General features: G+C 35.7%; 8 protein-coding genes, 3 long non-coding RNA genes and 2 pseudogenes across 14 annotated transcripts; 8 read left to right on the plus strand and 5 right to left on the minus strand.

Moving 5' to 3' along the window:
- The first annotated feature begins 25,674 nt into the window (after positions 1-25,674).
- On the plus strand, positions 25,675-26,894 carry LOC116124237 (receptor-like cytoplasmic kinase 1). 3 transcript variants are annotated; one of them, XR_004127188.1, is made up of 4 exons: positions 25,675-25,732; positions 26,024-26,051; positions 26,165-26,344; positions 26,555-26,894. XR_004127188.1 is itself a non-coding variant. In XM_031409934.1 (2 exons), the coding sequence occupies exons 1-2, from the start codon at positions 26,043-26,045 to the stop codon at positions 26,807-26,809; spliced, it is 264 nt and encodes an 87-aa protein (XP_031265794.1). In that variant the 5' UTR covers positions 26,028-26,042; the 3' UTR covers positions 26,810-26,894. The 3 variants fall into 3 exon arrangements, 1 of the variants encoding a protein (XP_031265794.1); XR_004127187.1 differs by having other exon boundaries at positions 26,165-26,894; XM_031409934.1 differs by lacking the exons at positions 25,675-25,732; positions 26,165-26,344 and having other exon boundaries at positions 26,028-26,051.
- A 1,913-nt stretch (positions 26,895-28,807) lies between these two features.
- On the minus strand, positions 28,808-31,390 carry LOC116124252 (annotated as a pseudogene).
- Positions 31,391-39,260: 7,870 nt separating this feature from the next.
- LOC116124332 (leucine-rich repeat extensin-like protein 5) lies at positions 39,261-40,715 on the minus strand. 2 transcript variants are annotated; one of them, XM_031410054.1, is made up of 2 exons: positions 40,176-40,713; positions 39,261-39,928 (listed from the first exon to the last, which is right to left on the minus strand). In XM_031410054.1, exons 1-2 carry the CDS (start codon positions 40,492-40,494, stop codon positions 39,888-39,890), a joined length of 360 nt encoding a protein of 119 aa, XP_031265914.1. In that variant the 5' UTR covers positions 40,495-40,713; the 3' UTR covers positions 39,261-39,887. The 2 variants fall into 2 exon arrangements, with proteins under 2 accessions (XP_031265914.1, XP_031265913.1); XM_031410053.1 differs by lacking the exon at positions 39,261-39,928 and adding an exon at positions 39,942-40,032 and having other exon boundaries at positions 40,176-40,715.
- Positions 40,716-47,390: 6,675 nt separating this feature from the next.
- LOC116124313 (protein PLANT CADMIUM RESISTANCE 2-like) lies at positions 47,391-49,555 on the plus strand. The gene is made up of 4 exons (XM_031410031.1): positions 47,391-47,645; positions 47,725-47,796; positions 47,900-48,109; positions 49,286-49,555. Exons 1-4 carry the CDS (start codon positions 47,444-47,446, stop codon positions 49,360-49,362), a joined length of 561 nt encoding a protein of 186 aa, XP_031265891.1. The 5' UTR covers positions 47,391-47,443; the 3' UTR covers positions 49,363-49,555.
- A 2,913-nt stretch (positions 49,556-52,468) lies between these two features.
- Positions 52,469-54,848, plus strand: LOC116124312 (pentatricopeptide repeat-containing protein At2g15690, mitochondrial-like). Its single transcript, XM_031410030.1, has one exon. It carries the CDS (start codon positions 52,491-52,493, stop codon positions 54,285-54,287), a length of 1,797 nt encoding a protein of 598 aa, XP_031265890.1. The 5' UTR covers positions 52,469-52,490; the 3' UTR covers positions 54,288-54,848.
- Positions 54,849-55,355: 507 nt separating this feature from the next.
- On the minus strand, positions 55,356-56,141 carry LOC116124339 (calmodulin-like protein 1). The gene has a single exon (XM_031410061.1). The coding sequence runs from the start codon at positions 56,085-56,087 to the stop codon at positions 55,533-55,535; it is 555 nt and encodes a 184-aa protein (XP_031265921.1). The 5' UTR covers positions 56,088-56,141; the 3' UTR covers positions 55,356-55,532.
- A 16,925-nt stretch (positions 56,142-73,066) lies between these two features.
- LOC116124243 lies at positions 73,067-73,532 on the plus strand. The gene is made up of 3 exons (XR_004127191.1): positions 73,067-73,191; positions 73,296-73,343; positions 73,424-73,532. It is a non-coding gene; the product is annotated as an uncharacterized LOC116124243 (long non-coding RNA).
- A 71-nt stretch (positions 73,533-73,603) lies between these two features.
- Positions 73,604-74,780, plus strand: LOC116124241. Its single transcript, XR_004127190.1, has 4 exons — positions 73,604-73,623; positions 73,711-73,788; positions 74,234-74,323; positions 74,741-74,780. It is a non-coding gene; the product is annotated as an uncharacterized LOC116124241 (long non-coding RNA).
- A 14,337-nt stretch (positions 74,781-89,117) lies between these two features.
- LOC116124253 lies at positions 89,118-111,556 on the minus strand (annotated as a pseudogene).
- Positions 111,557-116,346: 4,790 nt separating this feature from the next.
- LOC116124254 (non-functional pseudokinase ZED1-like) lies at positions 116,347-117,363 on the plus strand. Its single transcript, XM_031409950.1, has one exon. It carries the CDS (start codon positions 116,347-116,349, stop codon positions 117,361-117,363), a length of 1,017 nt encoding a protein of 338 aa, XP_031265810.1.
- A 2,563-nt stretch (positions 117,364-119,926) lies between these two features.
- Positions 119,927-122,260, minus strand: LOC116124255 (FT-interacting protein 3-like). The gene has a single exon (XM_031409951.1). It carries the CDS (start codon positions 122,258-122,260, stop codon positions 119,927-119,929), a length of 2,334 nt encoding a protein of 777 aa, XP_031265811.1.
- Positions 122,261-124,136: 1,876 nt separating this feature from the next.
- On the plus strand, positions 124,137-128,631 carry LOC116124256 (replication protein A 32 kDa subunit B). Its single transcript, XM_031409952.1, has 10 exons — positions 124,137-124,233; positions 124,859-124,950; positions 125,039-125,136; positions 125,243-125,284; positions 125,598-125,675; positions 126,808-126,886; positions 127,020-127,106; positions 127,193-127,272; positions 128,061-128,129; positions 128,216-128,631. The coding sequence occupies exons 1-10, from the start codon at positions 124,137-124,139 to the stop codon at positions 128,295-128,297; spliced, it is 804 nt and encodes a 267-aa protein (XP_031265812.1). The 3' UTR covers positions 128,298-128,631.
- A 7,889-nt stretch (positions 128,632-136,520) lies between these two features.
- On the plus strand, positions 136,521-137,054 carry LOC116124338. Its single transcript, XR_004127203.1, has 2 exons — positions 136,521-136,551; positions 136,639-137,054. It is a non-coding gene; the product is annotated as an uncharacterized LOC116124338 (long non-coding RNA).
- The last annotated feature ends 7,125 nt before the right edge of the window (positions 137,055-144,179 follow it).

Consider the following 144,179-nt stretch of genomic DNA (forward strand, 5'->3'; position numbering starts at 1 on the left):
GTCAATAGTTTAGGGATTAATGATAATTATTTGGGTATTTGTTAAATTTTGCGACTAATTTGAAACTTTTTTGGAGAATTTTTACAATATTTAAAATTAGGGATTAATATGTAATTTTTAAAAAATAAATTGTCGTGACGTCATTAATCCAACGGTGACCTGGGCAGTAAAACGGGTTGCTCTCCGATCCAGGTTTTAAAACAATGATTTTTTTTATCAATTTCAGAATTTAGATATGAAATTCGCTGTTTTTTTTTTTTTTTTTGTTGATAAAAACACAATTTTCTTCTAGAGGGACACCCATCCCGATCCGATCCAACTTGAATTGAGCTATTTTCTTTCTTTCTTATTATTTAATAAATATGAAATGATAATCTATGGCTGCTCGACTCTCTCGCCGTTTTGATTTTTTTATCTATATTTTTCATCTCTGTCTTGACGAAGTGTAGCATATAATTGTTCAATACGACCAAAAGCAAGTTCTACCCCGAGACATCTCCGGGAAAGTAAGGTTGAAAATTACTTCTCAAAAGTAAAACATCAATTATTTTCAACCAAATAAATATGAATAATAAAAAAAAAATCAAACAATCCTTAAATTTTAAGCATGTGCTAGTATTTAATTTTTAAATATGGTATTTTATATTCAAAAGTAAAAACAACCTTGTTGTTCATGAATCATGACCACTAAATTTTGTCTAAAAAAAAAAATAACAAAAATAATAATAAAGTTACATTTATTTAATGTTTCCATGTGTTTCACGATAAAAGTTCCACATATTGCAATCAAAATTAATACTGAGTGCCCCATTAAACTCACAGGAAAGTGACATTACCACTAGTTTAATAATAAAGTATCTTTTTGCCTTTTTTTTTTTTTGAAACACCCTCAATAACATGTGCCCATGTTATATCAGTCCTACCTCTACTAGATTGTGAAGAAGACCCAGAGCCAGATGTTGCCATTGTCTATTTTTAATCTTTATCTACCTATCGGCTATCACACAAGAAATAACAACAATTATCACTCAATCAATTGCAAGTTCACCGCTATGTAATCTCAAGATAAATGCAAATAACTAAAGCCACCAAAATATAAATATAAATATATATACATATACATACATACATATATATATATACATACATATACATATATGTATACATACATATATACATATACATATACATGTATATATATATATATATATATAGATATATATATATATGTATGTATACATATATGTATATGTATGTATACATATATGTGTATGTATGTATACATATATATATACATATACATAATCTCACTAATTTTAATTTCCATATGAAATTAAATATAGGCAACAACCTCAGTAAATTTGATTGCACCATGAGATTACGAAAATACACTTTCATCTTAACGACGAAAATACCCCTCTCACATGTTTATCCTTAATTTGTCTTCCATTTGTGTGACCCAAAGGCTCCTCATCATATCAGCAGTGAGTAGTATCGTGATTGACACCCAATCAATCGTCTCACTAAACATAGACCAAGATTGGCCTCTAGCAATGCATCATGGCCACCCAATAGATTTGGATTCAATGAAACAGATTACCTATCAACAATATGGTTACCATGCAATCCAATCCTTTTATCATCCATTATCTCATCAAGGTCGAGGTACAGAAGTAGTGTCAACCTCGGATATCCTTGATATCTCGGTATTTGGTTATTAGACCAAAAATCAAAAATAGATTGGATTGAGCTACAACTTAATGCCACTAAGGCCACAAATTTAGTGTCGTTGCCATTTACCGAATTGCTCAATGAGATAATTTCTCCCGTACCAGGGAGTGATGAATCCTTTGTTAGTCCACCATAGTCTTGGTACATTTCTCGATATAGTTAATCATTAATGTTCTGATAGCTCTAAATAGAACTACGTTGAGCTAGTGTCAAACTACACCAATTGGTGCACAAGGCACTCGGGTGATCTCAAGTCAAAGGATCATATGCACCACCATTCGTTAAAGGATTTATTCCACAGACACTAGGGTTACCATCTATGTGGAATCCTTTGGTTAGCGCCAACACTTGAGGTCAATGGTTGGTGCCATTGAATTATGTAATATGTTTGTTTGCCCAATTTATATTTGAGGATTAATGGTTGGTGCCATTAGCTGGTATAAATTGAGTTTGTCACTGTAACACCCCACTTGAGATACGTAGCCATTGTTTATGGTATGGCCTAAAGGGTTACTGAATTGCTCCTAAATGAGTTTGTATATTGTTCATGTTGTTTGGTTGGCCCTTGGTTGAGTTTATGTTTTGGGTTTGNTGTGAGAAAAACTGAAAGAGAAGAAGGTGAGAAGGGGCTGCGTCGCTGCGACGCTGCGTGACAGAAGAAGAGAAGAAACGGTGCGACGATGCGTGAGTCGTGACAGAGAAGAAGAGACGAATGGGTGGCTGGGTGTGCGAGAGATCAGAGAAGACGATGGATTAGGGATTAAAAGCGTGGGCCGTTTTTTTCGCCGGTCCGGTTGGACCGGCGATTCACTTAAAAGATCCGATTTTCAACCGGTTTAAAGCGGTTTAAACCTTATTAACGGTTTTGAGGGTAACCCGGACCGGACACGTGGCCGGTTCCCGGTCCAACCGGTTGGACCGGCTGGTCCGGTCCGGCTTTTAAAACAGTGGATGACGTCCACGATAATTTTATTTTTGAAAAATTATTATTAGTCCCTTGAATTTTAGTATATTACAAAATATCCCTAAAAGTTTTAATTAGTCCCTAAAATTTTTATTTATTTCAAAAATACCCCAAAAAATTACCAATTAATCCTAAAATTTTGATATATCTCCAAAACATCCCCCCAAAAATTACAAATTAACCCTTATAATTTTGAAATATTACAAAAATCCCCTAGTACCTGAACCAGACCGAAGAAGTTGCTGGGTCCTAGTTCGACCGACCGGTCCGATTCGGGTTTTAAAACAGAGTGCATGCATGAATTAAACAAGGGGTAATATATAATATAATTAACCTTGTTCTTTGTGATTGAATACAATTTCTGTTTAAAAGTGTTTGATAAAATGTTCCTTTAATTTCTTGTAATATCATCAAAGCTACTTCCAAAACTCTCTGGTAAGTCACTCCTAATTTCTTGATATGTCGTATGAAGATCCTCCGCCATCTGAATATCCTCCACCATATGATACAACCATTGTTTTAAAACCCGGACCGGAGGGCAACCCGTTTTGCTGCCCTGGTCATGAGTCAACTAGTCCAACCGGTTGGACCGATGACATCAGCGATAATTTTATTTTTGAAAAATTGCATATTAATCCCTTAAATTTTATTATATTACAAAATACCCCTAAAAAGTTCAAATTAGTCCTTGAAATTTTTATTTATTTAAAAAATGACCCAAAAATTTACCAATTGATCCCTAAAATTTTGACATATCTCCAAAACACCCCCAAAAAATTACAAATTAACCCTTATAATTTTGAAATATTACAAAAACTCCTAAGACCTGAACCGGACCGAAGAAGCTACCAGGTCTCGGTCTGACCAGCCGGTTCGGTCTGGGTTTTAAAACAGAGATACAATGCCAGCTGACGATGTTCCCCCACCACGGTTTTATCGTCCAAAAGTTCCACCACCACAACGTTAATATGAAGAAATTGCTACATCGTACTCGAATGAAGTAACGTTTTAGATCCCATAGGGTAAGGAATATGAGTGGAGAATCCTTGGGTAGAATAATTCTGGGTGGAGTTGCACTGGCTGGTTTGTGAAAAATCTGTAGAGGCGCAGTCTTTATATAATATGTTTGATGATAAAATACAACGAAGAAGATGAGTTATATATAGGTTTACAAGAGAATAATAAAATACCCTACACATTATTATCTAATACAACCCCGCAATTGAAGTAAGAGATCATAAAGTTGCAATTGGAGATAGAGGGACTGAAAATGCTCACTAGAAGATCAGCATGTTGAGAGGCCGTGGAAACATGTTGAAGACGTAGAGCACTACGGGTAACAAACTCACGAATAAAGTGGAGGTTAATGTCAATATGTCGAGTATGAGCATAAAAGACCAAGTTCATGGCCGTTATGACCGTGTTCCTGGCCATGTAGAGAACGGACTGATTGTCACAAAGTAATAATGGAGAAGAAGACAAAGGTAGGCCTAGCTCTCGGAGAAGAAAGTAAAACCACTGCACATCAAAGGGGAGGATCCAGCTAGCTTGAATATCAATAATGAAGGCCAGAAAACATAGTATTTTGAACATCAATAAAATGATTTTACAATTTTAATTAGTCATTTTCTTTCGTGAATTTATCAAACTCTTCTCTTGAGATGGAGTTGTTAAAACTTAGTCTTTAATTTACAAGCTTGTTCAAAAAAATTTAAGACAGGAAAAAGAAATCTAATTCTGCAACAGCCATTGCTCTTCAACTGATTAAAAACATTTTTGCAGATATGGATCAAGTACCCAGAAAATCATTACACATAGGATATTTTTTAATTGAGTAATACTACACCAACAACCCTTTCTCACAACTTTTCTCTCACAACCCTGACGTGACAACTCGTAATCGATCAGTTTACAATTAATTAGTGGGACTTGTGTAGGACCCATGTGAAACCTATTGTGAACTGATCAATTGTGAACTGTCCCCTTGGAGTTGTGAGAGAGGATTGTTGGTGTAGTATTATTTTTTTTAATTCCTACCGTGAAAATGGGAAAACATGAAATCTATTTAAAATACTACCTTTGCCTCAAAGCTATTGTCAACAAGGATATTAGCAGACTTGACATCACGATGAATAATCTTGGGGACACCTGAAGATAAATTTACCACAAAAGGAGTGAATCTTCAAGACCAACACCTTGAATCCCATAATTTGCTTAAAATTGTAGATGAGAAAGTAATATTGAAGAATGCTTAGAGTCTTCATACAGACGGGCCAGCCCTCTAGCCGAGCCTAGAGAAATTTTCATTCTAGTAGGATAGTCCATAGCTGGTCTACCCTCTTCTGCTATGTTATTCTAATATGATAAGACCAGAATATCACAGTTGACAAATTTCATTCTATTTCACTAGTCTGCTTGTTTCTGAAGAACTTAGGGTAACGAAAATTACTAAATAAATGTAATTCAATGCAAAACATAGTTTTATGATATTGCACCAGGTGAATTTTGGAAGGATGACATATTCAGAGATTAAGAAAATTAGGGATTTGTGAGCATCTTTTCAAGTTGTTAGAACTAGTTTTGCATAAAATTTTACAAGTAGACAAGTACAGTTGTTTACAAAAAAATAACTTCACAAGACTAGACCATGGCGATGGCAAAGCAAAATCATTAAAAACTCCTTTTCAAACTTTTTTCCTATTTGATGCTTATCAAAGCAACATAATCTAATCACAAAAGCACTAACCATGTAAATAAAATTCTAAGGTTTTATTTGGAACAAACTCATATACAAGCAATCTCTAGGCCCAGAAATGCGATATCCAACTAGAGATGGACATGACTAATGATCTCAACCTCTGCCTAAATCCATTCTGCCAAATTCTACTCCACCCCTTGGAATGCCGGTGCATGTTCCCACTTATAGTAGAGCCCCTTAAACAAGTAACAGTTTTGGCTCTGATAAACCTTTCCCACTACATTCCCCTAGCAGTAGACGTGGAATGTTGCTGATCAAATTTACTTACGAAGAACTGAAGATGGCAATAGACAAGTTCTCTATATTCTGCAAGTGGAGAAGCATTATGTTGCTCATGCCACAGTGGGCTGTCAAAAAGGTTACCTGGAAAGATTAGAAGACCAAAAACTTAATATCAACAGGCTTGGTCATATTGAATGCCAATGTACAGAAAGAAGAAAACAAGTCAATGATTTGAAGTTAGATGTAATTGAATTAAAATATACAAAATGAAGCCATGATTTAGCACTCAAATGGCATCAATCATCTGACTAAAAGAAAATTTTGAGAGTAGAAAATTAAAACAGATCCTAATCAAATGTTCAGGTTTATTACATATTTACTAGTAGATAAAGATCAAGCTGTCAGAGGAATAAAGATCAAGCTATCAGAGGGCTACAAACTTCTAGACAATATCCCAAGGAAAGTAAAGGAGCAAGCAACCAAGCTAACTAGTAGAAAGACACTTTCGACTGCAACAGAAAGGCTTAAAAGGCTATCTCAAAAGGCTTCTAAAAGACCAATTACAAATAAAAGATCAATGCTCAAAAGGCTTCCCTATTGCCCTTTCAATAAGACTTTTTAACTCCTTTTTCAGTAGCAATTCTCATGCACAAATTGGATGGGAATAACCATATAGTATGATGCCTTTTCAATCTGCATGGGATGCTAGACTTCATTTAAGATTTGCCTAGGTTGAAGGAACATCAAAGCCCTAACCGGATAGAATGTGAGGCCAAGCTTGTAACGCCCACTTTGAGATACATGGCTTATTCATGTTTATTTGCCTTTAAATGTTGTTGTTTAGCCCTTAGTTAATTGGTTTGGTGATGTTATGGACGGGTTGCCCTGAAATTGGTAAAGACTTGGCGAATTGTAGAATTACAGACTTTGCTGGGGCGAAGAATAAGCTTCGTCGTGGCGATGTAAGCTCTATAATTTTTCGCCGAGGTGAAGAAAAAGCTTGGCCTGGGCAAAGAGTCAGCTGAATTTCCTTTGAAGTTTCTAGAAAAAATTTCCATAGGGGTGAAGTGACCATTCTACCCCTAATTAGCAGGAAAAGTGGGGAATGAAATGTAAGAAAATTTTATGGAGAATGTATTGGAGATGGGGGTGTATTTGTAAAGAATTAAAGGGTAAAGATGAAATTTTCAAGGAAGTGTAAGGGCAAAATAGGAAAGAGTGCTTATTTATATGAGCTTATAACGATTTAGCCTTAGAAACCCTCCTATTCTCTACACCCCATACATCACTTCTACTCTTCATTTCTCTCAACTCTTCATCCAATTTGCTAAGGAAAGTGAGGGCTTTTGGTTGGATTTTGATAAGGACTTGATCCTAAGCATCAAGAGGAAAGAATTCTTGCTCTAGTTATGAGATTAATTTGTGTAAGTGTTGAATTCTTGTTAAGTTTATGCTTAGGGTTTAAGAGAAAGACCAAGTTTACCAAAGATCAAGAGCTTTGTGTGAAACAACTCAAGCATAAGGTAGGTAAATCTAACCTAAGCTAAGATTTAAGTTATCAAATGATTTGATATGCATGTTTATGCTTATGAGTTTGAAATTGATTGTTGAGAATGTTGATGTTGATGAGTAGATGGCTTTTGATGAGTAGATTTGAGCCATGAGAAGTGGAGTGATGTTGTGGGTGTAACACCCACATCAAGGTACGTAGCTTTATTTATACCCTAATATCCTTAGTTGAATTTTGTTAAAGTTATCTTGAGCAAGTGTGAAAAAAATTCCCTAAAATTTCATTGGGGGTAAAATGGTATTTTCACTCATAATTAGTTGAAAAAGTGGGGAGTGAAAAGAGATAGGATAACATGGAGAAGTTATTAAAAATAAGGGCATTTTGGTAATTGACCAAGGGATATAGATGGAATTTCATAGAAAGTGCAAGGGTAAAATGGGAATCTAATATATATATTATTTTATGATATTAAGAGTTGAAGAAGAGTAACCCTAGCCACTCTACCCTCTATTCAAGCCATTCTCACCCTAAATTCTCTCAAATTTCTTCGTTAAATTTCCAAGGAAATTCATAGGATTTTGGCTAACTTTTGATAGATTTTCAATTCTAAGCATCCAAAGGTAAGATTCTTGCACAAAGAAGTGAGATTAAATTTTAAAGTTTTGAATTCATATGGTTGTATATGCTTAGGGTTTGAGAAGGAGGGAATTCTACCAAAGAGAGAGTATAGTGTTAGAGTTGCTCAAATTTAAGGTAAGTAAAACTAATTTGAACCTTAATTTGAGCAAGACTTTGTTGAATGAATTTTTTTGCATGTTTGTATGTGATGGTATGAGAGAATTATGGGCTGTTTTTTATGTTTATTGATGTATAAATTCTAGCCATGAGAAGTAGTGTATGGTTATGTGATAATTTGGTGAAGTTGTGGAAGATTTTGTGTTGAGATTTTTGGAGTGTAGAGAAGTGATAAATTCAGCCAGGTTTGATACTCAATTTAGTGAGTTTTTAGCTCACAATTTGGTTGAATTAGAGAGTTGTGGAAGTGTAGCCAACATGGTGATAGCATGTGCATGTGAATTGTTTGATGAAAATCCTAAGAGAAAAGATGTTACCATGGCTGCCCTGTCAAATCTGTGACTTTATGAGTGATTTTTGAGCATCTTAACCATCGAACTGGGTTGAGACGTAAACATAAAATTGTAACCCTTTCTCTAAGCTTTAAAATGAGACCAAGATCATAGCAATCCGATGTGTATAGCTCGAGATATGCCTTCTTGAATATGACCTGTGCAGAATGACTACCTCAAAAGTACCTCCAATTTATTAGTTATTTTTAGTCTAATAATCTATGATTGATCTCAAGTATGAGAATATTGTTGGTAGAGAATACTAGTTCCATAATGATATCTTTATATGCCATAATGCATTCTCACATTCTCACATTAGCATTTAGAAAGAATAGCAAAGAATGAGCATATTTCCCATGCACATACACATATATGAGAACATTAAAGAACAAAGAGAAAGAGAGTTTGGATGAATTGTAGAGAATTTCTTTTATGCATGTATATGCTTATATATGAAGAATTGTTGATGGAATGGATATTGAATGATGGTTAGAATTTATCCATAAGAATTAGTGTTTGTGTACTTGATGTTTGATGAGAGTTTGGATGAATTATGGAAGAATTGGAGTAGAAATTTTGAAGTGTACATTTTGGACAGGTTGGCATTAAATATGGAGGATTTTATACCAAATTTTTGGTGGCTTAGAAAAGAGATAGAAGTGTAGCCAAATTAGAGTTGCTTTGTGCACATAAGTTGTTTGATGAAATGTTAAAGAGAAGTGCATGTATAAGTATGATCATGTGTTATATTAAGATGAGTTTGTAGATGGTAGAGAATGACCTATTTGCATTCCATATTGCATTATTGCATCTAAACATGTGAATTTAGAAAGAATTATAAGCATGAAACCATCTACATGCATACATACTCATAAGAGCATGAAAAAGCACTAAAGAAAGTTAAAGAACAAATAGAAAGAAATGAGAAATATTAAAGAGTTCAAATCTGAAATTTTATCTAAAGAAGTGTAAAAAGATAAAAGAAGAGAAGGTTGTTGCGATGGGGAACCCATGAGTGACATAGCCCCGCATGCACGCTGCCTTTAGTGAGTGGCCTCAGAATTCAGAAAGAAGAATTTTACAGTCTATTAGAAGTGCATGTGGATGAGGACTGTACCCAGAATTTAAGAATACACTCACACGGCCAGGGTTCCAAATCCATGCCTCAACCGAGTCCGATCGGAAAGAAAAAGAATAGAAAGAAAGAAAAGAAAAGAAAGAATAGAAAAGAAAGAAAGAATAGAAAGAAAGAAAAGAAAAGAAAGAATAGAAAGGAAGACTAGAAAAGAAAGAAAGAAAGAAGTACAAAAAATAGAATAAGAAAAATAAAAATGCACATTTTATGCATTTGTGCATTTGCATCATACCTATGCATGATGCCATGCCTATTATAATGAGTAGTGAGAAATTAGAAACAAAGAAAGAATAGAGAAAGAACAGAGAAATTAGAAACAGAGAAAGAATAGAGAAAGAACAGAGAAATTAGAAACAGAGAAAGAATAGAGAAAGAACAGAGAAATTAGAAACAGAGAAAGAACAGAGAAATTAGAAATAGAGAAAGAATAGAGAAAGAACAGAGAAAGAACAGAGAAGTGTGATGTAAGGAAAGAAATTCAGAATTTAAGCAACGGAAAGAGAATAGTAGCATAGCGGGTTTACTTACTGAGCAATTAGCGCTCACCCCGTTGTTTTCAATGTTTTTGTAGGTAATAGGTGAGATGCAGTCGCTTAGAACGTCACGCAGTGGAAGGGTTGGGCAACACTGTCGAGTTGATATTTTGTGACTTTATTATATTTTATAAAGATTTGTATTTAAAGAAAAATTAGTTATGGGCCCATTATTTTATACTCATCTACATGCACTGTCGAGTTGATATTTTGTGACTTTATTATATTTTATAAAGATTTGTATTTAAAGAAAAATTAGTTATGGGCCCATTATTTTATACTCATCTACATGTATATTTTCTTATATATATTTTGTGAGTTTTACTGTTATTTTCCGAGTATACTAGCTAGAGAGTGAGTATTACAGTGGTGGCCAAGTGTAATTTGCAATTAGAAAGAATTTGAGTAGAATATTTGAAGTGTATTTCTTGGCCAGGATTTGTGATGATTCAAGGGAGTTTTACTCCAATTATGGATGCTCTAAGAAAGAAGTAGAATTATAGTTGAAATAGAATTTAAGTATGCATGCTTATTGTTTGATGAAATGTCTAAGAGAAGCATGTGCATGAGTAGAGAAACTTAATTTTGTGCAACATGGCATATTTGCATTGCATAATTGCACTTAAGAAAGAAACATAAGCATGAGCCATCCACACACATATATTTGCATATGCATAAGACTTTAAAAAAAGAATAAAGAATTTTAAGAATAAAGAGAAAGAAAGAAAAGCACTAAAAGAACTAAAGAAAGAGAAGTGCTAAAGAAGAGAAAAGAATAGGTTGTTGCGATGGGGAACCCGTGGGTGATAAGAAGAAGAATTTCTCACATACACGCCGCCTTAAGTAAGTGGCATAAGAAGAAGAAGAATTTGTACAGCGTATAAGAGTATATGTGGATGAGGGCTGTACGAAGAAGAATTTCCTACATGCACGCCACCTTAATTGAGTGGCCTAAGAAGAAGAAAGAATTTGTACAATCCACAAGAGTGCATGTAGATGAGGACTGTACTCACTCACATGGCCAGGGTTCCAAAATCCATGCATCAACCAAGTCCGATCGGCTAAGAATAAGAAAGAATAAGAATAAGAAAGCCTAAAAATAAGAAAGAAAGAAAGAAAGAAAAGAAATAGAATAAGAAATTAGAAAAGAAGAAAAGATAATGTGTTTCTATGCATTATTGCATGTGCATTTCATTCATGCATGTACCATGATTTCCCTCATGGTTAGTGAGAATGAGAACAAAAAGAAAGAATGAGAAAGAAAGAAAGAAAAATAGAGAGAGAAAGAAAGAACAGAGAGAATTAGAAAGAAAGAAAAGAACAATGAGAACTAGAAACGGCGAAAGAAAAGAGAAAGAACAAAGAGAGAATGAAGAAGAGAAAGAATAGAGTAAGGAAAGAACCACAGATTAAGTTGCGGGGTTAAAGGAGTAGAGGATTTACTTATTGAGCATTTTGTGCTCACCCCATTTTTTTCCATGTTTTTTAGGAAATAGGTGAGAAGCGATCGAATGGACATCGAGGAGCAAAGAGTAATGGCACTACTGTCCACCATTGTAAAGCTTTTGTACATGCTATTTTGTATTTGTAAAGAATTATATGTTTAGTAGAAAGAAAAAAATTCTAGGCCCATCTACTTTTCTAATAATAAGCATGTATGTTTTCCTACTATTTTTAAAGTATAGTAGTAGAAAGAAGCTATTACAATTTTTGGTATCAGAGCAAAGATTTTGGGATTTGACAGTGTGCCACTCTCACCGCATTGACGTTTCATTGCCTACCGTAGCAAGTTAATTCTTTCCTTACTTAAAAGTGTTTTATGAATTGATTAAGCTTAATTGCCTTGTAGATGAAGCGTAGAACCCGAGCAAGTAGTACAAAGACAATGGGTGTAGGGGAACCCTCTAACCCGCCAGAACCTGTTAATAAATGACTCGGTTGCGTAGTGGAAAACAAAAATTTATACAACCATAGATCGTTCCTTAAAGCCCAAAATCAAGGCACAAATTTTACAGTTTATGTATTTCATCAAGAATCTGCAGAAAAATAAAATAAATCTAAAGTTTAGATTCATACCCACGTTGGAGGCTCCACCAATATTGTCTCTGAACGTGTTTGCTACCGATCCAAGTGTAGGATCGAACCAAGAAGTCTACACGAAGACAACCACCAAGAACCAAGGAGGGATTTGCTAGATCCTCCTTGGCCTTAAGAAATCAAGAAGAAAAGAAATATTTGATTTTCAATCAAATACTGAAAGTGGCGTGGGAGAGTGTGTATAGGCTGTGTGTTTTCTTCTTTAATTGAAAAATGAACTAATTAAAAACCTTCTTTAATTTCACACACACATTTTCTTTTATAGGCAAACTAAGTTGCCCTATTCCCACATGGAATGGGCTTGAGCTCCAACCCAAACACCCCATGTTGCCAAACACTCCCAATTAGATATTTTAATTTATTTCATCATTATTTCAATTATAATCATTAATATTTAATTAACATTTAACAATAATGATGATTTATTTAAATATGTGCGAACACACATTTAAACGTAATTTCACTTATTTAATTTTTCTACCAAATTAAATAAAGGCTACGACCTCAGCAAATTTAATTGCACTGTGAAATTACCAAAATACCCTTTCGCCTAAAAAGATGAAAACGCCCTTCTTTCTTCTTGGCTCTTAAATTATCTTCTATGTGTGTGACTCATAGGCTCATCATCATACCGGCAGTGTATAGTATCGCGATTAACACCAATTAATCGTCTTACTAATACACAAACCAAGATTGGCCCCTAGCAAGGCATCATGGCCACCCGATAGATTCGGATTCAGCAAAGTACCTACCTGTCAACGATATGGTTACCATACAATTCGATCCTTTCATCATTCATTGTCTCGACGAGACGAAGGTATAGAAATAGTGTCAACCTTCGGTTACTGTCAATATTATGTATTCAGTTTCTGGACCAATGACCTGTATTATAATCCGGATAGAGCAACAACTCAATCCCACTGTGGCCACAGTTTTAGTGTCATTGCCATATACTGAATTGCGCCGTGAGATAACTTCTCCCATACCCGGGAGTGATGAATCCTCTGTCAATCCACCATAGTCTTGATACATTCCTCGATGCAACCAATCACCACCATATTGACAGCTCTGAAAAGAACTACGTTAGGCTAGTGTCAAACTGCACCAATCGGTGCACAAGGCGCTCCGGTGATCTCAAGTCTAAGGACCACATGCACCACCATTCGTTAAAGGATTTGTTCCATAGACACTAGGGTTACCATCCATATGGAATCCTCTGGTGGGTCAGTCTAGTGAACTTGCTACGATATATCCGCCTACAACAAGCACCCATGTGCTACACCAGGTTGTCACCGAACAACCTCGACAAGTGAGATCAGTCACTACCTTTCGACAGGGTCATTCAACACTATGATAGCCTTACCGTGTTATCTGTGCCCTTACTTCAGAATAATACTGGGGCTACGGACGTTTCTAGAATGGCCACCATATGTGCTCATAGGGCTCTCACTATCAAGATTTGAAACACTTGATACCCTCGTCACGGTTCTACCATTCTAAGGACATATATCAATACATATTGCAATAATAATGATTTACGTGATATAGAATAAAATGCCTTTTATTATTGATTAATGAACATTATTACAAAGAGTCAATTCTACAATAATTGATTGGCTCTAGGGCATCTACTTTAATAGAACCTACTCCCCCTACTCTTGATTAAGATAGAATTTGGGGACCGATACAGCAAGCGTTAGTAGAAAGCCAGGGGAGAGTTGAAACCCTGTTCAAGTATCGACCACTAGAGAAGAAAGAGAAAGACTGGTGCCTACGATAGTGCAGATTCAGATTGAGCCGATTTTTAGGCTCCAAAGTCCACATCAGCCATCAAATTTTAAAGGTACAACGGACCCTTTAGTAGCAAAAAAATGGTTTAGGTCTGTGGAGCACACGACGACATTATTTTCCATGATAGACTGAGAGAAGATCCGGTATGCCAGTTTCTTGTTTCGGGGTGATGGCGGAATTTGGTAGGAATTAATGGAAGATACTCATGATGTTTCTGTGATGACCTAGGGAGAATTCAGAAGAGTGTTTGAGGCCGAATATAGAACAGTTGATCAGGTACAAGAGAAGATTCAAGAGTTTATCAATTTGAAGTAGGGGACTAGCACAATAAGGTTCAATTCCCTGGCGCGGTTTGCCCTCAGTATAGTAAGTACCTCGGAGTTGAGAAGAGACAAGTTCGTTCATGGGCTGAAGCCAGAAATAGCCTGGGATGTAATGGCAGGAGCCAAGTCCCCTCGAACATATAGTGAAGCTTTAGAGTGGGCTTTAAGGGCAGAGATTTTTGTGGATAAGCTCACCCTAGCAGGACCAAGCGAACTATCTCCCACTCCACAAAGAGAAAGATTTGAGGTTACCATAAACAGAGAAGTGAAGAATAAGAAAAAGTTTCAACCTAAGAAGAATAGAAGAGATTGGCAGAGTGAACGGCCAAGAACAGTAGAGTTTCCCCCATGTCCTAAGTGTGGGAAGAGTCATCCAGGAGAGTGTCTGAGAAACTTGGGCGATAATGTGTGTTATAGGTGTCGACAGCCAAGGCACCTGATGAAAGATTGTAAAGTTCCCTTTCCACCTGCAGCATAGGCTTCCAGAAGCACTAATGCCAGGGTGTTTACCATGGCGCAAGGTGAAGCAGAGGCCAGTCCATTAGCTGTTACTGGTAAGTTTTTATTTCATGTAGTTCCTGTGTATGTTTTAATTGATTCTAAAGCCACTCACTCCTTTATATCTTATGGGATGATAGAGAAATTAGGTTTGAAACATATTAGAGTGAGTTAACCCATTAAGATAGAATTACCTGATGGGGTTAGCGTGGTGATCCATGAGATGCTTTTAGGAGAATCTGTGATGATCCATGGAAGAGAATTAGCAGTTGACTTAATAGTGTTTAATATGCCTGACTTTGATGTGATTTTGGGCATGGATTTCCTAGGAGGTATGGAGTAGAGATTGACTGTCGGAAGAAGAAAGCGAGATTTAATCTCGATAATAGAGACAAATTTAGTTTTGGAGGGGGCCATCAGTTGATATGTTGATTAGTAGTGTAAAGACTAGGAAGATGTTAAGAAAAGGGGTTTTGGGTATATAGCCCATGTGGTGCAAAATAGTAATGTCCCATCACCAGAGATTAAGAGTGTGCTAGTCGTCCGGGAATTTCTAGATGTATTTTCGAAAATCTACCGGGTTTGCCTCCGAAAAGAGAAGTTGAGTTCAGTATTGAACTGGCACTAGGGACCGCACCGATTTCTAAAACCCCTTACCAAATGGCCCCAATAGAACTTCAAGAATTGAAGAAGCAACTCCAAGAGCTCCTAGATATAGGTTTTATCCAACCAAGTCATTCTCCCTGGGGAGCTCCAATATTGTTTGTAAGAAAGAAGGACGGGTCATTACAGATGTGTATTGATTATAAAGAGTTGAATAAAGTGACAGTGAAGAATAAGTACCCGCTACCTCGTATAGATGACTTGTTTGATCAGTTGAAAAGAGCAGCAGTATTTTCAAAGATTTATTTGAGGTTGGGTTACCATCAAGTAAGAGTGGCAGAACAAGATATAGCTAGGACTGCTTTTCGTACAAGGTGTGGGCATTATAAATTTGTGGTGATGCTATTTGAGTTAACCAATGCCCCAACAATCTTTATGGTTTTAATGAACCGGGTGATTCATGATTATTTGGATCAATTCATAGTGGTATTTATAGACGACATTCTGTTTTATTCTAAGTCAAGAGAAGAGCATGAGGAACACTTAAGATTTGTGCTGCAATGATTGAGAGAAAAAAAGCTATATCCCAAGTTTTCCAAGTGTGAGTTCTGGTTGGATCAAGTGATATTTCTGGGCCATACTGTTTTTAAAGAGGGGATATTAGTGGATCCTAGTAAAGTGAAGGCAATCCTTGAATGGCAAAGGCCAAAGACAGTAAAAGAGGTCAGAAGTTTCTTGGGACTAGCAGGTTACTACCACCGGTTTGTAGCAGGGTTTGCCCAGTTGGCTAAACCATTGACAACTCTTTTATATGGACAGTTGCCTGTGAAGAGAGTTTTCAAGAGTTGAAGAAAAGATTAACAACAGCTCCCGTTTTGGTGTTACCTTAGGAGGGTGTAGATTATGATATTTATACAGATGCCTCACTGTAGGAACTTAGTGTCGTGTTGATGCAGTTAGGTAGGGTGATAGCTTATGCTTCTCGGCAGTTAAAAGAATACGAGACATGATACCCTATGCATGATTTAGAATTGGTAGCTGTGGTCTTTGCATTGAAGATTTGGAGGCATTACCTTTATGGTGCCAAGAGTAATATCTACACCGACCATAAGAGTCTGAAGTATTTCTCTACCAAGAAGGAGCTGAATATGAGACAGAGAAGATGGTTAGAGCTGGTTAAAGATTATGAATATGAGATTAAGTATCAGCCAGGGAAAGCTAACATAGTAGCCGATGCTTTGAGTAGAAAAGCTTATTTTTCTCGACTCACAAAGCAGAAAGAATTAATAAAAGAGTTGTGCAGAGAACATATTGAGATTATCCCAGGAAGGATTGCTAGACTAGAAGTTCAGTCTACCTTATTGGAAGAAATCAAAGAAAACCTAGTAGCCGATGAGTGGTGTTAGAAAATAATTTAGCAAGTGCATGAGGATAAGATGCCAGAGTTTCATCTGTTGGATGGTGTCCTCTGTTTCAAGAATCAGTTATGCATTCCTCAAGATAATGAGTTGAAGAAGAGAATTCTTACAGATGCTGATGACACACCATACACTGCTCATCCTAGAGCAACCAAGATGTATCAAGACTTAAAGAAGGGCTATTGGTGGCCAAGTATAAAGAAAGATATTGCAGAATTTGTAGCTAAATGCTTGGTTTGTCAGCAAGTGAAAGCAGAACACCAAAGGCCGTCAGGGTTGCTTCAGCCACTTAGTATTCCTGAATGGAAGTGGGATAGTATTTCGATGGATTTTATTACAGGTCTCCCTAGAGTTCAAAAAAGGTATAATGCTATATGGGTGATTGTGGACAGATTGACTAAATCAGTCCATTTTCTTCTAGTAAAGGAGAGTACCACTTTGGATCAATTGACCCAGATATACATTAAAGAGATAGTGAGACTACATGGAGTACCCAAGACAATAGTATCAGACAGAGATTCCAGATTTGTCTTAGCTTTCTAGAAGAGTTTATAGAGGAACTTGGGGACCATATTGGCTTTTAGTACCGCCTATCATCCTCAGACAGACGGCCAGACAGAGAGAACAAATCAAGTGCTTGAAGATATGTTGAGGGCTTTTTGCATGGATTACAGAATGTCTTGGTATGAGATGTTACCCTTGGTGGAGTTTGCTTATAATAATAGTTATCAGTCTATAATTAAGATGGCTCCTTACGAGGCTTTTGGGATGAGATAGGTGAGAAAGATGAATTAGATACAGCTCTTGGGCCAGAATTGACTCAGAAAATGACAAAAGATGTAAAGTTTATCAGAAGCAGAATGAAACAAGCCCAAGACAGGTAGAAAAGTTATGCTGACTTGAAGAGAAAAGATGTTGAATTCGAAGTGGGTAACAAAGTGTTTCTAAGAGTTTCCCCCTACACACGGGTGATGCGTTTTGGTAACAGAGGAAAGTTAGCACCAAGATACATTGGTCCATTTGAAGTGTTACAGCGAGTGGGAAAGGTAGCCTCCAGGTTAGCACTACCACTCACCATGGACCGAGTTCACAATGTGTTTCATGTCTTGATGCTTCGAAAGTACGTAAGTGATCCCTCCCATTTACTGAGTGTAGAGGAAGTGAACTAAGAAGATAATCTTGTGTATGAGGAGCGTCCAGTTCATATATTGGATAGAAAGATTAAAGAGCTTTAAAACAAGAGTATTCCTTTAGTGAAAGTCCTCTAGAGAAACCATAAAGTTGAATTTCGGGGACCGTTACTCGGATTTGTTCGTTTGAATTTCGGGGACGAAATTCTTTTAAGGGGAAGAATTGTAACGCCCACTTTGAGGTACATGGCTTATTCATGATTATTTTCCTTTAAATGTTATTGTTTAGCCCTTAGTTAATTAGTTTGGTGATATTGTGGATGGGTTGCCCTGAAATTGGTAAAGACTTGGCGAATTGTAGAATTACAGACTTCGCTGGGGTGAAGAATAAGCTTCGCTAAGGCAACGCACGCTCTGTAATTTTTTACCGAGGTGATGAAAAAGCTTCCCCGGGGCGAAGAGTCGACTGAATTTCCTTTGAAGTTTCTAGAGAAATTTTCCATATGGGTGAAATGACCATTCTACCCCTAATTAGCAGGAAAAGTGGAGAGTGAAATGTAAGAAAATTTTATGGAGAATGTATTGGAGATGGGGGTGTATTTGTAAAGAATTAAAGGGTAAAGATGGAATTTTCAAGCAAGTGTAAGGGCAAAATGGGAAAGAGTGCTTATTTATATGAGCTAATAAGGATCTAGACTTAGAAACCCTCCCATTCTCTGCACCCCATACATCACTTCTACTCTTCATTTCTCTCAACTCTTCATCCAATTTGCTAAGGAAAGTGAAGGCTTTTGGTTGGATTTTGATAGGGACTCTATCCTAAGCATCAAGAAGTAAGAATTCTTGCTCTAGTTATGAGATTAATTTGTGTAAGTGTTGAATGCTTATTAAGTTTATGCTTAGGGTTTAAGAGAAAGAACAAGTTTACCAAAGATCAAGAGCTTTGTGTGAAACAACTCAAACATAAGGTAACTAAATCCAACCTCAGCTAAGATTTAAGTTATAAAATGATTTGATATGCATGTTTATGCTTATGAGTTTGAAATTGCTTGTTGAGAATGTTGATGTTGATGAGTAGATGGCTTTTGATAAGTAGATTTGAGCCATGAGAAGTGGAGTGATGTTGTGGTGACCAAGTATAGTTTGGTTGTAATTAGAAAGAATTTGAGTAGAATATTTGAAGTGTATTTCCTGGCTAGGATTTGTGATGATTCAAGGGAGTTTTACTCCAATTATGGATGGTCTAAGAAAGAAGTAGAATTATAGTTGAAATAGAACTTAAGTATGCATGCTTATTATTTGATGAAATGTTTAAGCGAAGCATGTGCATGAGTAGAGAAACTTAATTTTGTGCAACATGGCATATTTGCATTGCATAATTGCACTTAAGAAAGAAACATAAGCATGAGCCATCCATATGCATAAGACTTTAAAAAAAGAATAAAGAATTTTAAGAATAAAGAAAAAGAAAGAAAAGCACTAAAGGAACTAAAGAAAGAGAATTGCTAAAGAAGAGAAAAGGGAACCCATGGGTGATAAGAAGAAGAATTTCCCACATACACGCCGCCTTAAGTGAGCGGCATAAGAAGAAGAAGAATTTGTACGGCCCGTAAGAGTGGATGAGGGCTGTACCAAGAAGAATTTTCTACATGCACGCCACCTTACATGAGTGGCCTAAGAAGAAGAAAGAATTTGTACAGTCCGCAAGAGTGCATGTAGATGAGGACTGTACTCACTCACGTGGCCAGGGTTCCGAATCCATACATCAACCGAGTCCGATCAGCTAAGAATAAGAAAGCCTAAGAATAAGAAAGAATAGAAAAAGGAATGAGAATAAGCAAGAATGAGAAAAGAAAAGAAAAGCCTGAGCAAGCAAGAAAGAAAGAAAGAAAAGAAATGAAAGAATAGAAAGAAAAGAAATATAATAAAGATTAAAAAAGAAGAAAAGAAAATGCGTTTCTATGTATTACTGCATGTGCATTTCATTCATGCATGTACGATGATTTCCCTCATGATTAGTGAGAATAAGAACAGAAGGAAAGAATGAGAAAGAAAGAAAGAAAGAATAGAGAGAGAAAGAAAGAACAGAGAGAATTAGAAATAAAGAAAAGAACAGTGAGAACTAGAAACAGCGAAAGAAAAGAGAAAGAACAAAAAGAGAATGAAGAAGAGAAAGAATAGAGCAAGGAAAGAACCACAGATTAAGTTGCAGGGTTAAAGGAGTAGATGATTTACTTACTGAACGTTTTGTGCTCACCCTGTTGTTTTTTTCCATGTTTTGCAGGAAATAGGTGAGAAGCGGTCGAATGGACGTCGAGGAGCAGAGAGTAATGGCACTACTGTCCACTGTTGTAAAGCTTTTGTACATGCTATTTTGTATTCATAAAGAATTATATGTTTAGTAAAAAGAAAAAAATTATGGGCCCATCTACTTTTCTAATAATAAGCATGTATGTTTTCCTATTATTTTTAAAGTATAGTAGTAGAAAGAAGCTATTACAAAGCTAATATATGTACAAATATTTTTAATACATATACTTTTTAAAGATGAGGTTGGCTAATACGACCCGTCCCGACCCTCCTTATCCCATGGAATCTGGGCACTCCAATGAGATTCAAGTGGCCGAGATGTGTCATGTGAAAATCTATAAAACCTATTTCCTGAATACACTTTCCATAAAATCATTCTCTTATTTTCATCATGAAAACATGTACACATACGTTTTGCAAAATCTGAAACATTTGGTATCAGGCCTCATATGACACAACATAGGACATGAGGCATACTCATAATGTAAAAATATGAGTTGTAATAAAGAAAATATACACTACATCAATAATACACTTCCAAATCCATGTTAGCAACTCTCCTACACGTCTACATTTGCCAACCATTACAAAGAAATGCATTCCTCACAAGTCAACATCCATATTATACTCAAGCAAAGCACAACCAATTTACATAACACACCCAAGATCCTTTCAATGATATAAAGCTACTCAAAACATAGAAATTATGCATTCACTTTTCAAGGTTTCCTTTCCCACAACAAGCATGTAAGTAAACAATCGCATTACGGGGGTTACAATTCTCCCCTCCTTAAATAAAATTTCGTCCTCGAAATTTACTCTCATGAGGAATACACGAATATGAGTTCTCTTATATGTCTCACAATACATTCTCTAGTGCACACTCTTCATAAATAATAAATTCCCTATAAGAGTGGCTACCATCAATCTACACTCCAAAGGATTCTAACTCCCTATTAGCATGTTTTGTAATTGTATGGAAAACAAAAGAATGTGTAAAACCAGGATCAATCAAGTTATGAGCCTCACGCTCAAAGTTAAACAACATACCCTTGACCACATCTGGAGTGGTTCGCGTATCTTGTTGTGTCAGAGCAAACACACGAGCCTAAGCTTAAGGTCGTCCTAGTCCCCTCCGTCGGCCATTATTACTACTCACAACATTGGCTTGCTCTCTAGCACAAGCTGTAATACCTATCTAAGTCTAGGGCCTCTACTACACTTGATACTGACCACTACTCCCTTGGAAGTTCCGTTGAATCGATCTCTATGTGATATTCCCAACTTGAGCTAGAATAGGGCAATCCCTTTTTAGGTGGTCCATATGTCCACAATGATAACAATCGGGCACTCCTTTCTAGCACTACCCTGCATGGTATCTTCCACAATTATTGCACTGTATCCACTGACCCCCACTTGTACCGATACTTTGTTGCCTATTGTCATGGGATCCTCTATTCCAAATGCTACTAGTCATTAATCGCTGTCATTGATTTTGTCTCTGGTTTTGACTTGAACCACTTGTTGTTCCAGAAAAACTACCCTCACTATTCTGTGTTTTATTACTAGGGCCACCAACTGACCAATCCTGATCATTACGTTTATGCCTCTGTGGCTCTCTCCTATCAAACTTTCCCGGACTATTCTCAACTCTCATAGCCACCTCAGTCAACTTCCCAAACTCCGTGTAGGACTTTACGATCACCATTGTTCTAATTCTTCCTCGGAGGCCCTCTTCAAATTTCTTACACTTTTCCCTTTCATCTCCGACAATCAATGGGGCAAGTTGGAAGAGCTCAAAAAACCTTTTCATGTATTCTTCCACCGACATGTTTCCTTGAGTTAACCTAATGAACTTGCTCTTCTTAGCATCTTGGTAAAATCAGGAGTTATAATGGTCGAAGAATTCTTGGTGAAAGTTCACCTAAGTGATTGTCGTAGAAGCCCCATACTTATGTCGTTCCGACCTCTACCAATGGTGGTATGCTCTACCCTCTAGTAGGAACGTAGCAAATCGATGAGCCTCAATGCACTCCATTACATCAAACACCTATTCAATCCTATCCATCCAAAACTTCGCAACCATGGGATCTCTAGTCCTATCAAATTTGGTGGCCCCCAACTTCATTGCTCTCTGTATGGTGTTTTCACCTCCTTGACGCCCAATCCTGAACCACTCTTGTAACCAACTGAGCTAACCTATCAATTGTATGCTCCTCATTAATCTTCTCACTTTGGGGCTCTACATTAGGTTCAAAGACTGGTTCTACCCCTACATTAGGATCATGGGTATCTGGCTCTACATATGGTCCCTGAGGTTTTGGCATGTGGGTAATTGACTCTTCTACTACTTCCTTTCTAGGCTCACTCACCCTCCTGTGTACTTGAGGAACTAACAATTCCCTCACATATCTCGTGCAAGGTTGGCCACGTCAACTCATTCCGATATCTACAAAATGTAAACAAATTTTTCTTTCTTAAAAACAACATTTCATGCATGCAATTAATTTTCTTTCTTTACGCAAAAACTGCATGCATTATGAAAATGCCCTTTAAAATTAGAAACCTAGCTCTATTACCAAGTTGACACGACCCATCTAGACCCTCCCTATCCGACAGAATCCACGCGCTCCCATGAGACTCGAGTGACTTAGATGTGCCGTGTGAAAATCTGTAAAACCTGGAAAACCTATTTTCTAAATACACTTTCATAAAACCATTCTCTTATTTTCATCATATATATATACTTTTTGCAAAATCTGAGACATTCGGTATCAGGCCTCATATGACACAACACAAAACATGAGGCATACGCATAATGTGAATACATGAGTTGTTAAAGAAAATATACAATGCATCAATAATACACTTCCAAATTCATGTCTGCAACTCTCCTACACTTCCACATTTGCTAAGCATTACATATATGCATTCCCCACAAGTCAACATCCATATTATACTCATGCAAAGCACAACCAATTAACATAACACAATCAAGATCCCTTACACAATATAAGCAACTCAAAACATAGAAATTATGCATTCCCTTTTCAAGGTTTCCTTTCCCACAACAAGCATCTAAGTAAACAATCACATTATGGCCTTTACATTGGCTGTCCGCTAGTATATCATAACTAAATGCATAAACCATATTTGATCAAAGCAAAATTAAAGCAACTAAAAATACAAAACCAGATATAAATCAAGGTCAAGCAACTCTGGCTTTCCCATTAAAGTAGGAGATACTTCTATTGCACCACTCATGTGGTTCTCAAGTACTTCTGATTTTAACGAAAATAAATTAATAAATTGTTGCAGCAACGCTTTAATTTCACAATCTACACTAAAATAATAATAATAATAATAATAATAAACAGCAAAAACAAAGAATCTGAAAAAACCCAATAATTGAAGAAATAAATAATCCATTAATACAAACCCGCCAACTGTAATTGTTTGAATATATAGACCGAACTTGAAAATGACAATCCAACTCATAACGTAGACTCAATATATATTAAAACCGTAAAATAGAATAAATGAAATATTTCAAAATTCACCAGCTTCTAAACCATACCCTAAAAATGAACTCAACAAACCAAAACGATATTTAGTATATTATATAGAAATTTAAAAGTCTTCAATGACCATTAAATAATCTCCATCCATTTATACACCGGTTCTTATATGAACAACCATAATTTGTGTAATTAGTGAAGGTAAAAATACTTTTCGGCCCCTGTGGAGGAAGATTTGGAGCTGAAAACTTCTTCGTTCTCCTTCTGTTGAAAAAAGTGAAAAATGTCCACAGCAACTAACTCAATTCCGGCGCCTACCACCAGCAGCACCCTCGGCGGCAGACAACTAGCCCAAGGTACTGGAGCAGACCCGCCTGAGTCGATCCGTGCTTTGGAGTTCCTGCCGGCCGCAATGTAGAGTTAATAGCGGAGGCGCCATAACAGCAAAGTTGATGGGAGGAGATGGCCGGTGGCAGAGAGGAAGCTGTGCCGGTGGTGGAGCTGGCGGAGATGGCCGAAAGAAATCACGCGTAAATTCTTTTAATTTATGAACACGAGGTTAGTAATCGACTGTTTCAGTGCTCATGTTGAATTCATTAGAATGAAGAAGAAGCTTGTAGACCCCGGTTTTGAAGTAAAACAGAGGGTTTCCTTGAGGAATATTCAAGTTCAATGAGACAATACGTTGTCGTTTATTATGGGAGAAAAAGATAATAATAAAATTTGGTTGGGCTATCTGTCTGCCGTAGTGGCAACTGGGTTACTGTCCACCTGATTTCTCAAAACTTCAAATAATGAGTCTGAGTTGAACTGAATACGGGTTAAATATTTCACATCTTAAACCAATTCAATTAATCAAGAGAATAAATATATAGAGCAGCAGGGTCATTTCAAGAATATTTGTGATCCTAGGACAGAGTTACTTTAGAGGTCTTCTACTGATATAAGCATATATTAAAAAAATTATTTCAATTTTTTTTTTTTTTTTTTTTACACCTTTTGATACGCAAAATCATTAAGAGGTGGACGACGATCGAAGGGCTAATGTGGTCAGGTTGCTGGGGGGTTTTGGAGAGCAAATGTTGGAGAAGGGATGGGTAGTGAAATGGGTGATTTTCAATGCCACGATTGACTGAAAAAGGCTTGAGAAGTTATAGCCCAAAAGGTATCTGTGGTCGGCAATTGACGGAGTAAACAGATGAGGTACAATAGGGGTTTTGATGAGAGGGTTGAGGGGAGGAAGATGGTGGTGTCGGGGAAGGCCAACAACGTCAAGTATATGCCAAAAATGGCTGTCGCACCTTGTGGAGTAGGGTTGCAAGATTCGTAAAAAAATCAGTCAGATCGAGGGCTATCAAGGTTAGGAAAACACCTGAGAAATGATAAAGTGATGATTCCAATCGATTTTGGTGAGAAAATCGATCGAAATCAGCTCCAAATGTTTGATGATGGAAGAAGGGTGCTAATGATTTATGTGAATGTCTAATTTTGGGATGGAATTGGGGGTGAGTAATTTGAGATATGTAAATGACTATTTTAGTCTTTCATTGTTAAAAGAAATTCAATATGTTAATTTAGGGGTGTAAATTAGAATATATAAAGCTAAAGATACAAACTTGCTATTTCGTCAAACTTTGGGTGGGAATATATGTAAAAAGTTTATAATAAATTTGGGTCTTTTGACTTTTTATTTTTTAGGGCCCTTAGCCTAGATGAGAATTTATACACTATTTTCATTTTTATAATAGGGAGAATGATATTTTCCCATCCAAGGTTTGGCGAAATGACACTTTCCCACCTATTAAGTTTCAAAATGATACTTTCCCACCCATTGTTATGTTCCGTTAGGAAAATCCATTCTGAAGAAGGGTAGGATAGTCAATTTATGCGAGTCTTGCATCAGACTTTGTTGCACTCTCTCTTCATCTTAGTAAATTCTCTAACCCTCCCTGTTTATTAGAAAAAAAAGTCGTAAAAAAAAAAAAAAAAAAAAAAAAAAAAAAGAACTGAAACGATTCGATCTCAGCAATGGCTAACATTAATCTCCCCCGACGAATCATCAAGGTTACGCTCTCTTTCTCCCTATTTTGACTGGTTTCTCTATTTCTCATATCTCTTTCGTTTAAAAAACCGATTCAATTTCGTCAATTGAAGTCTGTATAGGAAGGATTACTTGTTCTTTCAGTTTGATGCTCTAATTTCCTTCGATTCTCTCTCTTATTGATTGCATTGATTGTGTAATATAGGAACTTTAATTGATTGAGATCTTTGTTGTCGATTGGACGCTGAAATTAGGATTGTGTTGTTGATGATTTTGTGTTGTGTTTTGAACTTGTTTTTTGTTGATCCAAACAGGAAACTCAACTTCTTCTTAATGAACCAGGTGAATACTTGATTACTTCTCTGATTATTTTGTTTATTTATTTTTGAGTTCTGTGCGTTTAGGTTTGTTTGGTTGGGTTTCGGTGGAGTTGATTTTGTGGTTTTTGGATACAGCTACCGGGATAAGTGCTTCACCGTCGGAGGTTAATATGCGGTACTTCAATGTGATGATTTTTGGCCCAACACAATTGCCATAAGAAGTAAATTGCTGAGTGATATATTGCTTTTAATGTCACAGAATTCTTATGGTTGCTTTGGTTATGTAAAGTTGGAATCCCCATTTGGGTTCTAGAGGTTTGTTCACGAAGACTGTCTATCATAGACTTTGAACATATCTTTCATGTCGTTCTCTATTAGATTTTACCTACTCCGTATAGTGCTTTTTGGCTGAAGTTGTGTGATGAAAGTGGGTGGTGAATTTCGCTTATTGCTTCTAGTCATTTATCTGGCGTGTGATGAAAGCCTCAATCAAGCTGTTTCTTATGCAATTCTGGATTGTTTCAGGCAACTCCAAAACTCAGTGAAGACAAGGTGAAGCAATGCGTTGACGCTAAATTAAATGGAGATTACCCTCTTGAGGCAGTTGCAGAGGTATTGGAGATGGTAACTTTGGCTGAAAATAATACATCAAATTCGAGGTTTCTTGGTGTAAGAGCAAAAGATTGTGAAGAAGGTTTTGAAGATCCAAAAAGCAAAGGAAAAACAAATTTCAAGGAGCTAAAAAGTGGGAGGGTGGAAGCAAAACTTTTTGGATTTTAAGAAATGAATGAGAAACTGGAAAAGTTGCTTTCTTTGTATTGAATTCTCTGTTTTTAGTAGGTTTGAATTAACAAAATTTCTTATATATATGCATTGTAAATTTACAATTTGGATTCTTATTTAAGCAAATTAGTAATGCTAAGTTGCTACTGCCGTGTGGTTGTTATTTTCTTGCTGCCATGTGGGTGGTTGTGGTGGGGTGTGGGGTTTTTTTTAGCCTTTTAATGCTGCTGCTGTGAGTTCTCCAGGTGCTAAGTTGTTGCTGGTGCGTGATTGCACTTGTCTTTGCTGGCATTTTGTGCTTGAGTTTGTGGTCCTGCTCAAAGACTTTGTCTTTTCTGTCAGTTGTGGGATTTTTTTTTTTTCTTTTTTTTTTTTTTTTTTTTTTTTTTTTTTTTTTTTTTTCTCTTGTTTTGTTTTGCTGCGTTGGCGGCCTTGTGCCTTTGTAAAGGTTTTCTCCTTCTTGTTAGGGTTTCCTTTTCGTTTGGGACGCGTTGATGAGGGGTTATCCCCGGATGGCTGATTCTTTATCCTTACAATATTACCAATTATCTAAAAAAATTAGTAATGCTATTACTTAATTTTATTTGCGTTTAAATTGACAAAATTTAAATATAAATGTCAGTTTAATTGTAACAAAGGTTTCAAATTTTAAAAATCTAAAGTAATTTCATTGATTTAAAACATTATTTTTAATAAAAATTTAGAGGGAAAAATTTGATATATAGTTGAGGGCATAACAGAAATAATTGACTTTATTAATATGACATAAAATAATAAAAAAATTATTAAGTCAAATAATAAAGAATGTTTTTGTCTTTACAGTTAAATAATAACAGATTTTTTTAACAAAAAACATAACAATGGGTAGGAAAGTGTCGGAAAAAGTGTCATTTCATCAAACCTTGGGTGGGATCATGTCGTTCTCCCTTTATAATATATTCAAAAAATTCTAAAAAACTCGGGCCCCTATTTTGGGGGGTCTCACCTACTTACCCCTTGAGCCGGCCTAGTACAGTAGAGGAGAAATTACTCAATCAAAGTTAAGTATGATATTTAGATATTAATTGGAGAAAGAGAAGAAAAATAAAAAAATGATGGAGAAGCGAAGCATGGAAGTAGCTTCTGGCGGCGGTGGTGCATCGTCTTCTGGTGTTGTATCATCTGGCCATGGAGAAACATCGTTGGCTGGCATTGTGTCATCTCGTGGAGATATTCAGATGGCGGAAGATCTTCATACGACATGTCGAGAAATTAAGGGTGACTTACCAGAGAGTTTTGGAAGTTGCTTTGTGATATTACAAGAAATTAAAGGAACATTTTACCAAACACTTTGAAACAGAAATTGTATTCAATCACAAAGAACAGAGGTTATATATATATTGCCCCTTGTTTAATTCATGCATGCAGTAGATGGATCACAAGTTTGTAGGGTTTTTTCCCAGCTGGGTGAGAGTGATATTTGGTAGCTGAATATTTAAAATTCTCTATAAGCTACTGTTTTCAGAAATGGAGGACGTAACAATGTCTCATTGAATGATGAGAGAGGACGACTAGAGGCAGGCAGCTAGGCAATTAATAGAGACACCAAGCCAATTTGTCTAAAGTCTATTCATGCCATGCAACCAAACAAAATAAAATTTCTGTACTGTATCTTGATCAGATGTCACTCAACTTAATTGATTACTTTTAACTATAAGAAATTAGAGGTTGGTAATTAAAAAGAATCCAAATGAAATAATAATATCATTTAATTTTGTTAGACTTAGTTAAATAAAATAGAAGATTCCTCAGTTTTCTTTTTTAATTAAACAAATTCAAATCCAAAATTTACGAAGAAATGAAGACATAAAAATATTTGTGGTTGAAGCTTTGTTTTTGTCACAAGTCTTTGAACAACTTTATCTCAAGAGAAGAGTCTGATAAATTCGCGAAAGAAATGATTAATTAAAGTGTAAAATCATTAGATTGATGTTCAAAACACTATTCTGGCCTTCATTAACCGATCGAGCTAGCTGGATCCTCCTCTGTGATTGTTTTTAACATCTCCAAGAGTTTATTCTTGTCCCATGAGATACGTTCTGCAGTGAACGTTGTTTTTATTCTTTCTGTCAAAACCTTCACATCCAGTTTTCCTTCCAGAGCTTCTAGTATCTGCTTGGAATATAATGCAATCAAAAGAGTTATAAGCCAGTTTTCAATTCATAAAACTTAATTGAGAGCTAAAAGTAATTATTTAGCACTTAGTTTAAGTACCCGGCTCATCTGCGTCCGATCCCTTGCTGGATAACAAACACAGGCAGCAGCACAATTAAGCATCCGAAATTTCCCTAACTTTGGATCGGTATAAACAGCGTTTATGTTGTTGTCTTTCACAGATTTCTGAGCATCGGTTTTGCCTGAAAGTTCATAAAAGTCCGTGTTATATTTACTCTGCAAACAATGCAAACTGACTCCATTCTTGCCCCCTTAATTACCAATGCAGAAACTAAATAAATATCTATCAAATTATTTACACACAAAACTGCAAGTTGGGTAACTTCTATCACACGATTCCTAAAAGACCGGAGCTGATGAGACAGAATATGCACCTTGACAGCCAAGTTTTCATAATCAGGATCAGAAGGCTTAATTTTATTCAGAGGTAGGCATCCAGTAATCAACTCCAGAAGCAGCATTCCAAAGGAGTAGACATCTGACTTCTCATTTAACTTAATCCCGGAGGTGAAAAAATCTGGATCTATGTAACTGCATTCAGAGAAAATGCATCATGAGAAGTTACACAGGATTGTTCAAGACAATATAATATATATACAAGTTATGAACAACAGAAAACAGTTTTACAACAATGACATATAAAGCAGTGTATTTTACCCAATAGTGCCAGTAGGTTTAGTGCTGATATGAGTTTTATCAGCTAAAATGGACCTAGCAAGTCCAAAATCTGCCACCTGAGGAAAAACATGCAAGTCGATTCATTCATCATACGTAGAAGCCAACATAAAAAGCACACAGATGTTGAGCACTGAAGTGAAAATAAATTCAATCTTTATCTGCAGTCTGAAATAACCATTACTTTATAAAAAGGCAGTGCAAACATATTCAAGCATTAGGCAGTACAAATCATACCTTGGCTTCCCATTTTTCATCCAAAAGAATGTTAGCTGACTTGATATCACGATGCACGATCCTGGTCCAGCTGCTGAGGATATATACATTTACATCATATTTGAAATTTCAAAACAGTATCTTACATCTTAAAATTTTCTTAAATTCAAGAAAACAGTACTATCAAAATAATACTCACAGCCATCATGCAGATGAACCAATCCTTTTGCTGTGCCTACCGCAATATTGAATCTTTTTTTCCAGTGCAAAATTTCCTTATCGTTCTCTGAAATGTTATCATAATCTAATTAGACAACTTCCTTATCGTTCTCTGAAATGTTATCATAATCTAATTAGACAACAGTACCACAGTTTAAAAAGCACAAAATGCAGTGACACTTTCTAAATTCACATTGATAAATCTTGTAATTCCCATAAAATATATACGATTGTTATTCAGACGTGAATGAATTCAGAAATATTAATCACCAATTTCTATAATTTCAATTTTTTAACCATAGTAATATCTAATAACAGAAAGGACAAACCATGTAAAATAAAGTATAGGCTTTTGTTCGAAACGAACTCTAATACAAGCAGTCTCTGAGTCTCCGAAATGCAGTATCCAACTAGATGTACAAGATGTTTGTGGTGGATACCGCTAATGATTTCTATCTCTTTAAGAAATTCTCTCCCCCAGTTGCCGTTCGGCTATTTGCTGTTTTATAGAAACGATTCCCCCATCTCGAAGGACTCCTTTATGGACAATGCCAAAACCACCTCTACCAAGTAATTTGTCTTTGGAGAAATTATTTGCAGCCTCCTTTAGTTCTTCATAAGTAAATTTTTTCGGCATTGCAAGGTTAGTGGGTGTTGGATGCTGTGCAATTCCAGCAGAAGATCCATCTGGGGAGACTACCAAAAAAAAAAAAAAAAAACCAATAATCAGGAGATGCCCGTTAATATATATATGGAATCCAAATATGAACACTTACCTGCTGCAGGAATCCGTTCTCGTTGCTGATGCTGCTGAAGTTCAATAGAAGTGTCACCTAGAGAGATTAAAAAAGAGTACTTAAATTGAGTTCATAAGTGAAGTTTCTCATAAGTTCACAAGTTCGTGTCTGGGACTTAAAACTTTCAAATGTTTTTATGTAAAATTGTTATAATTGATTCACCTACGCTTGCTTTAATTATATAATGATATGAAACTCAAAAGTTAATTCTGGTAGGGAAGGAGTTTCGCGCTGTGTTTTCGAATCTTTGTTTTCTACCAAAAATGAACCAAACAATTACAAGAAGAACAATAACCAAAACTATTAAACCACCCATAATTATTCCAAACAGTGCACCGCCTGAGGAGGAACTCGAGCCCTCAGATTGATCTTCAGCTGCAGGTTGCCACCCATCAACTACTTCCGGCTGTGGCGGCGTATATGATGCCGTCAGTGCACGACCACGAGAAGGACGCATTGGAGAACACATGATATTCTTAAAAGATAAGAAAACTGAAAGAGAAAATGGTAATCTGATTGTGGTCAATCACTAAAAGCAACAAGAGAGGTTAGCTAGCCTGTCGCTTGATTCAAGCGCTGCGTAAAATATATACATGGAGACCTTTACTTTTTTAGGGTTTTTGAAGTTGAATACAGAACGTGAAGTAGTTGAAGCTTGAAACTTTCAGAGAAGGAATGTTTGGAAAAAATATTTTTCCAAAAAGAGCTTTCTGTGTGCAATATTTTTCTAACACAAAAATATAAATTATTATAGACTTTGTGCTTGCTAGCTAGCTGATTGACTACCTTTTTCTTCTGTGTTTTATGTCGTTTAATTATTTCAATTAACTGACTCTTGTCGGTTTAACTTCCCACGAATTCATATTACGACTTTTACCGACCCAATGTTTGCCTTAAATGACACTTTCTCACTCAAAATTTATATTTTATTAATATCCAAAATGTAATTCATTTTTTCAGTTGACATTCAATGAGTTACCAGAAGTTAGGATAAGAGAAGTTTTGTAGAGAAGAGGCTAGTGGATCGAATAGTGATGATCGATTGAATATTTATGATCGAAATCAGTTAAAAATCAATTAAGAATAGAAAACCCTAATTTTATGATGGCCAACCATCGGCTAGAAATTAAGTGTTTAAATAATTGTGATGAAGAGAATTTTTATCGTCCGAATCGGTTTTGTGTATCAATGGAGTATAAGCTTTGGCTGGGAAAGCGGTACTTTGAAATTTTTTTGAGTGGGAAAGCTTCATTAATGCAAACATTAGGTGGGAAAAAGTAATATACTCTTACATGATGACTTCTTTGAGTTGACTGTTGAAAATAATGGATTAAGTTAAGTAGAAGACTTCAGTGACTCAGTCAATGACACAGTAATTTCTTTAATCTCTAACTTTGAAGAATTTTCTTCCTTTTTCTCGAAGTTTTTTTTACCTAAAAATTAAAACACGTTATTTTAATCTGTGTTGCTTTTGCTTTTTGATGATAAATTTTGTGTTGAGATAATGGGACTAAATAAAAGACTTCAAGTTCAGTCAATGACACCTTTTTTTTACTATTAAGATTATTGTAATTATTAGGTGGGAGAAACATAAAATATTGTGATTTTTTATAAAGGGATAAATTGTTCATTTAACATTTATTACTTATTTATTTATTTCATCATTTCAAGTATTTTATCAATTAACATAAAAGTCAAATGTAATTTTCCAATCTTAATTAATAAAAAATAACACAGAAGATAAAAAAGAAAAAAAAAGAAAAAAAAAAGGAAAATAGCAAATTGAAATTTAATGATTTAATGAAATTGTTTGATTAAAAAAAGGTATATTATTCCACAATATCTATTTTTATATTTTTTTTTATTGATTTATATTAAAAATAAGTAATTAATAATAAATGTGGGATAGTTTTACCATGATAAAAATATATTTTATAATAAAAAAGTTTTAGAAATGTTTTGAAACAATGTTTTTAAAACCAACCCGCTAACCTAGGTTTTGACCTGGTTAAGGGGCCGATTTGACCCATGACGTTAGCACGAAACTCTAGTTTGAAACTTAACAGGCATTCCCCTGAGAAATTAGCATTACTCCTTGCAGGTTTGAAATTGAACAAACATATCCAATAATCTAACCAAGAAACCCTAGACGTTGCAACTCTAATCTACCCCACATCAGCCCAACGTCAAACAAACCAACACTAGGCCACCACGAAAACCCTAATCAACTGCAAAACACCACCATCCGCCACAACAAAACCCACCACAAACCAAGGGCGTCACGAAGTGGAGATGAAGGTTGAACGGGTGAACAGGGACTACATGACTGGCGACACGGAGGCGGAGTGCACTACAATCCAGATCGAAGATTAAAAGATTCAAAGGAGTGAAGATGAAGAATTGAAGATTGAAGTGCAGTCGGTAGCTAGGGATTGGAATAGGGTTTAATTTTAGGGATTTTAGTAACCCGGTTTAGACACTGGTCTGGGTGAACCGTACTATTCTGTCGGTTCAAACCCAAGTCAATGGTTGAAACCGAATTTAGGGTCAGAGAAGGGGCCGGTTCCTGATCAAACTAGTCGGTCTGGTCCAGTCCGAGTTTTAAAAGTTTGGTTTGAAATGCCAAGGATAGCCCCATCAAAAATATATTTTATAATCAAAAAGTTTTAGAAATGGTTTGAAAAGCTAAGGATCGCCCACTTAAGATTGAATCATGTATCCGCCATTGGATAGAAAGCTTCCGAATCCGTAGATTCTAGGGGAAGTTGGTTCACCAGATCCGTGAAATTTCCGCCTTAAAAGAAATTCAACATTCTTTCTTTAGTTGGCACTTCATAAAATCTTTAAATAACAAATTCGTCCTTGGTCATAAAGAAGACGCGGTACAGGGAAGGTTATGGACAAATTTCATAAGCCAAAAAAAAAAAAAAAAAAAACTAAACCTCAAAGTCCCCATTCTGATAATATTACAAAGATTTAGCTAACCTATATTTTAATGTATATATTTACGTGTGCTTAAACTCTTTTTGAAAGTGGCAAAGTTGCAAGAGGAATTACCCAGAAAGAGAAGAGGAAGATGATGGATGTCTTCACCCTCTTGTTTGGATGCGTCCATTCACTATTTGTTTCAATTAAATTCGGACTGACGAACATCCAAATTTCTTCGAAGCTGCTTTTCATCGTCTTCCACAAGAGATATAAAATAAGGTTCGCCATAGTAAACTCCCTGCATACTGCTGTTAGGTAGCTTATTAGGTTTGCGGAGAACACACTATTATCTTTCTGTTTCCAATTGTTCGATGGCCACACCATTCGCCCAAACTCCGCCACCACCAGAAGAATTTTACGGATGGCAACCAGCTGAAGATCAGCAATCTCAAGCCTCTGGAGTAAGAGTGTACTTAATAGTTGCGGCTGCTATACTAAGTGTTGTTTTGTTTGTTGTTCTTGGCTGGGCCGTTTCTTATAAACGGGGAAGGTCGAAAGAAGAAAGGTTGGAGAGACAACATGGAGCATCTCCAACAAATCAAAGAGGTAAGAATAAACGTGAGTTTTGCATAATTAATACAATGTTTCTTCTTCTTGGGGAACTATTCAAGGATCTGAATTCATATAATTAATTTGGTTTGATAGCTAGCTGCTACTGCTAGCTGTACAAGTAACTTGACAAACTTATTTCATGTGTATGTATGATACTAGTACCTATTATAGACTCTTTGATTTTGAGTCTTATGGAGTCTTTCTGTCCAATCTTGCATTGCGTTCACCTGCGCCAGGAAATTATAAACATAAATCGACTTAGCCGAGAAAGGAGATGTCGAAGTTTTAGTGGTTTGTGGTACCAGCTTACCACCACTGTATTCTTAGCTTTTTCTCCCAGTAGCCTAAACAAGTTGTTCAAATAAGAACATCCACGTCCAGACTGACAGACTATTTATACAAATAAGAAGATTCATTAAACTATGAATTTGATGTGTCATCCCCCCATGCCCATGTTGTAAAGTTACTCGTAGGGAGAATAAATCATGTTGCAAAATGATCATCTCTTAACCACCCCTGGATGGCTAAAAGAGTAAAAAAGAATGTAAGTTGATCTCTCAAATTAGAGTTTCCTTCATAGTAAAAGAGCAAAAAAAAAAAGATTTAATATGGTCATCCAAGTTTGAATCTCTACGTTTGATAGTGGTTACTAGAACTTTTATCTGGTAGATAATTCCAATAGTTCTAAGGTCCCTGTTACTTTGTCGATAGTTTTAGGGTCTTAGGAATTAGTTTTACATTCTTTTGAAAGGGAATGGGGTGAAGGATAGGGAGCAAAGGGGAGAAAAAGGAAAGAAATTTTCTTTTTTATGTTTATAACGTGAATGGGGCGAGAACTGAAATCCTTTAAAATTCTGTATGTGAGGGTTGTTTGTTGAACTTAACCAACAATAATAAAATTTGGTTTGGTAACTACACAAATACTTATAACATGCCTGAGTCTGTCTATCAATCAATCTTGATGCATACTATTTATTAATATGTAGTCTCTATAATCTCTTCATGTGACCATGCTGATTCTCAGTAATATCTGAATTTTGCAGGATGCATATCGCTATTGTTATTGCTATTATTCTCTGACAAAAGGAAAAATAAATAACAATGCCCAAAATTTGGTTCTGCAGGCGACAGCGGAGAGGATAGTACTTCAGGGTCCGAAATATTTCAGGAATTTAATCAGTGATTATATACGCCGATAGCAGTTACAACCAACATGTCGTGCCTGATTAAGTCTGGAACGGGAAACCAGCTTCATCGGAAAATTAAATTATAGTATTTATTAATCCAATTATATTTAACTAGTTGGTTTTTTTAAGTATTGGGTTTATATAAGTTTTATTTTATGTGATTTTGAATTTTAAACAGAATAAGGTGAGGTTTGTTAATTTGTATGACATCTAAATATATATGATGACTGAATAATATAGACTGAATAAGGTTTCTAATGTTTTCAATAAACCTTGGAGATTAGTTAAAGTGCATGCAAACTAGTTCGAATACTCTAGTTATCAAAAAACAAAAAAAAAAAAAAAATAAATATTGAGTGAATAGATTATATGTTGGTTTGTAATTTTTAAATATGTAAAATATTAAGTGAGTGTTAAGTGACATATATATATATATATATATATAAAGCTGATAAAATATAAGAAAAATATTTTTATTTTGTAAAAAAAAGTTAGCTTTTTGAGGTTAAGAAATTATTTTCAAATAAATAAATAAAAAATTCTGAAACTTTAATCATATGTGGTTGCTATGACGAAAGTGAATATTTAAGAGAACATTGACATTCATCCATTGTTTTAAAACCGGACTGGAGGACAACCCGTTCTGCTACCCAAGTCACGGGTCGATCGGTCCAACCGATTGGACTGATGATATCATCATGATGATGTCGGTACTTCCAAAAAAATCCAAAATTTTCATTTTAGAACAAGTTTCAAATTTTCAATAACAACTTAATTATAGCACCAACATAATTCAAATTTAATAACAATCCAAACATGATTTAACAAAAATCCCAACATACAATATAATATGTTATAGCTTTACAAAAAATTTATAATTGACAAAAACTTTTGTAAATTACAACATGCTTGAAATACGGAAACAGAATGCTATTCCAAAATGCACCTTAACTTTTAATTTAAGCATTATATCTCTTTATTCTCAAGTTTGGGCAAATCTGGGTTATTCAACCAGAGGGAGAAAACATAAAAAATCTGACTACCTTCAAATTGTCTTCCAAATTCGAGTAAAATAATTCTGTAACTTCCAATCAAATAATCAAAGCAAAACTTTCAAATCTAGAGGATTCTGCCAAAAAAATGAAAAAATCAACTTCCAATCTAATAAACCAAGCATTATAGTCAAAACAAAAATTCCAATCAAATAATCAAAACAATATTTCCGAATCCAAAAAAAGAGAATCAAATAAACCATATGTACCTTCAATTGTCATCGTCGTTGATTTCCAGCGGGGGAGAGAGGTGTCGTCGTCATCAAGGAGCAAGGAGGGAGGCATCGTCATCGTCATCGTCATCGAGCAACGAGGGAGGCATCATAGTCGTTATCGAGCAAGGAGAGAGGCGTTGTCATCGTCGTCGTCGAGCAAGGAGTGAGGCGTTGTCATCAATTTCCAACGAGTGAGGGAGGTGTCATCGATTTTAGAGTGTGGAGTTGCGATTGAGACAATGGTTGCGAGTTCAGAGAGTAGAGTTGATTGAGATTGAGGGGTGATTTCAAAGAGTGGCTGCATAGAGAAACTGAAAAATGAATAGATTTAGGGCTTTTTTTACTTGTGAAATAGTGAACCGGTTTATCAGGCCGACTGATTGGACCGGCGTTTTAAACTGTTCATCCGGTCTAATGGCGAGTTAAAGTGGTTTTTTAAATATAAACAGGTTTTACATTAACTCGGACCGGACACACAACCGAGTCCCGGTCAAACCGATTGGACTGGTCGGTCCGGTCCGGGTTTTAAAACAGAGCATTCATCATAGGATAAAGTAAGAAAAAAAAAATTAATAAGAACTTATTAAAACTATATAACCTACAATATTTCCATAGAGTAATATTATACTTACAAGCTCTTCTCACAAATTTTCTCTCACAATCCCAACGTGACAACTCGTCATTAGTTAACCCACAAATGGGTCCTACTTGCCCATTTGCAAGCTAACCAATGACTAGATGCCAAGTTGAGATTATGAGAGAAAGTTTATGAAAAACTGCTGTGGGCATAACATTTTCCTATTTCCATAACACTTTCCAGGAATAGAGTGAGTGGTGAGGTTGTTGAAACTGGAACCAATCAAGGAAAGTATTTGAACCCACTCCACTGTATTCACTACTGTCCACTTCATAACTTTCTTGCACCACCTCCCTAAATTTCATGTCTTGCACTGAGCCTTCGTATTCTGCAACTTTTTCTGAAGATAATCATCTCTATTAAATTTATACATAGCTACTCAATGGAACTAATCCAGTTTTAAACATTCTGTTCATATACTACCCTCATATTAAACATATACAAATAAATACTGCATTCGACAACTTTCAACAATCAAAATAATACTAGTAATCATCTACTTAAAAAATGCCTTTTGCCCATTCTCCAACTATTCATTTCAGAGCGCAAAATGCCGCAGCTGCCTGCATCAATTGGGTTTTGCGGATCAAGAAACAACGAATTTTCCCTATAAAATCGTGTTCAATTTCAGCTGAGTTGTTCTGAGTATAAAAACTTTGATATCTGTAAACAAAATGTGTTCATCTTGTCCAAACTGATATTTTCTTCCTTTTCCAGAATTTTTTAGGCACTACACCATTCAATGGAAGACTTGTCTCAATTTTGTTATTGGGTCAGACTTTCTCATATGTGGGATGTAAATGTCGCAAAAATGCAAAATGGAAGGAGGGGAACCAGTAAAAATGAGATTTACCAAGATAATGATAATCGACGTCAAGAGCTTTGACTAGCAAATTTGGTGTCTTTCTCGGCTTCCTGTGGTTCCGTCTCTTGGGTAGTTTGCTGGCCATCAGTACTTGAACTAGATTGGTTCAGACTGTCATTGCTCGTCTGCCCACTGAATTCACTACTGCCCAGGTCTAATATTTCTAGTGCCGCCTTCCTGAATTTCTTCATGTCTTCCCTGTATTTAATTGAGTTATATTCTGAGCTTCCATATGAACCATATACAGAGCTGTGTCCTGGTGTGGTTCTGTCATTCAGATCTTCCAAATGCATATTTCCTCCCAATGCTCGAACTATCTGCTCATATGGGAATCGCAAATGGGTCACAGGACAGCATAGGGTTCAATCTTCCGATTCAATTCCAAAATCAGTTTTGGTTTTAATGAAAGTCAATTTGTCAAACTACTGGTGATTGGAATTGTGATGTTTTGAGTAAAGTTGAACAAAAGACCTAAAACAGAGAAGAAAACGAGAGAAAAAGGAAATGGAGCTGAATATACTTCTTTTACTGATACTGTTTCAGTTAATACAAAATAGCTACTGTACACTTTTTATAGTGCAACGATGCTCTAACTAATACTGTTACATTTTAACTGAAAGTGAAACAGAATAGTAACAAACATTATTTAACAACTAACAGTATTCCAAATGACATTTTTACCCTTTTACTAACATCTTCCCTCAAACTAAACTTGGGAAGATCAATGTTGCTTCTTTACTAACATCTTCCCTTAAACTGAGCCTGAGAATCTTGAATCAGTTCTGCCCAAAAGTTCAGCTTAAGTAGTCAATTTTATGCAGGCANATGTGGGACTGAGAAATGCTCGGCGTCTATGTACTTGACAGCTTTCAAGGATTCAACCATCCAGCCTGGTAATGGAGAGTGGTCGTCTTCAATGTTGGGTGGGATTAGGACACCCCAAGATGTGTTGGGAAACACATATGGACCTTCTTCAAAACTTGGATTTTTCACCAAGTTTTCTGCACAAATAAAATGGTAAAAATTAATTTCACCATAATTCTTCACTGAATCCACATGCAAAGTTTTTAATGGGTCTCCAGTACTATGTCATTTGAGGAACATACTGACAAACAATCTGATCTTGGTCGCTATCATTTATAGCTGTTTAGCCCCACACCAAATAATATTACGACCAATTACCGACTCTTTCCCAGAAAAAAATTGCTACAGGTAATCAATACAAAAGTTGCGAGCCAAAAAAATTGCAGTTTTAATTGTAAAAATCATCATGGCACATAACATGAATGCGACCTTACTACCTAACTCCTCAGAAGTAATTGATCAAGCAAACAAAAAACAAAAAAACAAAAAAAAAAAAAAAAAAAAAAATCAAATACAAATCAAGGTCAAGCAACTCAGCTCTTCCCATTAAGCAGGAGATAGTAGCAATGCTTCCATAGCACCACTCTATTATTCTCAAGTACTTCTAATTTTAGCCGAAGTAAACAAACAAATTGCTGAAACAAACCAAATAAACACCAAAAGCAAAAACGAATTAAATATTTCAAACCTCAGCAGCTTCTAAACCAGCACCTAAAATTGAACTCAACAAACCAGAAACCTATAATTAAAACAGCATTTAGTAAATAATAAAATCATAAAGTTATTAATGAGCATTAAATGATCCTTCGTTCAATTATACAACAACAGTCAGCATTATAAGTTCTTACATAAACAACTAGAATTTGTATAAGGTAAAATTACTTTTGGGCCCCTGTTGAGGAAGATTTTGAGCTGCAAGCTTCCGCTTTCTCCTTCTGTAGAAAAGGACGAAAATGCCCACAGCAGCTAAAACAATTGCACCGCCTATCACCACCCCTACCACAAGCCCCGCGATCGCCCCCGGAGGCAGGCCATTAGGAGCCGGCAGCGGGACGGGAATCGCCGGATTCGATCCATTAGTTGGAGTACTCGCCGCCGGAGTCGTAGAGTTGGTCGGCGGAGACGCTGAACCGGTACTGTTAGTGGGAGGTGGCGGAGGTGGTGACGCGGCAGGCGAAGGGGACGGCGGCGACGAAGACATCGCCGGACAAAATCACCTGTAAATTCTTTTTGTTGATAAACACGAGGTTTTTGTCCTATTGTCTAATGATTGAGTGTTTTAGACTTTAGTGTCCATGTTGAAACGAGGAAGAAGCTGGTGGGACCCCAGTTTGCCCGTAAAGCGGGGCGTTTTGTTGAATATTCTAGCTCAACGAGAGAATACGCTGTCGTTTTAATTGATTCTTCTGTCTTTGTCCAGAAAGGATTTGGAAAATTATTTTTTTTATATTTAATTATATCGAGGTGAGGCAGTATGCAGTTCATAAAATACAATAATTCTACGTATATTCTGTATATATACACTGGATACGATGAATATATAATTATCATGTATATATATCTTTTCCATAATAAATATATTTTATAATATCTACTACTATAATTATTGATATAATAGAGAGAATATAAACACAATGTTATTGGATCAACTAGGAAGGATCATCACCGAATAAGATTATGTTAATTACTGGTTTTTATAATTTTTCTTTCTAAGCTTAATTAATATTTAAAAATACATTGTTAAAAAAATTAATTAAACATTGATATAAATAATTAAATTGAGACGCTTACCGTTTGGTCCTTGTAGAGGAGCTTCAGTTCCATAATCCGTACTCGAGCTCTTTGTCTTGGAAGCTTCTTCTTCTTGTTGTTAGTGTTCTTCTTCTTCTTCTAAGGAGAATGCTTAAAGCAACAATCAAACCAAGTGCTGCAACGGCAACCACGATTATTCCAACCAACATTGTTGCAGGCATGGTACCTGGAGTATGGTATTTTGATGATATTTCTCCCGGCAGAGGAGTAATTTCTATCAGAGGTGATTCTGACGGTGGAGCATATGGCGATGGTGGTGTATCATCGGATGGCAGTGGAGATCATGGAGATCGAGATGCCGAAGGATAATATGACATTGAGATAAAGAGTGATATTCAATATAATTTTTGGGCTACCCGGTGAGTTTTGAAAGTATTTTTGATATGATATTACAAGAAAAGGAGCAGAAAATAAGAATAAATAAATAAATGATGAAAGCTAGCTGAACAGAATACTCCAGGGTCAGTTTGTTTAAGTCAAGTCTATGCATTCAATAACTCAGCAAAACTAATTAATTTTCTGTACTGGTTTTCTCTTGATAGAGAAAGTAACAAGTACTGAAAAGAATAGGACTGGTTCAAAAGGTTGGAGCGTTGAGGAAGATGAAAGCCAGCTAAAATTATTCAAGACGAGACTCCCAAGTCAATACAAATTTGCAATATTCACATCAACCCAGACTTAAAGCCAATTTAATTACTTTAATTATAAGAAATAATTGAAAGAAATTTAAGCTAGATTGATGGAATTCAGAGATCAAAGAATTCAGAAGCCTGCAAGTTTTCAGTCAAACGTACGCAAACATATATTCATCTAAACTTGCGTTATTTAGTTAATTGTTATTTAAAATATTCTTAAATAATAATTAAGTTAATTACTTCTGATGATGAAGTAGTTCGATAAAAAATTTTGAGTGTATTACTTAAGAGGTCTAAAGTTCAACTTCCTTTTCGATTGCTAATAGGAATAGTCATTGAAATTTTTATCTGGTTGATAATTTCAGTCCTAAGAGATTAGTTGAAGTGTATATAATCTTTACACAGTTTTTAGTCCTAAAATTTGGAAAATGACTTAGGGCTTTTCTCCAACAATTGGTCATTCATCAACTCCCAGTTGCCACCTCAACTATGGCAACCACCATTCTTACGAGCAACCCCGAAGAGAATGTTTGTTGCTTTGCTTTGTCCAAGAATGATTCTTAAGGGTAATTCAGGAACCTGAGGTTGATGTTTATTGATATTCATTTGACCATTCTCAACTTTTATGGGCAAATACAGACAACTGGCAACTTTCATGCCAGCACCACCTGCAGCAATATTTCTTGCCTTTCATCCTCAAGATAACAATATTATTGCTATTGGCATGGATGATTCATCAATTCAGATACATAATGTCCGCAGATGAGGTACATATGATGCGGATATGCTATTTGTTGGACATTATCTGTGTTCACTTGGAAAGCAGTAGGTGTGATTCATCAATTCAGCTATTTGTTGGATACGCGGATACCCCTATTCCTCAAACCTCCCACATCCTAATCACCAATTACTTGTCTATCATCATCATGGATGTTATGCTTGAAAAAATAGGGTTGACACGGAGTTTTATCAGTATGGGATGGTTAGAACTTGGGAAAGTTCTGCGACCGTTCACGCGCACCCACGTCGCATGATGACGTAAGTGGCATGCTCCTGTCAGTGCAGTGGGTGAGCGTCAAGCTAGCGTATTGTTGGATATTGTACGCATGTCTAATCCCTGCATAAATTGAGGAAATCACTCGGACAGGTGAACAATTGGACGCAGAGAAGGATTTGCACGGTATCCACCCACTTGCAGAATTAGTAATAATGACATTGGTTTATCCCACTATAAATAGTGGACTTCTCTTTCATTTACGGGATTAACTAATTTCACTCTAGAATAACTTACTTTCTCTCTCTCTCTCTTTGTCTTGTATTCTCTAAGATATAACTCAGCTCACTTTACACGACCTGACCTTACTCATTAATACAATATCAGTGGACGTAAGATTCACTTTTGAGCATCCGAACCACTTTAAACTTTGACTCACCCTTTACTAAATTCAATACCCTCATATCACGTGTGACTTCTAATTTTTTTTAGTATTTCTCAAGTGCGAATAGTTGGTGTTAAAGTCAAGCATCAACAATTCAAAATTGATAATCCAGCTTGGCGAGGACCTCGAGTCCCAGTTCAACCAATCAGGCCGAACCGGGTTTTAAAACCTTTGTCCTGAAACTGGAAGATTTTCCAAGTGTTTTGAAAAAGGCCTGTGTAGAAAGCTATGATGATTTTTAGTCTGTACACCGCTAACTCCAAATGAATGTTATAGCCACACTTCACAGCCAGAACCCCGATTTGCAATTTGCAGCAAAATTCAGAAGAAATGAATTATAATATTGAACTATTACTAACCGTGCAAAAATTCTAAACTAAATTAACTATTGCTTAGCCCTGGAAAAAGGCACAGACAATGGCCTTATTATTTGTTGTTGACCAAACATGAGATGAAAACCCTCTATATCTACAGCTTGTTATAATACTGTTTATCTATGTTTTAAACTATTTTTTAAGATGGCTTGTATGGGAGTTGCGTGTCAGGTGTTACACCTGGAGAATACTCCTTTTTTTCCACCCAAAACAAACATTTGATGTCCATGTCAACTACCGTGACGGGGTAGTTTATATTTTATTTATAAATTCATTATTTCTTGGGGGGATTTTTGTTATTTGATTAAACCTCAGGGGTGAACTTAGATTAAATTTTCTAAAGATCCCACCAACTGTCTGTCCAACTAAGATGGAGTTGGTGACACTAAAACTAATTATTGTGCCATTTTTCTATTGGCATATGCTGAGTTGGAAAGACACCAAATCAGATTTTCTATATCATTAAGCCAGAATTGAAGAACATAAGTAAAAAATCAATAACAGGAAGATTTGGAGAAACACTAGATCACTGCCGTCTTATTAAAATATTAAGAAGAAATATAACTACAGAGTACAGAACAGGCAAACCAATTGGCCGCATAATATAAGTTCATTAATAAAATTGTAAAATGTAAGACAACATAGATGAGTTGTTTGGTTGGTTCCACTTTGGACCATTTTAAATTGAGTGGAATCTTTATACTTCAAGTAGTCATTTAATACGTACCTCCCAAGGGTCAGGAATTACCATTCTAAACCTTTGCAAGGGATTCTACCTATAAACGCAAAATATTGTTCAACATGGATATCGGGCACAATATAAATTTTTTCTCTAGGAGTACAATTGAGACAAGGGGCAAAATGGTCTTTATAACAATCAATAATTCGCTTCATTTCTAATTAAGCCTTGCTCTAGCTATACCATCAAACTGTGAAAATAAATTTTAGCTTAATCGTTATAGTAAAGATCTTCATCCATGCTTTCCGTAATGCCAAATTACTCATTTTACCCACATATTAATAAAACAATACTATCTTTGTGTAACCAGAGCGAGTATTTTTTAAAAAGAATCAAATCGTTGTGCAAGAGTTTACGATAAGCTCGAAGTTAGTGACAGCTCGGAGAAAGTGAAGCTTAAAGCAATAAGCAAAGCTCAGTAGAGGAAGTTGACCGATAATTGTTTTAGAGGAAGTTGACCGATAATTGTTTCACAGATTATCGATAAACCTTATCTCTTAATATTAAGGACATGATTTCAAAACCTTATAGTTCAATCCTAGATTTAGCACAATCATGGGATTAACTTCCCATGATTAAATGTGATCCCTAAAAGAACTCACTTACCATTATCAAATTCTTTTATAAATAACTCAATTTATAATCTTCGTCATCACCATCAACAGTGAATTCATCGCTTGAATCGTTTGTATCGGAAGCTGAGAGAATTTCTTCTTCTTCGTGTTCCATGAATAATGAATTGTTAATTGATTACTGGAGAAGGAGCTCGTCCGCTCTTTAAAATCGCCAATTTGGCGGTAAAATGAAGGAAACCAAAAAAAAAAAAAAAAAAAAAAAGTGACGTTGTGATGATTTGGGGGGTGTTTGGTAGCGAGAGGGTAGTGTTCTGTAGCTGGATTAGGATATTCATGGACTTATTAGTTGTTCAAGGAATTTGTACTTAAGATATTTTTTTTTTCCTTTTCCTTGGTTATTTTATTATAAGAGAATGAAATATAGTCGTGGATTATCAAAACATCGTTACAACACTATTTTTTTTTATTGGTAGTCGGGCGTTCAGGCCGACTAATTATTGAGATCTATTAAAACACTTTATAAACTCAATTAAAATGTTCGGACCAATTAATTATTGGGATCCATTAAACATCCTACAAGTTCAATGAGTCAGGTAAGTTACAGATATAATATGTGATCATTTTATGTGACTCGAACACAAAACATCTGGATAACCTAGAGTCTTGCCATCCGACCACAAGCCAAGTGGTTTACACTTTACACCACCATTATTAAGACAATACAATTGGAATTTCATACTAAAGAGGGTAACACCCACCCTCGGGTAGCTCCGGTGGTAAGACAAGCGTTATAATGTCTTATTAAGGCGTACAGTCTTAGGTCTGAATCCCTGACTCTCAAGATTTTAGTCGAGGTACGCACAAACCAGTCTGGACTCCTATTTCAAAAAAAATAAAAAATAAAAAAGTAGGTTCACCATTGCATTGTGTGTACATTTTCAAAGCATTTGCAGATTGTATGGAGGATAGGGTAGGAAGAAGGTGGAGGAAGAAGACTAGAAGATGGGTTAGTCAATGAATAATTAACAATGACTATTGACCTTGGTTGGGACAACAAACCACTAACTAATTTATTCATATTTCAACTTAATTAACAATGACTATTGACCTTGGTTGGGACAACAAACCAACTTATTATGCCTGAAAAGTTAGGGCTGACGTGAACTCTCATCAGCAAAAGCCAATCAGAGTTCATAAATATTTTGTATCGTCCAGACGCTGTCATGTCGCACAGTGACGCAAGAGGTATGGTTCCTGTCAGTGCAGTAGGTGAGTGTCGGGCTTGCGAGCGGTTGAGGATTATCCACCTGTCTAAACCCTATGCAATTTGAGGATATTTCTTGTGCAGATAACCAATGGGATGCAAAGAAGGATTTGCACTACACCTACCCACTTGCAGACTTATAATAATTACCTTGAAATCTCCCACTATAAATAAAGGACATCCCTTTTATCTATAAGATTGACTAATCTTAGTCTAAAATAGCTTACACATTCTCTCTCTCTTTGTATTATCTTTATATTATAACTCAACTCGCTGCACACGACCTGATTTTACTCATCTATTAATACAATAGTAATGGACGTAAGATTCACTTTTAAGCATCCGAACTACTTTAAATATCGTTTCTCATGCATTATTTCATTTCATGTTTTCTTATCATATGTGATTTTTAAGTCTGCTTAACACTTTACACGTGCAAGTCGTTGATGTTAAAATCAAGTATCAACACAACTAATGAAGTTGCATATGCAGAATTATAATCTAATAATGGCATGATGCTAACCATCGATGTCACCAAGACAGTATTAATCTAGAAAGCTGTTATTACAAGTTAAGAGTTTTATAATAAAGAATTATGACCAGTCTTCTTCTAGTGGCATCATTAATAATAAGATGGGATGCTTCTAGCCAGCCTTCCCAGAAAGCCACTTACCAACCGGTTTCTTGTTTTCAAGTTACCATATTTTGAATTCATATCAGATATCAGTAAGGTATTCTGATATGAACTAGGGGGAGTCAGGTTCAGTACAGTAACTATTCAAAGCCATTAATCACTCGCAGTTTATAAGTTGCTTCAATACTTCTGTGACAGTGGACAACTTACAATATTTACCGTTTTCGTTTTCCATACTGCATCATGGTGTAATAATTTATACAAACTTCATCTTCAGATTCTTTTTGCTTGACATCATCGGTCATTAAATTAACAATTCTACGTTGGAAAATTGAATAATTCCTATTTTTAATATCCACTTGTATCTCCCCAGAGATGCTCCAGGAAATTGCACTGCTGACAAATACAGCGCTTAATGACTCATCACCAAAAAGATATTGAAAAAAACTTTCCTAGAATTTGATTATGCCTTCCATCTTTCAGTAATGGAGATAGATAATTGGCCAACAGGTGATAATTAATATAATATCAGCTTCTGAGTTGACCACGCAAGAGTGACAACTTTTCCACAGAATAAACAAAGACTTCCCCCATATATTTATTAGCCAGGAATCGTTCTGATCCTGCCGGACAAGAAAACTACCGCAAGTTCTTCATCACAATCCTTGTATTTCCAGTATGTATCCTTCTCAAAATGATGCTCACACATACACAACTGACGGGCATCCAGGGCCAGTCCCAGTTTCAGGAATTCCAAACCCCAGTCCAACACAACCCTATCCTCATCCTCAAGCTCCATATATCTCCTCCGGCGTGCGGGTTCGTGTACCGGGGAAATGGTCTACTGGTCTTTGCCATTGTTGCGATGATGTAGCCAATTGTAAGCTCATCAAAACTCAGTTCGATCAATAATAATTACTGGCTTTAATTAACCCCATTTTTTTTTTTTTTTGGTTCAGGTTTTGTCACTTGCTTTTGTCCTTGTATAACGTTTGGACAGATTGCCGAGATAGTGAGTAAAGGGTCATCCCGTAAGCGATCTGCAAACCAATTCCATTCTAATTACTTTCCTTTTAGACGATTTAAATGATTTTTATGGTGAATATATATATGCTGTCATCAATGGTGTTACAGCTTGTGCTGCGAGTGGTGCACTTTATGGACTATTGGCTATGACTGGATTTGCCTGCTTGTATTCATGCTCCTTTCGCTCAACTATGAGGGCTCAATACGACTTGGCAGAGTCACCCTGTGTGGATTGTTTAGTGCACTTCTTCTGTGAAGCTTGTGCACTGTGCCAAGAATACAGAGAACTCCAAGAACGCGGCTTTGACATGGGAATAGGTAAAAATACTCTTCATCTAATCACTCATAGCTCGTAATTTCATATTCCACTGGTTCTTGAACATATATATACAATATTAACCTCTCTCTATATTTATGGTTTTTGCTGCGAGTTACAACTTCATAAATACCTGACGCCTAGGATTCTTTTTAGTCCTGAGATATGTTCTTATAGTAGTTTTTGGCTGTACTTTGATAATCCTGAAGACCTCATGAACTGGTAGATCTTTTATTTGTACCATTTACAATCTGATGAACTTCAAAAGAAGTGACTAGCCTGCAGATTACTTTATAAACTTAGAACAATATTTGTCGTTAAGCAGTAAATTTTTCAACAGAAGAAATACTTTTCACTCTCATAGGTAGAAGACTCGTAAAAATTCCAAATATATATAAGACAAGGAAGTTATCGATCATATGGTTTTGCATTACAAAACAAAATCCATCTTTATATAATAACGTAGATTTGGTTTGGAAAAAATCTTAAAAATGGATCAGTACTTGACTACAATTGAAAGTCGTTGGGTTAGGTAGAGGACATGGTTTATAAACTTTATATAAGACCATGTTGAACTATTTTAAACTGGAGTAAACGACTTTTTCGCACCCAAGCTAGGTTTGCCTTAATGACACTTACTCACCACAAAAGTTTCAAAATATACTTTCTCACTCAAAATTAATTTTTCATTACTATCTAAAGTCGATTTCGGTGGCAAAAATTCACTCTGTCATCACTCATCACTATTTGAACTTCCGGTCTCTTCTCTAAAAAACTCTTTTCATTCTAATACTTGATTTCTCGCCGATTGCCAACCACAGCAAAGCTAAGGTTTTTTTCTTGTTCTTAGCTAATTTCTGGCTTATTTCGACGACGAGTATTCATTTAGTCACCACTATTCGATCCATCGACCTCCACTCAACAAAACTCCTCTTATCCTGACTCCTGATAACTTGTAAAACACCAGTTGAGAAAGTAAAGTGTATTTTGGGTATCAACATAATATCAACTTCAGGTGGGAAAGTGGTATTTTGAAACTTTTTGGGTGGAAAAGTGTCATTAAGGCAAACCTTGGGTGGGAAAAAATTCGTTTACTCTTTAAACTATTACGTTAATGTACAAGCATGCATGGACTGATTGATTGGCTCTTTTCTTCTTTGGGATGTTGGGAAATGAAGGATGGGAGTCCAACATGGACAGACAGAAACGAGGAATTACAGTTGCTCCAATGGTGGCATCAGCCATGAGAAGATGAAATCAATTCTCATGCATGCATGTGGAATTTTGGCTACTGCTGCTTCTGCTTCTGCTTGATCGATCGTGTGCTACTGCTAGTGTGATATTACTCGTGTAATCTCTTGTGTATGTTGTTGTATTGCTTCTTGTAGTTGTGGCTTTTGGAATATTATTGTTTGCTTGTTATATTTGCACAGAAGAACAAAAAAAAAGGTGGAAATCAAGGACTTTAGTTTAGTTTAATTCCCATCAAGATATAATTTGTATAGATCTGCGAGCTGATTTGAGAATAAATTTTGAAGAGAAGTTGAAGGTCAGTTTGATTCTTCTGCTACAACTGTGGACTTGCTCCTATATATAATAAACTACTAAATTTGCAATTAAATATATTTCATTAATCTTTCTTAATTAATATAGAGTAAACGACATATTCCCACCCAAGCTTTAGCCAAATCTCAAGTTGATATTTTTGTTTGTATCTATTCTAGATTCTCACCTTTAAACAAACACCATTAGTAACTATTGGAAGTGATTGGAAATGGTAAGTGGGGTTGGCAAGTAAAGGTATGGGTTTTGTAGATGAGGTTGTGGAGAGTCTAACGGTGGTCTTGGAAGTAATTTTGGACTTCGGAATCAAATAAAAAGGCCGAAAACCGTTGGCTTAAACGTTGCTAACGTTAGCCACTTTTTGCTAGCATGAACCCATTTTATGCCAAAGAAAGCTTTGGTGTACTTTAGTGTGCTAACATGCACCGTGCTATAGTGAAAATTTGAGAATTTGTTAAAATAAAGGAAACTGCGTTAACCCCAAGGGATTCACCTGATGGTCGAAGAGGCGTGTTCTTTTTTTTGACTTCCTAAGTTCAAACTTTAGGGTCACCTATCCAATGCATAATTATGCCTTACATGGTTCATTGGGTTTGTAGAATATTCAATGGATCTTGAAGATTAGTTAAAGTGCCCGTAAGCTGGCCCGAACACCTCGGTTACCAAAAAAAAAAAAAAAAAACTGCTTTACTTTAAGGGTAGGAATCTAGAATAAAAACAATCAGGGTGGGAATATGTCGTTTTCTCATTGACTATATTTTATATCATGGAAATAAAAGAAGTTAGGAGATACACTGTGCCTTAGTTAATATAAGTCCACTCATAAATCAAATACATTAAAAGATTAGGTAAAGCTATATTGAATTAATATATATTAAACCACCTTTGGGTGATCGGGTAGGATAATAAAGACTGTTGGGTGTATTACTCAAGAGGTCTTGAGTTTGATTCTCTTCGGTTAGGGATTAGTCACCTCCGACCACAAAAAAAAAAAAAAAAAAAGAATAATATATATTGACAATTATATATATACAGTAGAACTTCTCTATAGTGATACTCTATATAGGAATAATCTCCATATAGTTATTAAAAATTTTAGTCCCTACTTGAGCCAGTTATAAATAAGAATAAAATTCATATTGTAATAAGTTATAGTTTGTCTAGGTCCCGTCTTAAGAAACTTGCCTCTACATAGTAATAATTATATGTATATTATAAAAAAAAAAATATGTTATGTTAGATTAAATGTTTAAGATGAAATAAATTTTTTATCAAAAGTTGTTTGAAACAATGATTTATGCTTTAAAGTTGCTACCGTATCTTTTATCTTGTGGGTACGTAATAAGTTGACAACATGGACACCTTCTTGTTAAAACCAAAATATTTTTAACTACATGTTTATAGCTTTTTGGCACGAAACTTTTGATATTTCTTTACTATATTCATCTTCAAGATTATCTCTTTTCTCTTCTTGTCTAAGGGGGTGTTTGTCTGAGCTTATGAAAATTAACTTATAAACAATAAGTGCTTATAAGCTAAAATTAGCTTATAAGCATTTGAAATTTTAAGCAATTACGTGTTTGGTTAAAATACTTATAAGTGACTGATAAGTAGTTGACGTGTTTGGTAAAATGTGGCTTATAAGTACATTTTATTATAAAATGACTAAAAAAGATACTACATTACATAAGGGTATACTATGGAATTTTAAAATTAAACAAGGATAATGTGGTAATATACTTGATCAAACTAACTTATAAGCAGAGTGTTTATAAGCAAAAAAAAAAAAAAAAGTACCTCCCCCCTTAACTTATTTTTTTTTTTTTTTGCTTATAAGCTCAACTTGTAAGCTCAAAAAAAGTTATAAACAAACATGTCTGCTTAATTTTAGAGCTTATAAGCTAGTTTGACCAACTTATAAGTTTAGACAAACACCCTCTAAATCTAGTAATGATTTCTTCTTCAGTTAAAGTATACACGACTTGTTGCTCATTTGGATGATTAAGAAAAATATTAATATCTATTTTATTAGTGTAGTAAAGTTATCGAATCTGATCACTCAATTTTGTAATAACTCTTTGATATTCATTTCTATACTATCCTAATGCTATTAAAACAATAAATCAAAATCTTAATACCACTAAAACATGAATTAATAATTTTTTAATCAAAACAATAATTTTTTAATCAAAACAATAATTTTTGTAATTACACCTCTATTAAGTTATAACATTCTCATAATAATAAATTTAGTTGATCCAATATTATGACTATAAAGAGGTTTTACTGTATTAATCAATATTTGACATTCAAATATTATATTAAAAAAAATTACCACCTAATAATTATTCTTGAAATGTTACAAAATCCAAAATCTGATCCCTATACATCATTATTTGTTTGTTTTTTTCTAATTTTATATTTTTATCAAAGAGTAATGTAACAGTCACCGAAGTAGTGCACTGAATTCATGCATCGAATGACGTGACAAAATTCTGACTGTTGATTAATTTTAACTTAATATTAATCGACGGTCAGGATTTTACCATATTATTCGGTGTATAACCTTCGGTGGCTGTATCATTTCTGTTTATAAAAAAAAAAAATTCTCTTTTTTGTAAATATACGGCCAACCAAACAGAGCCTTATTGTGACTATTCGATCTGAACCCGGTCTGGTCCACTACAAGCGGCCCAATACGCTGTGAAAAGCCCAAAAACATAAGCGAAACCCATCCTCGTAAGTCTTATGGCCATTTTAGGGTTTTTTAAGGGTTTTTGGTTCGTTACTTAAAATTTTCACTGAAAACTCAGCGAGCAAATGGCGTCTCTCATGGCGATACGGAGCGCACGAAGCCAGAGGCTTTCTTCTATGTTGAAGGTACGCTATCAGTCTTTTAACTCGTCTTATCTAAACAATCTTCAGATCAACTTCGACAAAACCCTAACTCTGAAAATAGCAAAACCCTTAAGTACGTATGCTGCCCCAAATGAGTACCCACCACCACATTCACAGTCACCATTGCCTGATTCTAGGGTTTTTCAAAACCAGAGGAGTGGTGATAATAGTCAGTGGGCTACTACACAGGGCCAAAACCAGGGGAATTTTAGTAATAATCAGTTCAACCATCCCAACAGGGGATACCCTAATCAGGGACAGAGATATCCTAATCAAGGACAGGGATATCCTCAACAACAGCAGCAATATAATGCTAATCAGTATCCGTATCAAAACCCTAATAATCAGAACCATCAGCCACCCAAAAACCCAAATCAGTGGAACAGTCAAAGCTCTAGTCAGGTTAATATTTCGAGCCAGAATTATCAGCAACCCAGAAGCCCTAATCAGTGGAACAATCAACAAAATCAGGGTTACCAACAGACAAGAAACCCTAACCAGTGGGTCCCTCAGGGTCAACAGATTAACTCGAATCAGGCTCATGTTAGTAGTCAGGCGCCGGCTCCGGTTCCAGGTCCAGGTCCGGCTCCTTCAATTGCTGATTTGGCACGGTTATGTCGGGAAGGGAAGGTTAAAGACGCCATTGAGTTGATGGATAAAGGTGTTAAAGCTGATGCTGATTGTTTTTATGCTTTGTTTGAGTTGTGTGGAAATGCAAAGTCGTTTGAGAATGCGAAAAAGGTTCATGATTACTTCTTACAATCGACCTGTAGGGGGGATTTGGCCTTCAATAATAGGGTGATTGAAATGTATGGAAAGTGCGGGAGTATGACCGATGCCCGGAGGGTGTTTGATTACATGCCAGATATTAATATGGATTCGTGGAATTTGATGATAAATGGGTATGCGGATAATGGTTTAGGAGATGAGGGTTTGCAGTTGTTTGAGCAGATGAGGGAGTTGGGGTTGAAACCAAATGAGCAGACTTTTCTTGCTGTTTTCTCAGCTTGTGGTAGTGCAGATGCTATTGAAGAGGGTTTTATACATTTTGAGTCTATGAAGAATGAGTTTGGGATCAATCCAGGGATTGAACATTACATAGGGCTGATTGGTGTTTTTGGAAAATCTGGGCATCTGTATGAGGCTCAACAGTTCATCGAGGAGAAACTGCCTTTTGAACCCACGGCAGAGATTTGGGATGCTTTGAGAAATTATGCTCGAATGCATGGAGATATTGATTTAGAAGATCGAGCTGAGGAGTTAATGGTTTATCTTAATCCATCCAAGGCGATTACTAATAAGATCCCTACCCCACCACCTAAGAAGCGTACTGCGATTAGCATGCTTGATGGGAAGAATAGAATTTTGGAGTTCCGGAACCCAACTCTTTACAAGGATGATGAAAAATTAAAGGCATTGAGTCAAATGAAGGAAGCGGGTTATGTACCTGATACAAGATATGTACTTCATGACATTGATCAGGAGGCTAAAGAACAGGCTTTGCTCTACCACAGTGAACGATTGGCAATAGCATATGGTCTTATCAGTACTCCAGCTAGGACACCTCTTAGGATCATTAAGAATCTTCGTGTTTGCGGGGACTGTCATAATGCCATCAAGATCATGTCCAAGATTGTTGGGAGGGAATTGATTGTTAGGGACAATAAACGTTTCCATCATTTCAAAGATGGCAAGTGCTCTTGCGGAGATTATTGGTGAAGGTTGCTACTTCTACAATACATATCCACTCTGTTTACTGATTATCAAAGTTTAATATGTAAAGTGCTTAATTTGCCAAGCTATATGGCTTGCTGAGGAAAGAAGGTTGCTAGTTACTGGAAATGAACTATTCACTACTTTATAATATATGCTGTGCTTGCAAATGCTGAATTGATTAGGTTTTATGAAAATTCCAGTGTCGATTCACATGTCCTTCTTTGACTACCATCTATGCTGTATATGTTTTCCATTTGTTTTGTAGGATTGGAAGTCATGAATGGAACTTTTAGGACTCATAGTTTGTTTCCTTTTCATGGACTCCTGTTTGCATAGTGATGATAGCATTTTGTTGTGGCTCTAGGTGGAAGCTTTTTAAGAATTAATTGTAACCTGGAGTATTTAAATGCTAATATGCCACTAGTATAATTACATTGCTATAGCTACTGATTCTATGTTAGATGCTTAGCACAGGATCAACTTGTGTGTTTCCTGTAATTGTATTTCTGTCATCTGTGTTCAAATTTTCATATCATAGATCTATGTATCAGGTTGAATGGGTTTAACTGCCTTCAATTGTGAAAGTGAATTGCCGTCAACGAATATTGTTCATTTAAATTATGTATTGTCTATTTTCATAAACCATAGTTTAAATGAAGGTTAAGTTTTCACCTTGTAGACCCAATTGTCGTCAGTTAGACACTGGCTTGGTGAAACAGACACAGGTCTTGTGTTGCTTATTGTCTCACGGGTAACTGAGAGAAAATTATGCAAGTTTAAGCAGACTTATGTGAGTATTGCGCTATATGTTGCTTAGTTAAATTACTATAAAATCCCACCTTTTATTTTTTTTTTGTGTTTGCGGGTGTCTTATACACTCAAGAGTCCCAAGCAAATCGTCAAACTATCTAGAGGTAGTTAATCACCATTTTTAGGTCAATATACTTCGCGTGTATTTGATTCCCATTATGTTGTGCCCAAGTTCTCAGCAACAAATGGGAAAATGAGAAAGTGCGTCTTCAAGTGAAAAGAGGTTAAATTTAAATAACTTTATTATTTATTACAGCCACAGGACAGGAAGTTGAAGATTTGAGTGCCAAAAGAATATGCATCAGTTTACAGAATGCCCATCATTTATTGCTATTGCTTTACAATATTTTTTTGTAGCGGGGAATATATAACAGAAGTATTCTTAATCATGGCAGCAATTTCTTTTCTGGTAAAGAATCACAAACTAGAAAAGCTTGTCTAGCCATCGTTCGTGGTGCGAGTCATCATGGTCATGAACTCATCCATATTAACCATACCATCGCCATCAGTGTCTACTGCTCTCACCATTTTCCTGCAATCCTCCAGGCTGCAACTCTCTCCAAGTCTCCTTAAAATTTCCATGATTTCTTCTGCACTTATCTTCCCATCGTTGTTCATATCAAATGCCCGAAATGCACTCTGTATGTCCATTGTTCTAACCCCTCCTCCCTTGTGTATTTCCGTTAACTCTTTAAAGTCAATATAACCATCTTTATCCTGATCAACCGCCCGGAAGATTTTTGTAACTTCTGCAATCATGTTTTCCTGTCCTAGAGCTGTAAGAATCACCTCGTACTCCGACTGGGATATTTTCCCATCTTTGTTGGAATCAAATTTATCAAACACTTTCTTCATCTCATTTATGTTTGGCATGAATGTGGGTAACAAGCCAGAGTTTTTCCTGTCTCGAGAAGAAAATAGCCGAGATGGCTTCCGCAGAAACTTGTTCTTCGAAATCTTGAACCGGAACTCGAGTAAGCTCACGTTTGCCATGTTTTCTTGTGTTTTCGCAACGAGGGAAAAATTTGTGTCAAGAATGCGATAAGATGTAACACCTCTTTTGGATCGTAGAACGACAGAGATGGCAAGCATGCATTTATATGCTTTATAGCGTTAGGATAAAACGAATTGGAGGTTATCTTTTATTCCTCAGATAACAAGTTGAAAAGCAACCATTCTGGAAGGATTCTGAAGTAACAAATAGAATACATAATAAAGAACAAAGATGGTTGCAGAAAAGAACTTTTAAGTAAAGAATACATTCCTTGCTGAGGTTACAACCTATCGTAGATGTAAAAAATCTACGATTACGGAAATAGGGTCTGATCTTCTGAGATTGAGGCCACTGACAATCCGCTGGACTTGTACACTCGAAGAGATGAGCGTGAAGCTTATGAGAAACACTAGGGTGGTGTTTGCCGTAGACACTCTGACGCTAAAGTCAGTAAGTCTGAAAGAGACGATTTAATAAGAATTAAGGGAAAGAAGGATTACCGGGAGTTTTGTCAGAGACTAAGACTACAACGAAGGCGTCAGGTTCTCGAGAGCAAGAACTTAGGAGCAAATTGGTGGTTTTGAGTATTGAATATTGGATATTGAATGAATTATGAGAGGGCAGACCTCTGTTTATATAGTGAACCAAAGGGGTTGGAATCCTAGTAGGACACTAAGTTCTACTTTGGGAGATAATCCCTATCAGGAAAGAAATATATTTTTTGTCCTTATCAGATTGGGTTTACTAGTTTCAGTAAGATTCAAGATCTTAGCAGAAAAGAAAATAGAATGGGAATCTGATTTCCTATTGATGGACCGCTGTAGGCTAATGGGCCGAAACCCAGTTTTAGCTTGACTTGTAGGATAGCCCAACTTATAGAGTGGGCAGTTCACAAGGTGACTTTAAGCATAGACTTAACCGGGATTGGGCTAAGGCTTTGAGCCGTGACATGTTTATTTCATTATTGGGCCTTGTCAGGCCCAAGATGATTTTTTACTCATACAGTTAACCCTTCACTCTCTAAGTTAAATGGTATTTAGCTTAGAAAGTAGATTTAATCGAATGAGTGTAGACTGAGCAGATTAGTGCCAGTAGCTCGCCAGGTCGAATGGATCGTTATTTGGAATATGAAAGTTCGTTCGACCAACTTGAGTTGGGAGGAGTTTGCTCAAAACCTGAGTCGAGATGAGTGAATGCTCGACCAACCGAAGTTGGGAGAAATATTGATGTTCGCTTGACCAACCTAAGTTGGGAAGTGAATGTGAAGACTCTCTCGACCAACCTGGGTTGGGAGGAGATACTGCCTTATAATAGAAAACCTAGGCGTTAGGTCATATGGTCAAGTCGGCATGACCGACCTATAGTTGAACTCTCAAGACATTGGGCCTTGTGACCGAGTCAACGTGACCGACTTGTAGTTGGAACTCAAGGAATCAAGCCTTATGGCTGAGTCAGCGTGATCGACTTGTAGTTGAAATTTTCAAGACTTTAGTCCTTATGTGTTGAGTTGATGTAAATTGATTGAAGGTGAACATAGTAGATGACTTAAAACAACTCTATATGGTAATACCATGGTGTGTAGTTATCAATAATAAATTGAATAAGAGAAGTAATGGTGTGTATATGTAATAGTAGACCAAATCAAGAGTATGCTAAGTGGAGAAGTAATAAGTCAAATGGAGTAATATGGATGTGGTGCAGGTGTCAAGCAATAAACCGAATGGAGAGAGAATAAACAAAGGGAGAAATAATAAGCCAAACAAACTCATGGCTGAATGGAGAAGTGATTCATGGCGTGCATATATAATAAACCAAATAAATAATAAGTCAAGTATAGAAAGAAATACTATGTCTGGGATGCATGTGTTGAGCAATAAGCTGAATGGAGAAACAAAGAGCTAAATAGAGAGTAAAATGCATGGGACAATATTGAGTCGGCTCTGTTCTTTGGTTTGAGTGTGGATGTTGTATGGTCCACACCAGTTGGCTCGGCTCACGCTGTTGAGTGAGGTATATACCAAGTGGGAATGTTTCCCAAGGTTGGACTCGACTGGTTTGTAAAAACTAAGTCTTTGCAAATCGGTTGAGGGCGGCTTGCTCAGCTCTGCCCATGTTGCCGAGTGGGAGATGCACCTGCGACTGGAGCCATCCTCTTGGGGCTCAATTGAGCTAATCAGGTTTAATGGTTTTCTTTAAAAGATAGCAGCATGGGTGACACTTGTCTTCATTCATTTATTGGGGCAATCACTTTTTATAACTCTCATTTTTCAAGTTTGCTTTCTTTTTTCATTCTTCACTTTAGAGAGTTAAAAATTGGGCATCCCTTCTGGAGCAGTTTATTGGGGTAGAGCCGAGTGGAGGATGGTTAGCGATTAGCTTGTTTCAGAAGAGGGTGTTTTGATGGTTGAGTAGGTTTTTCTCGTTTCTAAAAGGGTTAAGAGTAATCTAGGACTTTCAAACCGCATAGGAAGTATCAGTCCTTGATTTTTCAACGGAGAAGGACACAACACAATCGGGCTCTTCACTCATCCTCACTCAACTCGGTTGGTTGACCCGAATGACTAGTGTCGTCTGAAGTAGGTGATACTTTGTTGAGAAATCTGTGGTTGAGCCAGATGGAACTTTATAAGGGTGACTTCTGAGTGGAGTCAAGTGGTGGAACACTGATTTGTGCAGATTGGTGTGAGATTGGTCAAGGCCAAGTGCTTTTCTCTTGGTGCTCTTGATCTGAGTCGAGAGAGGTTTCGCAGAGCTGTGTCGAGTAAGATTGTTAGCAAATCACCGAATGGCTTATGTATCAGCTTTGTGGCATCGAGATTGACTAATCCGAGCAGCGCGAGGTGAGTTTTTTGATTCAACAATTAGATGGAGATCATCGAGCTGTGCCGTATGACTCTTTGTGTGAATCCAAGGTGCATGGCATGATTGGATTTAAGATTTAATTACTGACGCCAAGCCATGTGTGGGATTCTTGCGCTAAACAAGCCCCAACCTTGGACTTGGCTGGGATAAGCAAGGCAATTGGTCCCCGTATAAGCCTTTGGAGATGACTGTCGGGCCGTGCCGACTGGAGTCATAGTTATCTGACTACTTTATTGGTTGAATCGCTTTTGGGTTGGCCGATTTGAGTGGGTAGTTGAAGAAGAGACTCGTTTATGGGGCCACTAAGGATGAATGGAAGAGACTGAACTCTTGAGGTGTTTGGAGAGATTGCAACTCACGTTTCAGAGGGTGGATTTCTATCCTTATTCCACCAGACTCCACTCGAACTCGTTGGCAGAGCTGAGTCAGTGGTTGGAGTCGAATTTGAAGATGAACAAGAACTCGCTCTGCACTAACTTAGAGCTGCAGAAACCGGTGGTGGTGCAATTGCAATGTTATCTAAGTCAGTAGTTAATGGAGGTACCAAAGGTAAGCTATTACTTGGAGCTGCAGTAGGAAGAGTCTGAGCAGAGGCCCTTATCAGGAATCAGATTTCACCAATGAGTAGAAACTATAACAAAAGATTGTGCAGGAAGCAGGAGAGAGCAAATTCAAGGTGCCGGTGCTAAAAGGTGGCAGCCACGAAGGGCGTTGTTCTGACAACTGAAGCTGATAAAGTTGGGAGCTCCTGTAGGGTGTGATGCAGACGACGATTGGTGAGACAGTGACGGCAAGGAGAGTTTACGGCAGGGAGATTGATTAGCCAACATCGGGATAGGAAGTGGTTGCCCTCGATTATGGACTTGGCTTTGCATGCTAGTTCTTTTGGTCCCGACTGTTTATTGCTATTAGCAGTGGTATTGGGTGGCTAAGAATTAGTAATAGGATTTTGAGTTTTTGACTCCATTGAAGGCATATTCAGAGATATTTTCTGCTAATAATCTGACTGGACTTGTCATAGCAGAACGTATCTTCTCCTTGAACTTTCCGGCAATTTTCTTGATTTCATTAAATCCCTCTTGACCGGAAAAGGAAGGTGCCTCTTTAGTGTATCCACAATCTTGTTTACAGGTCTTTGTTGTAAATCAGGTTGCAAGTAGTTTTCCCAATCACCAATGTTCAGCTCAACCGAGTGGCTTTTCTTTGTATTCAAAGTTTGATTGTAAAGTGACTCAACCTTGTGAGACTTCAACAAGCCGAGTGATAGCAAAGGCTTGCTTCAACTCTGTTTGGCCGACTACACCAGGTGGTCCTCTTGCTAAGAGACAGAGCTGAATGGATTAAGATTTAAGTGGGCAATCACTAACTTGGCCGAGTGAAGGTGAAATAAGACAACACCGATTGGGCCGAATTGAGTGGACTCTCTGACCTTTTGTGGATCGAGTGAGCTCTCCTTTCTACTGTGGATTCACCCTGGGACTTCCTTATTAGACTACGTTTGAGCTGACACTTTCACAACTGTTAGCGCTATGCAGAGCCGAGTGGAGTGGAGCTTAAATTAGGACTTTCAGTACCTTGACCGAGTCGTGTTGGATTGAACTTTTGTAGGCGTCAGTCCGAACCGAGTAAAGATCCACGTACAGGGGTCAGTTTGACCGAGTGAGAGTAGATGTCTGGTTTGTTAGTGGGGTTTTGAAGCTGCAAGTTTGAACCAAGTCCAAAGTCTCTTAAGGCCATGCGATAGTTGGTGATTGGTGTTTGAAATTGTATTGAGCCAAACGAAGATGTCGGGAGCCAATGAATATGAGGATGCTCCGACTTATGTAGTGAATCCATGAGGGAGCCGACTATAGACTATAGTGGAGAGTCGAGCGATGTACCTTCCAAGGATGAGTTGAGTGGAGAGTCTGGTGCGAGGAATCATAATGCAGGGGCCACTCTACCCATGTGGATGAGTGGGACTGAATGGTGCTCGATGTATGAAGGGGAGTCCACTCGACCCTTGAGGATGAACTGAGCCGAGTGGAGCTTGATGGTAGGATGTCTCATTCATACTCGGATGGATGGAAAGGCTGAGGGTGGTGGATGTTTATGGTTTCATGGGCCCCACGGTGGGTGTCAAACTGTAGATGTACAGTTACAAAAATAGAGTCTGATCCTATGAGGTTGAGACCACTAAATTTTGACAGATATGGCTCGACAAAAGAACTTAACTTAAGTCATAACATAAAAATGAATTGTGCAAAAATCGATAGTTTCATCTTTTGAGTCTTGGTTGAATATAATAAGAGGAACACGCATTTCTTTTTTTGGTTTTCAAATCAAATCCAAATAAATCATTTTATCTAGGATTCGGTGTGGTATGCTTCATTTAAACAAAACAAAAAGGGAGGCCCGGCTCGGTACTGCCAGGCCAGGCCATGGAAATCAAAACGGCCCTTGGAAACAAAATTCAAAATTAAAGAGATATTTTTTATTTTTTTTTTTTTTTTATTCAAGATATCTTTTTCCAGTCGTTTATTTGAATTTTATAAAAAGGCCTGGACCTGCACACATGAAGAGAGGAACATAAAGCTTACGAGAAACACCAGGGTGGTGTTTGCTATAAGCACTTCGTCGCTTAATTCAGCAAGGCTGAAAAAGGAAATTTAATAAGAATTAAGGGAAAGAAATATTACCAGGAGTTTTGTCGGAGATCGGGACTATAGCGAAGGCGTCAAATTCTCGAGAGCATGTAGGTGGTTTTGAGTATTGAATATTAGATATTGAATGAATTATGAGAGGCCAGACCTCTGCTTATATAGTGAACCAAAGGGGTTGAAATCCTAGTAGGACACTGAGTCCTACTTTGGGAGATAATCCCTATCAGAAAAGAAAGATATTTCTTGTCCTTATCAGATTGAGTTTACTAGTTTCAATAAAATTCAGGATCTTAGCAGAAGAGGAAATAGAATGAGATTCTGATTTCCTATTTATGGACTGTTTTAGGCTAATAGGCTGAAACCTAGTTTTAGCTGGACTTGTAGGATAGCCCAACTCATAGAGTGAACAGTTCACAAGGTGACTTTAAGCGTAAGGCCAACCGGGATTAGGCTAAAGCCTTAGGTCGTAACATGTTTATTTCGTTATTGGACCTCGTCAGACCCAAAACGATTTTTTGCCCATACACCTATTACTTGTGTGTGTTATCATTTTCTCCAATTAAGTAGTTTGCCTTTAAAATAAAAGTTTCAGGTCAAGGCGGCTTTCCATTATCTAAATCCTCCATTACTTCAATGTCCTTCCGAGCTGTTATCTTCTGCACATAATCTGCGATGATGATGACAACATTGAGTATAAAATTCAAGGTAATTTGAACCATAAAAAAGCAACAGGAAGAAAGTAGAGATTTTCATATTCTAGAATTTACAGATTTGCTTGCATAGAATCTGATATGTTATCAGTAAAAACGAAGCATCGATCCTTTAACAAGTGTATGGAGTCCGCATGCATATTCAAAGGAATTTACGCATTGCTATAACTACTGATTCTATGCTAGATACTTAGTACAGGATCAACTTTGTGTGTTTCCTGTAATTGTATTTCTGTCATTCTGTGTTCAAATTTTCAGAATCATAGATCTATGTATCAGGTTGAACGTATTTAAACTGCCTTCAATTGTAAAAGTGAATTGCCGTTGACGAATATTCTTCATTTAAATTATGTATTGTCTATTTTCATAAACCATAGTAGTGTAAATGAAGGTTATGTTTTCACATCGTAGACCCAACCGTGGTCAGTTAGACACTGGCTTGGTGAAACAGGCACAGATCTCGTATTGCTTATTTTCTCATGGGTAACTCAAAGAAAATTACCTTAGAGCCCTGAAGTTAACCGTCAGGTAAGTCTCCAATGACTATTTTTTATTAGTAATCGTAGAGATTTAAACTCACGACCTCTTGAATAATACATCCCAGAGTCCCAACCAAACCGTCAAACTACTTAGAGATAGTTAATCCCACCTTTTTTTTATCCGTACATTTTATTCCCATTATGTTGTGCCCAAGTTCTCAGCAACAAATGGGAAAATGAGAAAGTGCGTCTTCAAGTGAAAAGAGGTCAAAATTTAAATAACTTTATTATTTATTACAGCCACAGGACAGGAAGTTGAAGATTGAGTGCCAAACGAATATGCATCAGTGTACAGAATGCCCATCATTTTTTTTGCTATTGCTTTACAATATTTTTTGTAATGGGGAATATATAACGAAAGTATGCTTAATCATGGCAGCCATTTCTTTTCTGGTAAAGAATCAGAAACAAGAAAAGCCTGTCTAGCCATCGTTCGTGGTGCGAGTCATCATGGTCATGAACTCGTCCATATTAACCATACCATCGCCATCAGTGTCTACTGCTCTNAGTTGCACTTTCATCAACTGAGGCAGAGTACATAGCCATTGCTGATGTGATTAAGGAGGCTGTGTGGTTACAGGGGTTACTGACAGAAGCAAATCTTACTGAAGGGAAGGTCACAATTTACTCAGATAGCCAGAGTGCTATACATCTGAGTAAGAACCCAGTTTATCACGAGAGGACCAAACATGTTGACGTAAGATTTCACTTTGTAAGAGATGTGATAGCCCAAGGATTAATTGAGCTGAAGAAAGTCCCCACTGAAGAAAATCCAGCCGATATGGGGACCAAGATCATCACACCAGTAAAATTCAAGCACTGCTTGAAGTTGTTGTCTATGGAGTAATTCAATACCAACTAGAGCTATGAGGGATATGGTTAGAGCCTATTGTACTACTGATTAGTTTTCAAGTCTTCAAGGTGGAGATTGTTGGAGTGAAGACTGAAAACACTACAGCTTTACAGTTAAATGAAACGCAGAGTTTTGGCCTGAGTTATGTGTGCATCCTATCCATCCAATCTGCAGAAATCCAACGGCTGAGGCATTTCATAGAGTTAACAGTATAAAAGAGGGAATTGCTCACTGTACATGAGATCGGAATTTTTTTGCGTTTTTCTGCAGTTTGCGTTATCAGTTCTTCTTGGTTTTTTCTGCATTTTTAGAATCATTGTAACTAGGTAGATTGATTAGTGAATGATAGTTAATCTGAGGGTAGTTTTACTCTTGTGGCTTGAGGATTCCAGGTGAGAGTTCTTGGGTGAGTTACGGGTTGATTCTTGGGTAGAAATTGAGAGGATTTGGTCTGGTTGTGTTGGATCTTGTACTGTATTGATATTATTCAGATTAGTAGTGTTGTGAGCTCTCCATTTTCGGAGCTCAACGTGGACGTAGATTATCTAAATAGGATAATCGAACCACGGTAAAAATCTTGCGTTTCTTGTGTGGATGTTTTGTGTAATCTGTGTGGAGTTGAAATCTGGTTTATATTTGTGTTTGTTGGCTCAGTATAACAAATATTATAGATTGAGATAATGTTAACCCAAAAATATAACATATTCATAAAACAATATACATTGATCAAAATGGTATAACTTAATTGAGATCTAGAAAGGACTTGAGAGTTGATCATATAAATGCTTTAAAATTGTCATATATATAGCTTCCTATTCTTTTTTCGTTAATTTATCTTTTCACATACACCTCTTTTTGATCCATTTGTATATGTAGTGCACGTCCATGCAAGTCCTTTTGCTTTTAGATTTATTTCAAGTATATCTAAATTCTTTCTATTTGTCTATTCAATTTTATATAGTTATATTTAATATATTTCATTTCATTTTTATTTGGATTCTCAATATTTGGATTTTCATTAAATTAATAAATTAACTCTTTTTGTTTTCACCATTGCTATTGTAATTTTTATTTTATTTTCTCACAATTTATCTTTTAACATTCATAGTAATATTGGCAATGTCGAACAAATATAATTTAGTCATAGATAAATGGGTTTGTTTATCTCCACACACACACACACACATGTGTGTGTGTGTGTGTGTGTGTTTTTACATATATATTAAGAAATCATATAATTATATTCATAATTAGAATAAATACCTCTCCCCTTGTGGCCGGATGACAAGTCCTTTAATCGGGTCTTGTGTTTGAGTCTACATGAAAGACAATTACCCGGTTTATCCAAAAAAAAAAAAAATAGAATAGACGAACAAAACCTAATGAAAGTAGAAGCGCTGTCTTCTAAAAATCCTTTTTACTTAGGGAAAAAGTTACTTATATAAATACCTCTTAATTTATTTCGTATGTAATATTACTCATACTTTTAATTCTCTAATAAAGCAACCAAAAGAACACACAAGAAACAGTGATCACCAGCCAAGGAAAAAAATACTGATACATTTTGGTTTCCTCTTCTTTATTTTTTTTAAAATTATTATATCAAGTTATTCAACTGGCCAAAAAAAAAAAGGAATTATTGGCTGCCATGAAGATAATTGTTAGAAGTTAATGATCTACTTAAATATAAAAAAATTTGGGGGAAAAATAAAATTTCTAGGCCCATAAGACTGGTTCGAGCCCTGAAATTTCTCGTGGGTCTAGGACGAGTCCTAGGCCCATGAGTGACTGGTCCCAATTAGACTCAAACCTAGACCCGGTTGGGACCGGTCCCAATTGGGCCCAGACCTTGACCCGGTTGGAATCAGTCTCTGCCCAAGTCTAATCTTAGGTTCGATTCACCGTTTGAGTATCCCCAATTGAAGAGGGGGTTGTGGCAATGAGTTGCTGCATTAGTTTTCTCTGAAGATTAGGCGAGGTGCACGTAAGTTTGTTGGGACACCTTAGTTTGAGTTTCTAGTAATATGAGTTGGTTCGGTTGATTTTTTTTTTTTTTTTTTTCTAGTAATATGAGTTGGTTCGGTTGATTTTTTTTTTTTTTTTTGGTGGCTCGAAAATATTATAGATTGGGATGATGTTAACAAAAAAATATAACATATTCATAAAACAATATAAATTGATCAGAATGGTATAACTTAATTGAGATACTATAAAAGACTTTAGAGTTTATATAAAAGCTTTAAAATTGTCACAACAACATATATATATGTCCTTTTGCTTTAGGCTTCCTATTTTTTTCTTCGTAAATTTATTTTTTCACCCACGCCTCTTTTTGATCCATTTGTATATGTAGTGCACATCCAGTACAAGTCCTTATGCTTTTAGATTTATTTCAAGTATATCTAAATTCTTTCTATTTATCTAATTATTTATCTATTCAATTTTATATAGTTATATTTAATGTATTTAATTTCATTTTAATTTGGATTCTCATTATATATATATATATGCGCCCTATTGCTTTAGGCTCCTATTTTTTTCTTCGTTAATTTATTTTTTCACCCACACCTCTTTTTGATCCATTTGTACATTTAGTGCACATCCAGTACAAGTGCTTATGCTTTTAGATTTATTTCAAGTATATCTAAATTCTTTCTATTTATCTAATTATTTATCTATTGAATTTTATATAGTTATATTTAATATATTTAATTTAATTTTAATTTGGATTCTCATTATATGGATTTTCATTAAATTAATAAATTAATTCTTTTTGTTTTCGCCATTGCCATTGTATTTTTGATATTCTTTTCTCACGATTCATCTTCAACATTCATAGTGATACTGACAACAATGTGTCAAACAAATATAATTTGATCATAGATAAATGGGTTTGTTTATCTTCACATACATATATATGTTTTTACATATATATTGAGAAATCATATAATTATATTCATAATTAGAATAAATACCTCTTCCCTTGTGACTGGATGACAAGTCTTTTAATCAAGTCTTGTGTTTAAGTCTACAGCAGAGGCAATTAATAGGTTTATCCCAAAAAAAAAAAAAAAAAAAAATTGAATAGACAAAGGAAACCTAATGAAAGGAGAAGAGTTGTCTTCTTAAAATCCTTGCGGAAAAAGTTACTTATATAAATACCTCTTAATTTATTTGTATGTAAGATTACTCATCCTTTTAATTCTTTAATAAAGCAACCAGAACCAGTGAAGAACACACAAGAAACAGTCATCACTAGCCAAGGAAAAAAATACTGGTACGTTTTTATTGGCTGCCATGAAGATAATTGTTAGAAGTTAATGATCTACTTAACTGTATATGTTTGAATAAACAAGCAGATTATGAATTCTTTCCCGCCAGTGGATGAGGTTTTCAAGGTTCTTGAAGACATGGCTGCCAAGGTGAAGATGATGCAAGATCATGATCATCATCAGAAATCATGGACGGCTGAAGATTTGATGAGGGGCTATACGTATCCTGAATTTTTTTTTATTTTTTTTAAACAAAAATTATATAAATTCATGCATGAGTTAACTTTCGTTAACGAAAATTTGGAATCCTTTAACTCCTGTTGAAGATTTGTGTACAACCACCACCAGGTACTGATATATCAACATGAGAGAGAGCAAGTTTATGATAAATACAAGAGCATTTTAATGGAGAGGATAAACGAAAAGGTAATAAGATTTGATTCCCAGGTATATATAGTTGTTGAAGTACTTTCTCTCTGGTTTAATTTATTTTGTTTTCCAAGTTCTGCCATCATTGTTGAACAGAAATGGTGGTGAAATGGTGAAAGAACTCACTCGATTATGGTCAGAATATAAATACTTTGCAAAGACAATGGCGGTATTGCTTTCTGGGTTAAACAACTACAAGAGTATGGATCGAAGATTTCCATCACATCCTGAATTCTCCAACCAATTGTTTCGCGATTTGGTAAAAACTCTAATTCAATTATATTCAATGTTAGTAGGAATCAATGTTTTTATACCGGATCAGGTCTTCCTCAAGTCCTACAATCCAATAGGCGATGACGCCAGTATAGTGACATAATGCTGACATCAGCATGATGGAATAAAATTTTAAAACTCTAATAATTAATAGGAAGGGGGCGTTCTTTATCTGTCTTGACGGTTGAACCACGGTTTGACACTGTTCCGCCAGTTCAATCCCGGTTGGTCAATTCGGTCTAATAACTAAAATAGGCTTTAGCCATTCAATGGACCTTGGATTAGAGACCAGTTCCTGGTCGAACCTTTCAGAAAGGTCTGGGTTTTAAAACCATGGAAGGAATATGGAAAAAAGAAAGTTGTATTAGGATAAATGGAAACACCATGGGTTGAATATAGAAACTTGAGTTGTTTTTGCTCTACTAATCGAGTATTCAGTGGATTGATGTAAAAACTGAGATTGTTTCCACCCTATTAATTAGATACTATATTTAGAGTATTAGGTTAGGCATTATTGTCCACATTATTATAATCAATCTCTATTTTATTCGTGTTCGTGTCTCTTTCGTGTTTTGTGTTTTGTGATTTACATTCATACATTATTCATCTTGATGTTTTCCGTTGCAAGAACTCCTTACATATTATATGTTCAAACCTGATTGATTACATTTATTTTCAAGTAAATTTCGATCATCTTTATTTGTTGAGTTTCCTTTATGAAACTTGATTGATCAGAGACTTGATATCTTACTTGAACGTTCTTATTCTAGGTCATCGTCAAGGACCATTCAAGTCTGCAGAAATCATTACATGATTTGGTAAGTGACATATGTATGCATTAATATAGCTAGGGTTAGCTGATATTTGATATTATCTAACGTCAATAATAAGTATTTGCGGATTTGAGCTTACAGATTGATGAAGAACGAGAAAGGAAGGAGATTGATCACGACTTGAACAAAAAATTCCTGGAATTCCTAGCAGAAATGAGGTTGGATAAATGTTCAGTCAACTACTATTCAAAATTTGAGCAGATGATGCTTGAAGAAACCGGCAAGTGTTACCATCAACTGTCTTTGGAGTATCGCTCTCAACCGGATTTGTTTATCGATTACATTCAAAAGGTACGATCTTCTTTAATTTCTTAACTCCCTATACATTCTCGAAGAAACTGTTATTATAGTACTCGTTCAATAATATATCACGAGCTTTAGATCAATTCAAACCCTAGCAATAAGATCGAGAGTTCTAATATTTCATTCACAAACGCTTGTTCATTTAATGTATTTATAATGTTAGGCTGATCTTTGTTTTAAACAGGAGGAAGAAAAAGTAAAAGCTCTTTACTCAGAAGAAGATAATCCTACGGGAAGAAAATTACTCAAGGTATATATATATATCGGTATCCAAGGGTCAGACCGACCATGGAATCCTGCTCAATAAGTGGATTGCATTAACTGTCCATTCTCAGGATGGGTAGTTAAGAGTCGGAGAAGGGCAATTACCCATTCTTAAAAGCGGCAGCATATATATACTTTCTCTGTTGTGGTTTTTTTTTTTTTTTTTTTTAATTATTCAAAACTGGTTTCATCATTTTTCTTTTTGCTTCTGTCTCTACTTTTTGCAGATACAAGCTATGGTTTCATCTGATTTTATTTGAAAAATCATGTACATATATATGCGTGTACATATATATGTAATTCAGATTTGTATTTGAAAAATCATGTACATATATATGCGTGTATGTGTCTGCGTGAGAGAGAGAGAGAGAGAGAGAGAGAGCACATTTTTATGAAAACTAGACCAAGTTTTTCTGCTAGAGAATATTACAAGAAAATAAATTCAGTCAAAATTTTGTGATTGTTTTTGCATGCAGAAAATGTTCCCCGCAATTGACCAATTGAGCCTTGAAGAATGAAGATCATATATAGTTCGATTCAAGAGGAAGAAGTCTGAATTTATGGAGAGATTTTTTTCCATTTGTTGTGGAAACATCACATTTCTTCCTTTCTTCTCAAAGAATCCATCTTTTTCTTCTCTATCTTTTGTTGAATTTATGTCTTTGATATATAATTCCATAGTTAATTTGATAAACTAATACTATTTTGGTGTTAATGGGATCTTTGGGATTTTGAATTTATGGAAATTTGGGTTTATTTTTTCAATTTCATTAGCCCTTTATAATATTCAATACCAGAAATATGAGATTTGGGATTGGAGGAGATCCAACAGAAAGTGTATGAGCTTTGGCATTGGAGTAGATCCGGATTCGTTTGTTCTTATGTTGTCATAATCAACAAACAACAGGAAGCATCCGAGAAAGTTCTCAACACTTTTTCATTGTTGATTGGACTCCATTTTCTTATCTCAAATTACTAGGAGCTAAATGATATTTACCTCATTTTACACTGGAAACTTACCATTTCATCCTTGAGATTTAGGGTTTGTTACACTTTTACCTCGCTTCTAGTGGATACAAATACTTTATGCTTATCACATGACTGATGTTAGTTTTCTTAACATTATAAGGGGCTTCTAAAGTGTACATCCTATCTATATGTCAAATTTACCCTTACAATGTTAAGAAAACGAGCCAACAATTCTTTTTAACCTCAAAATATTGGTTTAACAGTTAAGAAGGTTTGCTCCTTTCATTTACTTTCTGGGTTCGAACCACCTTGGGGTCACTTATTATATTTGTGGCTTATCCTTGAACATTGGGTTTATAGCATATTCAATGGATTTCAGATATTAGTTGAGGTGCATGCAAATTGGATCGAACACCCCGATTATTAAAAAAAAAAAAAAAAAAAAAACACCAAGCCAACAACACTAATATCAATCATCTAATAGGACTAAAGTGTTTATATACCATAATATTGTTAGGGTTAAAAATCGTTTTGGGCTTGACGAGGCCCAATAACAAAATAAACATGTCACGGCCCAAGGTCTCAACCCAATCCCGATTGAGCCTATACTTAAAATCAACTTATGAACTACTCACTCTACGAGTTGGGCTATCTTATAAGTTAAGTTAAACTGGGTTTCAGCCCATGAGCCTACAACAATCCATAAATAGGAAATCAGAATCTCATTCTATTTCCTCTTCTACTAAGATTTCAAATCTTACTTAAATTATTAAACTTAATCTGATAAAGTCAAAAAATTATATCTCTTTCATGATAGGGATTATCTCCCAAAATAGGACTTACTGTCCTACTAAGATTCCAAATTTTACTTAAACTATTAAACTTAATCTGATAAGGTCAAGAAATCATATTTGAATTATCTCCTAAAAAAGAGGACTCAATGTCCTACTAGGATTCCAATCCCTTGGGTTCACTATAAAAATAGAGACTTGCTCTCTCATTATGCATGCAATCTCTCATAGTCAATATATACTACTGAAAACCATTTATTTGCTCCTAAAGTTCTTGCTCTCAAGAACCCGACACCTCCGCCAAAGTCCTAGCTTCCGACAAGATTCCTGGTAATTCTTCATCTCCTTAATTCTTATCAAATAATCTCTTTCAGTCTTGCTGATTTGAGTGTCGGAGTGTCTATGGCAAATACCATACTAGTGTTTTCCAGAAGCTTCACGCTTGTCCTTTCATGTGTGTAGGTCTAGCGGATTGTCATATCCTATTTTCATGACGATAAATTTTTTGCATCTTTTATATACCATAATATTGGGACAAAGTATTTCAAACCTTAAAGAAAGAAAGGAAATATCTCTACTTGACACTACCAAAACCCATTATCATTATTTGGCCTCATGAATTCATCTGTCTTTGTATCGTCATAAGCAACAAGAAGCAGCATCCAAGAAAGTTATGAAAAATTTCAGGATTCCATTGATTTTAAGTTAAAAAAAACAGGGAGCAGAACGATAATTACTTCACTTTATGCTGCCGAACTTAAATGCGAATTTATTACAATTACTTTTTACCCCAAAGATTCTTCAAGATCGAAAGTGACTCTAGACAGAGTCAGACACAGTTTGCAAAAATCTAAATAGAATCTCCTAAAATAGCTTGCTGTCCAAAAAAAATCAACTAAAGTGAAACTGGAAAGGCCCCACACTAGGCCACAATTAGTAAGAGTAGGTCCCGCCCCTCTGACTCATTCAAGACTTCCCATTTGGGGGTCCACACCTGTAACCTTACACTGAATTGAAACTATTGTTTAGTATGGTCCCACAGTTTTGTTCATTGGACAACCAACAAAACTATCTTTCCTGTTCACTTTAAACTTGTGTCCTCTCGCAGCCATCATACTTATCAGCATCTCTCAAGAACCTAAGCACCAACAAATTCTCAGGTAATTTTCTGGATTCTTTTTTTTTTTTTTTTTTTTCCGAATTTCTTTGTTTCATGAATTGTGTGAGTCTCCATTGATGCAATAACTTTGTGTTTTTTTTGTCATTAGCAGTTTTAGTGTGGTTCTGTTGCCATAATTGTATGAAAGTTTGAATCTTTTGATCAGAACATTTTTTTCTTTGTCGGTTTGGTGTTTTTTCTGAGTAGAATTGTTGTAGATTTGTAGTTGTTCTTCAAACAATTTGAAAAGTATCTTCCTTTTGGTTAATACTGGTGTTATTAGGGGCCATTTTGAGGGAATTTCAAGTTTTAAAGTGTGATTATGAGTTTTTGTTTAAATGCCTAGTTGCAATGTGTGTTGACTATGATTGACACTAATTGCTCTTGATAGATACTTGTGGGAAGTTGTGTTGAGGAAGGGAGACTCTGATGTTGAAGTTTATATCACTGGAGGATGGAATGATGTGGTGGAGAGGCCATTGTGAAGGCCCAGAAGATAATGGAAGGGTACGAATGAAGTTCACCGGAGAAGAATACCAGAGATTCTATGAGTATCTTTTGTGATAGTCGAAAGGGTCGTATTGCATTAAGACTTTGAGGATTTTTATGCTTTTGAGTAGTGTTGCATCTTACATTTGGCTTGTTTCATAAATTGAACGCATAATATGTTGTCCTTTACAACTTGTTAGATGTTGTGTATTTCATGTGTACTTCCCGTGGTTCTGATGAAAAGACAGTGCGGATTTATGAGCGATATAAGATCTGCCTGGAAGAGAGCATCAATATGGTGAGCCCCAGTGCATTACTATATGTTGTATTTCTTCTTTTTTGTATGGTATGGTAAATTTATTGTGTTATTAAAAAGATCAAGGTATATAATTGACTCTTTCTCTGGTGCTAATTCATAGATTGTTATGTCATTTGTTTTGATGGTGGATTATACATTCTTTTTGAAACGTTTTCACAGATTTAGCAGACAGGGTGACACCGATGTGTCTTTTCCTCTTTTGCTCTCAGGTGTTGCCATCGCTAATAGCAAAACTGATGTAAATTTGTTGAGGGAACTTGTGCCAATTTGGTCAAATTACAAGGCGATGGCAAGGTGCTATGCCGATTTTTTGAATACCTTGACCGCTACTTTATCCCTCAAAAGAAAGAACTTCCAAACCTTGATAAACTCTCTGTTAAAGTCTTTCACGAATTGGTAAGTTGTATACATGTGTGATTCTAATTCTTTTATTATTATTAATTATATTATTTTAATATTTGAAAGTTCGGGAAGAATTAACATTCTATACTACATTACAGGTTTTCAAAAATTTCTATTGTGAACTCCGGGCTGCTGCATTATCATTGGTTAGTTGATATGCTCTATTTATTCTGTATATTTGTGTTTCCTTCTCGATGGGGTGAGTTTACTTCAAATTGGCATGCAGATCAAGCAGGAACGCGAAGGATTGCAGATTGATCAGGACCTGCTGAAGAATGTCATCTTTATCTTTTCAGAAATTGATAATTGTGGAGAAATAAAATATTATGCAATTTCGAGCATGTCATGCTTTATGAAAGCTCTTCATACTACCTCAATTAATTCAGAGTGGCTTTTGTCTGATTCAATGCTGACTATATGCAAAAGGTATTTCATACTTTTTACATACTTGACTGATTTCTATTTGAAATGTCATACACGATAGATCACCTATCTGTTCTTTTGTTTTCCTAGGCCTTATGGTGCTTGAATCAGGAAGAAAAAAGAGCTAGTCAGTACCTGTATCCTGACACTGGAGTTACGTTGCTACAGGTATAGTTCTTCTTCAGAGACCTTATAACCTTATAAACAAACATTTTCATTGGCTGTTTCAGATATGCATATTGTGATCCATGAAGTAAAGTAGTTGGTGTAGAGCTTCAGTATAAAAATATGTGAGCCCACTTCCTGATTACCACGCGAAGATCTGGTGTGGAAAAAAATATGGCGAATGGTCAAGCTTCACCAAACTGCAATTCTGAGCTTGCTGTTTTGAGCTCATTCTTTTTCATTTTGAAAAGTTATTGGTAGTAGTCCATCGTTATAGTTTCATACACGCTCTCCAAGAATCCATTAAAAAGTTATTTATGTGATTTAGTCATGTTTGCATTAGATAATAACTCTTTGAAGCAGGAAGCATAAAATGGAAAGTTATCATCTCTGAAGTTATGAGTTATTATGGAAGATGCAGCTCCTTTATCCTGATTCTTTTGTGTAGGTTGTCAAATACAGATTGCTGACAGAACCTGGTCTCAAATTGGCTGAAAAGAAGCAAGCTGAAAAAAGTGGCTTTGCGACTGAGTTTCAGGTTTTAATAGTTTATCCCAAAGAGTTACTTTATCACTGCAACTTTTCAATGGAATAATGTCTGTCTAATGGTAATGTATTGTTATCAACCAAAATCCAAGGAACAATCCGGTGAAAATTAAACCATAATAATTGGATCCTGTTACCTTGTTTGAGCAATGCAATAAATTGAGTTCCTGGATCCTTTTTTTTGTGTTCTAAATGATAAAGATATAGCCTTTTGTTTTGTGACGACTGGTTGCATGACCTGCCAATTAAAGCCCTCCGAATGGATGCTTTGGCATCGATTGATAACGAACCAACTTGGACTTAAGAGCTGCTTCAATTTCGCACATTCTTGTCCTGTTAGCCTGTTTCTGCTTGAGTTTTCTGCACTGGTTTTGTATTGCTGAACTGGTTTTTTGTGGATCATTTGCAGGACGTTCTGTCGAAATGTGCCGACTTGAATCTGGAAGGGAAAGTTCAGCATCGACACCTGAAGAATGGATGTCTGTTGTTATGACAAAGGCAACGAATCACAGTCCAAGTTTAATTAAGGGTCTCTTACTTGGGTGTTCGTATAAACCATTTAATGTCTTACACTTAGAGAAAACAAGATCATGTACGTAGTTTACTCATTGACTAAGTTGGATGTCAACTTTATGATTGTTTAAACATCCGACTAAAAGATTATTTACTAATTTTGTGCATCAATTATATTAGTGTGGTTCTCTATGGAGCGTTTTAATTTGAACTTAATAATTTTGGTCTACTTTATGGTTTTTTTTTTTTTAATTTGTTGACCTTGAAAGGGATAACGACCATGTCCCACCCAGGTTTTTGGCGTTTGCCCATTTTTGCACCCACTAAGTTTAAGAAAAACAATTATCCACCCACACAGTTAAGGTCTGTCTATCAACTTTTTAATGGTAGAAGGACAAAATGATATAGTTAATTATTATTATTATTATTATTTTATTAAAAGTCATATTATTAACATATCGCGCCCCATGTCCTACGCCCCCCACCCCACCCCTTTCCATCGCCAAAACCACCCCAATGTCCAGCCCCCCAAAGCACTACCACCCACACTACCGCCCACATCTCCTTCAGCCCAAGCCCTCTATCGTGGCCAAAACCACCACCAACTCCACCTCCTCCTCCTACTCCACCACCACCACCACCACCCACCACCACCATCCACCTCCAACCCTGCCACCAACACCGCCCCCACTCCAAAGTCTTCACGTTTACCCTGAACCACCTTCAACGCGGCTAAGTCGCAAAACAACCCCGCCAGCTCATTGTACCAGCCTAACTTGCACTAGACCACAACACTGCCAGCTCCTCTCCACCGCGAGCAGGGATGTTAAAGATCGGAAGAAATGCAGCTCAAATAATAAAGGTTTTTTGTCTTTACAGTAACTATATCATGTCAGTTACCTGACCTCACCCGGATCTTAACGATGGTGGGAAATTTTTTTCTCAAACTTGGTGGGAAAATGAATATCGCCAAACCTCTGGTGGGAAATTGTCGTCATCCCACCTTGAAAAGTCAACTTTATCGCCTGATATTGAGAATTTTCCATCTTTCCAATGTTTCCCCACCACTTCCCCCTTGAGCCATCATTTGTTTTGGTTGAATTCATTGCAGCAATTGTTGAACAGAAAAAAGAAAGAAACTTCCTTGTCCTAGTGATAAGAATTTCTAGTGTATGACAATTTTTGAGAGAAGACTTCCATAGGAGAAGAGGCAGCGCTCTCAAGGTCCAATTTGTAGATGATCTGTCTCTCAAAGGTTCTGATCTAGCTTCAAGGTATTATAATTAATTTTTTATTGGTATGAATCATGATGGTCAATTCTTCCTTAATATGCGTCATGTTTTATAGTTAACAAGGTAAAATTATTGCATGGATTCTTCAGGAATATCCAAGCATCAGGTACAGATACCTAACACATCACCTATGATGGTGAATAGCAATACTTACTAAAAAGCTGTTGCATGTGTAATGGTAATATAATCCGATTCGTAGCTTCTCTCTGAGGAAGAGCTCAAGACGGCAACAGATAACTTTGATGCAAGGAAAAGTTTAACAAAGCTGCATCATATGAGCTGTACAAGGGTATTCTCGAGACTATTCAGTTTCTGTCATGAGTTTAGCGACTGTCCTAGTAGGTTAGATGCATACGAGTATTGCTTTAACAACATGTATTGGCATCACAAATGAAGCACAAGATCTTTTTAAGTTGATCGGTTGCTGCTTAGAAACTGAATTCCCCTCCTAGTTTTTGATCTGTTGATTGGAAACTCTTCTGATCATATATATGGTCCTCGACAACCCCATTTTGTGCCTTTGCTATTGACACACAGGTTAAAGATTGCTATGGGATGGCTAATGCACTTGCATCTCCATATTGGTTTCTCTAGGCCGATTGTTTTTAGAAGTATCAATCCTACAACATCTTATTCCAGGAACAAACCATAGTGAAACTATCTGATTTTTCACTATCCGAGTATATTCCAGAAGGCGAAACTTACATAAAGATACAGGGTAGTTTGGTACAATGGGATTTTTTGCACCTTAGTACGTAAGTGTTGGTTTTGCAATAGAAGTGCGATGTTTTCACTTTTGGTGATTTGCTACTTGTTCTGTTGACTGACAAAACATTCGATTCTTCTCGTTGTGAAAATGTGGGCTGATTCTGGTTATTGCAGCATGTGAAGAATTGTATTGGTCAAAATGATCGGTTTTATTGAGATAATAGATCCTGTAATTTTGGAGATGGATTTTAAATCCTGAAAAGAGGATTTGTTGCGAGCTTTCACAGAACTGTGCCCTTAAATGTCCCTCTACATTACCAAGAAGACCAACTTGGTTGAAGCAGCAAAAAACTCAGCAAATGTATAGAAATGGCTAATATTTTCTTTATACTCTCGTTTTCATTGTAATTTCTCCGGTTGTTTTTCATTGTTTAATGAATCTTCCTCTATTTCTTTTTCAGTACTTCATGTTTTCATATAATTTTCCTGATACATTGAAGGATTCCATTGGCATTGAAAGTGTCTCATTGCCGACTAACTTATTAATAAACTATGGTTGACTTTGAAGAAGTAAGTTTCCTGGTTATATATGGATTTCTTCACTTGTGCTTGATCATTTTTCATCATGCTTGAGTAAAATTCCTGACGTCTCTCAAACTCAGGCTTTGCTTTTTTCTGAACAATTAGCTTGAAATGACACCTATTGGCCATCCATACAGTTACAACATCTTCCTTGTAACCCCTTTGTTTTATTTTGTTAATTGATTATGCATGTATATTTACTTTTCATTGCAACTCTGTTTCCACCTTTTTTAACACTTATTTTTTTCACATTGACATTATCTCGTTAAAAATATTCCTTTTCAGATAAAACATATAGAACATTCATTTCAATATCTTTTTCATATGGTTTTTGTGTGGATCAGTTAGATGAGTTCATATTTTCCCGGAAAGAGATAAAGAGTTTGGAGAATGGTGCAATCTTACTTAAAGAGTTATTGCCTATGGTAATGGCAAATTTTATCTTATTCGTAGTTCTCCATAGAAGAGCTCAAGGTAGCCACACAATATTATGGACGAAGACTAATTATAGATCAAAAAATATAAAAATTGTACAATGGTTTTCTACAAGACCGTTGTTTCTATTTTGAAGTTTGAAGTCCATTATACTATCAACATAGAATACACACCAACAAGGCATCGATACGATTGTATTCATTTCCACAAATGAAACATAGAATTTCTGAAGTTGATCGGATGCGTTTAGAACTTGAATACCCATTCTAGTTTTTGATTCTATAGGACGTGGGACACTTGTTGATTGTGTATTCAGGGCAACTCTCAACCCCTTCTTGACCTTTACTGATGAAACATCAGATTGAAGATGCAATGGATGTAGCTAATGTACTTTCTTCTTCACTTTGGATTCTCGGAGTTGTCCCGGATCAGTTTTATAATCTGCTAATTATATATCCCACTTGCATAAAAATAAAAATCACAAAAAATACGTATATATATATTAGGATTAAAATGGGGTTTCACAAAAACAAAATCCAAACTTACCGTAGAGACTGTTTTGTTCCAAAAATTCTAAGGTTTATGAGAACAAAATTTAAATGAATATAATCTTAATTTTTTAAAATTGAGTGGGACCCCGTGGTCTCCACTCATCTTCATTGGAACCGCCACTGCTCTTAAGCCACACGTTCCCACCAAAGATAAGGGATTTTCCAGTGAAGAGCATATAAGTCTTCTTTAGGGCCAGCTGACATTCAAGGATAAGAGTCCTGGTTGTGTACATAAAAGTTCATTAATTGTGCTTCGTCAGATTTTTATTTCTACTTTAACTGAAAAATTGCCTTGGCTCTCTCAAACTCAGCCTTTCTCTTTTCTTCACAATTTCGATTATTAGCACCGGTCGAATTGGCCATCCTCACCATATGGTACGGCCTTCTTAAATCCCTCTGGTTCACCTACTTTTAACTCTTGATTTTCTTTAGGTTGACAATGATCTAAGTCGAAAACATTCTTTTCTGAATAAAAGATATAGATTATAGAGCATTCTTTGTATAACTTATATTATAGTTAGCTTCATATACATACATGTCAATTTTTTTTTTTCCTTTTTCATGTTTTTCTAACTTGTACATTGATGTTCCAAATTATTGGTTAAATAAATGAACGCATTTCATGGGTTTGTTTTGTAGATCAAGTAAGATGATTCATGTTTTCCCTCGCCGAAAGGACGATAATAATTTGAAGAATGATGCAATGTTACTGAACAAGTTGATTGCCACTTTTAATGGCAAATGTAATCTTATTCATAGTTTTTCCGAGAAGAGCTCGAAAGCAACAATTATATGACAATCAAAGATTATATATAACAAATAAAATTTTCTATAGGTTGTACATGGCTTTCTACAAGACCGTCAGATTTTTGTTATGAAGTTTGAATCCATTTCTCTTCCAGAAGAGGAAGAAATAACCAAAGGGCATCAATAACATTGTATTTTGCAGCACAAATGAAGCATAATGAATTTCTGAGTTATCGGATGTTGTTTAGAAACTCAATTTCCCATTCTAGTTTTTTGATTTCGTTGGATGTACGACACTTGCTAATCGTATTTTGAGTCATTCTCAACCCCATCTTGGCCTTTATTTTGAACTCATGTTAAAGATTGCAATGGAGATAACTCATGCAGTTGCATATCTTCACCTTGGATTCCCTAGACCTATTGTTTTTTGGAAGTCTCGCACCATGGAACATCTTTCTTCTTGATGCAAGTATGTTTAAAACTATTTTGATTTTTCAGTATCTGGTTTATTCCAGAGGGTAAAACTCACTTGAAGTTCTTAATTAAAAAACGAAAAAAGTAGGTATAATAGGTTCCACCCACACCTTTACTTGCAAATCTCCCAATAGGAGTTTATTGCAATGAGAAGGTTGATGCTATTGCTTTGGCGAATTGTTGTTTATGCTTTTGAGTGGATTGAGCTTAAAAACTTTCTCAAGAATAAAGGCTTTCAAATGGAGATATATTAACCGATAATCTAAATGAGATAATAGATCCGGTGATTGTTGGAGAGGGAATATGTTCGGTAAAAGAACAACAATTGCTAGCTCTTGCAAGGCTTGTGTCGGAATGTCTCTGTCCTGACCCGAAGATACCAAATATGATAGATGTGGCAAAGCAACTCAGAAAAATGTACAAGTCTAGTTGCGTCATTAGTTTCTGTATTAAGGATTCTGCTTTCCTTGTTTTGGATGTGTCAATAATTCATGCCTTCATTGCCATGGCAGTAGTTGAAACATTCAAATAAACTATTCTTAAGTTTTCAAGTGGAAGTACATTTTGTCTATTTTTGTAGTTTTAGAAACAATTACTTATTATGGATATGGACCCAAAGAAAAGTTGATCCAATAATGGCTATATTTGTGAGTTATTATATAGCAAACGAAGATTAGAATTGAGTTAAATAGGAGACTGGCTACTACCCATTTGCCCCACAATGCATTATCAAAATCTCATCCTCCGGGCTTAAACAAAAATGAAGGGTGATAAGCAATCATTGTTTCTACACATACATTGTAGAATAAAGTTCCAACCTGAATTTTGGCATAAACCATTAGAAAAATAGTGTCCAAACATCTATCTAGTAAAATAAGATAGGCTAACAAATACTTTTCACAACTTTTTACTATAAACACTAACGTACAACTAGTATTGGTCAGTTGCATTTAATATGGCAAAACCCATTGTTGGGCAAGTAGACCCTTGCGAGATGACCAATTACGAGCTGACACATCGCGTTTATCAAGAAAATTAGTGAGAAGGATTTATGAGTGTAGTGTTACTGATCTAGGTATTAAACTTGGCCCATAACAATAACTTCCAAAGATGAGATTATGCATGGATTCACATGTAAACAGAAAGATAAAGCCGCAAGGTACGGGAAGAGAAGCTACAACACTTACACTATAAGTAGCAATAACCTGCATCAAAATATTTTCTTCCTCTTTCAAATTCTGCATTCCAGGAGGCCCATTAACACACATCACACCTGTATACAAATGCTTCAACTATTATTACCTTTTTCAAAATAAAACTCACTTTTATTTATTCATGAATTATGATTCACCTCAAATGTGATACGATATAATAGCATAATTACAAGAACTAGACATATATTTATCCAAAATATTAAAAAGAGAATAACAATATAGAAGACTATAAAACCCACTTCTTAAATATTTCAAAAACAGTTTGATTTGGTTAATCCAATACAGAAGTGGATTTCACTTTGATATTAAAAGAAATATTACATACATTAGACATTTGTCATGACCAAAGTCCTCCCCAAAATACTCCACAAGTATTTTAGCTCGACAACATGAAGTATTCATTCCATATCTGCAAGTCAACATGAATTCCATATCTGCAAGTCAACATGAAGTATTTCTTCAGGTTGCATTAAAGAAATGTATTTAATGCAAACCTGAAGAAATCAGATAGCATCTTATACGCTTGTTTGGTTTGATCTTCACTTCTTCGACTCGGCAAAAGTCTCGGTGCTCTCAACAAATTTGCATTCAGAACTGCTTGACAGAGAATATTAACTTTAATCCACTTAGAAAAAAGAAATTGTAATCTAGATTTTAGAGCACAAGTCATTCTCTAAGCAATTGCTGAATTTTATGAAAAAAGGAGATGAATGTCAAGCAGAATTCTGCTTAATTGTTACTGTAACATGTTTTCTCGAGAAAAAAATTAAATAATTCTTGTTAATAATTCTTGTTTGGGTTTTGTTAATTTATACCCAAAGCCCATTTATCAAAGGGCTCCTTGTTTGGGGGTTTGTTAATTTATACCCAAAGCCCATTTATCAGAGGGCTCCTTGTTTGGGGTTTGTTAATTTAATATGCTGTGGACGGCTCAGGTAGACGTATATCTTAGTCTATACGGCACATGAATTCGCCATCAACAGCTACGTGTTCTCTCTTAAGCCACATGCGAATTATTCCGTGAAGAACGTGTAAGTCTTCTTTAGGACTCAAGGGCAGCTGACTTCCAAGGAATAAGATTTCTCGTTATGTACATAAAAGTTTATTAATTGTGCTTCATCACATTTTATGGTCTCCTTCAACTGAAAAAGTTCCTTAGCTCTGTCAAACTCAGGCCTTTCTTTTTTCTTTACAATTTCGATTAACTAGCACAGGGCAACGAATTGGCCATCCTCCTATCACAGGTACATCGTCTTTGTAAATCCCTTTCTTTCACTTATTTTTACTCTTGATTAATTTTCTTTACGGTAGATAATCATCTTAGTTCAAAACATTCTTTTTCTGAATAAAATACATAGAACATTCATTTGTGTAAAGTTATACTGTAGTTAGCTAATGTATTTATATATATACAGGATCAATTTTTTTTTCTTTTTTCATGTTTTCTAATACTTGTATACTTGATGTTTCAAATTATAGGTTAAATAAATGAAAGTATTTCATGAGTTTTTTTGTAGATCAAGTAAGATGAGTTCATGTTTTCCTCGAAAGGACGATAATAATTTGAAGAATGGTGCAATGTTACTGCAACAGTTGATTGCCACTTGTAATGGCAAATGTAATCCTATTCGTAGTTTCTCCGAGAAAGAGCTCAGGAAAGCAACTATTAATTATGACAATCAAAGGTTAATTACAACAAATAAAATGTTTTATAGGTTGTACAATGGCTTTCTACAAGACCGTCAGATTTGTATTATGAAGTTTGAACCCATTTGCTTCCCACACGAAGAAGAAGTAATCCAACTGGGCATCAATAACATTGTATTTACAGCACAAATGAAGCACAAGAATTTTCTGAAGTTGATCGGATGTTGTTTAGAAACTCGAGTTCCCATTCTAGTTTTTGATTCCGTTGGATGTATTACACTTGCTGATCGTATTTTGGGTCATTCTCAACCCCGTCTTGGACCTTTATTGTTGAAACTTATGTTAAAGATTGCAATGGAGATAGCTCATGCAGTTGCATATCTTCACCTTGGATTCCATAGACCTATTGTTTTTGGAAGTCTTGCACCACATAACATTTTACTTGATGAGCAGTACATTGTAAGACTATTTGATTTTTCAATATCTGAGTTTATTCCAAAGGGTAAAACTCACTTGGAAGTCCCTTTTCCGAAAAAAGTATGGTATGAATATGTTCCACCCGAACTTTCACTTGAAATAGCTTCCAAAAGGAAGTTTACTACCAATGACAATGAGAAGGGTGATGTTTATGCCTTTGGTGCATTGCTATTTATGCTTATGAGTGGACAGGGCTTATTAAACTTTCTCAAGAATAAAGGTTTGCAGATAGAGGATATTGGACCTACTAATCTAAATGAGATAATAGATCTGACAATTGTTGGAGAGGGAATATGTTCGGTAAAAGAACAACAATTGCTAGCTCTTGCAAGGCTGGTGTCCGAATGTCTCTGTTTTGATCCAGAAGATCTGCCAAATATGATAGATGTGGCAAAGCAACTCAGAAAAAATGTACAAGTCTAGTTAGCATGTCATCAGTTTATGTATTAAGGATTCTGCTTTCCTTGTTTAATGGATGTGTCAGTAATTCATGCCTTCATTGCCATGGTAGTAGTTGAAAACATTCAAATAAACTATTTCTTAAGTTTTCAAGTAGAAGTAGATTTTGTCTATTCTCTGCAGTTTTAGAAACAATTACTTATTATCGATAAGTAGAAGCCAAAGAAAAGTTGATCCAATAATGGCTATATTTGATGAGTGATTGGTAGGTTTAGTTAGGTAAGTTTGCAACGTCGCTTCCATGATCCACATAAATAAACAAGTGGGTGTTGTGCCTTGCTTTCCTCTTAAAACTGATTTTTTTTTTATTATATTATCGGGATGTTTGGATCAATTTATACGTGTTATCACTAATATAAAAGGAAAAATATCACTTTCATTATCAACTTAGAATTTATAAATTGGTTAGTTTAGAAAATCAACTTCATTTGTTATTAGTATGGTAGTATGGTGGAAGTCAAATAGCTGCGGTAATTCATAAATCCTTTTTAATTAAGTCTATGCTATCACATTAATAATCAACAAATAATGGAAATAGTACAAGTGAGGACGATTTTGGTGTAAGAAAATATGAAACGGCATTATTATTAATTTGGTAAAAGATATGGTTGGCATGTTGAGTTTAAAGGATTGAGTCAAATGCCAATTTCATTGAGAGTTGCATATTAAAAAGTTGAATATTTATTAAAATTTGAGGTTTATTATGTTGTATACCAAGATATGAATTCCTCAATAAAATTGACAAGTCAGTAGGTAGTTTTTTTTTTTTTTTTTTTTCAAAAATATTTCCAAGTGGGTGACTTATTTTTAATTGGGCCAAATTTGTTTGGTAAATATAATTAAATTATATGTTTAATCGAAACTCTTTCACACTTGAAACTGCCAATGACAGAGCTAGGCCTTTAATTAAATTATATACTTATTATATCTGACATTAACTTTAATTAGGAGTGAGTAGTTCTGGGTACCCTACATTTTCCAGAAAAACCAGAACCGGAACCGCATAGTACAGGTTCTTCAATTCAAGGAATCGGAACCTAAAATGCAGGTTCCGGTTCCTTTCTCGGACACCCTATAAAAAATCAATCACCCGCTTATTGTTAGAGTCATGAAAGTGACTCTATTTTGGTGATAAAAATACCCCATTTGTGATTAAATTGAAGTATATTGAGACAATTAAAGAATTTATGAATTTATTCACGAAAATCGCTTCCTAATATTTTTCTTATGAATTTAACGTGTTTGGAATGATTTTGGAAAATATATGAGTTGATATTAGGTTGTGGTTTATGGATTAAGGGTGATTTTGTCTCATTTATGCTGTTTAGGGGGTAAAATGTCATGTTTTAAGGGGCTGATTTTGTCACTTTTTAATTATGCAGGGACTGAACTGAAATTTTACACATTGTTCTATAAAACAAAATTTCAGATCGCGTGAACAGGAGGCCGCCATCCATTACGTTTTCCGGCAACCCTTCATCTTCCACCACCGCGACCCTTCGTCTTCCATTTCCGGTGACTCTTCGGCTTCTTCGACCACAGATCACCATCATCCCTTCATCACCACCGTGAGCCAACCACCACGCCGCGACGCTTCGTCTTCCACCGCGTCGTTTCGTCTTCCTGGCCAGTTTTGGTCGTTTTCCGGTGACTTTCCAGCTCCCCAAGGGTAGATCTTCATTCCCCATAGCCGGATCTACACTTCCCTTGCTTCAGCCGCTGCGAAAACCGCCGGAATCCGTGATTTAGCCGCTGCGACTCTTCATCTTCCAGGCCAGATCCTACTCATTTCCGGCGACTTCTCACCTCCCCAGGACCTGATCTGAACTCCCCATCACCAGAGCTTTCCATCGGTACCTTCGGATCCCATTTCCGCCACCGTTTTCCGGAGACCCGCCGAAAAATTAACGTTTTCCGGCGAACCGCGGTTGTTCGTATTCCGAGCTGTCTGTNAGTCCCTAAACCTTTCTCCATTATCATTTCTACCCCATGTGATTTTGCTAAAAGCCATTTTTCAACAGATGATTCATGGTTATTGCAACATGTGAAGGATTGTATTGGTCAAAATAATCGGTTTATTGAGATAATAGATCCTGTAACTGTTAGAGATGGATTAAATCCTGGAAAAGAGGATTTATTACGAGCTTTAACAGAACTTGCCCTTAAATGTGCCTCTACATTACCAGAAGAAAGACCAACTATGGTTGAAGCAGCAAAACAGCTCAGGCAAATGTATAGAAATGGCTAATATTTTAATTTATACTCGTTTCATTGTAACTTTGAATAATTCTTGGTTAATAGGGAAGACTTTGCTCTATATTTTTATTTGCAAAAAATCGTTTTCTGGTTTATAGACTAAAGAGTCTCTGTCAAGGTTTCTGAATTATATTCGTCATCAATAGCTACCTGCCCTCTCTTAATTATTCAGTAGAGAATAAATAATTGTCTTGATACATTGAAGGATTCCATGGCAGTTGAAAGTGTCTCATTGCTTTTAAATTACCGACTAAACTTAATTAATAAACTATGGTTGACTTTGAAGAAGTAAGTTTCCTGGTTATATATAGATGTTCATCAATTGTGCTTGATCAGATTTTCATCATGCTTAAGTGACAATTCCTGAGCTCTCTCAAACTCAGGCTTTGCTTTTTTCTGAAGAATTAGCTGAATCAACACCTAAATTGGCCATCCATACGGGTACAACATCTTCCTTGTAAACCCCTTCGTTTTATTTTGTTGATTGATTCTGCATGTATATTTACTTTCATTGCAACTCTGTTTCACCTTTTTCAACACCTATTTTTCACACTGTGTTTATATGCATACAGGATCGATTTTTTTTTTTTTTTTTTAAAAAAAATCTCTTGGATACTTCTTCATATTCCAAAACTATTAGTTAAATAAAGTGAAATTATTTCTTGAGTTTTGTGTAGATCAAGTAAGATGAGTTCATGTTTTCCCCGAAAAAACGATAATAATTTGGAGAATGGTGTTATGTTATTGAATGGTGCAATGTTACTGAAACAATTGATTGCCACTTTTAATGGCAAATGTAATCCTATTCGTAGTTTCTCTGAGAAAGAGCTCAGGGAAGCAACAATTAATTATGACAATCAGAGATCAATTCTAACAAGAACAACTTTTTATAAATTGTACAATGGCTTTTTACAAGACCGTCAGATTTTAGTTATGAAGTTTGAATCCATTATCTTCCTAGAAGAAGAAGAAGCAATTCGACAAGGCATCAACAACATTGTATTTGCAACACAAATGAAACATAAGAATTTTCTGAAGTTGATCGGATGTTGTTTGGAAACTCGAATTCCCATTCTAGTTTTTGATTCCGTTGGATGTACGACACTTGCTAAACATATTTTGTGTCATTCTCAACCCCATCTTGGACCTTTATTGTTGAAACTCAGGTTAAAGATTGCAATGGAGATCGCTTATGCACTTGCATATCTTCACATTGGATTCCCCAGACCTATTGTTTTTCGAAGTCTCTCACCATGCAACATTTTACTAGATGAGCAATATGTTGTAAAACTATTTGATTTTTCAGTATCTGAGTTTATTCCGGAGGGTGAAATTCACTTGGAAACCCCTGCACCAAAAAGCACAGGGCTTGGATTTGTTCCACCTGAGTATTCACTTGCAAGGGTGGCCCGCAATAAGAAGATTACTTGCAATGAGAAGATTGATGTCTATTGCTTGGGCACATCGTTGTTTATGCTTTTGAGTGGACAAAGCTATTGTCCCTTTCTCCATAATAAAGGTTTTCAGAAGACGGATATTGGACCTGATGATATAATTGAGGTAATAGATCCAGTAATTGTTGGAGAGGGAATATGTTCGGTAAAAGAACAACAATTGCTAGCTCTTGCAAGGCTAGTGTTCAAATGTTGCTCTCCTGAACCAGAAGATAGGCCAAATATGATAGATGTGGCAAAGCAACTTAGACAAATGTACAAGTCTAGTTAGCATGTCATCAGTTAATGTATTAAGGATTCTGCTTTCCTTGTTTTACAGATGTATCAATAACTCATGCCTTCATTTCCATGGCAGTAGTTGAAAACCTTCAATTGAAATAAACTATTTGATAAATTTTCAAGTGCAAGTAGATTTTGTCCGTGCGTTTGTACAGGCATAATATCTTTTTGACCTTGTAAGATCAAAATCTATCAACTAATGGTTCCTTTGGAAAGTCATGTCAAGTAACCTCAATCGATTTGTACTTGAACTGCAACATAGCACAAACTTTCCATCTGATTTTCTAAATCAGCATTCGGATATTATATATATATATATATATATAGGTTTGCCACACCTGAAGAATGGATGTCTGCTGCTATGACAAAGGCAAATACACTCAGGGGTCTCTTACTTGGATTTTCGTATAAACCATACAAATGTCTTACACTTAGTGAAAACAAGATCAGTGTGTATGGTTTACTCATTGACTAAGTTGGATGTCGGCACTTGTGACTGTTTAACCATCCGACTAAAAAAATATGTACTAATTTACGTCTATGGAAGCTTTTAATGTGAACATATGTCAATTTGTATCTACTTTATGGTTTTAAAAAATTTGTTGACCTTGAAAAGTCCACTTTATCGACTAGTATTGAGAATTTTCTTTCCAATGTTTTGTTGAATTCATTGCAACAGAAGAAAGAAATGAACTTCCTTGTCCTAGTGGTAGAAATTTCTAGTGGATGACAATTTTTGAGAGAAGACTTCCATAGGAGAAGAGGCAGCAGTCTCTCAAGGTGCCAATTTGCAGATCTGTCTCTCAAGGTTCTGATCTAGCTTCAAGGTATTATTATTATTTTTTTTATTGGTATGAATCATGATGGCCAATTCTTCCTTAAACATGCTTGTTTTATAGTCAAATAAGGTAAAATTAATAAATTATTGCATGGATTCCTGATCTCTCTCAAACTCAGGCTTTTCTCTTTCTTAGCAATTAGCGCCGGCTGAATTGGCCATTCATATAGGTACATCTTCTTTGTAAACCCCACCCCTTTCCCTCTCTTTTTAATCTAATTAATTCTGCCTGTATGTTTACTTTCGTTGCAGCTCTGTTTCAGCTATTTCTATACTTAATTTTCTTTACATCAGACAATGATCTTAGCAGAAAAATATTCTTTTTCTGCATAAAACATACAGAACATTCAACAATTGCTGAATTTTGGGAATTCTAGTACTCCCTCCGACAAGCACAATCTCGTTAACATCAGTCTTCGTCAAGCCTGCATCTTCCAGAGCTTTCTTCACTTGTGCCATAGTCTTCTTAAACAGATCCATATTCAACTCTTCAAATCTTGCACTTGTAAATGGCTCAGAGATATCAACACCATCAAGAAGCGATTCAATCTCAACTCTTATCTTTGTGCTGGCCACTCAATGCTCTCTTAGCTCTCTCACATTCACTTCTGAGCTTCCCATGAGCCTTGTTGTCCTTACTAATATCTTTGTTATACTTCTTCCTTATCAATTTGATGAAATAGTCCATCACCCTGTGATCAAAATCCTGACCTCCAAAATGGGTATCTCCACTGGTACCACAAACCTCAAATACACCATTATCAATAGTCCAAACACTAACATCAAAGGTTTTGCCACCAAGATCATAAACCAAAATGTTCTCCTCTTCCCTTGTGTTGTGTAGATCGTAGGCGGTGGCCGCGGCTGTAGGCTCATTGATTATCCTAACCACATTGAGTCCGGCGATGGTGCTTGTAAAAAGTTAGCTCGTTGTCTGATTGCAGAAACTCCAGTCCAAGTTCTGTTGGCTCTGGGAATTTAATCTGAACGTGGATCTGCAAATAACAGTGTGGTTGAGTAGATTGGCTAAAAACATAAGCATTCATATGCACGCACTAAAGGATAAGAAAGCATACAAACTGCACAAGTGATACATGCCAAGACAAATGCTCTTGAACCATAAAAATTCTCATCTAGTTCGCAGTTATGTACTAGCTACTGCCAGGAAACTATGCTTAACAAACTCTAGTAGTGAATGAATGGACCAGAAATGAGTCTAGGAGAAGAGAAAAGTTAATTTGAGAGCATACCTTCTCATCTCCTTCTCTGATGTATCCTTTATTTTCCAAGATTCGAGCAAGACCTCGCCACCATAGCAAATCAGTTGCCAAAATTTTTTAGGACTGTCATCACACAAAAACTTGTCAAAATTCATCTTTTCATGTCTTAAAAAACAATACACGTGAGAATGAGATGAAATAGATCATGTAACACCTGCTCCCTTATTTTACTGACAAACATCCTGAGGTTCGGCTTCTCCATGAATTTTTGTCGTCCAATGTTACTACACATAACATCATCATATGAGCCATCCACAGAATTTTTCCAAACCTGAATTTTGACGTAAACCTTTTAAGTTTTATAAAAAAAATTGGAAAATCATTAGCAAAATAATGTCCAAGCATCTATATAAGTATTAAACTTGGCCCATGACAACAACTTCTAAAGATGAGATTATGCTGTTATGCATGGATTCACACGTAAACAGAAAGATGAAGCCGCAAGGTATAGGAAGACAAGCCACAACACTTACACTATAAGAAGTAATTACCTGCATCAAAATATTTGCTTCCTCTTTCAAATTCTGCATTACAGGAGGTCCATTAACACACACATCACACCTGCATACAAAGGCTTCAACTATTATTACCTTTTTCAAAATAAAACCCATTTTTATTTATTCATGATTCACCTCAGATGTGATACGGTATGATAGCATAATTACAAGAACGAGACATATATTTATCCAAAGTATTAGAAAGAGAATAACAATATAGAAGACTATAAATCTCACTTCTTAATATTTCAATATTCAAACTAAAGGAGAGAAGTCTTGGTTAACTCAATACAGAAGTGGATTTCACTATGATATTAAAAGAAAGAACTAAAAATCAATATTACATACATTAGACATTAGTCATGATCAAAGTCCTCCTCAAAGTACTCAAGTATTTTAGCTCGACAACGTGAAGTATTCATTCCATATCTGCAAGTCAACATGAATTCTGATATAAAGTTTCAAAACAAAATGGACACGCAAAAAAAGAATGTAAAGAAATGTATTTAAGGCAAACCTGAAGAAATCAGATAGCATCTTGTACGCTTGTTTGGTTTGATCTTCACTTCTTCGACTCGGCAAAAGTGTTGGTGATCTCAACAAATTTGCATATAGAGCTGCTTGACAGAGAATATTAACTTTAATCCACTTAGAAAAAAGAAATTATAATCTAGATTTTAGAGCACAAGTCATTCTCTAAGCAATTACAGATATCTTTCACAAACGTGGAGTGATAAAAGGAGATATAAAGTTACAAGAATTTTATGCAAAAAGGTTAAGTTATTTGTTCTAACCAATTAGGATGAATGTCAAGCAGAATTCTGCTTAATTCTTGAGAAAAAAAAATTAAATAAGGGGCTTACCGCATTCTACTAATTTCTCATCCCTTTCAGCTGCTACAGCTTCTTGTTAGTAATTCTTGTTTGGGGTTTGTTAATTTATACCCAAAGCCCATTTATCAAAGGGCTCCTTGTTTGGGGTTTGTTAATTTAGTGGGCTGTGGACGGCTCAGGTAGACGTATTCATATATTTCAAAATAAAATTCGCCAAGCCGCATGTAAGTCTTCTTTAGGACTCAAGAGTCAAGAGCCGCTGACTTGTCATGTACATAAAAGTCCATTAATTGTGCTTCATCAGATTTTAATTGGCCTTTCTTTTTTCTTAGCAATTTCGATTAATTAGCGCAGGGCGAATTGGCCATCCTCACAGGTACATCGTCTTTGTAAATTCCTTTGTTTTTGGTTAATTAATTCTGCATGTATGATTACTTTCATTGCTACTCTGTTTCACCTATTTTTACACTTAATTTTCTTTACATTAGACAATGATCTTAGTTCAAAACATTCTTTTTCTGAATAAAATGCATAGAACATTCATTTGTGTACAATTATACTATAGTTTGCTAATATATTTATATACATACATGATCAATTTTTTTCTTTTTCATGTTTTCTAATACTTGTATACTTGATGTTCCGAAGTAATGGTTAAATAAATGAAAGCATTTCATGGGGTTTTTTTTTTTTTTTTGTAGATCAAGTAAGATGAGTTCATGTTTTTCCCGAAAGAATGATTATAATTTGAAGAATGGTGCAATGTTACTAAAACAGTTGATTGCCACTTGTAATGGCAAATGTAATCCTATTCGTAGTTTCTCCAAGAAAGAGCTTAGGGAAGCAACAATTAATTATGATGATGACGGATTAATTCTAACAAATATGACTTTTCATAAGTTGTACAATGGCTTTCTTCAAGACCATCAGATTTCTGTTATGAAGTTTGAACCCATTATCTTCTTAGAAAAAGAAGAAGAAGCAATCCAACAAGGCATCAATAACATTGTATTTGCAGCACAAATGAAACATAAGAATTTTCTTAAGTTGATTGGATGTTGTTTAGAAACTCAATTTCCCATTCTAGTTTTTGATTCCGTTGGATGTACGACCCTTGCTGATCGTATTTTGGGTCATTCTCAACCCCATATTGGACCTTTATTGTTGAAACTCAGGTTAAAGATTGCAATGGAGATGGCTAATGCACTTGCATATCTTCACTTTGGATTCCCTAGACCTATTGTTCTTTTAAGTCTCTCACCATGGAGCATTTTACTAGATGAGCAATATTTTGTAAAACTATTTGATTTTTCAGTATCTGAGTTTATTCCAGAGGGTAAAACTCACTTGGAAAGCCCTTGGCTGACAAGAATAAGGCGTGAATATGATCCACCTGAGTTTTTACTTGGAAAGGATCAGAATAAGAAGACTACTTGCAATGAGAAGGTTGATGTCTATGACTTTGGTGCATGCCTGTTTACGCTTTTGAGTGGACAAAAATTTTATCACTTTCTCCAGAATAAAGTTTTTCAGATGAAAGATATTGGACCTGATAATCTAAATGACATAATAGATCCAGTAATTATTGGGGAGGGAATATGTTCGATAAAAGAACAACAATTGCTAGCTCTTGCAAGGCTAGTGTCGGAATGTCTCTCTCCTGAACCAGAAGATAGGCCAAATATGATAGATGTGGCAAAGCAACTCAAACAAATGTACAAGTCTAGTAGCATGTCATCAGTTTAGTATTAAGGATTCTACTTTCCTTGTTTATGGATGAATCAGTAATTCATGTCTTCATTTCATCATTCAGGCAGTAGTGAAAACCTTCGAATAAACTAATTGATAAAATTTCAAGTGCAAGTAGATTTTGGTATTCTCTGCAGTTTTAGAAACATTACTTATTACCGAAAGTAGAATCCAAAGAAAAGTTGATCCACCAATGGATATTGATGAGTTATTATATATGCAAATGAAGAATTAGAATTGAGTTAAATAGGACAATGGCTACGGTACACCCATTTGCCCCAACAATGCATCATCAAAATCTGATCTTCAGAGCTTAACAAAAAAGAAGGGTTAAAGCTAATCATGTTTTTCTAACATACATTGTACAGAAAAAACTAAAACTCTGATGACTTTGATTCACTTCTTTTTTGAGAGTTTTGCAGCTAATCTATTTCTAACAGTGCCCGGTTCCGGGTTAGATTTTCTAGACTTTTGTCTTCTTGACTTCTGACTTTCGTGGTTTTTTGTGTGATTGCCTACTCTCTAAGCGCTGCGGGACGAATCTCAGGATCAGCCAACCTTTTCCCCACTCTGAGAAGCTGGAATAAGATTTGCATTCGCTTGCAGAGAGCAGCCTGTCGGATTCAGGTAAACGTAAAAAAGTTTGCTCATGTTCTGATTGCAGAAACTCCAGTCCAAGTTCTGTTGGCTTGGAATTTAATCTGAACGTGGATTGCAAATAACAGTGTAATTGAGTAGAGATGGCTAAAAACGTAAGCATTCATATGCACGCACTAAAGGATAGAAAGCATACAAACTGCTAAGTGATACATGCCAAGAAAAATCGCAATTATGTACCAGCTACTGCCAGGAAACTATGCTTAACAACTCAGTAGAGAATGAATGGACCCGAAATTAGTCTAGGAGAAGAGAAAAGTTAATTTGAGAGCATACTTCTCATTCCTTCTCTGATGTATCCTTTATTTTCCAAGATTCGAGCAAGACCTCGCCACCATAGCAAACGGTTGCCAAAAATTTTTGGGACTGCATCACATAAAACTTGTCAAAATTCATCTTTCATGTCTTAAAAAACCTACAGTGAAGAATGAGATGAAATAGATCATGTAACACCTGCTCCCTTATTTTACTGACAAAAATCCTGAGGTTGGCTTCTCCATGAATTTTTGTCGTCTAAGTCACACACATAACATCATCATTGAGCCATCCAGAATTTTTCAAACCTGAATTTTGACATAAAAAATTGGAAAATCATTAGCAAAATAATGTCCAAGCATCTATGTAAGTATGAACTTGGCCCATGACAACAACTTCCAAAGATGAGATTATGCTGTTATGCATGGATTCACATGTAAACAGAAAGATAAAGCGCAAGGTATAGGAAGACAAGCCACAACACTTACACTAAAAGAAGCAATAACCGCATCAAATATTGCTTCTTTTCAAATTCTGCATTCAGGAGGTCCATTAACACACACATCACACTGCATACAAAGGCTTCAACTATTTAACTTTCAAAAATAAAACTCCCTTTTATTTATTCATATCACCTCAGAGGATTGATGATATGATAGCATAATTACAAGATCTAGACATAATCTATCCAAAGTATTAGAAGAGAATAACAATATAGAAGACTATAAATCTCACTTCTTAATATTTCAAGATTCAACTAAAGGAGGAAGCCTTGGTTAACCCAATACAAGAGTGATTTCACCGTGATATTAAAGAAAGAACTAAAAAAAAAAAAATAAATACAACATAGACATTTGTCATGACCAAAGTACTCCACAAGATTTAGCTCGACAACATGAAGTATCATTCCATATCTGCAGTCAACATGAATTCAATATAAAGCTTCAAAACAAAATGGACACGCATAAAGTAAAGAAATGTATTTAATGCAAACCTGAAGCAATCAGATAGCATTTATATGCCTGTTTGGTTTGATCTTCACTTCTTCGATTCGCAAAAGTGTTGGTTCTCAACAAATTTGCTATAGGCTGCTTGACAGAAATATAACTTTAATCCACTTAGAAAAAAGAAATTGTAATCTAGATTTTAGAGCACAAGTCATTTCTAAGCAATTACAAATAACTTTCACAAACATCAATGGAAAAAGGAGATATAAAGTTACAAGAATTTATGCAAAAAAATAAAGTATTTGTTCTAACCAATTAGAAGACTGGTCAAGCAGAATTCTGCTTAATTGTTACTGTAACGTTTTCTTGAGAAAAAAATAAAATAAAGGGTTACTGCATTCTGCTAATTTCCCATCCCTTCCAGCTCGGCCAGCTTCTTGATAATAGCTTAACACTCTGCAAATAGATTAAAGAAAAGCTCACAGACTGAACAACTATAATAGCAAGATATAATTTGGGGAAGCAATTGTCATGCAAGTTCCCAAACGGGAATGTAAACTATGATTGCCTTAGAGAACCAACAATGCAAGAATTTATTCGCAGCATAATCATAAGAGCACTAAAAATGAATAACAGCTTCCAATAACATTTTGCAGCAACACTTAATCCTAAATATAAACTGTGGCCAACCAGTGGATGATTCTTCGAACATTTAACTTGTCATCCCCATTCCAAAAGCAATCGTTGCAACAACAACCTGGTAGAATTGGCAAAATTGCAGTGTCATAAATTTATTTTCCTATTTCTACCTACATAATAAAAACATATCATAGAAGGATGAAGAGTATAGGTTTTAATCAGTAAATAAAAAGAAAAAAATTAACCTGAAAAAGTACGAGCCTTTAGAATCAGAACAGCCAACATCATACACAAAATGGTTAGTTTTCAAAAGTGATAACAATTGAAACATAAGACTACATGGAATTATCAATTTCCCGTATCAGATCCAAACCTGAAAGTCCATACCTCAAGCTTGTTTTCATGAAATTCATTGTGAACCCGCCTTAATGTGATTTTGGCAACTGAGGAACAAGAAGTCAAATTTTGATACATTGCGTAACCACAATGGAATGAGACAGACCTAAGTATCTTAATCATCTAAATGGACTAGAAGTAATAAGTTTGTGTATACATACAGCTGCATTGTAAGCAGCAGCCTTCACACCAAATCCACAAAGATATTTTGCAATCCTCAAAGTTTCCTTTCTGTAGGAACGTAAATGATGGTTGGCCCTGTTCTAAAGGCCTTTCATGATTCTCCTCTTTCTTCCAGCTAACAGGTGGATCAGTTATCCTAGATGACCCACATATATCCACATCTTCAGGAGGGAGAATGCCCAAAAATTCACCACAGGCGACTGTAAAAAATAGAAGTGACGAAAACAGAATAAGAGCATTGAGTTGAGTTATACAAAGTTTCACTATTCATCCATACTTGCTTTGATTACATGTCACAACTAAAGCCAATGAATACAGTTTAACCATAGAAAAAAAAAAAAAAAACTCAAGACAAGGGAGAAAATGGTACCATCAATCATCCACACTCTGAAAGATGTCAACATCATTTTCCAGATATTCTACTGACATTTCTTTTTCCCTGTAGAAGTTATTTCATCATTATCTGCATCAATATCTCCATCCTCAAGGTTGCAGATTGGAGAAATTCTATCTGCCCCAGATGTGTCACAGTGGCGACCTATCAGATTGATCATCTAACTCTGGTAAGATAATAGTTTTTTTCATCTCACCGGTCTTTCCCTTTCTGACATATGTGTCTATCAGCTGGCAGAAATCCTTGATAAGAGCTGGTGAAGATGTTCTACTATGCTTTACCTGCAAATAGCAGCGAGTTTAATGGTTCGGGCTTCCACCCAAAAAGCAAGTACACTTGGAGAAAACATGGAACATGGAACATAGAATATAGAATTCCGTAAAACAAGATTTATTGATACCCCTGAATCCACGGAAAAAACAAAAAACTCACTGAGAACCTTAAATTTGGACGAAATAAGGAAGTGACTACCATTGGATGTGGTACCGCCCATCTAACCAATCTCTGTCTCTTTCCTCTGTCTTGTGTCTTCCCCATTTTCCTTAATATTTTATCAGTTAGTCAATTACTAACGCATTCAATTGTGGTGTTTACTTTTTTCCTACTCATTGTATATTTCGGAATCTTGGAGAGGGCAGATATGGTAGGGTCGTGTATCAGTGGCCTGTATATGCTCGATGATGTCTCCACTCCTGTCTCTAGCCTATTGCGTGTACCAGTGATTCATCTCTATCCGTACTGCATGGTCGCCTTGGTCATCCTCCCCTTCCCATTTTGAAAAGGCTGTATCCTAATGTCGGGTCAGTGTCACACCTTGAGTGTGAGGTGTGTCAGTTTGGAAAACACCATAGAGTGTCCTATAGCCCTAGGATAAACAAAAGAGCACAGCCCCTTTTGATGTTATACACTCGATGTTTGAGGTCCTTGCCCTGTGTTGTCAAAGTCTGGATATCGACATTTTGTTATTTTTGTGGACGATTTTTACGTGTAACTTGGTTGTATTTTATGAAAAATCGTTCTGAAATATCTCCCATTTTTTGTACCTTTTATGCAGAAATACAAAATCAATTTACTTCATCTATTAAAATTCTCCGAAGTGATAATGCCAAAGAATACTTTTGCCTTTCTCTTCCTTTTGTCTGCTAGAGGTATTATTCATCAGTCATCATGTGTTTACACCTCAGCAAAATGGGTTGCTGAACGCAAAAATCGTCATTATTAGAAGTTGCTCGTACTCTCCTTTTTCACATGAAAGTCTCTACGTATTTTGGGCAGATGTATCCTCACAGCATGTCACTTGATCAATCGCATGCCTCTTTCTGTTTTGGACGGTCAAATCGTTCTCCATCTTTTTTATCACAGCCTTTATTCTCTCTTCTCCTAAAGTGTTTTGGTGCAGTGCTTTGTTCAGGATGTTAGACCTCATGCATCCAAATTTGAACCTAGGTCCCTCAATGCATATTGTGGGTTATTCCCGATATCAGAAGGGTTATCGTTGTTTTTTTCTGTCCTAGGTAAGTATCTCATCTCAGCTGATGTTTCCTTTTTGAAACCACTCCATATGTTGAGTCTCACTTCATCTACTTCTCTTGAAGCACCCCCTGATGTCTCTTGTTTACACATTACCCATCATAGTCCTCTACCATCTCGTCCTCCTATCACCAGGTATACTCTCGCAGAGTTCACCAGCATCATGAGACTCCTGCAGCAACACTGATCCACTGCCCTATCGACTGCCTCGTCCTCTGATCGGTTCCGCCATCCTGACCATGATCCTGATCTTCCCATTGCTCTTCGTAAGGTAGCGTTCTTGTACCTATCCTATCTCCTCATTTGTTTCCTATCACTCTTGTCTTCATCTTCAAGTCTTTATGCCTTTTAGACTTGTGTCTGTTCCCAACTCTGTGTCTGAAGCAATGTGCTCATGATGGGTGGCGACGGGCTATGGAAGAAGAGATGTTGGCTCTAGAACATAATGTACATGGGTTCTAATGGGGTTGCCTGAAAATAAAAAAGCTATGGGTGCAAATGGGTTTTTCACAGTGAAGGCTAATCCCGATGGGACTGTAGCTCGTTGAAAGCTCGTTTGGTTGCTAAAGGTTATGCCCAGAAGTATGGTATTGATTATTCGAGACATTCTCCCTAGTGGCTAAAATAACCTCTGTCCGACTATTCATTTCTCTTGCAGCTTCAAATCGTTGGCCTCTTCACCAACTTGATGTAAAAAATGCCTTTCTACATAGTGATCTTATTGAGAGGTTTACATGGAGCAACCTCCGGGGTTTGTGCTCAGGGGGAGTCAGGAAAGGTATGCAAACTGAGGAAATCTTTATGGCTTAAAGCAATCTCCACGGGCGTGGTTTGGGAGGTAGCGAAGTGGTGACTCAGTCTGGTTTACATAGGAGTGCTTATGATCACTCTGTCTTTTATAAGCAATCGAGTTCTGGATCATTCTTTTGGTTGTTTATGTTGATGACATTGTATCACTGGCCAGTGATGATGTTGGCATTCAGAGTTTGAAAAATGTTTGGCTTCCAAATTTCACACAAAAGACTGGGTACTTTAAGGTATTTTCTCGGAGTTGAGGTTTCTGGAGTAAGAAAGGGATTTTTCTCTCTCAACGCAAGTAGTGTTATATGTGTTGACTGAAATGGGTCTAAGTGAGGCTAAGCCTTATGACACCCTATGGTTCCTAATGTGAGATTGAATGCCGAGGATAGAGAGATGTTTGGTGATCAGAGAGGTACAACGCGGATGTTGGAAAGTAAACTACCTTACAGTAACCCGTCCAGATATTGCGTTTTCAGTGAGTGTGGTTAGTCAGTTATGTCTTCTCCTAGGACACACATTGGGATGCGGTCCTCCATACTTGAAATATCTAAAAGGAGCTCCTGGACGTGGGATCTTTACAGTGACCATGGTCATAATAGGTAGAAGGGTTTTCAGATGCTGATTGGGCAGGATCCTCTGTGGATAGACGGTCTGTGACTGGGTTTTGTGTTTTTGTTGGAGGAAATCTTTTTTCTGGAAAAGTAAGAAGCAACCAGTTGTAGCTAGGTCAAGCGCAGATAGAGTATCGGGCTATGGCACAAGTTACGTGTGAGCTCATATGGACAAGACATCTGCTTAGAGAAATTGGGTTTGGTGACCAGGACTATGGACTGTGGTGTGAAACCAAGCAGCGATACATATAGCAAACAATCCAGTCTTTCAGAGAGGACTAAGCATATAGAAGTGGATTGTCACTTTGTACGAGAGAAACTTGAACAAAAGTTAATTGCTACTAATCATGTTAGAAAGGGGAACAACTAGCTGACATCTTCACGAAGTCTCTAGTTAGTAAAAGGGTAACCTATATTTGTAACAAAGGGGCATGATAGATATATATGCTCCAGCTTGAGGGGGAGTGTTAGAAACCATGTTATATATCAGTGTAAAGGGTAAAGGGTATACTTGTAATTATATTAGTGTTGTATATATTTGAGTTAGGGTGTACTGTTGAGATTTAGAAGAAATAGAGAAAGTAACATAAATAAAAAGAAAAAAATTAACTTGAAAAAGTACGAGCCTTTAGAATCAGACAGCCAAACATCATACACAAAATGGTAGTTTTCAAAAGGATACCAATTGAAACATAAGACTACACGGAATTATCAATTCCCGTATCAGATCAAACCTGAAAGTCCATACCTCAAGCTTGTTTTCATGAAATTCATTGTGAACCCGCCTTAAATGTGATTTTGGCAACTGAGGAACAAGAAGTCAAATTTTAGATACACTGCGTAACCACAATTGGAATAGAGACAGACCTAAGTATATTATCATCTAAATGGACTAGAAGTAATAAGTTTGTGTACACATACAGCTGCATTGTAAGCAGCAGCCTTCACACCAAATCCACAAAGATATTTCGCATCCTCAAAGTTTCTTTTCTAGTAGGAACGTAAATGATGGTTGGCCCTTGTTCTAAGGCTCTTTCATGATTCGTCCTCTTTCTTCCAGCTAATCAGGTGGATCAGTTATCCTAGATGACCCACATATATACCATTCTTCAGGAGGAGAATGCCCATAAACACACCAGGCAACTGTAAAAATAGAAGTGACTAGAAAACGAATCAAGAGCATTGAAGTTGAGTTAATACAAAGTTTCCACTATTCATCCTACATTGCTTTTGATTACAGTCACAACTAAAGCCAATGAATACAGTTAACCATAGAAAAAAAAAAAAAAAAAAACCTCAAGACAAGGGAGAAAATGGTACATCCCAATCATCCACACTCTGAAAGATGTCAACATTTTCCAGATATCTACTGACATTTCTTTTCCCTTGTGAGTTATTTCATCATTATCTGCATCAATATCTCCATCCTCAGGTTGCAGATTGGAGAAATTCTATCTGCCCCAGATGTGTCACAGCTGGACGAGCTTCAGATTGATCATCTAACTCTGTGAAGATAATAGTTTTTTTCATCTCACCGGTCTTTCCCTTTCTGACAAATGTGTCTTCAGCTGGCAGAGAAGCTGGTGAAGATGTTTACTAGCTTTACCTGCAAATAGCAGTTAATGGTTCGGGCTTCCACCCCAAAAAAGCAAGCTACACTCGGAGAAAACATGGAACATGGAACATAGAGTATAGAATTCCGTAAAACAAGATTTATTGATACCCCTGAATCGAAACGGGAATACAAAAAACTCACTGAGAACCTTAAATTTGGACGAAATAAGGAAGTGACTACAATCTTTGTGTCCTTGACAGCATAGTGACTTAAGAATGTCTTTTTGAACTTGAATTGTGGCAGTAGCAGTCAATGCCATCAGTGGAATATCAGATTTCAAAAATTTTAAACAGTTAGCACTGAAGTGCTCTCGCAACACAGACAATCGCCTGAAACAGTAGAATATATCTTTAAAAAAATTGAGATAACACTAACCATCTAATACAAGAATTAGGTAGTTGAATGAAAAGAGTAGATATAACAGTGAAGGAGCCAACCAAGACAGTGCAGGGATAATCAACCACAAAGCAGAAACAATATAAAGAATAACAGAGCAAAATCAATACTAGGGTATGACACTTCAAATTTTTTATCCGGTTACAACATGTGGAGTACATATATCCAGGGAGAAATAACATATGTTTGGCCTCATATGTCCGTTTTGTAAACATTTGATCAATTGATAGTCATTTAGAGCTGTTCATAAATTCATTCAAAATAATTGTGCAACTATAGACAAATCTTGCAAAAATCCGACCACTGAAGTAAATGTAAAGTAGATTGTAGCAAAGACTGTAGAAATAGCCATGTGGTTGAAATGTAGAATACAACCTGTAGTCAGGGCACTCAATCTCAACTCTAATTTGGTGCTGGCTACTCAATGCTCTCTTAGCTTTCTCACATTCCCTTCTAAGCTTCCCAAGAGCCTTGTTATCTTTGCTAATATCTTTGTTATACTTCTTCTTAATCAATTTGATGAAATAGTCCATCAATCTATGATCAAAGTCCTCTCCTCCCAGGTGGGTGTCTCCACTTGTAGCAAGAACCTCAAAAACACCGTTATCAATAGTTAAAACACTAACATCGAATGTAACACCACCAAGATCATAAACCAGAATGCTCGTCTCATCCCCTTTTTTGTCTAGACCATAAGCTATAGCCGCGGCCGTCAGTTCATTGATAATCCTAGCCACATTGAGCCCAGCTACGGTGCCGGCATCCTTAGTCGCCTGCTTTTGCACATCATTGAAATAAGCTACAAGAAAAACGACAAAATAAAACAACCCCATCGGTCTTCCATCAAAACACTTCAACATATCAACATATAATCAATCAATCATAAATAAGATAAACTATAAAACTTTACCTGGAGCAGTAACAACCGCATCTGTAATTTTCTTCCCCAAGAAAGCCTCAGCCGTTTCTTCCATCTTCGGTAATGTCATGGCACTGATCTCCTCAGGACTAAATACCTTAGTCTCACCTTCAACCTTAACTTTGAATATAAGGTTTACCGTTCTTGTTCACAACCTTATAAGGGAAGAACTTTATATCTCTTTTCACCTCAAGATCATCAAACCTTCTTCCAATAAGGCGCTTAACATCGAACACAGTGCGTTCCGCGTTAAAAGCCGCTTGATTTTTGGCTGATTCTCTAATCAAACGCTCACTATCAGTGAACGTAACCCTTGACGGTGTGATTCTGTTCCCCTGATCGTTCACTATAATATCCACATGTCCATGTCTGTGCACACCGACACAAGAGTATGTCGTCCCCAAGTCAATACCAATAACCTTATAATAACGCTTGTTTGGTTTGATCTTCACTTCTTCAACTTGGCAAAAGTGTTGGTGCTCTCAACAAATTTGCATATAGAGCTGCTTGACAGAGAATATTAACTTTAATCCACTTAGAAAAAGGAAATTGTAATCTAGATTTTAGAGCACAAGTCATTCTCTAAGCAATTACAGATATCTTTCACAAACATGGAGTGAAAAAAGGAGATATAAAGTTACAAGAATTTTTTGCAAAAAGGTAAAGTTATTTGTTCTAACCAATTAGGATGAATGTCAAGCAGAATTCTGCTTAATTGTTACTGTAACATGTTTTCTTGAGAAAAAAATTAAATAAAGGGCTTACTGCATTCTCCTAATTTCCCATACCGTTCAGCTGCTACAGCTTCTTGTTAATAATTCTTGTTAATTTATACCCAAAGCCCATTAATCAAAGGGCTAATTTATAAGTTTTAAAGGGATAACTGACAACAACAGTTACAAGAAGTTAAAAAGTAATAAAACTGAAAATAACTTCCATTTGAGTTTATCTCAAATTGAAATTCTTGGGTCATGCCACGGCACTAATTTTTCTGTAACCGCGTTCATTCCCTATCGCCATCTTTTCGTATCCTCTATCAAAAGATTCATACTTCAACAGATACGAAAGCATACAAACTGAATAAGTAATACATGCCAAGACAAATGCTCTTGAACTATAAAAATTCTCATCTAGTTCGCAATTACGTACAAGCTACTGCCAGGAAACTATGCTTAACAACTCTAGTAGTGAATGAATTAATGGACCAGAAATTAGTCTAGGAGAAGAGAAAAGTTAATTTGACAGCATACCAAATCATCTCCTTCCCTGATATATCCTTTACTTTCCAAGATTCGAGCAAGACCTCGCCACCATAGCAATTAGCAAATCGGTTGCCAAAAATTTTTGGGACTGTCATCATATAAAAACTGGTCAAAATTCATCTTTCATGTCTTAAAAAAAAATACATGTGAAGAATGAGATGAAATAGATCATGTAACGCATGCTCCCTTATTATACTGACAAACATCCTGAGGTTTGGCTTCTCCACGAATTTTTGTCGTTTAGTGTCACTACACATAGCATCATCATATGAGATTTTGATGATGCATTGTTGGGGCAAATGGGTAGTAGCCAGTCTCCTACTTAACTCTTTCTTCATTTGCATATATATGGCAGGTTATTAAAAGGACATCTGAAGTTTGAGTTTATTTAAAAGGCTATCAAATTTTAAAGTTTTAACTAAATAGTCATATTATTATTGATTAAGGGTAATTAAACTTGATTAGTATTTAATTAGGATTAAAGAAGTATTATGTAATCTTTTAAAAATTATACTATATTCCCAAAAACCTGAAATTCTTGCAAACAAACCCAAACACCTTCTTCTTCCTCCTGCCATTAACGCATCTCCACCTTGGTTGTCGTTTCTTCTTAGCTTCGTCTACATCTTCTTCTTCATCTGCATCTTCTTCTTCCTCCTTCCTCTACATCTTCTTCTTCCTCCTTCCTCTACATCTTCTTCTTCCTCCGCCATTAACACTTTCTTCTTCCTCCACCATTAACATCTTCTCCGCCAAAGATCCCCCTCCTCCTCCTCCTGACATTTCGTGTAAGTATGTGTATCTCCTCTTTATATTTTATATTTAGATTTATAAAGATTTAATAATGGATAGCATTTGGGTTATGATTTTGATTTAGTTGTTTAGGTTGTTGGGTTGTGTTTGACGTAATGCAAGTCGAAAAGAGTGAAATTTGTAAAAAATTTGTTCTGGGTATGACGGATTGATTGTAGGTAGAGATGACCGAAAATGTGTTCTGGGTACGATGGATCGCTTAAGCGATTAAGTATATGGCATAAGATCGCTTAAGCGATCTGGTAAAAGTCTGGTGTATAAAAGCAGATCGCTTAAGCGATCAGTAAATGGCATAAGATCGCTTAAACGATCATGGTTATTTATACTCGATCGCTTAAGCGATCAAGTTATCGTTTAAGCGATCCAATATAAATAACCATGATCGCTTAAGCGATACAACAGACCATATAAGCGACTATGCAGATTCTTTTTAAAATATTTGAACCCTTAGTACAGCATTTAAGAATATTTTTTTTCTTGCATTACAGGTAGTTGGCTATTATCACACATGGGACAAGTTGTTTTGGGTGTTGAATATTTTGGTGAGTGGGTGGAGGAAGAAAGTAGGTAGAAGTGGATTGGGAAGAGCAAAGAAGTTATACCAATTGCTGTGAGCACAGAGGTTAGTTTTGATGAGTTAATTGATGAAATAATTAGAAGAGGTAATTGAGGTTCTCGCGTATGTGATATAGTGTGAAGTATGTTTAAGCAGAGTCCCTGAACAATTATAAGGGTACTTCTGGGCTTCATTTTTTCTCTTAGTTTTTTTCTTTTTTATATTTTTTTTTTGTTTTTAAGATTCTATTTTTTATTCTGTTTATAAAGTCGGACGAAAGGGTGAAGTTATATATGATTGATGTAGCCGATAATGGTTCGAGGCTGATTTTAAGGGTTTCTTTTGTAGAAAAATCGTTGGAAGTTGGTTCAAAGGAAGGGGATAACGAGGAAGTAGGCGGGATTTGCCTGGTTTTAATCTGAACTACGAGGCCATTGATTGTTAATTAAAAAAATAAGAGTAGACGGGAATGGGTGGTAAGGAGGACATTGTAGAAGAGGTGGTGTGGGAGGCAGAATGAAAATGTTGAAGGGAGGACCCCGTACATGTTCCCACAAATGTAGAGATTCCTTAAATACAGATTATGCAGAAGGGTAGATTGTGAGGAGAGAACACTAGGTCGTTTATGCAGGTTAGAGTGGGCAATTGGAGGTAGTAGTGAATCAGTTCATGTTTTTACGGATGGATCAGAGCTGTGCATAGGGTATTTATTTGACAACAAGAGGAAGTGGTGAGGAAGCTAAAACTTGTGCCGTGAGAGGTAATTTTGAGGTCATCACCAAAAAGTCAAATTCTTGGCTGTGACGGTTGCATGTCATGACCGAAAGTGCAAGTGGCGGGTTTTGTAGAAGGTTGGCGGAGTCGGAAAAATTTATTCTTAGCACATATACTGTGAGCACACAAGTGGTTTGGGACACATTTCAGGTGAGCATCGACAAGCGTTCGCTGATGTTATTGGACATTTGTCAAAAGTCGGTTCGTTGAAGGGAAAGGTCCATCTCCTAAAGACATTCAAGACTTGTGCGCACAGAGGGGATGAAATGTGGAAAAGGAGACAACATACACAATATTTGTGAGGGGCACGCCCGAGCACGGGTAGCAGTAGATTAGAAGCGTATCGTTATATGCTTGAGTTGACAAACCAAGGTAGCAAGACTGCTTTGAAGTGGGACGGAATATGATGTTTAAATATTTTTTGTTGCTACGGTTCTGCTATAAGGGGTTTTGTAAACATGAGAAGGTGTTGGCTGTTGATGGTTGCTTTCTGATGGGAAAGTATAGAGGTATATGTTGGTGACCACTGCACAGGACAGCGAGAATCACATATCTCTGTTGCATGGTGTGGGGTTGACTCTGAGAGTGATGAGTCGTGGACTTGGTTTTTTCAGCAGTTAGTACGATAGTGCCTGACATTGACGAGTTGTGCATAATATGATAGTCACAACTCTATAAAGAAGGGATTGCCACTATTTATCGTCAAGCACATCACGATTCTTTATGAGCACCTTGGTGAGAACATAAAACAAAAGTTAAGTGTGCTGGCCTCCTTCAGACAATACATGGCAGCAAAAGCTTATCAGGTTGATGAGTTCAAGGAGCACTTCCAGCAAATCCGAATCAAGGATGATAGAGTTGCTAAGTATTTGAGCATGATGTTGTTTTCGAGGATAGAGTAGAGCTTACTTTCTTGGAAGAAGGTTTGATGTCATGACCACGAACATAGGCGAGTCCATAAATTCGAAGTTGTTATAGAAAGAGAGTTCCAATAGTTGCACTTTTTAATGCAATCCAAAGGACATTGTGGCAGTGGTTCCAGAGCGTCGTTCGAAGTCAGATAATTTTACTAACACCCTTGTTCCGTCAGCTGAAAAATTATTGCGAGAATGTATGGAACTGTCAAATGCACTGTTGCCTATCTCTTAATGCTCAAGAGTTCACTATGCGCGGCTATGGTCCGGATGCTCTAGTTAACCTTGTTAGAAAAACTTGCAGCTGTAAAGTGTTTGAAATTCAACGTTTACCTTGTCCTCATGCACTAGCAGTATTGAGACACCAACGGAAGCCGGATTAGTTCAAGAATTTACATGGAACTTTGCTCCCCTCTCTATATGACAGATCACTACATGCTAGCTTATTCAAAACGATATATCCAGGCCTCCAGAAGAGTAGTGGGTAGTGTTGCCAGAGATGGCTGACATTATCATCCACCCGCATTCAAGAAGACAGCAAAGGGGAGAAAAGAGGTTAACGTATTCCATCAGCCTTTGAGGTTCCCCGGAAGATGAATAAGTGTTCAATTTGCAAGCAACCTGGCCATAAAAGAGCAGTTGCCAAAAGCAATCACATGCAGATCCAGAAAATTAGGTTCGAAGAAGATGAATTCAGGGGTTGCGAAGGCCAACCGTTGATGTTTTAAATTATTTTAAATTATTGATGTTTATATTTAATATTCTTGTTACATGGCCTAATAAATTTGATGTTTCATTTAATAAACCATTCTTTATATTTAGTATTCTTGTTACATGGCCTAAATATTTGTTGGTGATTCCAGTTTGGTATTAGGTTGTCAAATTGAGGAGAATTATGGAATAATACGTGTTGGTAATTTGAGTTTGTCAAAATTCAGGAGAAAGATGGAAAAGTATATATTACCTATGATCGCTTAAGTGACTAAGTGTATCGCTTAAGTGACAAAGGGTTATTCTTAGGATCGCTAAGCAATATTAGGATCGCTTAAGCGATCATGCACCTGGGCAGATTTGATTATGCCATTCAGATATCGCTTAAGCGATACCAACGATTGCTTAATCGACAATGTGAAAAAGCCCAGAATCACTTAAGCGATATCGCAGATCGCTTAAGCGATCATGCACCTAGGACGATTTGGATCTGCTTCACAGATAACTTAAGCGATATCAACGATCGCTTAATCGACCATGTGAAAAAGCCAAGAATCGCTTAAGCGATATCGCGGATCGCTTAAGCGATCATGCACTTGGGCAGATTTGGATCTGCATTCACAGATATCGCTTAAGCGATATCAACGATCGCTTAATCGACCATGTGAAAAAGCCAAGAATCGCTTAAGCGATATCGCGGATCGCTTAAACGATCATGCACTTGGGCAGATTTGGATCTGCATTCACAGATATCGCTTAAGCGATATCTACGATCGCTTAATCGACCATGTGAAAAAGACAAGAATCGCTTAAGCAATCTCAAAGATTGCTTAAGCGATTCTTGTCTTTTTCACATTTGATTCTGCCATTCACAGATATCGCTTAAGCGATATCGACGATCGCTTAATCGACTATGTGAAAAAGGCAAGAATCGTTTAAGCGATATCACTGATTGCTTATGCGATCATGCATTCGATTCTGCCAATAACATGATCGCTTAATCGACCAGGTTAAAAAGAAAAGCATCGCTTAAGCGATATCTACGATCGCTTAAGCGACGCTGTGTAAACAAAGTTCCTTTGACTATTAAACTGAATTTTATTGCTCGAAATCTTAAACATATAGTTCTTTGACGTCAGTATGAAACATATAAGGTGTAGTAACCATTATGTCAATGCTAAACATATAGTCGTTCAGTGGACCGTGATCGTGATTATATTAATATTAAACATATAGTTCTTTGACGTCAGTATGAAACATATAAGGTGTAGTAACCATTACATCAATACTAAACATATTGGGTTTACGATTCGTTCAGTGGACTGTGATCGTCATTATATTAATATTAAACATATAATTCTTTGACGTCAATATGCAACATATCAGGTGTAGTAACCATTACGTCAATGCTAAACATATAGGGTTTACGATTCGTTCAGTGGACCGTGATCGTCATTATATTAATATTAAACATATAGTTCTTTGACATCAGTATGAAACATATAAGGTGTAGTAACCATTACGTCAATGCTAAACATATAGGGTTTACGATTCGTTCAGTGGACCATGATCGTCATTATATTAATATTAAACATATAGTTCTTTGATGTCAGTATGAAACATATAAGGTGTAGTAACCATTATGTCAATGCTAAACATATAAGGTTTACGATTCGTTCAGTGGACCGTGATCGTTATTATATTAATATTAAACATATATCTCTTAAACCCCAAACACTTTTCCAGAAATGATTGCTTAAGCGATCCCAAATCGCTTACCAAAATCGCTTAAGCGATACATAGAATCGCTTAAGCGATACATAGGATTGCTTAAGCGATCATAGATCTGGGCAAATATACATACTACCTCGGACAAGATCGCTTAAGCGATCTCAAATATGATCGCCAAATCTATTCATTGCGAGTAGAGTTCGTTGCGACCAGGTAAAAGCGATCTCAAATCTCAGTATCTGGCCCGGTTGATTATGGCCAGATCTGTTCGTTGCGACCATATATAGTCAGACAGCGACTAGATATGTTCGTTGCTAGCAGATCTATTCGTTGCAAGCAGAGTTCGTTGCGACCAGGTAAAAGCGGTCATTTGTAGCTGTCGGTGGTAGCCGGAATCTGGGAAGTTGGGTGGTGGGGGTGTTTTTGTTAATTTTTAAACTTTTTCAGGGGGTATTAATGAAATTAATTCACTTAATGGGTCTAAAATTAATTAAAAAATACTAAAATTTCCTAAATAATTAAACAAAGAAAAATTTTGGGAATAGGATTTGTAATATTTATAAAAATGTTCAACCAAACGCACCCTTTATGTTATAAACAAAGAAGAACAACATATGTTTAGCATTGACGTAATGGTTACTACACCTTATATGTTTCATACTGACGTCAAAGAACTAATGTTAATATTATAAATCACGGTCATGGTCCACTGAACGACTATATGTTTAGCATTGACGTATGGTTACTACACCTTATATGTTTCATACTGAGTCAAAGAACTATATGTTTAAGAGTTCGAGCAATAAAATTCAGTTTAATAGTCAAAGGAACTTTGTTTACACAGCGTCGCTAAGCGAGTAGATATCGCTTAAGCGATGCTTTCTTTTTAACCTGGTCGATTAAGCGATCGTAGATATCGCTTAAGCAATCATGTTATTGGTGGAATTGAATGCATGATCGCTTAAGCGATTAGTGATATTGCTTAAGCGATTCTTGCCTTTTTCACATGGTCGATTAAGCGATCATTGATATCGCTTAAGCGATATCAGTGAATGGCAGAATCAAATGTGAAAAAGACAAGAATCGCTTAAGCGATCCTTGATATCGCTTAAGCGATTCTTGTCTTTTTCACATGGTCGATTAAGCGATTATTGATATCGCTTAAGCGATATCTGTGAATGCAGATCCAAATCTGCCCAGGTGCATGATCGCTTAAGCGATCCACGATATCGCTTAAGCGATTCTTGGCTTTTTCATATGGTCGATTAAACAATCGTTGATATCACTTAAGCGATATCTGTGAATGCAGATCCAAATCTGCCCAGGTGCATCATTGCTTAAGCGATCCGCGATATCACTTAAGCGATTCTAGGCTTTTTCACATTGTCAATTAAGTGATCGTTGGTATCGCTTAAGCAATATCTGTGAATGGCAGAATCAAATTTGCCCAGGTGCATAATCGCTTAAGCGATCCTAATATCGCTTAAGCGATCTTATATGAATAACCCTTTGTCGCTTAAGCGATCATGGGCAATATATACTTTTCCATCTTTTCTCTTGAATTTTGACAAACTCAAATTACCAACACGTATTAATTCCATACTTTCTCCTCAATTTGACAACCTAATATCAAACTAGAATCACCAACAAATATTTAGGTCATGTAATAATCTGTCTTTATAGAGCTAATTTCGAAATAACTGTGATTGTGATACATTTCGACCTCACTCATTTTCCTCCCAAATCCGAAAAGAATAAGCAGCAAAGTAAAGCCATTTATATCAATCGAATCCATCACAGATCAAAATATAAGAAACATCAATGTAATTGAAAGTTTAAACTTAAAATCATTTATAATAGTGCCAAAACAGAATAAATCCTAAGTCACTTTGACAAGTTTTGGAATTCGGTATAATCACTGTCTGAGATCATTCTTTGGTACCATGCCTTGCCAGCAGCCTTGATTGCAGATGCCTCCTCCTGGCCACCAGCCTTGATTGTAGATGCCTTCCTGTTAGCCTACTCTGACAGCCCAAGCCAGTTTGAGAAGTTCCCTCTCATTGTTTGCCAACAACCTGCAAAATTATCCGGCACACCTGCAGCCACATCAGCTTTTCTAAATAAAACACAAAAAAACAAAAAGTTTTTCAGGGCCAATTTGTTAAATGGAAAGTTGGGATGTTCGGGGAGAAAAATTTTCTCTCTTCACGAACCCAAATTATGGAGTGCAAGATTGAAAAGTTCACTGAGTCCGTCTATTTCGGTAAAGCTCTATATAAGCATGACACCTGCAGCATTAGCACCACAACCCAAGTATCAACATCAACATCAACATCACATAAACTACAAAATTCAAAGTACAAGTTCCAAACCTTTTGATTGGGTTGTGGTCACTCAAAACGGATCTATTTCCCTATGAAAGCACTCAACAGCCCAGTGCTCCCAAAAGATGATCATTGTTTCGTCATTCAATCCGTCCATCGGGCTGTTGGTCATGTCGAACTAAATAAATTTCAGGGCATATGCCCCACAATCAGTACTGCAATAGGAAGATGACATTAGCATTAGAATCAGCTTATAGAACAATTGTATTATGTAAGTTAGTTTTATACAAAATTTACCTTGACTCATTTGTTGGGACGGGAACGCGCTTGAATGGCCACTTTTCCGTCAATGCTTCATCACCGAGGTGCTCAAACATCCCGCTGTCACGTAACAGCTGTGGGAACAACACAGACAGTGGCTCCAACTGCCTGTCTCGACAAATTGTTGGGTTGCAGTCAAGGATCTTCAGCAACCTCTCCTTTAAGAGCGCGACGACTGCTATCCAGTGCATTTCCTTGACCAGGATGATGCAGTAAACACTTTTAACCTTTGCCCAACTGTGGCCATATTTGGCCTTGTCCCCCATTACATACTGCATCATCCTGTCATCAAACTTAAAATCATTAGGGATGCAGTCCAAGTCTTCTATGCCCGATCGTTTTCGCTTGCCTCCTTTTGCTACAGATGTACCAATGGCCTTTTTCAATAAATTGCGATATGTCGATACCAACGTTTGGCCAAAGGCCACATCAGTGATGGCACAATCGAGATACAGTAGATCACCATTGCTGGTTTGTCGTAGCCTCATCAGTGCCAATACCTCATCGATGTGCTGCATCAAATAAAAACAACATGATAAGTATACAATACCTCATGAAAAACATAAGCAAAAATAAGAAAAATTAAGCGAAAATAACTCACTGAGTCGTGAAGCCAGCTGCCCATCGTCAAAATCTTTTCAAACCAATCCCGAGAATAATCCTCGGTCTTACACTTTACAAGGACATCACTTCTGGATTCATTGTAATAGGCATAGAAGGGTTTTTTCTTTTCCTCCTCTATTAGCCTATACAAATCGACAGTGGACTCCATTTTTGTTTGCCCGCTTCCTCCCCCTCCCTCCATTTGTACGTCCCCGCTTCCTTCGCCTCCCACCTCAACCTCCTCCATTATAACTGCCCCAATTCCTCTAGCAAACTCTTTCACCCCCTCAATTTTGGCTTCTTCCTCAATTTGTTTCTTTGTTTTCCTTTTAATTCCACATGTTAGTACGGTGTAAAGTGATTTCACAAACCTGCTCTTTCGGCTCTCTCTTTTCAGCCTAGGTTGTACTTCAACCGCCTTCAATACTCCACCAACTTCCTCCTGCACCTTACCAACTTCCTCCTCCACCCTAACAACTTTCTCTGCCACCTTATCCACTTTCTCCTCCACCCTTTTCAACTGCTCTTCCATCTTATCAAACCTGCCATAAATAGCTGTTGTAAAACTATCAAACAAACTGTTTATGAGGTCAACCACCTGACTCTCCCAACCTCGACACCTCAGCAAAGCGGTACTTGTTGTACTGGTTTGCTGACAAGTACTGGTTTGCTGAGGCATACGAACCTCTCCCTCCCTCCCCTCCTCCTCCCTCCTCCTCCCTCCCACCGATTGCGGCTTCATCCTCCTTGGCATCAACCACATTCTCAAGCAGTGGCCCTGCAACTGCCCTCACATGTGTGACCTCTTGTAGCTCCCACGTCAGGCGGTCTATCCCTTCATCCCTTTGATCCTTCAGTGCTCGGAAAGATGTGACATAGTGCTATTGCGCTTCACCCCCAGTAGCGGTGAGGAAGGGACGGACAACCCCTTGCAATAAGAAACAAAATCAATCAGATTTAAGCGACATTTTAAAGCAAGTGCATATTCAAAAGCTTAATCCTTAAATCTTACCCGAACTGATTGAATTTCAATCTCTATTTTCTCATAATCCCAATGGGTACACTTCTGGTCGTGCCACCGCAACATCCTAGGAAATGTCTATTGCACAACCGAAGCTATAATCCTCCCCCTACCTTAGCCAGGACAGGGATGGCCTCATACATTCAAGCCTACATTGTAAAAAAACAGTCCATATCATAATTCAAACACATATATTAAAAAAAATATAACAAAAACCTATTAATATTTACCTGCATTGCCCATGGGAAGCCAAACAAATTGTACGTTGCCTTTCTTTTCTTCTTTTTCCATTGGGAGTGCTTTTATGTTAGGTCTTTTGCTTGCAGGGACTCCATGGTTCGCTTAAATGATACCCGTCCCCATGGATAAGCATTAAAGAAGTTCAAGTTGCTTACAAACTTCACCCAATCAATATCAACGGCTTTTGTTGAGGCACCAGCCATTAGGATTGAATGTAAGAACAATACCAAGCATAGTTTGAACGTCTCTGAATCGTTAAACTCACCATCTTTTAACCTGTCCTCTAATTCATGTGCCTTAATAGACGTGTTCCCTGCTAAAACCTTGTTAGACAACCTTTTGGCTCCCGTACTATCCTTTATTCTTTTTTCCTCAACCTCACCTGGCAATTCTCCACATCTTAAGCCAGTCACCAACGCATATTCCATCATCCCGAAACGTAGTGGCTTTCCATCCACTACGAACCACATTTCGTGCTTTTTGTTGCTTTTTATTGAGTGCTGCAACATATAATGCACTCCCAATCCCCAGAATGTCTTTTTCTATTTTGTGTACATATCCCAAAAATGACTGAAACAAGTCTCTTTGAATCTCCTTTCACCATTCCTCACTGTCCCTAAAATCCCCGTTATTCTCATTAAAACATCCCAACTTGACCTCACTGTCACCCTCACATGGAAGTATGGTACCGTATCGCTTACATACTCCAATCCGTACTCTCTATAGTTTACGCTCCAGAAAATCTGCACAATCGATATAAACAAAATATCAGCAAAAAAAATTCAACCAAATCAAATATAAACAAAATACGCTCCGGAAGAATCGCTTAAGCGATGGGCAGATGATTCTGCCTCATACAAGATCTCTTAAGCGATCTGAAATCGCTTAAGAGACGAATCGCTTAAGCGATATAGAAGATCGCTTAAGCGATTCGTTGATTTTACTCTTAGTCGCTTAAGCGATCTCTTCCGAGGCAGAATCAACATCTGCCCAGATCTAAGATCGCTTAAGCGATCTTTTATATCGCTTAAGCGATTCGACGCTTTTACTCTTAAGCGATACAAAGGATCGCTTAAGCAACCAAGAGTAAAAGAGATTCATCACTTTTACTCTTGGTGGCTTAAGCGATTACATATTACTTAAGAGATCTTGTACGAGGCAGAATCAACATCTGCCAGATCTAAGATCGCTTAAGCGATCATTTATATCGTTTAAGCGATTCATCGCTTTTACTCTTAAGCAATCCTAAATAGCTTAAGCGACCAAGAGTAAAAGCCATCAATCGCTTAAGCGATACAAAGGATCGCTTAAGCGATCTTAGGTCTCTGCAAGTACAAATACCTTTTCTTCGGCGGCCTCCTCCTCCGCTGCCTCCTCCTCTTCCTCACCTGAACTCTCGTCGGACTCCTCTTCCTGGCCTGAATTCTGCCCAACCTCCTCTTCCTCTTCAGAACTGTTTTGCTCCTGTTCTCTCTCTTGTTGTGCCGCCGTCGTCTCCGCTGCTGGAACACCTTCACTGATCGGAGGATCCACCGGAGCAGCCATTGAACTGCTTGCGCCGCCGGACTCTACGATTCGAAGAGGCGTTGGGTTTTCCTCCTCATTGTGAAAGTCAGCCATGGTTTTCGTTGGGTTTTCCTCCTCATTGTGAATGTCAGCCATGGTTTTAAGAAAGGAAGAAGCTTTAGGATTGAATTTGGGTGTGAAAATTTGTAGGAATGTGGACTGTTATTGCCGGAAATTGCACAGAATGCATTTAGGTATTGAAGATATCGATTTTTGCCTTAATTGGTTTCGATTAAGCGATTTGAATGGGTGGGGCTCTTTTTCAAATTTCAAATTTTAAAAACTATCATTAATTATAATTTTGTCCTTATATGTTTTAATCTTTTCATTTTAACCCATTTTACATGTTTAATGGATCCTAATTATGCCACGTCAGCTTCTCTAAATCCATTTTCTTAAATCGAAACTTGGGATGGCCGGTCAGCTAAATTTTCTCCACCAAATATAGCCATTATTGGATCAACTTTTCTTTGGATTCTACTTATCGATAATAATTAGTTGTTTCTAAAACTGCAGAGAAATAAAGGGCTCCTTGTTTTGGGTTTGTTAATTTAGTGGGCTGAGGACGGCTCAGGTAGACGTGTCCATATATTTCTAAAGCTAAATTTTCTCCATCAAATATAGCCATTATTGGATCAACTTTTCTTTGGATTCTACTTATCGATAATAAGTAGTTGTTTCTAAAACTGCAGAGAAATAAAGGGATCCTTGTTTTGGGTTTGTTAATTTAGTGGGCTGTGGACGGCTCAGGTAGATGTGTCCATATATTTCTAATCAATGTATATTTTAGTACATGAATTTGCCATCAACAGCCACGTGTTCTCTCTTAAGCCACATGTGAATTATTCCGTGAAGAAACTGAAAAGTTCAAGGCATACACATGTGAATTATTCCGTGAAGAAACTGAAAAGTTCAAGGCATAAGATTTCTGGTTATGTACATAAAAGTTCATTAATTGTGCTTCATCACATTTTATGGTCTCCTTTAACTGAAAAATTTTCTTAGCTCTCTCAAACTCAGGCCTTCCTTTTTTCTTAACAATTTCAATTAATTAGCACAGGGCGACGAATTGGCCTTCCTCACATCATAGGTACATCATCTTTGTAAATCTATTCTTTCACCTATTTTTACTCTTGATTAATTTTCTTTACATTAGATAATGATCTTAGTTCAAAACATTCTTTTTCTGAATAAAATGCATAAAACATTTATTTGTGTAAAGTTATACTTTAGTTAGCTAATATACTTATATATATATACAGGATCAATCTTTTTTTTTTTTTTCATGTTTTCTAATACTTGTATACTTGATGTTCCAAATTATTGGTTAAATAAATGAAAGCATTTCATGGTTTTTTTTTTTTTTTTTTTTTTTTTTTGGTGGGATAAAAAATGTTTTTTTTTTTTTTTNTATAGTTAGCTTCATATACATACATGATCAATTTTTTTTTTTTCCTTTTTCATGTTTTCTAATACTTGTACACTTGATGTTCCAAATTATTGGTTAAATAAATGAAAGCATTTCATGGGTTTTTTTGTAGATCAAATAAGATGAGTTCATGTTTTCCTCGGAAGGATGATAATAATTCGAAGAATGGGGCAATGTTACTGAAACAGTTGATTGCCACTTGTAATGGCAAATGTAATCCTATTCGTAGTTTCTCCGAGAAAGAGCTCAGGAAAGCAACTATTAATTATGACAATCAAAGATTAATTACAACAAATAAAACATTTTATAGGTTGTACAATGGCTTTCTACAAGACCGTCAGATTTGTGTTATGAAGTTTGAACCCATTTGCTTCCCACACGAAGAAGAAGTAATCCAACGGGGCATCAATAACATTGTATTTGCAGCACAAATGAAGCATAAGAATTTTCTGAAGTTGATCGGATGTTGTTTAGAAACTCGAGTTCCCATTCTAGCTTTTGATTCCGTTGGATGTATTACACTTGCTGATCATATTTTGGGTCATTCTCAACCCCGTCTTGGACCTTTATTGTTGAAACTTAGGTTAAAGATTGCAATGGAGATAGCTCATGCACTTGCATATCTTCACCTTGGATTCCCTAGACCTATTGTTTTTGGAAGTCTCGGACCATGGAACATTTTACTTGATGAGCAATATGTTGTAAAACTATTTGATTTTTCAGTATCTGAGTTTATTGCAGAGGGTAAAACTCAGTTGGAAGTCCCTTTGGTGAAAAAAGTATGGTATGAATATGTTCCACCCGAGTTTTTACCTACAGTAAATCCCAATAGGAAGTTTATTTGCAATGAGAAGGTTGGTGTCTGTATGTTTGGCGAATTGCTATTTATGCTTTTGAGTGGACTAAGCTTAAAAAACTTTCTCAAGAATAAAGGTTTTCAGATGGAGGATATTGGACCTGATAATCTAAATGAGATAATAGATCCGGTAATTGTTGGAGAGGGAATATGTTCAGTAAAAGAACAACAATTGCTAGCTCTTGCAAGGCTTGTGTCGGAATGTCTCTCTCCTGAACCAGAAGATAGGTCAAATATGATAGATGTGGCAAAGCAACTCAGAAAAATGTACAAGTCTAGCTAGCATGTCATCAGTTTATGTATTAAGGATTCTGCTTTCCTTGTTTATGGATGTGTCAGTAATTCATGCCTTCATTTCCATGGCAGTAGTTGAAAACATTCAAATAAACTATTTCTTAAGTTTTCAAGTGCAAGTAGATTTTGAGTCAAATGCCAATTTTATTGAGAGTTGCATATTAAAAATTTGAATATTTATTAAAATTTGAGGTTTATTATGTTGTATACCAAGATATGAATTCGTCAATGAAATTGACGAGTCAGTAGGTAGGGGTTTTTTTTTTTTTTTTTTTTTTTTTTTTAAATATTTCCAAATGGGTGACTTACTTTTAATTGGGCCAAATTTGTTTGGTAAATATAATTAAATTATGGGCCCGTTTGGATCGGTTTGAAATTTATTAACAAGGGTAATATTTGTTTAATTGAGCAGATTATCGTGTTTGGCATTTTTGTACAAAAACATTACCGGAAAATAAGATGACAAATAGTGTCAAAAAGGGGGTAAATCACCGGGAATAATATTACTTGGGGGCAGGGTGGCATTAAAATATTACTTCGGTAATCCAAATTTATGTCCAATTTTGCCCCAAAACAGTGGACAATGTGAACGAAAATATCCTTAGCTTTGTTAATAATTACAAAACACCCAATTTATAAAATGATAAAAACACCCCCATCACCACAATGCCAGATTCCGGCCACCACCGCCGGAATCTGGTTGGAATCTGCCTTTACGACTCAGACTGGTCGAATCTGGCAGTGGTGTGTCGATATAACCTTTTCTGACCATATCCATGAAAAGGTTAGATCTACGGCCTATGGCTAGATCTGGCCGTTGACGGCCGCAAAAGATCAGATCTGGCCGTCGTTGATCGTCAACAAAGACCATTTCTTTGCGACGGCCAGATCAGTGAATAAACAACCATTTTCAGTCATTTTTAGGCCGTTGTGATAGATTCCAGCCACCACTAACAGTGGTTGCCGGAATCTGGCAACTATGGGTGGGTGGTGTTATTTTTGTTAATTTTTAAACTTTTTTCTGGGGGTGTTTAATTAAGTTAATAAACTTAAGGGGACTAAAAGTAATTACAAAAATAGAATAGTATTTCCCAAATAATTAAACAAACAAGTATTTTGGAAATAGGATAGAGAATAGGGTTTGAAATAATAAAAAAAACAAGCCCTTAATTATTTATATCTAGTAATCATCTAAAGGGCATTCTAGTAAAAGAGTATTTTAGGACATCGGTTATTACTATCAACCAAACACATTAATTATTAATACATCCCAATAAAACCAAATACAATAATCATTTAAGCTCGGTAATCTACAATGTAATCTTTCTTTTCGGTAATCTTATTACTAAGATAAAAAAACATTATATGATCCAAACACCCCCTATATGTTTAATCAAAACTCTTTCACACTTGAAACTTTCAATGACTAAGCTAGGCCTTCAATTAAATTATATACTTAGGGGGTGTTTGGTTAGAGGCAATGAAAAATTTTCTTAGCTCTCTCAAACTCAGGCCTTTCTTTTTTCTTAACAATTTCGATTAATTAGCACAGGACGACGAATTGGTCTTCCTCACAAGTACATCGTCTTTGTAAATCTCTTTCTTTCACCTATTTTTACTCTTGATTAATTTTCTTTACGTTAGATAATGATCTTAGTTCAAAACATTCTTTTTCTGAATAAAATACATAGAACATTTATTTGTGTAAAGTTATACTATAGTTAGCTAATATACTTATATATATATATACACGATCAATTTTTTTTTTTTTTTTNAAAAAAAAAAAACTGAAAGACAATTTTTTTCTTTTTAACTTTTTTTGAATGCAAGAAATTTCACTTGAAAGTTTGCCTATTAATCACGTCAAAATTACTGATCCAAATAAAAAAAAATAAAAAGTAAAAACTTATTAATGTTCATCTTCCTAAACTAACAAGATAAATCATATCAATGGACACATTTCTGCATTTATAATAAGTTGGAACAGTGCACATAAATTCTCAACTGCCCACAACACAATTTTATTTCCATATTTTGGCTTCGGAAAGCTGTGCTTCATTCACAGCTTGGCAGCCATTTTTGGCTAACTAACAATATGATTTTTTTTCATATATTTATCCTAAACAAGGCCATGCCTAGCTAGCAAGCTTCAGATCATGGACTCACAAAAGAAGAGAGCAGCTTCAATAGTACTAACTTGAAGATTTGTCCACAGAAAAAGAGAGGAAGACCAAAGAAAAAGATAAAAAAAAATGAAATGGAAGAATTTAACTCTGGTGAAAGAGTAGCTGGGGTTGATGAGGTAGTTAGTGAAGTGGTCAGTCCGGTGACACAAAACCGGCGACGAAAGGGCACGCCATGACGAGCTTCAGTTTAATCTTTTTCGTAACTAATTGAAAATTCTTCAGTAAAATAGGTATATGTATATCTCTCCAATTGAGAAACTTACACAGTTTGTGACATTCTGTGTCTTGTTTAATGATGTATTCTTGTGATAAACTGATAATAGAATGATAGATTAATAAAAAAGAGTTTAATAAAATCACATATTCTCAGAACATCAAATCTTCTTTTGTAGGCAATCTGTTGAAAAAATTTTGAGGTAAAGCAGGAATATTAATCCTAAATGTTGGAGGCCTCATCACAAAACCTCCTGCAAGAATGAGCATAATCCTAAGAGGAATAAAATAAATCACGATGGCAGCTATTAAACAAAATAATGTGAACATTGCAGTGGCTCTTGGATCCCTCCAGCTCAGAAGAGACCACAATCTCTCCAATTGAGTTGCCAAGTCTCCAAGCAGCATCACCATTCTTGTTCCGATGATTCTCAATCGATCGTATCGCGCCGTTAAGATCTGGCCTTGTTTGGAAGATGGGAATGTGTCAAACTCTTCATCTAGTTCATCAGGATGTGCCTTGTGAGCATATGATAGTTTAATGTCCATGTGGGGAGGGAGCCTAGGCCTCCTTTTGTACTTGAAAATGCCAGTGCCAAATAGGAATAATAACAATGTGGGCAGTATCATTTCAGGGAAATAAATCAGAATTGCATAGATTAAAAATACTACAATTGTTGTTGTGGGACTCTTCCATTGGCGAATTCCATTAAACCATCTCCAAGCTGCAAGAAATCCAGTTAAAACTCCTGTGATTCTTGCAAAATTTGCTTTGCCTCTTCTCAGGCTCCACGTTTGTGAGCCTAAATCAAGAACATACTCCACAACTTCCTTTCTTAATGGTGGCTCAGCCCTGCTCAGCTGCAAGGATAGCGATTGTGCCGCCTGGTGCCTTAAACGCTCGAGCTGATTAACTGAAAACGGATGAATGTAATGCATTTTTGGCAGGAGAGGTTGAGTGTAAGTTTGAAGGAGATTGAATAAAGAAGAGCAAGTGAATCTCACAGCCAGTTGAATTTCTCCCATTTTTTTCACCCCATTGGGATATAAGGCTACCATAGGATAAGAATGTGTGTAAATTCGATCAGTTTTGAGTGTCGATAACCGGATTCTCACTTTCCCAATTCTTGAATCCTTTGCTTCTCCAGGTTGTAAATGACAATTATCAAAAACTACAAGTGTTAAAACTGTGTAAGGATCATAAACTTCCCAGTTGTATTGCTCATTCCAATTCGGATCAAAACTGTCCACAACAGTCCTTGTTCTCACCCATTTGTTGCCGTATTTTGCCACACAATATGCATCAGTAGTTCCATTTCCGAATTTCGATTTCATTGGCAACAACCCTTTAGCATTCAAAATTCCCAGTTCTATAACCCCAATTGCAGGAGTCCATAATTCCTTCATTGTGGCTCTAAAATCACTTGTTTGTGAAATTGCTTCATCAAACACATGATAGCCGCCGTCCAATGAAACTCTCAAACAAATCCTGCTGGCGAATTTCACATCTTTGAGATCTTCAGAATTAGTTGTATCAACTCTCTCAAGATTATGCCATTCAGCCGCCACCGTTGTGGGCAAGAAACTCTTCTCCGCCTTCGCTAAAGGCATCACTAACCTCCCCAAACAGTGTCCTGTTAGATCATCTACCTTATCCTCCACCGTCAGGACTAAAGGATCACCAAACGGCTCTGCGGCTACAAAAATCAAGTCCTCATTCCAGGACGGATTCACACTCTTATTCGGCGAAACTCTACTCCTCAAGACATTTGTCCCGAAAACTGCCCTGACATAAACTTCAGGGTCAGTCCTATTCATTTCTATAGGCACCAAATCCTGAGCTTCAATCACATTAACTCTCAGATACCAAAGTTTAGGTGAAACATATACTTTTGATCTGCAATTCATCAGACTTTCACCACTCACAGCTGCTGCATCCGAATGCCAGGCATCCGAAAACTCCTCATCTGCCTGAGTCCCCCACCAAATAGCAAACATCAACTCCCCTCTAGCCATCAAACCATTCTCACCGTCCAATTTATACCACTGTGGAGCCAATGGACTGTCTGGATGAACATGTTTAGGAATATCAGACATGTCCATCGAAATCTTCCCCAAAAACCGATCACTCGACGCCATTTTATCCTTCACCAGAATCTCCACAGAGAGAGCCTGGAGATGATTTTTGGCAAAAGCAAAGACTTGGTGCCATTCAGGATTTGGTTTTCTGTCAAAGTGACGAGTTGTGCCTTTGTAGTTCCCAATTTGGACTTCAACAAAAGGGTCAGATGTTGAATATGGAGGTCCATTTTGATTGATTGTTTCCTGCAAATCTCTGCCTTTTACTAATCTGATATACAAGAACTCCATTTCTTCAACAAGATCAAATGAAGATGTGAGCCTTTCCCTCCCGGAAACTCTCCCTTTTCCGATATTCGGCGAGGTCTCCTTCAATGAAAAGTCCTCTTCTTTCTTTTCTGGTGCCATTGTTGGATTCCCTGGAAGAATTGGAACACAATCAATTTAGAAAAAAAGAAGAAAAAAATCAAGAGTTTCTCCATAACTCTGGTGATGTTATAGACTTTCTCTGTAACTAAATACCGAAAAGCATCACATTATTTGAAATTTTATCCCAAGTTATTAATTAGAGTGGAATTTATACCATTTTGTTAGTTTTCGCCGAATTTTCTCGGAGAACAATTTCATCATATCATAGACTTTCTCTAAAATTAATTACTGAAAACCATTACATTATTCAAAATTTCATCTTAAATTCTTAATTAGAGTGAAACTTATATCAAATTTGTTAGTTTTCTTTTGGAAAATTTTCTCGGAAACCAAACAGAAAAACAGAACATAATTTAGAGGATCAAAGAATGAGTAACTATATACTCTACATAATTTCCATAGTCTTATAAATTTGATCACCATAACAGTTCAAATAAACTATACATACTTGTTTGCAATATAATATTAACATTACTTACTGAATTCATAAACGAATTGAAAATATTAAAAGCAAAAGCAAAAAAAAAAAAAAAAAAAAAAATGTTTGTACCTCAAATAAGGAGACTTTGAAGGAGAGTGGTAAGCGAAATCAAACCTAATATATTTATATATATTTTCTAATTTCTGTAGCTTGTTTGTTTGTTTATTTATTTATATATACAAGTTCGAATATAATTAAGCAAGAATCAAAAGAAAGCAATTATGGGAAATAATATATACACATGTAATTACTGAAGAAGAAGAACTAAAAAAAGGAATGTCTTGAAGAGGAAACAGAATAGAGAGGGAAATCAAGAGAGATTTTTTCTTTTCTTTATTTAATTTAATTCAATTATAAATATTATTGTATTTGATAACATGAAGATTTAGGAATGTTGCCTAATTAAGAGTTAATAAAACTTTCAAGTTAATATAGTAAAAGATATAGAAATAAATTATACTTAATCAAATAGATTTTATTCTTAAATAAAAAATAAAAAAACTTGATTTGTTTTTTTTTTTTTTTTATTTACAACTTAATCAAATAGGATTATTGTATTACGATCATCTCTTTTTTTTTTTAATTATTTTTACAATAAAAATTGAAAATAGAAATAATTTGGCGGGAATCCGCTCAGTTTGGGTTTATTTCCCTCTCTTAAAATATTTCTATTTTTCAATCTCTTTTAAACCCCTCAAGTTTGTTAATTAACTAAACCTAAAAAAATTTAGAAATTAACAAAAACACCCACCAACCCACTTTTGTCAAATTTCACCACCACCTCGAAGGTGGCCAAATAGGTATAATGGTGCACTACCAGCTAGATCTGCCGTAGTACATCGATTTCGCCTTTTTTGATCAATTCATCGTGGATCTAACGAAAATATTCAGATCTATACCTATCTTTGGTCGTAGCCAGTCTTGATGACCAAACGTGGTTAGATTGTCGTCAATGGCCGGTCTAGTCGTAGATCTGGTCTTCTGGTCAGATCCTGGTAGATCTGGTCGAAAAATGTCATATGGTGCATGACCGATCAGATTCAATCGGTCATACTCGTACACAACTTGGTCACCCTCCAATAGTGGTGGTCGAATCGATATTTAATGATGGTAAGTATTTTTATTAATTTTTAATATTTTATTATAAGAGTGTTTATAAATTAATAAACTTTAAGAATAATTTTTTGTTAATTTCTAAAACTTACGTGTGTATAACCTTATTTACTTTTGTCAAAATATTATCTGAACGTATCATAATAATGACAAAGCGCACCCAACTCCTGTAAATAAAAATATTAAAATATTAAGCAATAATTATCCACATAAATCAACACTCACAAGAAGCCCAAAAAGCAAAAATCGAAAATTAAATAAATGTATTCAGGCCAATTCGACGGAGCCGCCACCTTCTCCGGCGGGATTCTGCCCTCTCAGGCCACTGCTGCCCCGATCACTCCTTCTCCTTTCCAAAGTAACTCTCTTTCCGCCTTCCTCCTTTTTTTTTTTTTTATATTTTGTTTTTAGTCTGTTTAATTTCATAGAAAGTTGTTAGTTTTATGATTAATGCTGTATTAGTATTAATAGCGTAATTGTGCAAAGGCTTCAAAGAATTTGACAAGCTTTAATTTTTACAGTAGATTTTGTTTTTTATTGTGCTAAGATGAACTAACCGAGTTTTTTTTTTTTTTTTTTTTTCTCTACTTTGGGATTATTGAACTATTAATTGTATGAATACAATATGAGCACTATATATGTGTTTAAAGTTGATATTTTCTTGGTACCAAAATGATGGAGGAGTACTCTGTTTGGCTGCCAAGAAAATGGAGGAAAATGACTCAATACTTTTTATTTTACGGTGAGTTTAAAACATAAATACTAATGTTGCGATTGCTGAATGGTGAAAACAGAGAGAATTTTTAGATTAGACTGAGATTTAATGTAATTTCTTTTTTTCTTTAGACTATTTTTCAATGGCTACAAGGTTTCCTTAATTTTTTTTTTTTTTTTTTTTTTTTTTTTTTTTTTTTTTTTTGGTGATGTGGCAATTTTTTCTAATACATTCATATTTTGCAGAATCAAAAAAAATCGAATTTCCTGAACGTTGCTTCCTTTGACTGTGAAGCAGCTAAATGAAATATCAAGTAATGATGAATCGACTACTACAATTGATGGGGTTGACGTCAGCACTGTAAGTTTCACGGAAACTTGATTTTGCAGTAATTTTTTTTTTTTTCCTATTTTTCTTTGGTTGGTTTTTTGAGTTTGAATTTGGTTAGGTTACAATTGTTGGGAAGGTATGTGATATACAAGATAAGGAACCCCAGTTTACCTTCCTTATTGACGATGGCACAGGGCAGATTGAATGCAGTAGATGGTCAGTTTTGGCATATTATTTTTTTTCGTATTGAAGTTTAATTGGCCAGCCTTTTTCATTTAAAATCTTGATTCTGTGCCACTATTGTATTTTTGTGTTTCTGTAGGGCTCATGAACGCTTGGAGTTCAACGAAGTAAACCAAATCTCGTATGTGTCTATGTTTTTGTAGTTGCAATATCCCTTCTCCTTTATTAAAAGTTAACAATGTTGTTAGTTTTCTTATTGGGACTATGAGATGTTTTCTTTTATGTTCTTTGATCTTGTTCTGTATTTATTTATTTATTTTGGTGGGGGTTGGAGTTGAAAACAGAAATGGCTGCTGTAAGAATCTTTGCTTTCTCCAATCAATTGGATTTGGGGCTTTGAACTGTTATAGGAATTTGTATAATTACTATGTGTGCCTCGATAAGCAACGAAGGTGCTTTAGTTTTAATTTTATGTGTTTGTAATATTTTGTTAGGCAAGGAATGTATGTCCGTGTTTATGGACACTTGAGATCCTTTCAGAATAAGAGGACCTTAAATGCCTATTCCATGAGGTAATGATTCAACTTTTACCTTTGTTACATTTGTGCTGTGATATTTAATTAACCATTTTCTGATCGATTCTTTCTCCGTCCTTATCATCACTGTAACTATTACTGCTACTATTATTATTATCATTATTTTGATGGGAGGAGAGGATTGACAATACTCGGATGGCTTACCCCTCTTCCTCTCACCCCCATACTTTGTTGGGCTGCATAGTTTCTTCTTCACATATATTTAACACGCGTCTTTTTAAAAGAAAATTTACATCTCTGTTAATATATTCCATTATTGGAGCAAGGGGATGGTTGTGTCATATGCATGACTATCTCCACGGAGCCTTATGATGAACTTGATCCCAAACCTGGGTATGACCATGACAAAACTTTATTCCTGAACTTGATGTAACCTTATCAGTAGCCAATGAGTCACTTTATTGTTCTGATTTTATTTTTAAGTTGCTCTATATGGCATTGGTTTGAGGAGTCTAGAAGTTGCTGAGTCAGTTAGGTACCGGAATTTTTGCCTTACTACACTGGCGCAACTCAGGGACCAGTAAGAGAGCCTGGATATTAATTGTACTTAATGTAACCAACTTGAGCTTACCAATATCAGTCATGCTTTGGTTGTGTTAACTATATTTTCACTAAGACGTTCTGCTTTAATTCTGATTCTTGATTTAATTCTATTAACCCCTTCTAGTTGCTCAGTTGAAACATGAAACTTACTGTTCTTAGTATATTGTGGCCATCCGAGGCATTTTTATCTGAGCTAATTCTATGGTTTCTGGCTAAGATCAATGCTGCTGTTCTGAATTTGAATGACTATTATACAAATCTGGATGTTCAATTGCTATTTGGAATCTTTTCATGATAGATGTCTTTTCTTAAAAAGTTAAGGGAGTTTTGATGCGCTACGTTGATACAGCACCCACAAGTTGAGAAAGTTATCTTTGGATTTAGCTTTTTACTGCTAGTTTATCTGAATATGATTGCAGCTGTCTATGTTGGGGATAATGGGAATTTTCTCTGATGGTTGGTTTGTTGCTGCTATTTGCTCATTGTCACATTCGTTCATAACATAACATTTTGTATGCTGCATTACTACGGCAGTGCTTTGACTTGAATTTGGTGTGGTTTTCAGGCCTGTGAGTGACTACAATGAGATTACAAGCCACTTCATCGAGTGTATATATGTTCATATCTACAACACCAATCTACGGGTACTAATCTAAGTGGTGCTCTGATTTTTTTACGTGCCCTTATAATTGATATCGATATGAATACATATGTTCAACATAAGGCAGAGTTAGCTGTTTCTCTCATGGAATTTGAATTTATTCTGATAAATTACAGGCAGGTATTATGTCTCAGCCCCAGATGACAAATGCTACTGTTATTAATACCCCTTTAAAGGAATATCAAACTGTTCCCTCTAATCAGGTAAAGGATCTCAAAATTGAAAAATGATTTTGCTTAGTTTGGTTTGGTCCATTGTGTGGTCCTCCTAAGGTTTATCATTTTCTCAGTTCTCTGGCCAGTATAGCTCTGATGGAGGCAAGAGCATTGATCAGATTGTCTTGAATTTTTTGCAGAGACCTGAGTGCCTGTAAGTTATATTCTACATTCTCTAATCTTGAAATTGCCTTGCTGCCTTTCATGCCACGACTATTGTAAACGTAGCAAAAGTTGTTTCCTCTGTTGTTTCATTTTTTTTTCTTTTCCTACCTCCTTTGCTTGTGGAGAATTTATTTTCATTAGCGCTTACGTTGACATCATGTTTTCACTGCTTGATAAATTGATTACATTGATTCTGAACAAGCCAAGTACTACAAGTTACTTTGTCGAATGGGTAACTATGATAATGTTCACAGAGTTTTCATTTGATTAGTGAATTTTAAAAAGATGGATCTAGAAATCTCAGTATTAAATTTTTGAGTGTAATATGATAAGTTCTTTTTGGAACTTGTGTAAAGGTGTTATTGTAAATGCATTCTCCAGAGGTATCTAATGCATGTGGAAACTCTCTCCTATTTGCTCTTTTTTTTTCCTACCCATTTTTTTAGTTAACAATGAACTTGAACTGGAAACTCAAATCCAAGTTCATTTTCCAAGGCAAATCATTATGTTGCAATTTATAATCAAAACTGACAAAAGATTGGACTTTCTATATCTTACATGTGTTCTTGAATTTATCATTTTATGATTTGTCTTAATGTCATAAAATTGTTTAATAAAACTTGTGCTCCAGAGATAGAAATGTCGAGCATACATGAAAATTTATGAATTTCAACATTATTTGGCTAATTTTGATTCCTTGTTCCAAGTTTATAGTTCATGATTAACTTTATATTTCATTGAGTCTGCTAATTCTGTCATTTTTTTTTTTTTTTACAGCGCAATTAACAATGGGGTACATCGCAACGATATTGCTAAACAACTTAATCTTCCAATGGATAAGCTCATGTATGTCTCTGTCTCTCTCTCTCTTGAGTTGCACATGTGCGATGAAACATCATAACTGAAGATTTGTTCTTTTTTTACTCTGACAGGGAAGTTTTAGAATACCTTAGCGAAAATAGTTTAGTTTACTCAATTGATGAGGTTCACTACAAGTCAGCTGTCAATGCATGACGTCTACATGTGCAAATAATGCCAATCAAGATGGTTTAAGCTTGAACTATGCCATGCTGCATCTCATCACCATTGCTGAGCAAGTTTTTTGCAATTTTTTTTGGGTGGTATGATGTCGTGCTTGAAATATAGCTATAAGATGTGGCCTGGTGTATTTCTATAAGTCAAATAGCGTTGTTTTAATAAACAGCATTGCGACATGATTTCTGCATAATATGTGATCATCTGTCACTCCACGTAATATCCAGAAGGATTTGTTGACGTTGTGTACAGAATGCTTTATGTTTTTGGATGGAAACAATGTCAGCAGAATTTGACATTCTGATTTGTACAAGTTTCTTGTGATATTATATCTCGTAAGTTTCTTGACTATCTAGATTGTAGGATACAGCACGAGTCTTTAGTAAGAACTCATTGAGCACTTAGTAAAGGTAGAAAAGAATGAGTCTTATGACCTCTTGGAAGTATATCAATGCCTTTACATGAATTTACACTGGCCTGAGGACTTTGTGGTTGGTACAAGGCTCTGGAAATGAATCAGAAATCTATACGGTAATGTTATCACAATCGCTAAGTTTACTTGTTGAAAGCACAAATGCTAAGATTATTATGTTAGTTTGGTAATGTTATCGAATCTCGACAATCATTAAATTGACATTATCCTTTTTTATACCGAAGGCATTGCTAGGTGAAGATACAAATGCCAGATTTCATTCTGGTATCTCTGTGCTAGGTAACAGGGTGAAATCTAAATCTGTGAATTTCTGAAATGATGAAATCGATTTTTCTTTTCGGCGTGGATTCTCCCTCTCAGGCCACTGCTGCCCCGATCACTCCTTCTCCCTTTCCAAAGTAACTCTCTTTCCGCCTTCCTCCTTTTTTTTTTTTTTATATTTTGTTTTTAGTCCTGTTTAATTTCATAGAAAGTTGTTAGTTTTATGATTAATTGCTGTATTAGTATTAATAGCGTAATTGTGCAAAGGCTTCAAAGAATTTGACAAGCTTTAATTTTTACAGTAGATTTTGTTTTTATTTGCTAAGATGAACTAACCGAGTTTTTTTTTTTTTTTTTTTTTCTCTACTTTGGGATTATTGAACTATTTAATTGTATGAATACAATATGAGCACTATATATGTGTTTAAAGTTGATATTTTCTTGGTACCAAAATGATGGAGGAGTACTCTGTTTGGCTGCCAAGAAAATGGAGGAAAATGGACTCAATACTTTTTATTTTACGGTGATTAAAACATAAATACTAATGTTGCGATTGCTGAATGGTGAAAACTAGAGAGAATTTTTAGATTAGACTGAGATTTAATGTAGTTTCTTTTTTTCTTTAGACTATTTTTCAATGGCTACAAGGTTTCCTTAATTTTTTTTTTTTTTTTTTTTTTTTTTTTTTTTTTTTTTTTTGGTGATGTGTGCAATTTTTTCTAATACATTCATATTTTGCAGAATCTGTCCGACTTGCTTCCTTTGACTGTGAAGCAGCTAAATGAAATATCAAGTATGATGAATCGACTACTACAATTGATGGGGTTGACGTCAGCACTGTAAGTTTCACGGAAACTTGATTTTGCAGTAATTTTTTTTTTTTTTCCTATTTTTCTTTGGTTGGTTTTTTGAGTTTGAATTTGGTTAGGTTACAATTGTTGGGAAGGTATGTGATATACAAGATAAGGAACCCCAGTTTACCTTCCTTATTGACGATGGCACAGGGCAGATTGAATGCAGTGATGGTCAGTTTTGGCATATTATTTTTTTTCGTATTGAAGTTTAATTGCCAGCCTTTTTCATTTAAAATCTTGATTCTGTGCCACTATTGTATTTTTGTGTTTCTGTAGGCTCATGAACGCTTGAGTTCAACGAAGTAAACCAAATCTCGTATGTCTATGTTTTTGTAGTTGCAATATCCCTTCTCCTTATTAAAGGTTAACAATGTGTTAGTTTTCTTATTGGGACTATGAATGTTTTCTTTATGTTCTTTGATCTTGTTCTGTATTTATTTATTTATTTGGTGGGGGTTGGAGTTGAAAACAGAAATGGCCGCTGTAAGATCTTTGCTTTCTCCAATCAATTGGATTTGGGGCTTTGAACTGTTATAGGAATTTGTATAATTACTATGTGTGCCTCGATAAGCGAACGTGCTTTAGTTTTAATTTTTGTGTTTGTAATATTTTGTTAGGCAAGGAATGTATGTCCGTGTTTATGGACACTTGAGATCCTTTCAGAATAGAGGACCTTAAATGCCTATTCCATGAGGTAATGATTCAACTTTTACCTTTGTTACATTTGTGCTGTGATATTTAATTAACCATTTTCTGATCGATTCTTTCTCCTTCCTTATCATCGCTATAACTATTACTGCTACTATTATTATTACATTATTTTGAGGGGAGAGGATTGACAATACTCGATGGCTTACCCTCTCCTCTCTCACCCCCATCCTTTGTTGGGCTGCATAGTTTCTTCTTCACATATATTTAACACGTCTTTTTAAAAGAAATTTACATCTCTGTTATATAATTCCATTATTGGAGCAAGGGGATGGTTGTGTCATATGCATGACTATCTCCACGAGCCTTATGATGAACTTGATCCCAAACCTGGGTATGACCATGACAAAACTTTATTCCTGAACTTGATGACCTTATCTTAGCCAATGAGTCACTTTATTGTTCTGATTTTATTTTTAAGTTGCTCTATATGGCATTGGTTTGAGGAGTCTAGAAGTTGCTGAGTCAGTTAGTACCGGATTTTTTGCCTTACTACACTGGCGCAACTCAGGGACCATAAGAGAGCCTGGATATTAATTGTACTTAATGTAACCAACTTGAGCTCACCAATATCAGTCATGCTTTGGTTGTGTTAACTATTTTTCACTAAGACGTTCTGCTTTAATTCTGATTCTTGATTTAATTCTATTAACCCCTTCTAGTTGCTCAGTTGAACCATGAAACTTACTGTTCTTAGTATATTGTGCCATCCGAGGCATTTTTATCTGAGCTAATTCTATGTCGCTGGCTAAGATCAATGCTGCTGTTCTGAATTTGAATGACTTATACAAATCTGGATGTTCAATTGCTATTTGGAATCTTTTCATGATAGATGTCTTTTCTTAAAAAGTTAAGGGAGTTTTGATGCGCTACGTTGATACAGAAGAATCAAAAGAAAGCAATTATGGGAAATAATATATACACATGTAATTACTGAAGAAGAAGAACTAAAAAAAGGAATGTCTTGAAGAGGAAACAGAATAGAGAGGGAAATCAAGAGAGATTTTTTCTTTTCTTTATTTAATTTAATTCAATTATAAATATTATTGTATTTGATAACATGAAGATTTAGGAATGTTGCCTAATTAAGAGTTAATAAAACTTTCAAGTTAATATATTAAAAGATATAGAAATAAATTATACTTAATCAAATAGATTTTATTCTTAAATAAAAAATAAAAAGACGTTTTTTTTTAAATAATATTTTACAATAAAAAATTGAAAATAGAAATAAATTTGGCGGGAATCCGGCTAAGTTTGGGTTTATTTCCTCATTCTTAAAATATTTCTATTTTTCAATTCCTTTTAAACCCCTCAAGTTTGTTAATTTAACTAAATACCTAAAAAAATTTAGAAATTAACAAAAACACCCCACCAACCCACGTTTGTCAAATTTCAACCACCACCGTCGGAAGGTGGCCAAAATATGGTATAATGGTGCACTACCAGCTAGATCTAGCCGGTAGTACATCGATTTAGCCTTTTTTGATCAAATTCATCGTGGATCTAACCGAAAAATATCAGATCTATGACCAGATCTTTGGTCGTAGTCAGTCATTGATGACCAAACGTGGTTAGATTTGATCGTCAATGGCCAGGTCTAGTCGTAGATCTGGTCTTTACTGGTCAGATACCTGGTAGATCTGGTCGAAAAATGTCATATTGGTGCATGACCGATCAGATTCAGTCGGTCATACGTCGATACGACAACTCTGGTCACCCTCCGATAGTGGTGGTCGACAGTCGATATTTAATGAATAGGTAAGGATATTTTTATTAATTTTTAATATTTTATTATAAGAGTGTTTAGTAAATTAATAAACTTAAGAATACATTTTTGTTAATTTCTAAAACTTACGTGTTGTAATAACCATCTAAATTTACTTTTTGTCAAAATATTATCCTGAAACGTATCATAATAATGAACAAAGCGCACCCAACTCCTGTAAATAAAAAAAAGTATTAAAATATATAAGCAAATAGTTATCCCACATAAATCAAACACTCACAAAGAAGCCCAAAAAAGCAAAAATCGAAAATTAAAATAAATGTATTCAGGCCAATTCGACGGAGCCGCCACCTTCTCCGGCGGTGGAATTCATGCCCTCTCAGGCCCCTGCTGCCCCCTCCACTCCTTCTCTCTTTCCAAAGTAACTCCTTTCCGCCTTCCTCCCTTTTTTTTTTTTATATTTTAGTTTTTAGTCTCTGTTTATTTCATAGGAAAGTTGTTAGTTTATGATTAATTTGCTGTATTAGTATTAATAGCGTAATTAGTGCAAAGGCATTCAAAGAATTGACAAAGCTTTAATTTTTACAGTAAGATTTTGTTTTTATTGTTGCAAGATGAACTAAACCGAGTTTTTGTTTTTTTTTTTTTTTTCTTCTACTTTGGGATTATTGAACTATTTAATTGTAGAATACAATAGGAGCACTATAAGTATGTGTTTAAAGTGATATTTTCTTGGTACCAAAATGATGGAGGATACTCTGTTTGGCTGCCAAGAAAATGGAGGAAAATGGACTCAATACTTTTTATTTTACGGTGAGTTAAACATAAATACTAATGTTGCGATTGCTGAATGGTGAAAACTAGAGAGAATTTTAGATTAGACTGAGATTTATAATGTAGATTTCTTTTTTTCTTTAGACTATTTTTCAATGGCTAACAAGTTTCCTTAATTTTTTTTTTTTTTTTTTTTTTTTTTTTTTTTTTTTTTTTTGGTGATGGTGCAATTTTTTCTAATACATTCATATTTTGCAGAATCGAAATGTCCGGACTTGCTTCCTTTGACTGTGAAGCAGCTAAATGAAATATCAAGTAATGATGAATCGACTACTACAATTGATGGGGTTGACGTCAGCACTGAAAGTTTCACGGAAACTTGATTTTGCAGTAATTTTTTTTTTTTTTCCTATTTTTCTTTGGTTGGTTTTTTGAGTTTGAATTTGGTTAGGTTACAATTGTTGGGAAGGTATGTGATTATACAGATAGGAACCCCAGTTTACCTTCCTTATTGACGATGGCACAGGGCCGATTGAATGCAGTAGAGGGGTCAGTTTTGGCATATTTTTTTTTTTCGTATTGAAGTTTAATTGGCCACCTTTTTCATTAAAATCTTGATTCTGTGCCACTATTGTATTTTTGTGTTTCTGTAGGGCTCATGAACGCTTGGAGTTCAACGAAGTAAACCAATCTCGTATGTGTCTATGTTTTTGTAGTTGCAATATCCCTTCTCCTTTAAAAGTTAACAATGTTGTTAGTTTTCTTATGGGACTATGAGATGTTTTCTTTATGTTCTTTGATCTTGTTCTGTATTTATTTTTATTTTTGGTGGGGGGTGTAGTTGAAAACAGAAATGGCGCTGTAAATCTTTGCTTTCTCCCCAATCAATTGGATTTGGGGCTTTGAACTGTTATAGGAATTTGTATAATTACTATGTGTGCCTCGATAAGCGACAACTGCTTTAGTTTTAATTTTATGTGTTTGTAATATTTTTGTTAGGCAAGGAATGTATGTCCTTGTTATGACACTTGAGATCCTTTCAGAATAAGAGGACCTTAAATCCCTATTCCATGGTAATGTTTCAACTTTTACCTTTGTTACATTTGTGCTGTATATTATTAACCATTTTCTGATCGATTCTTTCTCCTCCTTACATCACGTTAACTATTACTTACTATTATTATTATCATTATTTTGAGGGGAGAGGATTGACAATACTCATGGCTTACCCTCTCCTCTCACCCCCATACTTTGTTGGGCTGCATAGTTTCTCTTCACATATATTTAACACGGTCTTTTTAAAAGAAAATTTACATCTCTGTTAATATATTCCATTATTGGAGCAGGGGATGGTTGTGTCATATGCAGGACTATCTCCACGGAGCCTTATGATGAACTTGATCCCAAACCTGGGTATGACCATGACAAAACTTATTCCTGAACTGATGGAAACCTTATCAGTACCAATGAGTCACTTTATTGTTCTGATTTTATTTTTAAGTTGCTCTATATGGCATTGGTTTGAGGAGTCTAGAAGTTGCTGAGTCGTTAGGTACCGGAATTTTTGCCTTACTACACTGGCGCAACTCAGGACCAGTAAGAGAGCCTGATATTAATTGTACTTAATGTACACAACTTGAGCTACCAATATCAGTCATGCTTTGGTTGTGTTAACTATATTTTCACTAAGACGTTCTGCTTTAATTCTGATTCTTGATTTAATTCTATTAACCCCTTCTAGTTGCTCAGTTGAACCATGACTTACTGTTCTTAGTATATTGTGGGCCATCCGAGGCATTTTTATCTGACTAATTCTATGGTCGCTGGCTAAGATCAATGCTGCTGTTCTGATTTGAATGACTATTATACAAATCTGGATGTTCAATTGCTATTTGGAATCTTTTCATGATAGATGTCTTTTCTAAAAAAGTTAAGGGTTTTGATGCGCTACGTTGATACAGCACCCACAAGTTGAGAAATTTATCTTGGATTTAGCTTTTTACTGCTAGTTTATCTGAATATGATTGCAGCTGTCTATGTTGGGGATAATGGGAATTTTCTCTGATGGTTGGTTTGTTGCTGCTATTTGCTCATTGTCACATTCGTTCATAACATACATTTTGTATGCTCATTACTACGGCAGTGCTTTGACTTGAATTTGGTGTGGTTTTCAGGCCTGTGAGTGACTACAATGAGATTACAAGCCACTCATCGAGTGTATATATGTTCATATCTACAACACACATCTACGGGTACTAATCTAAGTGGTGCTCTGATTTTTTTACGTGCCCTTAATTGATATCGATATGAATACAATGTTCAACATAAGCAGAGTTAGCTGTTTCTCTCAGGAATTTGAATTTATTCTGATAAATTACAGGCAGGTATTATGTCTCAGCCCCAGTGACAAATGCTACTGTTATTATACCCTTTAAGGAATATCAAACTGTTCCCTCTAATCAGGTAAAGGATCTCAAAATTGAAAAATGATTTTGCTTAGTTTGGTTTGGTCCTTGTGTGGTCCTCCTAAGGTTTTCATTTTCTCAGTTCTCTGGCCAGTATAGCTCTGATGGAGGCAAGAGCATTAATCAGATTGTCTTGAATTTTTTGCAGAGACCTGAGTCCTGTAAGTTATATTCTCATTCTCTAATCTTGAAATGCCTTGCTGCCTTCATGCCACACTATGTAAACGTAGCAAAAGTTGTTTCCTCTGTTTTTCTATTTTTTTTTTTTCCTACCTCCTTTGCTTTGTGAGAATTTATTTTATTAGCGCTTACTTGACATCATGTTTTCACTGCTTGATAAATTGATTACATTGATTCTGAACAAGCCAAGTACTACAAGTTACTTTGTCGAATGGGTAACTATGATAATTTTCAAGAGTTTTCATTGATTAGTGAATTTTAAAAAGATGGATCTAGAAATCTCAGTATTAAATTTTTGAGTGTAATATGATAAGTTCTTTTTGGAACTTGTGTAAGGTGTTATTGTAAATGCATTCTCCAGAGGTATCTAATGCATGTGGAAACTCTCCTATTTGCTCTTTTTTTTTCCTACCCATTTTTTTAGTTAACAATGAACTTGAACTGGAAACTCAAATCCAAGTTCGTTTTCCAAGGCAATCATTATGTTGCATTTATATCAAAACTGACAAAAGATTGGACTTTCTATATCTTACGTGTTCTTGAATTTATCATTTTATGATTTGTCTAATGCATAAAATTGTTTATAAAACTTGTGCTCCAAGATAGAAATGTCAAGCATACATGAAAATTTATGAATTCAACATTATTTGGCTAATTTGTGCTTCCTTGTTCCAAGTTTATAGTTCATGATTAACTTTATATTTCATTGAGTCTGCTAATTCTGTATATTGATGTTTTTTTTTTTTTTTTTTTTTTTTTCAGCGCAATTAACAATGGGGTACATCGCAACGATATTGCAAACAACTTAATCTTCCAAGGATAAGCTCATGTATGTCTCTCTCTCTCTCTCTCTCTGAGTTGCACATGCGCGTGAAATATCATAACTGAAGATTTGTTTCTTTTTTTACTCTGACAGGGAAGTTTTAGAATACCTTAGCGAAAATAGTTTAGTTTACTCAATTGATGAGGTTCACTACAAGTCAGCTGTCAATGCATGACGTCTACATGTGCAAATAATGCCAATCAAGATGGTTTAAGCTTGAACTATGCCATGCTGCATCTCATCACCATTGCTGAGCAAGTTTTTTGCAATTTTTTTTGGGTGGTATGATGTCGTGCTTGAAATATAGCTATAAGATGTGGCCTGGTGTATCTCTATAAGTCAAATAGCGTTGTTTTAATAAACAGCATTGCGACATGATTTCTGCATAATATGTGATCATCTGTCACTCCACGTAATATCCAGAAGGATTTGTTGACGTTGTGTACAGAATGCTTTATGTTTTTGGATGGAAACAATGTCAGCAGAATTTGACATTCTGATTTGTACAAGTTTCTTGTGATATTATATCTCGTAAGTTTCTTGACTATCTAGATTGTAGGATACAGCACGAGTCTTTAGTAAGAACTCATTGAGCACTTAGTAAAGGTAGAAAAGAATGAGTCTTATGACCTCTTGGAAGTATATCAATGCCTTTACATGAATTTACACTGGCCTGAGGACTTTGTGGTTGGTACAAGGCTCTGGAAATGAATCAGAAATCTATACGGTAATGTTATCACAATCGCTAAGTTTACTCGTTGAAAGCACAAATGCTAAGATTATTATGTTAGTTTGGTAATGTTATCGAATCTCGACAATCATTAAATTGACATTATCCTTTTTTATACCGAAGGCATTGCTAGGTGAAGATACAAATGCCAGATTTCATTCTGGTATCTCTGTGCTAGGTAACAGGGTGAAATCTAAAACTGTGAATTTCTGAAATGATGAAATCGATTTTTCTTTTCTTGGGGTAGAATTAAATATATATAATATTATCCGAAAATTCTCAAGTGCAAATATTCTGAAGTTTTGAACGTGCGAGTTATATCTCAATTACTTGTCGTTGGCTTTGATTATTGATTTTTGATTTGTATATTAAATATTTTTAAACGTCTGTATCCAATCAAGCCTATGTTCAATGTTACTAGTCCTGTACAGCATTTCATTTTTAAGGTATCAAATTGTCAATGCCGGTTCGGTATCACAGAAAAAAAATCATGTATATCAACATGATCTGATTAAGAAGCCAAAAAGTTTGAATAATAGACGGTTAGACTTGATTGGACCGACATCGGCTACCTTACTGAACACAAAGTTAAAATATAGAATGTAAAAATAATAAAATAAGTAAAAAAAATCATAAAAAGAATAGTATCTAACCCGAAAATGAAAAAAAATAAAAAATAGATAAATAGAAAAGGGTCATGTGACAAGTGAAAGTGATGATCAAGTAATAATAAAATAAAGGCAGCGAACGTGAGGAATGATTCGTTTCACTAACATTGTCTGACTCTGACCATCAACCCTAATCCCTTTGAAAAATTCAGATTAGACAGCCATTGCCTTGCTGTATTTTACTGGCATTTTTTAATCTTATTACTTAATTACTATTATTAATTAACCCCTGCTTTTGCTTTTAAGCCATATATTAAACAAGGGTTAAATCTTATTTTATTTTATTTATTAGTCGGTTTGAAACGTTTGACTCTGCTACTTGTCTTAAAATAAGATTGTTATTCATTTCTGGGTGGTAAGTAGTTTGATAAGGACTTTTGAATATATTACTTAAGAGATTCTGAGTTTAAGTCCTTCTTCGGATGCTAATAAGAATAGTCATTAGAACTTTTATCCAACCAGTAATTTTAAGGTCTAAAAGATTAACTGAATTGTACGTAAGCTAGCCCGAATATCTCCAGTAAAAATAAATAAAAAATCTTCTACGCTATTTATAATATGTAAAATTGTTGACATAATTTTATAAAGTCGTTTGATCTGAATGCTACATATCAAACATAAACTAGATAACGGAATGAAAAGACTTAAAGAGTTAGAAAATCTTGATTCCGATAAATTTTAAGGAATTAATTTGATTGGAAAAAAAGAATTAAATCTTGTGTAAAAAGAACAAAGTTTAGAACTCCAGCGTCAAGATAGGGTGCTTAAAGATGAAATGGGATTAATGATGTTTAATTAAAGGTTTGAAGTGCACTAGTAAGATATATAACTTTAAAGTACTTTAATTAGTAAGAAAGAGTTAATTATTTTATTTTTAGTTTAAGATATTTAATGGTAACTTACTCATATGGTATGAGAATAAGTTTGACTATATATAATAATTCCTTTGTTTGAATCTGTATTTAATGATCCACGTAAACAATCCAAAAAAATTATTCTTCCACATGAAGAAATCTCTAAACTTTATTAAATATTGTTCATTAGGTCCTTCAATTTATAGGATTAATTACTTGTTAATTAATTAATGATTACATGAATATCACCAAACAAAAGCATTCTCCACATGATACATCCTAAATACACGTTTAAAATTATGCTAAATAAACAGAAAACACTTTTTTTTAAATTAATATACTCAAAATATTTGTCCAACATATATGAACCTTGTTTATTGGAATTATGTAATGGTTAACTACCATCGTGAATTAAAAGACAAAAAACAAAAATGAAAAATCATCAAAAAAAAATTAATATTGAAAATTGTAAAATTTTGTTTTTTAATATTTGTTATCATTGTTAAATGCTAGTTTGCATATTAAAAAACGTACATAATCCACACCTAAAAATGCAAATATTCTAAAGTTTTTAGCATACAGATCAAAGATTAACGTCCAGTCGCTACCTTTACAAAATATAAAACAAAAAATCAACAACTAATCAGTCATCTTTAATTCTCATGTCAAGAATTTCAAGAAATCTACTTTCGGAAAACAAAAAAAAAAGGGTATATATATATTTTTTGAATAGTACTACATGCAGTTTTTGTAAAGAAAGTTAAATGCGAAAAAGAAAAGAAACACTCTAGGTAGCCGAACTCACACTATGTAAAGAAAGTCAAAAATGAAAACTCAGGGGCAAAAAAGAAAGGAACACTCTAGCCGAACTCCCATATAACTTTAATTGCCTAGTGTAAAAGCACTTTTTAAATAATCTGCTAAATTAGCATGAATGTAGAAGCATTTTTCCCTTTAATTAATGAATGAACAATACATAATCCAGGTTTCGAGGGGTCTCAGGATAGAGCTAAGTTGAGACACCTAATCATCTTTCATGTGCATTTTGAGTAGCCACTTTGCTTTGTCTCGCAGATAAACAGAGAGCCGTTGCCAAAATGAGTGGAGTAGTTGGTTAATTGATTGATTTGTTTTGAAGAAGACGATTAATAGAGGCAGCATGAGACAGCATATTGCGTTAAAACTTGAGACATGTAGGCGCAGCCTCCGGAGTGGAGGTGGCCATTGTGGAGGTTGATGATGACTGACGGATGAGATCTTCTCTTCAATATTTATTTATTTATATACCTATCCCTAATATTATTAATAATACATGCATGCGCTTATTTTGCATTTATGATACATGAATTTTCTCGGATAAGAAGGCCTACAAAAATCCAGACTTCAATTAATTAACTCTTAGTAGAACTAGAAAGAGTCGTTGAAATATAAAATTTCTCCTTTCGTATTTTGAAGTTGATGGAAGTTTGAAAGATTTGGTCATCCTTTAGTCCATGAGCGTTTAAATAATAATGTTGTTGATACTTGATTTTGACATAAATGACTCACACGTGTAAAATGTTAAATACTCTTAAAAATTACACGTGAATGATTGATATAATCAAATACAAAGACTAAATAATAAATGAGAAATGGTTTTTAAAGTGATTCGGATGCTTAAAACGAATCTCACATCTACTGTTCTTTTATATATGAGAGATTACAAGAGATCACATACAACGAATCTCAAGTCAGTCTACCTGAATACAATAACTAAGTATTCAGATAAAATCTCAAATCAGTCTTTTTCTCGTAAGTTATCTTTGCTCTGAAAGTTAAATATTGAAATAAGAATAAGGGTTCAGTATCAGAATCCAGAAAATGAGAGGGGAAGTCATCTATTTATAGTAGAGGAATTCAAGGTAATGATTACAAATCTACAAGTGGGTAGGTACTGTACAAGTCATTCCTTGTGTCCCATTGACTGATAACTTAGAAAATATCCTCAAATTATCTGGAGTTTGGACAGGTGTGCGGCTCTTGTTCACTCATAGACAAAACCTGAATCTATCAAGTTGGTGATAGTCATACTCTTCCTGTCTTGGGGCGACGTGGCAACTCCTAGACAGCGCAAAGCCTTCCTGAACTCTGAGTGGTGCTTACTATGTAAGTTTACGTCAACCCTGACTTTTTAGGCATAATAAATGTAAACTTTGTAATAGTACAGAAAAAAATGTATCGAATATATGAATGTCTACAATTATTTCAAAATCTACACTTCAATACTTGATAAAAGGAGTAGTTTACTGAAAAAAAATATATATATATTTCTATCCAACTCCTTTTATATTCAAAAGTTTATAGAAATTTATAAAATTTTCTCGCTTTATAACAAAATCTTTCTATTAAATAGATGAAATCCAGATTGTAGAATAATGCAAAATTTGTACATGGACAAAGGCAAAAGTTTGGTTTGTTTCGGCTTTGGTTGTTTCTTTATTTTTTATTTTTTATTTTTTATTTTAATTGTTGATTATTGTTGCTTTTGAGTAATATGTTCAGATTGGGAAGCGATTGCGTGCTATATAATAATGTTACATTTGTGGTGGCAAGCTTTAAACTTTAGTGGATAAATATATACAAATAATTTTAGATTCACATTATGGACATTACAAAATCTTATCTCCCAATTATTAAATAATTAATTTGAAGTCAAAAGAATAACACTTGTTGCCGATGTTGAAAACTAGTGTGAAAACAAGTGAAGTTTGTTGAGTATAATTTTGTGCAAATTGTACATAAATAACTGTATATAAAATCTTATTCAAAATTTGGATTTAAAATGCAACCTAATAATAATAAACACTTGATATTATAGACATAAATGATGATACAAATCCGACCAAGTAAAAATAAATACAGAACACTAATCACTTATGTTGAGTGAAGCTTCAAACGGTGTCGTATTGGACTATCTTATACGCTACCGTTTTGGAGTTAAGTTAAATGACAGATCTTAGCCATTGAATCCAGCTTAATCCGACGGTGTAAAACAGCCCAGATAATCAACTTATTTAAAGTTGAGTTTCACAGAAAGAAAAAAAATAGATCAAGATACTCTCTCTCGTGTTCTTCGGCTGTGCTAGGGTTTCTTAGTATAGTTTCTCTTCAATTTGTAATCGGGTCACAGTTTGTTGTTAAAATTGTGGATAGAAGAAGTAGTAGATTCTTCTGGTAGAGACACTTTGTATCAGTTGTCTTGTTGTGGTGATTACGGGTGGTTTGAAGGTTTGTGTGAGTGAGAGATTTGGGTTATTGATGTTGGTTGATTTGTAATCTGTAAAGAAATTGATCCTTATAGTGCAGTGATCCTCAAATTATTTAGAGCTCAACGTGGATGTAGTTTAATTCTTTGGAATAAAAGAACCATGGTAAAATCTTGACTGTGTTCTTGATTTTCTTTCTTGGTTGATTCGTGTTGATTGTGTGTGTGTTAGTTGTGTTTGTTAGAGAAACAGGTTAGGCTTGAGTTTGTTGAATCTTAACAACTTATTTTAACATTATAAACATAAAGGATAGTAACAGATGATTTAATCTTTTTTTATTGAAAATTTTGATATATGAACGCGCTAATCTTTTTAAAGTTAGAACGTACATTTTTTTAAGATGATTTAATCTTTTATATTGGAAAATTGTATATATGAACGCTATGATCCTTTTAAAATTCGAGCATAAATCGATAGTAAAAATGTTTAAGATATTTTTATCGTCAGAAATGTAGGTCCGGATTTGTAAGTTAGATATTTCGTAAAACATTCTTCTACGCAAATATGATTTGACAGGGATCGACTTTAAACATAATAATTCCCGATAATGGAAAGTATTAAATCTAGATTGATTTAATTTAATTTTGCCACCCTTTTCCTTGAGTTGATGGAAATAAACAGCGTTTTGATAATTTGAAAGTGACACTTGCTAAAATTGTCTCCATATCTCGACAAAATTTTAAATTTAATATTTCAGAGAAAATTATCACGTATTAATCAGAGTAGATAATATATAATCATATGATATGTTGGGTGACGGGTCAATATTTTGGTGGTTTTAAATTTTGCATTAATCACGTATCATATATTTATCTAAATTAATATGGTCAATATTTTGATTAATACGGCCATGCACTAAAATCTAAATTTTGCATCTAGCATTTAACATAGTATTTGGCTATTTGCTTTATTTATTGTTGACAATCTTGATTATGGGTCAGTATATATATTGAGTTTTAGAAACCATAAAAAAATCCCTTATAATTACTTACAAAAAAACCCTCAAGCTAGAGATCTCTAAAAATTTTAGGAAGATTTAAAAAAAAAAAAAAATAAAATAAAATCGGTGGGCTTTAAATTAAATGATTGCACAAGCAGTATATGAAATTAATCATATAATTTTAAGTATATTCATATATAATTCAACAATCAACATGTTTGAGCATTAATTCTAAGGATTTAAATGATAAACTAGCTAGAATCACAATGAAGTTCAAGTAGTGATAGGAGTGCTCTTAATTTGAACCTGTCAAATTCCTCAATAAGATATATGGCAGGCATTCCAGCATTCTAATAATGTCAAACAACTATCTTATATAATGTTAACTGACGAATATATTTTTGTTCAATCAAAGATGGTATATATATATATATATATAGATGAACATAACAATATTTAAAATAACCCTTTTTTAAAACTAAAAGTTGTGGTTATTTAATAACCCTAATTCCCCTTTCGATAAGTTGAAAGGAGAATAATGAGAATAAAATTATGTTGAACAAGATCACACATGAAAGCTTCCACCTCATGAACGATTTATAATATTATATAAGTCTCTGAAATATCTATTAAATGCTAAAGAGAGAGAGAGAGAGAGAGAGAAGGAGATCTGTCTGGCAAAGTCTAGAGCTAGTTCTGAGCAATTGATAAAGAGTAGTAAAGAAGAATCAGAAAATTTTCATGCAAAAATGGAAGAGAAGAGTTGGACAGATGTCGAAGTTATCTGAAGGTAAGATTAATAAATAATTAAACAAAAAGCACACGTGTCGAGTTAGTGTCATGCAAGCATGTGGATGTCATTACCAGCAGAATGCAGATCTATCTTTCCTTCTCTGCTCTGCACACCATGCAGCACAATCCTCGCTACCTTGGATGCTATTGATATATGTATATATATATATACATATGGATACGTCAAGACAAAGAAACTTTAGTATAATCCTCACTCGCTCATGCTATTGAGATGCCATTCAACTTGTAAAAGGATTAATCGAAAATTAATGTGTATGTTACTTTGAGTTGAGTTAACATGTTTTTTTATGTATTTCATTTAAAAGAAAAAAAGATTAAAATAAA

The sequence above is a fragment of the Pistacia vera genome, unplaced genomic scaffold (assembly GCF_008641045.1).
Source record: "Pistacia vera cultivar Batoury unplaced genomic scaffold, PisVer_v2 Contig151, whole genome shotgun sequence".
In the NCBI taxonomy this organism is placed as follows: domain Eukaryota; kingdom Viridiplantae; phylum Streptophyta; class Magnoliopsida; order Sapindales; family Anacardiaceae; genus Pistacia; species Pistacia vera.

Coding starts and splice junctions, on each gene's coding strand:
- LOC116124332 (XM_031410053.1), bottom strand. CDS start 40,494: ATGTCTTCGTCGCCGCCGTCCCCTTCGCCTGCCGCGTCACCACCTCCG. Junction 40,033..40,175: donor TCCTCAACAGGGGCCCAAAA/GTAATTTTACCT, acceptor TTTTAATTATAG/GTTTCTGGTTTGTTGAGTTC.
- LOC116124313 (XM_031410031.1), top strand. CDS start 47,444: ATGTATCCTTCTCAAAATGATGCTCACACATACACAACTGACGGGCAT. Junction 47,646..47,724: donor TTGCGATGATGTAGCCAATT/GTAAGCTCATCA, acceptor TTTTTGGTTCAG/GTTTTGTCACTTGCTTTTGT. Junction 47,797..47,899: donor AGTGAGTAAAGGGTCATCCC/GTAAGCGATCTG, acceptor ATGGTGTTACAG/CTTGTGCTGCGAGTGGTGCA.
- LOC116124312 (XM_031410030.1), top strand. CDS start 52,491: ATGGCGTCTCTCATGGCGATACGGAGCGCACGAAGCCAGAGGCTTTCT.
- LOC116124339 (XM_031410061.1), bottom strand. CDS start 56,087: ATGGCAAACGTGAGCTTACTCGAGTTCCGGTTCAAGATTTCGAAGAAC.
- LOC116124254 (XM_031409950.1), top strand. CDS start 116,347: ATGAGTTCATGTTTTCCTCGGAAGGATGATAATAATTCGAAGAATGGG.
- LOC116124255 (XM_031409951.1), bottom strand. CDS start 122,260: ATGGCACCAGAAAAGAAAGAAGAGGACTTTTCATTGAAGGAGACCTCG.
- LOC116124256 (XM_031409952.1), top strand. CDS start 124,137: ATGTATTCAGGCCAATTCGACGGAGCCGCCACCTTCTCCGGCGGGATT. Junction 124,951..125,038: donor ATGGGGTTGACGTCAGCACT/GTAAGTTTCACG, acceptor GAATTTGGTTAG/GTTACAATTGTTGGGAAGGT. Junction 125,137..125,242: donor CAGATTGAATGCAGTAGATG/GTCAGTTTTGGC, acceptor GTGTTTCTGTAG/GGCTCATGAACGCTTGGAGT.